The sequence below is a fragment of the Falco rusticolus genome, chromosome 4 (genome assembly GCF_015220075.1).
Source record: "Falco rusticolus isolate bFalRus1 chromosome 4, bFalRus1.pri, whole genome shotgun sequence".
Taxonomy (NCBI): domain Eukaryota; kingdom Metazoa; phylum Chordata; class Aves; order Falconiformes; family Falconidae; genus Falco; species Falco rusticolus.
Window position 1 is genome coordinate 70,244,919 of NC_051190.1, and position 144,179 is coordinate 70,389,097.

The window sequence follows — 144,179 nt, forward strand, 5'->3', positions numbered from 1 at the left end:
GTCTTCTGGACAGACCCTGTGCCTATGTTGTGCTTTCCTGGATGGACCTGGTTCATTGCCTCAGCTTCTTTGGGACTGCTGATGTGGGCTGTTGCCAACACCTGGCCCTGCTCACTGTGCATGGATGCTGTGGGACTGTGCCCCATTGCTGAGGGCACTGCTTGGACTGGGATGACCCTCAGCTGCTGGTTTGTCCACCCTCACGGAGCAGCCCTGCTCTTGCTTCTCCCCTAAAGATCTGGCCACCTTGCTGAACGATCGGCAAATGAACAAAGCAAGATCTACAGCAGGCAGGTCAGTTTGTATGATTCAGAAGTTGATGCATGATGTACTGTAAACACACAGAAGACTTATATGCTGCATTACCTGTGTGTATTGACCCTGAACAGTGATTGTAGTTATCATTAAAGTTGTTCCTTATACAGCGGAGGAAAGCGTGTGTTGTGGGCAATGCTTCTGAGTTGGGCAGATGGTGCCTTTGCAGGATATCGTCTGTCACTGACTGCGTCCTCTGTGGCAATACAAGCAGTTAAGAATTTTTTTTTTCTGTGGGTATGAATAAAAATAGTGCTGTTTACAGGGGTGCAGTACTTCTGCAGGAGGCAGTCTGCAGTGCTTGCTGCATGCCGGCTGAAACGAATCGCTCTGCTTGCAGACTGGAGCTAGATCAGGGGTGGCTGGCAAAGTCCCACCTCAAAGAGTCCCTCTTGCTCCTAGAGGCCTCTTTACAGGGAGGGGAACCGGAAACTTGAGTAAATATTACAAAAACTGCACAAAGTAACGACAGGTACGGTTAGTTGGATAAAGATTAGGACGATGGTAGCTCCAGTTTCCCAGAGGACCTGGAGATGAGTGTGGTGAGTGGGAGACAGCAGCCGCCGAGCTGGGCTTCGCCTCAGAATGCCCCGCTCCCCTCAGTGAGGGGAGCGACGGTCGCACCTCGCCCGCCCGCCCCCTCAGTCCCGCCGCCCCCTCAGTCCCGCCGCTCGGCCCCCTCGAGCGCCGCCGGGCGCCACCGCCTCCCCCCGCGCAGGCGCGCGCCCGCGGGGGGCATGCGCAGTGGGGCGGCAGGAACCGAAACTCCGCGGCGTTCCCGCGCCGGCTTGCGGGGGCGGGGCGCGGCGGCGCGGTGCGTGGCGGGCGGTGGCTCCCCCGCGGGGGGGGGGGGCGGGGGGGGCGGGGCCGTAGCTCGCGAGCGGGGCCATTTCGGCGCGCGGCACCGGCGGCCAGGCCGGGATGCGCGCAGCATCCCGCGGCCGCCTGCCCCCTCGCCTGCCCGCGGGGCCGGGGCGCTGACTCGCCCCTTCCCCTTCTCTCCCGCCGCTCGCCGCCTCCGCCGCCGGCAGCGCCATGGCGGCCCCCAGCAGCATCGTGCCCGTCATGGCGAGTAAAACCAAGACCAAGAAAAAGCACTTCGTGGCGCAAAAAGTGAAGTTGTTCCGGGCTAGCGACCCGCTTCTCAGCGTCCTCATGTGGGGGGTCAACCACTCGGTAAGCGCCGCGGCTCGGCCCGCCGACTGCCCCACCGGGGCATCGCCCCCCGGCAGCTGGCGGGCGGGGGGGGGCGGTGCGGGGCCGGCTGCACGGGGACGGGCGGGACCGGGGGAGGCACGTGCTGCCGGGAGCCGCCCGCCGGCTGTCGTCCTCCGCCCCGGCGGGGGGGGGGGCCGGAGCGCGTTACCGAGCGCGGTGGGTGCGGGCGGGGGGCGCCGGGGGAGGCTGCCCGGGAGGCGCGGGACTGGCCCCGGCCGCGGGGTGCCTGCGGTAGCCGGTGGCCTACCGGTCGGTTCCGCTCGTTAAGCAGCGTACGGGTGGCGCCCGTGAAAGGGCAGTGCTGCCGGCGGAGCCTGAGCCGCTCCGCTCCCGCCGCTGCGGGCGGGCGTTGCATAAATGTACTGCGGTTTAAAAAAAATAAAAATACCCGGTTATTAGCGCTTGACTGGGGAAGTTTTTACCGTCGTCCGCGCAGTTTGCTTAAGCAAGTGTCTCTTGACGGTTTTGTGCGCCTGGGGGAGGGGAAGAGGGCCGGTTTCTGATGTGGTAAAGCAGCAGAATTGCAACATTTGCGGAGTGCTATATCACCCTGCGGATGATGGGCTGCTGTGCCTTCGGCAGAGCCTCCGTGCCGGGTGCTGTAACGTTGAACTGCTGGGTAAAGATGTCACATGGTTTGAGCATTATAAGGCTCAAGTCGCAGCTTTACATCTTTAAATAGCTACCGTGGCGGGTTAAAAGTGTAGAGCCCAAAGATCACAAAAAAAAAAAAAAGCAGGTGTCAGGGCAGTTAAGCTAAAAACTTGCTCTCTTGGTGGTGCGAAGTCCATTTGTCCAAATGCTGGGTTGCTGTGGGCTACTTCTTGTTGCTGCATAAGAGCTTGTGAGAATAACTGTCAGTGTGCACTCCGAGATTCCAAATTTTGTAGCAGCTATGTGAAACAGGCAAAGCAGTCAGTGGTATTAACTCGGTATTAATTCTGTTGCCTACGCATCCAAGTCCTGTGAGGTTTTTCTCCTTTGTGTATGGTTTGGCAGCTTTTGCCCGAAGCCTGGAGGCCGAGCGCTGTTAGGTGTGTCAGACAGCACAGTGCCTGAAGCCGTGGTCTGGGGGACATGCTGGATGGACCAACACGGCATGGATGGTAGAGGAGAAGCTCCAGTGAGGTTGAATAGCCTGTTTCAGATAGCCCTGTGAGTCGGTAGGAAATGGTGACAAAGGATTTCAGGTTTTCTGTAGGTCAGCTGTAAGCATTGGCAAACTGATAAGAAGAAAGATACTTATCTACAAAGTGAAAAGATCTGTAAATGTGGAAGTGCACGACATGCTGTTTGCCAGAATTGGGCTTAAATACACGAGTTTCTTTTGCTCCTTTAGTGGCTAGTGTTGTTCATAGAAAAATTCCCAAACAGGCCTCTCTAATGAAAGAAAGCAAGCTGATAATTACAGGGTGAGACTTCTGCTATCGGTGGCCTCCCTGGGGAGAGAGAGATCATCTCTGACGAGAACAGAGGTCTTCCTGTTGCAGTAGCTTGTTGCTACATGTGTTCATACTGGAAATGCCGCTACTTTCAGAGGAAAGACCTTTCCAGTATAAAGAATAACAAATTAAATAGTGACAAACACAACACGGTGCATGATTCCTACGATCATGTACTGTGGCATACGTAGCTGTTCCCATTAGAAATAAAGAAGCATACTGGTTCATACACAGAAAATTAAAAACTGTAAACTAAAATCCTTTCGTTGGGGGGACTCAAAGGGCAAGCTCAGTAATACAGTAGGCTCGGAGATGGCGGCTTCATGTTAATATGAAGGTGATGGTTGTGGGCATGAAGTATCCACTGTGTGTTCTGCAGATACTATTCCATTTCTTTACTCTGCTGCAAGGTGTAATTATGAGTAATGCTTTGGGCCCCATGGAAGCAAAGTCCTTCTGAATGGGGGGGGGAGCTAATTTGAGGTGTCCAAGTCTAAAGCTGTTATCTTAGCCAAGAAGGCAGTGTTGGAGTGTTGCAGGCTCCTCTCTTATGTGCTTACCCTGTCAGTTTGTAATGCTTGATGTGGCACTGCCCAGCAAATGAAACTTAAGTATTTGGTGTGGTTGGACTCTGTTACCACAAATAAGAATTTCTCATGGGAGAAACACAAACTATGTGCATGGATTCATTAAAAACAGGAATTAAGGACCCTTAGGTTTCTTAGCAGAATAAACAGAAATCCATAAGCAAAGGTTAGCCTAGGAAATAAACACAGATCATAGTTTGTGATGATAGTAACTAAATAAACTTAGAACATAGTAGTCATGTGAAAAATCATATTTAAGGCCACTTCAAGTGTGGTGTATATCAATTACCGAGACAATAGCAGTCTGACTCTTACTGTCTTGGGGAATAAGTATTGGAATGGTGAAGCTGAGATGTAGTTCCCTCATTGCTGCATCCTGTCAGAATATACTGGATGGACAGACTTGGTGAAGGTAAAAGGGGAAAAGCAGATTTTGCTGCGGGCTTTTTAGCTTTCTGATCTCGGGGCCAAAATATTGCTATACTTGATAGTTGTGTTTTGGAGGATTTTGAGATTTTTAAATTGAATATGTGAAGAAGCTCCATCTAAGGGAACAGTACTTGTAACATTTTCCTTAACTCCTCTGTCTGAGGAGGAAACATGACTCTCTGAAGGGGAGATCTTGAGCATTGGTGTCACAAAGCAGAGGCCTTATGGCAAAGGTGTAAATTCTTAATGGGGGAAAAAGACCTGCAGGGAAGTGTCTGTAACCCAGGGTTCTTATAAATTACCTTTCCTGTCCAAGAAACTGTAAGCAAATTGCTTTGGTGGTTTCAGCTGTTGTTTAGGTAGAAGTAGAGATACCTAATGCGAAGTCCTGCTTGGTAGTGCAGTCAAATTCAGTAATAACTTAGAAGGGCATGTGAGGGGAAAACACGTAAACTTCACATGAAGTAATCCTAGTGCTATCCCCAGTGAAAGGGAAAGCAACCATGTCCCATCTTGTAGATGAGATTTTAATACTGATGACTTGCAGCAGCAAAGACTAATTGTCAGTGCACTTGGATCTTGCAGGCATATGCATCATTAGAAGTTGATCTTATCTCAGTATTTTGCCCTGTGTCAAAGATAATCTGGCTGTGCTACTGAAACAAATACATAAACTCAGTGGTTGGTGTGACTTAAAGCTATATTTTTAGCTAGTTAACATAACTGTAATAATATTTCATTTACAACTGATATGGTAAATAATATCCTTACTCTTGCCTCCATATTGTCACTGCTACTACACTTCCAATAACTGTGGGAAGGAGGAGAGGGAAGAAAGGTGGTGTGAAACTTTGCCTAATGCTTTTGGAAGTAATTCTTTCCTCCTTGTTCTCTGTGCCAAAAATGAAAATCAAAGGTTCTGTGTTTCCTGTAGCCTATGATGATAGTCCTAGGCACAATGAATGGTGAGTCTGCTCTTGATTGTGTTGGTTGCCTGCTTCTGATAAAAGCTTGTTAGGAAAGCTTGGGAATTTGTAGGGAGCTAGGCTTGGGTCCTTCAAAACATAGCACTCCCAAAGATGGAAGAAAATTAATAGAAGTGGGCTTTTTATAACTAATTTTGAGCTAAAGACTGCTGGGGATGTTGCCTACTCTGTCAACCATTAAGTTAAATATATTTAGCAGAAGAGAATGAATGCCTAATGAACTTATTGAGCATACTGTACAAGTTAAAAAAGAAAAAGCAACGAAAACCAAACACACACATATCCATTCCCCCCCCCCCCCCCCCCCCCCCCAGTCCCTGGAATCTGTAATCACCATCTGTTTCTTGGATGATTACAAGCTGATCTAAAAATTTAGTAGTGCCTGACTTGTCAGTGGCACTTGCTGCCTAATAAGCAAGTGGAACAATAAGAATATGTGGATTAAATAACTCCCCCCCCCAGCATATTGCAGAATATGTCAGAAACTGTGTACTTTGGGTGAAGAACTCAACAGATAATAAACTCAGTGACCTCCTTCAACTGCTCACATGAAGTACTGTGAACCTGGTGCTACTGTTGCACCCTCATCTTTAATCTGGTTTGATCTTTTTAACAAAAGTGGAACACCACCAGGACAGAATAATATAAGGAGCAAGAGCTGTGGTACTCTTCTATACACCAGTGTAACTCCTGGATTCATTTACCATTACAGTTAGAAGTGGGGAGGGAAAAAAAAGTGACAAGTAAATGAATCTTTCCTCCTCATAATGCTAGGATATATGTGGTCACATTAGGAAAGCTTCTGTATCTCTACAGAAAGCAAAATGTCAGTTTTCAGTTTGAGTTTTTTTCTTAGCTACCATACTTGTCTTTCCTGTTACAAACTTTTATCCAGGCAAATACACAAATATCTCACTTACTGGTGCTTGAACATGGCACTGGAGAGCTTGTTAGGTAAATGTGTACCCTCTCAGTTGGTGCTGTAAATAAAGTTTCTTAGTACTGAGTTACCTAGCAGCTCTCCTAAGAACTTCTAATCCTGAAACATTGTACATCTAGGAGAATGACACTGAAACAGCTTATTCAGTAGATCATTAGAAGGATGAAGCCTAAAATAATCAAAAGCTATGTTATGCCCTCTGGAATAAAATTACTGACTTGTGTTTATGGTCAGTTATCTTTTTTTTTTTTTTTTTGGGGGGGGGGTGGGTGGCTGGCAGGGAACCCATAACACTTACTACTAGCAACATATCTTCATAAATTATGGGAGTTGATAGTTTCTGGGTCCATATTTTTAATATACTCTTAAATGATGATGAGACTAGTGACACCTGAGGGTATGGAACTAAATGTTGACTCATGTCATTGGCTGTCAGCACAACAGGTTGGTTGGAAACTGTCTCAAGGTTGGGAGGGCTACTCATCACTTGTATTGTCAACTGTGTTGCTAGTATTTGTATTTAATGTGGTATATTGCTACTGCAGTTGTGCTCTTAAGTGGCTTTTCAAAATGACTGAGACAAAGTAGAACTGAAGTTAGTGATTTTAAAGTTAACCTGAGATTTGTAACAGTGAGCTTGGAAAAAACAAACTTACCGTTCAGTGGAGGTGGTGGTAGACTAGATGGGAGAAGGCTCTTTCTAAGAAGCAGGAAGAAACAACACATTAAAAAGCATTGATTACAGCAGAGCAGATAATAAAGCAATTAAAACTATTTTAAAATAGTCAGCTGGGCACTCAGCCCAGATGTTTGTATATAGAAGGAAGTAGAACAGGAAGAGCTATTTATTGATAACGTGGTTCTTTTTTGGGTGTCAAGCTCTGTGTACTGCAGAAATTAATTTGATACTGCTTTTGCAACTGAGTGGAAGGACTAGTAAAAATACAAATAGTAAATATTTATTATGGTTAGGTTAAAGGTAGTAAATATTCCTGCCCGAAGTACAAATGAGAGTGGTATTTCATGTCCTTGTCAGAACTATTGAAAAGGACGCATACAATAGCTTCTATTAGGGATGAGAAGGGAAGAAGAGTTAATCAAAAGAGCTCCGGCTGCAGTTTCAGAGCTACTGTCTCTAGTTTCTTGTCCTCTGCAAGGTAAGGTGCTGCACAGGCTAGGGTGTGCGGGGGTTTTGTGTTTTTGGCTTTTTTTTTGTTCGTAGGATTTTGAAACTGAATTTCATTAACCACAGTGGGGAGGGCTGGACAATGTTCAGTGAAGCAAACAGGCAGCACAAATTTGTTTTGCTGACTCAACTTAGTCATCTTTTTTGAGTATCCTGCACCAGATGTCTTAAGAAAGTCTGTGGGGGATTATTTTTGAATTCCTTGCTCATTAAAGCAGACACTTGCAGTATGCCCATTGGCCAGAGCCTGGTAGATGTTTATTTTCCTTCTGTAGTTTCAGGGTGACAAACTTTGTTTAATGTAACTGACTCACTCAGCCCATTATGCAGCTCCTGCTGTACAGTCCTGTTTTCTGCTCTTCCTTGAAAACACCTTGTGCTGTAGGGTTCCATAGGCTAGCTGTACCTTATACAAATTTAGATTAAGGTGAAACTACTTATTATTTACGGATCTTCAGTGTAATCTTGGCAGAGCTAAGCATCCAGAGCTGCAGTCATGTTGGCTTGCAGATATCTTGACTTGTTAAAAAGTTAGTAATATTTGTTGTTGAACTATGAGGTTTTAAAGGCTTGAAAGAAGTACACATTCATCTTCACTTTCTCCTGACTTAAGTGATTGACTGCTGCTGTGAGTAATGGACTCTAGTTTGAATTCATTATCTTATGTTTACCCCAAGACCTGTTCTATGTTTTTCCACTTCTTGGACTTGAGCTTACTATTTAGATGTCTAACAAAAGTCCTGATTTCTTTTCCTCATTTTCACTGTTGGTAAAGCACATGTTTGGACTTAGCAAAATAGCTGAAGCAATGAATTCAGCTGAGCAGAAATTTCTGCCTCGGCTATGGGATGGATGGTAGTGACAAACCTTGTTAGTTTTCACAGTCTGCATCCTGGTACACAGTGAAATGGGTTAGCTTTGAATTGTTGAGATGGTAACTTCTTGCATGTGATTTGCTATGTGAGCATCTGTCTTATGATCTTCCTATAGAGCCTGGGCTGTTCTGTAATAAGTTAATTAGTTTTGTGTTGAGAGATTGCTTAAGAAGTGTGTTGTGAAAATTGTTTGAAGTAGCTGAATGCTGTAGTGATGGATGTCACAAACTCAAAAGAAAACATTAGCTTTATCTTCAAAGAGCAGGGTTGAATAGTTAGCAGTAGAAACGCTTAATAGCCATATACCTTTTAGAGTACTAATTTTTCATCAGACTTGGTGAATGACTACCTTGTGTACTGATGCAAGGCAATTAGTCTAATCCAGCTCTTCTGTGTGCATTGTAAGTTCCCAAGGCAACCTAAATATTCTTAACACAGCTGTGAGCATATGCATGGTCCTTTTAGATTGTAAGACAAAACTGGGGGAAAAAAAAAAATCACATTCCCTTATGGGGTATTTTTAAGAAAGCCTGTAGCTCCTTGGTGAAGCTGAGATGTACAGAACCACCTTAGAGCTGCTTGAGCTAACTGGTTTAATCTTTCATTTTCTCCAGTCTCCCTCTTGATGTTTCAGTCACGTGCTGTCTCGCATCTCACAACTCTTCTATTCTTGTGTTTGCATCTTATCAATGAAGTCTCTGCCACTCCAGTCTTCCTGGCTAACAAGTTTAGCCCTATCTGTTTTCCTTATCAGACATTACCCAGCTCCAAAGTAATAATCCAGCAAAAATAATATGTTTTGAGGATAGACCATAATTCACTGAAGTTGATTGTCCATGCAAGCAGCTGTGCCAGCACAAAGAGCATGGAGTTGTTGCAAAAGTGGAAAAGATGGGGCAAAATAACTTGTTGTAAGGAAGTGACAGTTTAAGGTAGCATAATAGTCAAACCACAGCCTTTGTAATGTGGAAGCCAGCTAAAGCTCGGTCTGCTGGACTTGTTTCCGCTCTTTTTCTCTGGCACTGATCGAATCCTGTGGCAAGATCATTTGGGGGAGCTATGCTAGAGGAAAAACCAATGCAGAAGAGTGAAGAGGGTAAGGTTTTTTATATCGCAACAGTCCATATCTACAAGTGTCAGTCCCAACTTAAAAGAGAAGCTGCAAACACACTGCAGGGAGAATGGAGGGAAGAGACTGATGTATGTGTACTTATGGTGAGTTTTCATAATTGCTTAGGACAGTCGGAGGGACTCCGATAGCTCCAGTGTATAGTCTTTGACTGACCAGTGATCTCCTATCTACAGCTTAATTTCATATTTGGTAGCCTGAAGTAATATTGTTGCCCACAGTAAAAAAGAAAAAACCAAACAAAAACTAAAACTCCCAAAACACTGGAGTAGGGAACTCGTACTGTGGATTCTGCACTTTTAACATGGAGACCTTTCTCAACTATTTAAGTCATGTATTTTTTTATAGACAGTTCTCTTCTGTACACATTTATTTCAGGTTGTCTCTTCAGTCTTGGTCTTTAGAACATGCTGAACCATCTAACCTCATAATTTGCCTGTCCATGTAGAGTGTAAATGTCTTGAGAAAAGCTTTAATGTCCTCCTAGGGGCTGAAAGTTTTGAAGTTGCTTTTAGAGGTAAACGTCAACATTTGGAAGACCTTCTAAACAATAGCAGTTCTTGAAAATCCTACCTTAAATGTTCTCTTGTAGGCTGTCAAACATGTGGCTGTAGCAGTCACTGCCTTTTTGGGGATTTTTTTTTGGAGGGAGAGGGGAAAATACCCAACTTGGTTAGCCAAAAACCAGGCAAAAGAAAGTAGTTTAGTAACTATTTTATTATACTATACTGAACCGAACCTGAGCAATATCTGACTAGCTTATTGTGCAAAGCCTCAATAATCATGTTATTAAACTAATAGTTCTGCTATAATACCCTTCATCTCTAGCATGTCCTGTTGCAAAGTAGACTTAAAGCTGTTTTCCAGAGTTTAGTTCTGCTTTGATCGTGTTGCCCAGTGTTTTGTAGATGTTTTCTAGATCACTTTAAGTACCAAAACCATTTTTTAGTACATCAGGTTCTGACGTTGTGGTGTTGCTGGTTGTGTTTGTTTCTTCACTGTACTTGTTTTTTCTCTCAGCCATGCATGTTGTTTGTAGTTAGAAACTATTTATTGGTGGTGCGGTGTGTCCCTCATCATGGGTTGGGTTCTGGATGATTATGACAGAAAACTTTCTAGAGGAGCTCAGAGAGAAGTACTCTTTAAGTATGTAGTTGTCAGGGCCTTTACAGTGTGCAAATCTGGTGTATTATGGTTGCCTGGTGCTGGGCAAAAATCAGAAGACTGACATAACATAAGCAAGGTTGCTCATCTCTGTGAGCTTTCTGCTCCAGTATTTCTGACTTTTTGTGTTTTAATCTGAATCTAAAGCTAGTTTTGGGAGACCGAACTGCAAAATAACTGCTTTCTCAATTCTTGATAAGTGAGGAATGGGATATCTATTTTTAGTTTAGAATCATAACTTCAAAACCTAATGCTGCTTTTTTTAATAAAGACCTAATGGTAGATAAGGTTACTTTTGGCTTCTATGTAATTCTGAGAACAGTGCTGCAAACACTTGCATTAAGGGTAGCCATTCTAAAATGTGTGCCTCCGATATCCCTTTTTGGTGAAGTATTGCATGATTTTCTTTTGCAAATAATGTAAACAGTCACTAAAATGTTGTTTGGGTAGGTGTCTCTTCTCTGGAGTTTGTACTTACATGCTGTTCTGTTTCTAGGGGTTTTCTGTACCTTTTCCAGTCCTGAAAGAAAAGTCATGTGATCTCTTCCAGACTTTCTCAAACAGCCTATATAAAGATATACAACTCCAGTTTTAAGATGGTAGGCAAATCAACTCTCGATTCATAAAGTACGTATCTGAGACTGCTTGGTCCAAGTAGTGATAATATTTAGAGGCTTATACTTGAAATAATTTTATTTTTACAGGAAGTCCTTAAAGAGGAAGTACTTATCAACACATTCTCAGTTGGCTATTCAAAAGAGCTGGTTGTCTTTCTGGGAAAGATAGTCTCAAAACAAGCTGACTTCACTGGAAAAGCCCGTACCCGACCTCCTCCTCAGTCACTGCAAACTTGTGGTTGGAGGACTCGGAAATCACTTGCTAGAACTGAAATGTAGTGTCAGATGCTTGGTAAGGTGCTGCAGCTCAGCACCACCCTCTTGTGCAGCATCTTGGGGCTGATGCAAACTAGGATTTCCAGGTTGTTCCCCATCCCCTGCCCTGGTGATAGTAAGGTTAGCAGAGGAGGATCGAAGAGAAAATTTCTGGTATATTTATTCTTTTAGGTGTTGGGCAGAATTGTCAGATTAGTGAATTCAGTCTGACTCATGATTCGCTTGCAATCTGTGATGTGTAAACCAGCCTTCTCCTTTGCTTGCACAGTGGACAGGACCAAATAAACAAGAGGAGCTTTCTGGATATTCCCCAGGCCCACAGAAAAGCGGTAAAACTAATTTAAAAAAACAATCTTAGTGCTTGTTAACAAACACGTGTACCTGCCTGCAGGCAAGAAGTGCTACAGCCAGTTTTCAGAACCTCTTGCCCATTTCTGTGGATGCAGGGAGTTCCTGATATAGCAGTTTCTCCAGCTGTTATTTTGGGCTTCAGCTGATTGAACAATACTGCTTTCTCTTTCCTACCTACCGCTGCAGGCGGTTGTAGCTGGTTATTTCATTTGAGTGAGCAACATCCTTTGGGCTATGTTGGCTCAGGGATGTTAATAGGGTTCAGAAGTCCCTGGGCTCACAGAATCCTGCACTCCTTGTCCCTCCTGAGCTCATTGTGTTGCAGTACATCAAAGAAACAGCGTTGAAATCTTGAGCATCTTGAATCTTGCAGTGCTCTATGCCCCTTTATTGGTAGGAGCAGAGTGGATTTTTTTCCTTCTCCATCACATCTCCCAGTACCACTTCTAAAGTGGTGGGGTTTTTCCCCCACATAGAGCAATTACTGTCATTAGTAGTGGTGGTTTTAGTTCACTTTTCAAGCTAATTAGTCTTCAGTCATTATATTTATATTTGCTGAATCTTTCAGAGAAGGTATATTACAAGTTTCTTCCTGGAAGGTGTCATTTAGTAGATCTTTTTTTAATATTCCTATCTTGTTGAGGGAATCTCCCAGACTTTCATGTTTAAGTCATCGACTTTTTCATTTTTCCTTTGACTTCCTAAGGCTCGCTGATTGAACATGAGTTGCTTCACAGTTAAAGGCTGTGTGACTAAGACTTTACTAGAAGTGCCTGGAAGTCGTTGTTCCTCCTGCATGATGTGTAGATCACCTGAAAGATGAAGGTCCCTTGAGCTGTGAACAATGATGACTTTTACAGTGGGCTGGTTCTTGCTAACTAACCGGGAGTGCTGTGCCTCAGGTTGTCTTGGCACCATTATAAATGCCCTTCAAAATGCAGACTTTTCCTGAAAAGCCGTGTTTCTAACCATTTTACAGTAAAATGTATGTAATGATGAGTAGTTTGGAGGGTGTCTTTGTGTAGCTGAAGTGCCTAAGCCATCCTTATGTTACTTGGCCTGTAAAAATGCTTGCTTATCTTCGTGTCTTGAGAGTTATTAGGAGCAGGAAGACATTCCTCTTGTTTGGCTTTGTCACAGGATATTGTACTATTCTTGTGGCAGGGCAATGCTGAACAAAAGTTGGGAAACTAAGTTTAATTAAGAACAGAGGGTCTTGGGTATTGAAATATGGCTAGCTGGCAGACTGTAATTCAGTCATTTAAGCAGCTGTTGCTATGTGTGTGTTTACCTCAGTAGCAAGGCTAAAAGTAATTTTAAAGCTACTTTCATAGTTTAAGGGAGTTGTCTACAAAGTGGAATTAAAATGTGACAATTTAAATCAATGTGTTACTTTCTGTAGTTGAGTTGGTGGAGGGGCGTAGACATCCTTGTACTCAGCTGGTGGGAGGTAACACTTGATAAGCAAACCCAAAAGGAACCTAGATCATTGGTGTCTTGCTGATAGACTTTTGATATATATGTAGCCTGTTCCTTGGGGGGGTGTCTGTGTGTCTGTGTGTGTTCTGTGAACATTGGGCTTAGGGGTCAAAGGCTTTGAAAAGAGTTAACTAATTGGGGAGACTAGTGCATTTCTGACATGGCAGGCACTGCTTATGTTCAAAAAACAAAAAAACCCCTAGGCCCTTTGTTAAAGGAAAAACATAGATTTGGTTGTGTAGAGTTCTCAAGACAGGTATTTTTAGTGTAAAGGCTTCCCTGCTTTTCTTCACCCACTACTGAAAATGGACTCAAATGATGGTGCAAGCTGGCAGGGATCACTTGGATGGTGAAACTTACGTCTTTAAGTAGGTGGAAGAAACCAGAGGTTTGAGGTAGGTAGTGTAAGGCATGATTCTTGAGCTACATGTTCTCCACTACTTACCATTGCTTTCCTAAGCTAACAAGTTTGAGCTCAGAATTGATTTGTCAGGGTCCTGCTGGCTATGTTTTGTGCCATTTCCCCCTTGTTTGATAGACTAAGGAGTTGAACCCTATAAGTTTTTAACAGAAGTTACTGTTGTGTGTCATCTCCCCTGCCACGCAGTTCCACTGAGGGGTAAAAATACTCAGTTTTTTGGATAATACGGCATGTATCTGAAGCTTTGCTCCATGATTCTGGTGCACCCCATTTTTTCCATAACACACTGCAATATGGGTTAATAGTAGCTGTCTGGATTGTCATGGTTTTTTCCCCTCTCCTCATGCTTAATGTGCCAAACATTTAAAATATAATTCTGTGGGTTGTAACCATAAAGGTACTTAGTTTATGAAAATGATCTCTTGGTTGTTGAAATGTATTTAGCCCAGGAATGCTAAACTTTGTTATAGCATTGTTGTTGATGCAGTTGTGCCATATGTAATCTCTCTACAACTTGTGCCACACATCTTAACCACTCTTTGAAAAAGATGTGTGTGTGTGACAAAACTAACTTCCAGTTAATTCTAGACAAATTTTCAGATATATCCAATGGCTTGGAGCTTGAAGTAGGGTAGACAGAAGGGTCCAGTCCCATCTTCTGCATTTGTTGTTTGGGATTGTTTTGCTGTAATAGCTCTTCCAAACTGAGGTTTCAGAGACCATTTTTTAACAAGGCTGACAAACCAGGAATGAAAATGCTCAGACTCCTTAAACATAAACAGTGTGCGGTGAGTCACAGCACTATCGCAGCATAACTGAGGGGAGCTTGCAATTTTTTATATTTTAATTTTTTTAGAAATGACTAGTCCAAAGCTTGGTATTGTTGAATTTTACTGTATCTTTTGGGACAAAACAGCTGACTTCCTGCCTAAATAACCTATTGATTTGTGAAGTGTTTTCTAAAGCCCTGAGATCATGTGCATTTCCGTAAGTAATGCATGAAGGAAGGTGCTCTGGAGAATCTGAGGCTTCTGGTGGAGTTGGCAGGGTCTGCTGTTGACCTAGCTACCTGTTTCACAGCTCCCTCTGTGAGCAGACAGCTGTGCAGCTGCCTTGGAAAGGCACATTAAGTGGAACAGTAATATAAACACAGTCAAACAAATCCAGCCTAGAGCTGTGCTCCTAGGTTAGTCACACTGGCCCAGGTTATGGGCAGTGAAATCTGCTCTTAAAAGCACACAAGGTGACTGATCAGGTAGTTGCTTATCCTGTAGGTGTCTGAAGGTTTGGGAAGAAAACTGCCACCAAAACTTCTAATTAAACAAAAAATAGTGTAAGATTGCTTCAAAGTTGCGTTAGGCAAACATTGTTGATAATCTTTAATTATTCAGGCTGTGTCTGCAGAATAGTTTCATTGCTTTCTTGGAAATATTTTATATTTCCTGTGTGAATATAAACATCTCTTACACAAGTGACATTTTCCTTGTCACTTAATTCCAACACTATGAAACTGAAGGTGCTTAATCTTGTTAACTTTCCGTGGTGATTTACTAATGAACTATTTCAGTTATTTATTAGCTTTTTTTTTCCCCTTCCAAGGGGTACTTAAGGTCAGGAAGCATGAAATAACTAACCTGAAGCCAGTTATCCTGCCGTGTAATGGCTTTGCTCCTAAAGGTTTCCAGAGATCTAAAGCTGGTGTTGTACTTACTCTCTCTCTCTGAAAGAAGAACGTCTTCCAGGACAGAGGGGAATTTTATTTGGGGGTTTACATGGTTTTTTTGGATGGAGTTATGTTTCTCTGATTTCTGGCCCAGTTGTTAAATAAAGGCATCGCTTCATCATCAGAGTAGGCAAATGTGGTGGAACAGTAGCACAACGGGGTGTCATGCCTAAAATCTCACCTTCCCGCGGGCAGTGGGAGAGCCTCTCTGCCCACAGTGTGAGTGTGGCCATGTGGTTCGCCAGGTCAGCTGCATGTCCTGCCGAAAACTAACCCTGGCTGGAGGCAGGGAGGGGGGGGCAGAGAGGACAGAGATGGGGTGCGAGTTACTCTTGTTTAAAATAATGAGTGGAATGACTTCTTCATGTGGCCACCTTAAGCACTGATAGGAGCAGTCGGTGGGCAAGGCAGCACATTGAGTTGGGCTGTGTGGTTCCTCGCTGTGGAGGGAAGGGCTGAGTCTCAGTCTAAGCCAGCAGTGAACCAGATCCTTTTCTGGGCTCTATTGGTTTCTCGCCCTGCACAGAGGCCAGTGACTTTGAAATCTGGAAAGTGTTAATTCTGGTGATGATAAAGAGGAGGAGCAATAGAAGAAAAAGTGAGATAGTCAGCTGCTCCTTGAAGTTTCTGCTGGTATAGGCTTTACCAACAGACTTACCCTAATAAGCCAGTTTATTCTTGAGCTTGTCCTCTAGCAAGACACCAAATTCTGTGTGATCAGGTCTCCTCTAATTAGCATCACCCCTCTTAAAACTTTACCAATACTGCACTTTCTATGTCACGAAAAGAAGCAGTAAAATATGAAAACTCTGATGTTGCCAGTTTAAATGCTAGTCCTTTAGCAGAAATCGTTTTCAGATATATTTGCAGCAAGTCCTAGCCAGCTAAAATGTAAAGGAAATGAAGATGTAGTCTCTGCATGGACTTTCGTAAAAAAAACAAAACAAAACAACTTGTAATACGGGTAGTCCATATACATGGTAACTTCTGGGGATCTTGGATGCTTCTGTTTTCTCAATGGGAGACCTTTACACCAAGTCTAAGTGTGCTGAACCTAAAAATGAATGTATTGGACTTAAACCACTGTAGTTTTCTGTCTTTAATGCTGTGTTTTTTCAGTAAGTGATAAAGTGATGCAGTTCTGCATCTTCGTCAAGACATGGGAAAATTATTCTACTTTTTTCAGTTAGTCTTCTGAGACTCTTTCCTGGCATTGTGTGAGACTGGAAAATCTTTATGGAAGAGAAATTGTATCCTTTTTCCATGCTTAGTCTCTTCCCTTCTGTTTTTGAATGTGCATCACTTAATACCTCTGTGGCTGTGTCCCTTTCCAGTCTAAGGTCTGAATCTTTCCCCTGGGAGAATTTATGCTTACTCAGAATAAAATTTGCTGGATGGATAATGCTATATTAGCTTGTTTGCATCTACTGGTCTTCAGGGAATCTGACTATATGCTCCCAGTAGGAGTCTTGGAAGGGATAACTTTAACTTATTGTTCAGTTTTAGACGTTGCTTCACTTTTACCTCCTTTCAGCAGCAGGAGCTGTTGGTCTTGGTCCTGTTCTTTCCTTCCTTTTCTCACAATCCTCAGTATTGTACCCTTGGCCAAGCTGTTTAAGTTACCAATTCAGCAAGAAAAATACCTTTTTAGGGAGAAGGAGATATTTTTAGGAAATTATGTAATTGGTTTTGTGGTGGGATCTGACAAGTACAAGAGCCAGTGCAAAAGGAATAGGCCGACATGCCTGTGAGGTTGCAGGGAGCCCCTGGACAATGAGTCTGCCTCCCATGTATGTGATGGGAGCAAGCTGTTGGGTTTAGTGTCTTGCGTCCCTTCAGCCTCATTCTTTTCAGTTTTAACTTCACTTATGTTGGGTATACTTGCAAACTGTCACAGCAGCACTACGTCTGTCTTGAGTGTGCAGGTATGATATTTACATGGCCAAAAAATGTAAGAGGATTGTACTTGAAATGAGATGCTTCTTCCCCCCCCCCCGCCCCCCCCCCAGCCACAGTGCACTGCTGTGTGTTTTATCTGGTACATCTAGTAGTTAACTGGTTTACTAAAAAAAACCCTTTCTGCATCTGCTGCTATCCAGCACACAGTTTTAATTTGTCTTTGTTCAGTGACATGTCTCTTCCTTGCCATTCCAATAACAGGCATGCTGCAAATTCCAGTGGTTTCTCCCCTTATGACCTATTTGTCTTTTCTATGTGGTCTTTCTGCTAGACTATGTCCCATCAGTGCAGATTGCAGCAGATCAGCAGCACTACCTGTGGTACAAGGTGAAAGGATAAGTAACTCTGATCAAGCTCTTCTCAACCGTGTCTGTGGCTTTAATAAAAGGAGGCAGAGTTCCTACCGCTTAGTCTGTGCGGGCTCTAGTATTTGTCTGATCATCCAGTAAATCAATTCAGCTTGCTAAAAGACCAGAGGCTAATCTGGCAAAAAGTCGTTGTTTTGGGCTTTTGTTCCCACTTTTGCTGGGTTCACAGGCTGAATTGACTTGCTTTCTGATCGAAGGGGTTAGTTGAGAGAGGACGAAGGGGTGAAGCTGTTCCCACTTGCCAAGTGGCAAGCCATGTAATCCAGCTCAGCTGTGAGGCAAAAGGCTGGAGGCTGCAGCCTGAGCGGATCTAACCGCTGGCTAGTGCTTGGGTTGGTGTCCGTCCACCAGCTGAGCTCAACAAAAGGCCTGTCAAATGCCAGAGGGGTAGGAGACCGTCTGGCTGGCAAGCTGGCTTAGGTGGCCACAGAGCTACAGGCAAAGATGATGAGTGAAAATAACATTATTGCTGCATTGTGCTGTGCAGCAGTAGTCTTTTGAGTTGGAAGCAGTTTTCTGACAATGAGTACTTTCACTTTCTTATGCTGCTAGGCTTTGATACATCAAACCTGATACCTGGCAGTGCTCACACACTGACATGCTTTCAAGACCAGATTCTAGGCTATGCAGGAGTTATGATGCATCTACTTTGTGCAAATATTCTAGCTTTTTGTTTTCTTCAACAAACAATATTTGTGTGTGCTTGAGGAGTCTTCAGAGTTGAGTTGACTCCACATAGGACATACGCATCAAATATTTCCATAGTATTCTGGACCTGCTGTTGAACCACTGGTGTGGTTTTGGGTTTTTTTCTGGTTCCCTTTCTACCACTGTTTCTGCAAGAGTTGTTTCAGTCACTACTATCTACCTCTTTTTTTTTTTTCATAACCTGGTTGCTCTCTGATACCTTAAATCAATAAAACACTATCATATGAAGGTCTTCAGAGACAATTGTGACTGCATACATGTGCAGATGTTCTTGGGAGAGATGTTATGCTCCTTAGCTTTCTTGGTATGTGGCTGAACTAGCTTATCACATTTTGATGTTGTATCATAAGACCTTTAGCTATTGTGATTGGTTTTAACACTTCCTCCTCCTTTCAGCACTTTCTGCACAATGCTGTTGAGAGCTGTGTATTAGTGCATGTCATGACTGAGCAGTAGACTTGAATGAGGTTTTTGGACAAGAATTTTGGTGCTTGGCTCCAGCATACTTGTAGATAGCATTGGTAGATGCTTGAGAACTTTCATTTTATCTTCATAGATTAGATTTCATACTTGAGTTCAAATCTTGGATGCTAGTTACAGTTTGTTCTCGTTAGGTATCACTGGTGCCTTGCTTTCCTGTGGTTTATTGGCAAAAGGTACCAACATACTTGAAATTTAGGTGACATGATGTCTGACTGTGTACATCTGTAAAATGCAGATATACTGGTGGCATGGTAGGCAGCTAGTTTTTACATGTGCAACAAAACAAAATGGTAAATACTATACCAGAAGTGAAGAACAGCATATTCAAATATATCCTTGTAATTTCAGGGGACTTAAAACACAATCAGGGGATTGGCAGGTGGCCAGGGGCACAGATGGCTTCTGGAACTCTTCCAGCCACTAATGGAGTGTGGATTCTGATTAAATTTAACTGTGGCCACTCAGTCTTGGTCTGCCTATTTCTGTATATGTTAAAATGTATGTTTTTCTAACTATTAATATTTCATTTAAAAATCTATTTTAATTTTCAAAAGCAGCTGTACAGTATCCTCATACGTGGATCCTTCCTATATGCTAAGCACAGTAAAGACTGAAACAACAGAGTGTAAGAGGCTGCAGTCCACTACATCACATTTTCTAGGGTTATACTAGAAAAACATATTATTCTAAAAGCTTTAAAAATATTTCTGTGTTGGCAACCTCAGATCCTCCCAAGAAACATAGCAGCATTAGTTATATAAAGTCTGTTATATTGTTGATGTAATTAACTGCTTAAATAAAATCTAATGTAGCAGAATTGTGGTGTGGTAGATGGGGCTTTTGACAAGACTTCAGACTTGTAGTTTGGACACAAGCCTGCTGGCTCAGTTGTCTGCTCATCCATTTTACTACAGCTGAAATAGTTACAAAGAAGTGGAATGATAGGGCAGTCCCTCGTCCTTTGAGGTACGTCAGTGAAGGGAGGAACACGCTAAAGCAAGGTGGTAGGATGAGGTTATTTTAATTTAATTTGGAAGTGATGGGGAATTTCTCAAACTTCAGACCCCAGAGAATAAATACCTAAGAATTACTAGGCTAATGTCAAACACAGGTTTAGTTCTGCAAGTGCATTCCTGTTAAAATAGTTACAAATGCTTTTTACTTCGATACCACTAGCCTAGGAGAAGGGGAAAGATTACTGTGGCATTTGTATGAGTGCTGGTATGATCCTGCGGAGTAGGTGGCTATATATTGGATTAGTTCAGCTCTCTATGTAGCAGTACATTAGGATTTTTTTTTTTTTGCATTAAAGGTTTGTCAGGTCAAAGAGTCAATCTAATTGAATTCAGGAGTAATACTTTCTCTGGAAAATATCTTAAAACAATTGATGCAAAAACATAACTGCATAAGGGTCCATAAAAAAATAATGGCTATTCCTTGGTAAGTTTCTTGTAAAGAATTGTTGATGAGAAGCCTTCAAATAAGGCTATTATCTGTAAGAGAAATAGAAGTCACCCATCCAAATGATATGAGAAACTCTAGGTTCTTGCTTAGGTGGTTTTTGTTCCCAATTATTAATATATCATTTTACAATACAGTGACATAACTGCAGTGATGTTGTATAGGTAGGTTTTACTGTCTTTGAACTACCCTTGTCATTCCTTCAATATTGTTAAATTCTGTAATAAAATTTGCAGTGTCTTAGTGTGTTATTACATATGCTGTGTTATTATAGAGGTCTGTGAATTTTAAGTAATGACTTTTTATTTATGGAAAAAATGATGGATCTGATTCATTGTTGTATCTCCCTCTCCAGTCTTACTTTTGGTCCTTGCACTGGTTAGCTTGCAGATTGTTGGAAGTGAACAGGAAGAAGTCTATTTGTGTAGCAAGGCTTCTGAGTTCCTGCTAAACTTCATGGTGCTTCTGATGTGACTTACCCCGTTATATCTTTAAGCAAGACTCCTGTGTCTTTGCTACACTTTTTTATGCTGAAGAGGTGAACCAAGACTGTATATTGAAGGGAGGCTGTTGTGTGCAGAGTAAGACCTTGACTCTTTCAGAAATGGTAATGTGTATTATGCAGAGGAGCTAGAAAAATTATATGAGACTAAGGGAATTAAAACTAAGGCTAAAGCTAGGGGAGGTAAAACTAGGAAGCTATGTTCTGTCCCTCGCTGAAAAAATGTAAGGTTAAGGGACTTGTTAGTTATCATGATGTGGTGAGCATTAAATAAATTTATTTCAGTGTGTTTTAAAGTCAATGTTCTACTTCTAGTCTGAAGAAATATTGAATACTTGGAAGTCAAGTGTGAATGTCAGCTGGATGTTAAATATGCCAAGTACTAAAACCTTATTTTAAACACTGAAGTTTTTTTTTTTGGGGGTGGGGTGGGAGTAAAGAAATAAAAATTTTATTTTTAGTTAATTTATTAATAATTAATTCTGAACCTTTATTGTTTTGTGGGTAAAACAAAGTCCTGCCTTCGCATTCTAGAACTACAAGGTAACCTGTTTTGAAATGCATTAGCCTCATTCTAAGCACCATTATTCTAGAAGCTGATGAGAGAACAAATTCTAAAGCTAATGCAAATTTAATGTTGTGGTGTAAATTAGAGAGATTCATATGTCTCTTGTATAAGTAGTGACACAGTCTGCAGCCTTAGGTACATGTTAGTGGTGGACTTGGCAGTGTTAGGTTAACAGGTAGACTCCATGATTTTAAAGGTTTTTTCCAACCTGAATGCTTCTGTGATTCTAAATGGTTTAATGTCTGTAGCATGCTTGTGTGGATTGTGCTATTCCTACTCAAAATTCTATAAACTTCAACATAAATGCAACAAATAAGTGTCTGTATGTTTTCCTATACTTACAGAAGTAAGTTCTGTGTCTTCCTTCTGTTTGGGAAGATAGGAAGGGAGGGACCCTTTAAAAAGCAAACAAGTAAGAAAAAAACCCCCAACTTTAGCCACAACTTTTTTGGCTATTGCAGTTGGTTTCCTGATGCACTAAGTAATTCTTGGCCTTATGAGCATTCTGTGAGGGTTGGAGTTTCTCCTCTGTGCTGGGATCTGTAGACCTTTGACTTGTGAGAACATCAGTGTATATAGTAGTGTTGAAATAAACACTATTATGCATGTGAGTCTTCTGCTTGAGTTGAAATAGCTACTATGACCCCAGAAGAATTACTGGAAATACATTTCTCCTTGCTGTAACATGTGTGGAACATGCACTTAAAAGTAATATTTGCTTTATAAGGCATCTTAAATAAGACCTTTTATAAATAAAGAACTTTTTACAAGGACTACACTGGAAAATTAAATATTTACCTGTATTCTTCCCAGTATAGCTGTAAAGCTTTTTGCATTGTGTGAATTGTCCCATCTAGTATATAGCAGTACTCTGTATATACATGACATTTACTGCCTGTTGCTGACATTGAGTTACTCAGTGCATGTATCTGACCAAAACAAAACCATTAAGTAATTTGCATATCATAAACCAGCTTCATATTGCTTCCCTAAATTACTGATTTATGCAATATATCCACAGATAAATTTGAAGCAGAGTAATCAGTTTTAAGTGCTATTAGTAAAAATTCCTGAGGTGCATGGGGGCCTCAACTGCAAAGTTGTGTATACGGAACAATGTGTGAAAGGATCAGGTGAAAGATAAGCAGTTACTAATTCCTTTAGGAAACACTTTGGCTCACAATCTGCATCGATCTGATCTGCAAACTTAAATATGGCAAATGTCTGCTAAAAATGGTCTTAAGTCTGCTCCCTCCTGGACTTCTCATCGGTTTAAACCAAGACCTGCTTCTCTATTTTTTAGACCAGTTGTCTGCTGTTGTATGATGCTGAGACTGCAGCAGTCCCTGCTTGAGGCACGGCTAATGAGCGTGTGGCTGCACACTGAGGAGCAGTGCTGCCCTTCTGGGGTCTGCGGCACCCTGCTCAATAGTAGGAATGCCATTAGATTTATATTGGAAGGAAAATGAGATTATCATACTGGCAGGGAGGTGATCTGGGTCTCAGGAGCTGCACAGTGTTGGGCACAAGTGGTTTGACAGCAGTACTTGATTATCAGCCAGTAATTAATGTAAGCAGTTCACCTCAGCTTGAGTTGTTGTGCACTGACTGCTTCTAGTGCAAGCTGTCGGTTTAGCACTAGCTCTGGTATCTCCCTGCTGTGTTGCAGCCTCTGGCGCTCTTTTGGTTTGGTTTCTGTGATGCACGTTTTTTTGGTTTTAGGGGTTTTTTTACACTATTGATCAGACATACCAGGTTACCAAAAAGGATGATGCAGATATTTTTCATGCCTTTACTAAAGAATTTTGAAAAGAATGGTTGTGTTCATCTGCTTTTGTCAAGTATATTCAGAAATCTTTAACTCTGTATACTAAACCTTTTCTGATTATGAAGGAACTCCTCCAAAAGGAGGAAAGCAAGAGCTTGTCTACTCCCCCTGCCCCGACTCCCACACACTTTCCATACCTGAACCTTTGTACACAGGGATAGCTCCTTGATATATTTTGTCCCCCTCTAGGCTCTGCTTTTGCTGTGTTTCTGCTGGGGAGCCTGACTGGCATCCTCCAAAGCTGCATCTTTAACAGAGAGGAAAATAGGTAGCTTAATTACTTGCCTAGGGAGTAACCCATGGGATTAAAAGCGGAACAGGTTGTATTTTCAGTCTGTCTAGCACCACGTGTGTTTATGAACTGCTGATTTACCTGTATTCTTTTCCAGAGGAAACCTTTCCATTCCCCTACAAAGGGATTTCATTGCCCCCTCCTCCCTAAACTCCTGTATGCTCCAGATTTTGGAGTCGTCATATACTTGAAACAAAAATCCATGTTAGTGCTCGTGTATCTTATCCCACAACTGTAAATTCATCGGTATTTGAAAGCAGACATGTGTTTAGCTTATCTGCAAGAACTTTTTAAACTAAATGTGATAGCATTGAGATAATGCTGATGCTTGTAACTAATCATACCTTTGAGCACAAATGCACTGTTCTGTCCTGTCATCTCCTCTTTGAAAACATGTGCTTCCCAGATCAATAGCGTTTCTGTATAAGCGTTTTTGAAGCCTTTTAAACCTAACCTTGATTTAGCATGTGCACCATGTATGATCAATGTAAAGGCTCTGACTGTTCAAAGTGGTTCACAAGTAACTACTGCCATGCACTAGTTTCCTGTAATAGTGTTTGTAAACAAAACAAAGTGTTCTTGTTCATGAATGGTTTTGTGTAGTTTGTCAATAATTCACATGGACCCTGTCTACAAGGATATGTCAAATTGTTTGAATCTATTGGCATTCATTGAACTACTCCATAGTCTGGTTGATAACGTTGTGGGGTCTGGGTGGGGTGTAATGTTTTAAAAATCATTTTAAAACAATGATTTGGGAATTGTTTTAAATTCACATATAAATTACTTATGTGGAAACTAGATTTATTATAGTGCTGATATCTTGCAGTGAGGGAAGGAGTTGGTGAACAAATAAAGTTCAGCTACCGCTTCCTATATAAAAACAAACAAAAAAACCCAAATAAACCAATCTGGTAGGTATTTAGGAGAGCCAAAAATCTTAACTTTATCAAATCCATGCTTCTGTGTCTTTAGATTATTTTTTTTTTTGGTCCTCCCCTTCTTCTTGGCCTGGGGGTGGGGTGGGTGGGGAAGGGGGCAGGGATGAGATCTATTTTAAGAGTCAATGAAAGTGTCTGCTTGTGTAACACAAATACTGTGAATACAGTGGAGTGGACCAGCTGTGCTTATTACACACTTATCACACAGCATGACTCAAAAAAAAAAATAGACTAGTTCACATTCTTTAAAGGATGATTTAAGCCTTTCTAACCTTTTGTACATCACCGAAGTATCTGGATTCAAAGAGATGCTATTAAAAAAAGATGGGGAAAAAAAGTAACGAGGTGGCTCTTGAGACCTAAATCTCTCAAGGTGACAATGGAGTGTGGTGAAGGAGATGGAGATATAGGACATAGATATCATATCTAAAGCAGAGTGCCAGTGTGTGCCAGCTAGCAAGAAAGTTACAAAAGATCAGCAGAAAGATGGGTAGTATGAAGGAGGTGACTGGAAGCAAGACAGTTGCCTTCAAAACAAACAAATAAAAAAAATAGAAGGAATGTTCAAGTGAGTTAAATAAAAACCATGAGTTTAGTAGTCTAAATGTAGAAACACAATGAAAAGTTTGTGGCTAACAAAAGGCATCAAAAGCGATAATGTTTTCTTCCTGCAGATCATGAGGTTTCCAGACTGCCTGTAGGAATTGCTGATGGTCAGGATGTAAATGGAGCATATGTATTAGATACAGCATTTGCAGAAAAAATGTTTGTGTCCTTGTTCAGTGGGGAGGAAACTGGGGGTGTTCCCATTTCTGAACTGTTCTTTGTGAGGGACTCCTTGACTGGTAGGTCTAACCCAGTAAAGACAAGGAGAGGAGTTTGTGGAAGTAGCTAATAGTCTGTGGGAAAGTGTCAGGACAGGGTGGTATTCACTCTGGTTCTAAAAACTCAGATGAAGTAGCAGAATTGCTGATAGTGGTATGTAAATTCTTCTCTAAATCTACCATGCTACTAGGGATGTAGATAATAGCAGATGTGATGCTAAAACTTAGGTAAGGGAGACTGTGGTACTTGAAAAGGCTCTCTGAAACAGCCTTGTCTAATGTCCGAAACATTCAAATTAGTTGTATTATTTATGCAGATACCCACTGCTTCTGTTCTTTATTGTAGTCTCTGCCTGGGAAAAGTCAATGTGACTTTTGTAAGGAAACCTGCCTTGGAACCTTGTGGAGCTGTTGGAGGGCCAGTAATCATGTGGGTAAGAGTAATTCAGGTGTATCTAATTTCTGAGGAGATTTTTAGAGGGTCAGTCACTAGCTTTAAAGTGAGATAGACATAGCGTGGGAAGTGAAGGAAGGCCTTTGTGTGGATAAGCAATTCCCTAAAAGATGAAGAACACAGGGTAGAAGCAAATGCTTGGCTGTATCAGTAGAGAAAGTCTCTTCTAGGCAGGACAAAATCCCTCAGTAATCTCATATTTCCCTAAATTACCTGCAAGAGCCCTGGCGACCAGTAGGGAAGAAAGTTAACCGATTATATTGAATTATTTAGGGTAGTAAGGTACAACTGCAAATAGCACAGAAGAGCTTAGAAGACTGAATTTCCAATTCACTTGTCAGGGTAGCTACCTGAAAGTGATGCATTAAGGAGGACAGCTGCAGCTCTGCATATAAAGTGATGGATGCAAAACTAGCCATAACCGTTCAGGAGTGAGGTTTTATTAAATGCTGGTATAATATTAGGAGTCAAACAAGCAATTGTTATAACTAGAAGAGGAATAAAGAGTAAACCAGGAAAGGCTGTGGTGCTGCTGTGTAAATCCAGTTTGCATCCACATTTTGATTGCTATATGTAATCCCCTCCTGCTAAGAGGTATAGTAGAGCTTAAAGCTCAGTTGAGGGCAATGATGATCAAAGACATGGAACAGCTTTCATGTAAAGACTGAAAATCAAGATTTGTCATGCTGGAAAAAAGATAACTGAAGGAGATGTGAAGTTTCAAGTGTCATGAGCTAAACTGTGGACTGGGTAAGATGTGAAAGATGTAGAAACCAGGTTCAAAACAACCAAGCGGTTCTTCATGCAGCAAACTTGAATTTTTAGAGAATATAAGCTAACAATCTTTACATAATCGTCAATCACAAATTACTGTGACATACTATAGACTTGCTGTCTACATTGCAAGAAGAGCACTGAATCTTAAACTATCAAGATGTCTATCAAGGTAGACATGTGCTTTGTCAATGACAATTTATTGCTACTCCAGTTAAAAGTTAATGTATATTTTCTGTATTATTTCTTAAACATCTTACAGCACAGTAGAAACTTAATTGAATTCTTATGATCTTGCTGTAGTGAATTTGAAACAAACCAAATGTAGTGCTACCTTTAATGTTTCTTTTGCTTGCCTTAAAGGCTTTGCCAGCTGATTCTTTGCAGTTTGGTTATGTATTTCATATTTGTATTAAAGCAGTCTTAAAAATACTACTGGTTGAGAGACGTTGCAATATGTAGTTACTTGTATGAGTTCACACAGGGGGTGCTACTCTGATAAAGCTCTGTTCTCTTCATCAGTTTAGCCTGTGAGACATCAATCGATTTTAAGACATTGTACGAAAGGCTCATTACTGTGAGGGATGCAGGTGATAATAAAGACCTGTGTTTGGTCTTTACTTCACCCTCTAATCTTGGTGCTTTCAGTTGTCCACCTGGATAATTGGAATGATGAACCTTACTTTCCCTTGTAAAAAGACAGAGACAGAAAGCTCTGCTGAAGGCTTTATTGTTAAGAAGTAAATCTTGCCCTTGGCCTCAGCACACCACTCAGCTAAAATTAGAGATTGTTTCCTTGATTTGAGTAGTGTAATCAGTAGCTAGGGTAATAGCTTTTTTTCGAACACAGGATTTTTATAGTTGATGAGTTTCAAAACTTTACTGAAGTGTTGCATCATCTGGCAGTGGCGGTGCTTTCTTACATGGACCCCAGGCTTCCCTTTGGTATATTTCTGCTGCTGTTAGTTTCATTTCATTCTCCTTTTTCAAAATGTAACTAAAATCTGGTCTTGCATGGAGTGATATTGTCATTTACTTTGTGTTGAGATGGGTGAGAATGAGTTGCAGTTTCAGTTTTTTCCTGTAACTTTTAGCTGAGGAGATAAATAAAGTACTAATTATGAGAAGTGACCTTTTATCAACATCCAAAGCTGCCACTTGTTCTGTCTGAGTTTTAATGAAAAAATGTAAGGCCGAAGTGAAATAAAGGAATTGCCATGAATGGTCAGAGATGGACACTGTAATCTCTTTACAGTATCTAACAAAACCAGTAAAATGGCTTTGATGCTTTTATTTAGGCTTTAATAGGGCCTGAGTTGAGTTACTAACCTGACTTCTATGACATAAACCATCAAAATATTTAAGGAAAGTAATTAATGATTACTTGCCTCCTTGTGTGATATGTATTTAAAGGCTTTCTCTTCAGTGTAGTCTTGCTATTTATGTGAAAGGGTTTTTATTTATATGCATATTTCAATAAAAGAGGCTTCATGTGATAGCATGGAGTTTACATGCCTTGCATTTCTTATGTTTGTAGTAGGCTTGAGGTTTCTGGATAGTTTGTGATCAGATTCTGTTGCCTTCTTATCATAAAGCACATCTTACGTGCTCTGTAAGACTAGCATTAAAGTTGCTCAGTTAGATTGAGCTTATAGGAAAAAATTACTTAAACTAGAAATTGATATTGCTGGAAGTCAGACATACTTCTCAATACAAAATCTCTTAAACCTCACTGATATTACCATATACAGTCTCAGTTATAAATAAACCTCCATGTATTCTCTGCAGTCTGTCACTGTAGTTGCTGTGTCTGAGAGAAGATGAGAATGTACTTAATTTTCCCTTGTGTGATAACTTCTCCCTTTTTCTGTGTTTCTTAGTTACTTTTATTTGAAATTCAAACACGTTGCATACACACAGAGGCACTATAAATCCCATTGTATTTTGTCATCTTTGGTTTGCCCTGTAATTTTGCTTTTTAGGGCTGTTTCTGTGAGCAAGCATTCAGTGTCAAAAGTTGTACTGATGGGTCTACAAATTGAATTCAAGACAGTGCTCTTACTTTTTTTTAGTCAACTTGAATCATCTAGATGTACAAAAGGGAAAAATAACTTTGTATCTTCCTTGACTACCTGTAAGTGGAGTTGTTCCTGGCACATCAGGGTGATCAAAGGCATCAGTTGCTTCTGTGAGCTTCTCAGCATCAGGCTTCACCAACATGGACATTGTTCTGTTCCTTGACAAGATGGCAGCATAGTGTATTATTGAAATGTTAAAAGCTGTTCCATTTAGTGGTCCTGAAAAAAGTGCAGTCTGCATTGGCAGACTTTTAATCTGTAGTTTTATCTGAGGATATTTAAAGTGTGTGTTAGAATCCTAAGAGGCTCGTACCTTTCTCTTGCCCCTTAATTGCGTACTTCGTACCCTAAAGCAGTTAATTTGTGGTTGTACAACACCTTTGCCTCACAGAGGGCTGCTGTTGTGTTGTCAGTTGATCACGTTTCTGCTGTTTGTTGTAAATTGCTTTAAGGCTTCCAAGTGTATAAAAACCCGGGCTAGAGTTCTAACACCTGTAGCTTACTCACTCATATGCTGAAATACCTTATTAGGTTCAGTAGCATTAAGTGTTTATAATCATTTACATGTAGGTTTCCACACTACACTTAGAAAAGAATAAGTATGTTTTAGGGGGATGAATAAGAGCAATACTTCTTGGCCAGGGTTACTGGAAGAAGGTGAGATGACAGCTGTATTGACTTGCAATCAGGGAAATGAATACGAAGTGACCTTGTTCCATTTTAAGAGATTGTTAAAGATCAGTAACATTTCTGAAGAGACCCTTTGACAGCTTTTGTTGCACAAATTAATTCAGTTATTCCTGAATTAAGACTGTAACTGTCAGTTTCAAAAAAATTACTGGTGTCTGTATATCACTTAAGTCTATAGGAAGAAAACATTTCCCAGGAGATGGGATAGTTAATCTTTCAAGTATGCGCTGTGAAACAAATGGCTGTCTTGAGGTAGCTGTACAGTAGCAGCAGGAAAGGAAGCTGAATTTTCTTCACCCCCAAGTGCCAGCACATGTGGGAGGGGAGACTGAAACTGCTAAGCCCTAATACCTTGACCTTTCCTCCTACTTACATGTTTAAGTTTTTTAGCCTAGTGTGCTACCTCTTGCCCTTTGACTGCCTGTGTCTGTTCAGTCCTTGTCCATTCCTCTAGTGACCCCAATAAATGTGAATGCATAAGCTTTGTTTTTCTGTCCTGAATTTTGTACTCAAAATTATTTTGTAATACTTGTATTTTACAGTTTGTTAAAATTTCTCAGACATAAGAGGATGTTAGTAAGTTGCCTTAGGGTTTTTCTTAAGCTTCTAAAGACCCATCTTTCATGGAGCTGAGAGGAATCTGGCAGGACTTTCCAGACAGACATGTATACTTCTTATTTTTAATTTGATGTGTGAGTTATGGAAGTAATCTGAAAACTAGCTGGGCAGAATACATCTATACCACTTGCTACATGGGAGTGCATGAGTGATGTCAAGCTGCATTGCTAACCGACCTGATTGTGCTTAAAAAGAGAGATGCTCCCATAAGCTGTTTTAACTCCTTAGAATAGCAGGAAGGTATCCTGTTCCTCCTCCCCGTATGCATGTTTAAGCAGCTCATGAGGAGTGGGCAGAAGGCAGGGGTGTGGAGCTGGAAGCAGGTGGGAGGAGGCAGCAGGAACTTCCCTTTTTGGCACTGCTTGAGATGTTATATAGGCTCATAAAATGCAGTGAGGCATACTCTTAAAATCCTTACGGATTTTCAAGAATTTAGCACCTTCTGAAGTCTGAACTTAAACTGCTGCTAGAATTTGAAACAAGACGCCTGTCTCTAAAGAATTCTCTCCTTCTTTTCCCATGCATAAATGCAAGAGATTGGAGGAGACAAATGGAGAATAAAATAAAGCTTTGTTGTGATATGGTGCGGTAGAAGGAGTACCAGTTCTGTTTCTCTGGTTAGAGAATCCTATTTGGGTGAAGCTGATCTAGTAGTTCAGTAACAATCAGCCCTGAAAACTGTTGAACTCCTGTACTTAATTCTGATAATTCGAAGGGAAAACATTCTAGTGCAGATTTACTTATCATAATCAAAAAAAGGTGAAAGGAAATAACTTGTACATAGTCTTATCTGATGGCTTCTCTAGGGGGAACACAAGCTTAATTTCATTCCGCAGTACTGGATTGGATAGAATATAGTCACTGGGTGGTGGCTAAAGGGAAAGGGAGGAGATATTGCCAGTCTGATTCCCCAGCAGAACTGACCTCAGTAAGGGGCAAATATTTTTTGGACTTAAAAACATTTTGAGATGTTTAAAAGAAGTGTAAATGTGTTTGAGTCTAAGGAGACAGCTGTTCTTGCATTTTGCACAGGAAGTCTTGAAGAACTAATCAGAGTATGTCCTCACATTAGTTACTGATTGCTGTGTGCTGGGGTGGGAGGGGATGTGGAGAAATATGCTTCTGTTTCAAAATGTGTGTTGAAAACATCAGTTGAATTAAATGAGAAAGGTCAAGTTAGTCCTAAATTTAATGGTACCAACAAATCTTTTAGAAAAAACTCCAAAATTAATTTCTTGGTAATGAAGCAAATTGAGTTACTGTCTTCTGTCCCCCCTTGACACATGTACAAACACATGTGTAGTTTACAAGGTTTGTCTGATGTTATGCATACAACTGCTTTCACTTTGAGATTTTGCTGAGTTAGGAATTTTCACCTTGGTGTTATGTAGTCCAAACACAGCAGTAACAGCTCTAACTGCCCCTCAAAATGAAAACCACCTACGCCTTGTTTAGAGGGGAAACACAAACAACAAAACCTACAAAAATAAAAGAAACTGTAAGGGCTTTGTAGTACCTTGGAACTTTAGTTCTTTAAAGTGCTAGTTCTGTAGCCGAGAGGCAGATGTAAGAGCCAGGTGAGCACTCGTTCCCTGAGGAGCTGATGTGAAGGTGAGCCTCGCCTCTCAGGGCACGCTCTGCCCTCTGTGCCTCCGACCTCAGCAGCATGTGCCCATCTGGTTTTCCAGAGAGATGAAGCATTCAGATGGTTTCTTTCAGTTTTTGGAGGCTGTATGAAATAAATCTGCAAAACATCTCGGTAACATGCAATGAGATAACTCACCTGTTCCGCCCTACTTGTGGTGGCACCAGCAGCTGCCCAGCAGAACTGTTCAGCTGCTGATTTAAAAACAGACAAGCAACAAACCATCAAGTTAATTATTGAATACACGCAGCAAATGTGGCCAGAAGCTCAGGCCTTTTCCTAGTGGAGAGGCTGGGTGGCAAAAGATTAAAGACATTGTTTGAAAAATAAAACAGACTGGTTTTTAAGTAAGTGCTGCTTTAAAACCTGGAAGAAAATAATCATCCTGTTCAAATTCACTTTGGGTTCCTACTACCTACAAAGCAGCATCAACTGGCTAGTTCCATCTGGAAAATGTGAAGACTGAGCATCAATAAGAGCAACATTGTCAGTTCCCAGGTAGATGAAAATAAGATCTGGGGTAAAAAAACTCATTCAGAGATTGACTTTAGCTTCAGACCTCTGTGGGTTATATACTTGGGCTTCCTTCTGCAAACACGTGGGCTAGGTGTTTTAATTTTGCTCTTCTATAAAAACAGATGCCAACAGTGATCCTAGAAACTGGAACTTTCCTATATGATAAGACTTTTTATAAATTAGCAGGAGTTAGTAACTTCAAACCAATGTTGCTGCACTTCAGAATTCAATAGTAATGGATTTTTGTACATCATCGGAGCAAGTAAGGAGCTATTGTGGGTTCTTTCTTTAGATCTTTGTAATAGTGGAAACAATTCTGTTGTCTTGGAAAAAAAGACTTTTTGAAGATAGTACTTCTTAACCTCTTGCAACTATACCATTTTAGACACCTATCAAGAGACGATTGCACAAAACAGATGCTGAAGGTCAGTGCTTATGGTAAAACAACAGGGAAGTAAAATGCAGCAAGCAATGGTTGTCAGTTTATCATGGCTTTGCCTGGGATTTGTTTTGGCAGAAGGTATGTGTTTGCCTGATCGCTGGTGCTGCCTCTGTCATTCCAGCAACAGTTGCCATGAGCTTAGAAGTGTAGCAGTGGAGTCCAAGCTTTAATATTAAAGAAACATTCTTGAACGTGTAAATGGTCATGTAACTTCATTCTGGAGTAGGAGAATTAAGAGCGCAGTATGAGCATAAATACAACTTATTTTCGTTAATAAATTTGTACTCCTATTTGATAGGTGCTCGATTATTATTGGATATAAATACAGTGAGAACCGAAATGGCAGCAAAATAGTGATTCCTATGAGGTGTACCATGGCTTTCATGTAGAAAAAGCCATAGTTTGATTGAAGCGTGGTAGAAAGCATTGTTGTAGAATCGGCTACCTAAGACTTTATCTAGTTTCCAGTTAGATCAATAAGACTAACTGATCCTAATGGAGTTTTGATTCTCACTCTGCCCATTTGCTGATGGGTTTGGGAGCACAAGGGACCTGATTTTCCTCCTATCTCAATGTAAAAATGATTTCTGGCAACTTCTCATCCCAGATCTGATTCTGCTGCCAAACAAACAATTAGCAGCTTTGTCTGGACTGCAGAAGCAAAGAGCAGCTTGGATGTGTTTGCTTTCTTTGAAGCAGAGATGTGAAGGTGCATCCCTGCTGGTCATCCCCCTTGGCTGCCACCTGCCTTGGGAAGGTGGGCTCTCCACTTCAGCCTCTTTAGATCTGGTGCTCACCAGATCTCCCCACCTAGGCATGGGGATTTCTCCTGGTACTACAGGAGATGAAGCGTACTGTTGAAGAATTTAAAAAAAACAAACAAGGTATTTTGTGTAGAGTTTTAAAAATAATTTTTCGAAAACAGATGCCTCTCTAGAAGGAGATGCCAACAGAAGGTATCACCTAATGCCTTCATCCCAGTCAGTTACTCAAGCAAGCAGTCATCTCTTACACAATATGGTTAAAACCCTATTTTGAAATGTTATTTTTAGTGATTGTCTTAATAGGCGATGTGCGCATAGTCTTTCTAAAGTTGAAAGTGTTAGTGCCAGTAACTACAGTAATTGAAATTTGAAAGTAGTATATGCTTATTTCTTCAAATTTTAAAGATCAGAGTACTAAACTGGAATAAGAGCTCATTTACAGTAATTAGCTTGATCCAAACTTCAGACTGTTAAAATTAGCTTTGCCTGGCAGAGACCTATTTTGTAGGTGTTGAGGACTTTTTTTTTTTTAATTTAAGCTTATTTAGCGAAGTAATTTAAAGTTCTGAGAGTTCTTTTTCTTGCTCCACGTGTGGATAAAACTGAGGTATAAGAGTAAAATATGCTACTTCAAAAATCTTGAAAGATGGTGATTAGAGGTAATCAGATTGGATAGCAAAGCACAGATAACTTAAAAAAAGCAGCTTTGCTGAAGTCATTAAGGTATAGTTAAGACTGTTTAAGCAGTTATCTTTAGCTGGTATACATTTTTAAACTTTTCTTTTTCAGTATGTTATACACATTCTGAATTAAAAAGCTGCGTTCTTTATAAGTAATTGTTAACTGTCATTTTCTAATATTCTGAAAAGCCAAGGAAGTCTTAGTTTCTCTGTGCTCCACAGGTTTGTGTGCCTACATGCACTCTTATTATGCCATTAAAAAATAATTTAGCCACTGGTAAATGAAAATGCTTGAATTGTAACTATCATTAAGATCAATATGTATAGTATAAGTCAAGGGATTTTTGATGCAGGTGATGCATTCCTTCATGTTATACCTGTGGTCCTTGTTTTTTTCAATTTTATTTTACTCAATAGAGGTCTTCTGTTGTGAAACAGGTACTTCCTCTGACCTGTTACTGTTTTATTACCAAATAACAACTTCAAAACTTCAGATGGTTAGTTGTAACATCCCAAATACGGTTTTTCAGATGGAAATAGTGTATATGTACTATTGGGGATTTCTATGTAGAGGCAAAAGGAGGAAAACCAAAGTGTGTTGTGTTTTCTGTCTCCTTCCTGTAGCAAAACTAGACCACAGAAAAGTTTGAAGATCTCTTAGAGACCTAATCCTTTAAGCTCATCTAGGCATGAACTCTGTGGTCATTTGAAAAAGCTGTGGAATCATAGAGTTTTGTAACAGAAACATTAAGATTGATACAAATGCATATGAATAAGATACCTGTCTGGTAAGGATGGTGGAAAATTGCAGAACGAAGTGTTAAAAAAATGGCCTGTGGTGATAACAGAGGTCACCATTCCTAGCCATAAAATGTGAGGAATGTGGTATTTATGTCAAGACCAAAAGTCTGAAGGCCCTGATGATGATGCAGCCTAGCTCTTAGCCCTAGGAGAGCGGTAATGAAGCTGTAGGCACACCCTGTGTGCTCTCCCTGTTCCTCTTAGCTGGGGAGGAAAACCAAATAATGGGCATGCAGCCTGATTTAATTTATGTAAACTGAAGTTAAAGTGATGTTGAGGCAACAGACCACCCAGTATCAATTAGTGACTCCTAAAGGATGTAAAAAAAGTCAGCCTAAAATTAAGTTTTATCACCAGTTTGGGACCCCAAAAATGTTAGGAGGACAAGACTAGTCTGTTTCCCTCTGTGACAAAACTGTGTGGTGGACACAACGTCTTGGTACTTGGGATTATGTGGGAGTGAGCAAGTGAAATCTGAGTGTGTGAAGTTGTAAAATCAACTTGCTGGTGTGGTGATGTGTGGTTTTGGTTGTGGTGGTTTTTTTTTTCCTGTAAAATCTTGTACTGGGCTGTATGGTGCTAATTTCCTTACAGAAGTGTTCTGGAAGATGGTGAATGTATAACTTCTATTTTATTGTTGTTGTTCAGCTGAAGTTGTCAGGGAAATTTAAGACATCCCTACCCTTTTAAGTGTGAATAAAGTATCAAACATCTTTAGTTATGAAATCCAACTTTCTGCAAGCAGGGTGGTGGGTAGGAGGGTATCGAAGATCTCCATAGGCTTTATTAGACAAAAAGGAAAATTATCCTACATTTTGGGTTCTTTGTCATGCAGGTAGTACATGCAAGGAAGTATGTGTCCTGTGGGAGAAGCTAAGATTCTTCTCTGGGACTTGTTAAGATACTCCTACTAATAACTTGTAAGTATTCATGACCCTTGTCCATGCTGCATCTTCTCTGCCATCCTCATCTAGGGATGGGCTATGCTAATGTGCCTGGTGAATCTTCTTGAACCTTCAAAATTCGTCTTAGTAGCACTTACGATGATGAACTGAGGTTAAGAGCATCTTCTAAGTTGTTGCCAGAGTATGTTAGCTCTGAAAGGTCTCTGGGGAGCAATTTGCAATAAAGCGTTTGAGGGCTCTTGCGTCTTCTCTAAGTGGTATACTTTGGCCCTTGTGGTTGTAGCATTATATGAGCCTACTGAAAGCAATGGTGAGCACCAAGTGGCATAATAAAGATATGCCAGATATGTGCTGGCATATGAAGCTGCCACATTAAATTGTAAAATCATTAAAGCTTCAACCTCCAAAAAAAAAAAAGCTCTAATTTGTGGAGGGGAGGAGGAGGGGTGGTTCTTGATGGATCAGTGAGCAAACGCTAACTGTGGACCTGCATTTCCAAGACACTTATATGACCAAATATAAGAACAGGGAGGAAGGAGAGATGTACCTCTTCCAAGAAAATGCATGTTCTTTTTCTAGCTAAAAGCAAAGACTTAATAATATTTTTTAATACTTTTGTGTAACCAAAAAAGCTTTTTACTATAGCAGGTTTTAAGTATGTAAAGATGGTTTATGAACATAGCTAATTGTTCATGATTGATTGAACACAACTAATTCTTACTTGTTTGTCATCACTATGACTGAGAAAGGAAAAGAAAAAAAATCCAAAATTCTCTAACAAAACCATTGGACATTGTTCTGTACAACCCTCGGAAAGTTTTAAGTTCTGTTTCCTCATATTAATAAGGCATTTTTAATAAAAAAAATCTGAAAGACCATAGAGCTGGTTTATCAAACTACTTTTCTACCTGTGTTGACTCATGTGATCATTATTCAGTACAGATGTTTGGTCTGCAGGTGAAGCTGGACTTGTGCTAACCACTGCAGGTCAGGTCAGTGTGCTGCTGCACATGCCCAAGTTCAGCCACTGTATCCTAGGGGGAAGGAACTGGTGCAGACTGGTTAGTGGTGGTGGGGTTTAATATATTAAATTCCCATAAGATATACATTTTAATCCACATGCGTTAGAACGTAAAAAGTAGAAGGTTTAAGTCATGTTGGCAATGCCTATTGACCGGGTGTTTCTGAATGGAAATTTTACATTGTAACACCAGTGTCATATTCTATTCTATTTTCTCAGCTGAGTTTTACTGAAAAAATCTTGTTCATACAGGGTAGTTCTTATGACAGCATCTGACTCAAGGTTTGGATTGTGGTGGGTTTTTTTTTTTTCCTGTAACTAGGAAAGGGTCAGACTGTATGGTGGTGCTATTTAGGATTAGAATCACTTTACACTGGAATTTGCCATTTTGGACTGGAGGATTACAGTTCTGTATGGTTGCCCTTAAAGCATTTTAATCAGATTTTGTTATTGACTGTTCATAGTGCATGTTTTTGAGCCATTAAAAGGAAGTTGATTTTCATATTTTTCTTACAGTGGACAATTTAGATTAAAATAATGTTGCAGGAGTTTTAAATGGATCATAAATAATAGCTGTAAAAACTTTATTGTGCCTCCTTTTTGAAATGCTTTTTGCAAGTGATGAATGTTTAGAGAAACATCCTTCTGTGACAGGAGAATTGGAAGAAATCTAGCTTACAGAACAGGACTTAAATATTTTAACGCACAAATTAGTCTAGCTCCTACAGTTGCTTCTGTAGTGATGGAAAAAGAGCAGAAACTGGAAAAGCCTGACTGTGTTTATGCAGCCTCAGAGCGCTCTGTGTGACAGTTAATGACACCGTGTTCCTCCCGAGATGGGAATGGCTAGTACAGATAGACTATGATGGAAAAAACATCCTTGTGTAAGGAGGCAATTGAACATTTTGCGAAAGAATTCAAACTGACAATTTCTATTGAAATCTCATTTTAAACCCTAAATATTGCGGCCACAGAGGAAACAATGGTGAGCCAGTTGTAGCATAACCTCTACTCAATAAGTTAATTGTTTGTTAGAGCATAATGATTTGTTCACAGGTTTCTGTGGAAACTTAAAAACATAGGGAATATGAAATTCAGAGTTAAATAGTTTATAGAGACTTGAAGTGCAATGGAACATCAGTTACTGCTTACTCAGAGAATGGATGCTGTCCTTCAAGAGAATTTGTTTCCGCAGTAAATAGCATGGGTTCCTGCAACAAGAATTGATGCTGCTACGGTGGCACATGTGGGACAGCACGGGAATGGAGTGGAAGATATCAGATTTATGGGACAGGTGATCACATCACACACTCACTCTGCCCCTTCAAACACCTCCAGAAAGAAAAGAATGAGCTGTTGCTGGACGCAAAGCTTGCTGCCCAGCTGTCCTTAATGAAATGGTTCTTACTTATATGACATACCACAGTTAGTAGATCAGTTTGCAGTCCTGGTAGTGGGTTGAATTCATGCTCTCTATCCTAAATATCTACTATAATCAGAAAAGGATGTTAGTAATTGTTCTGTTACCTGGTTGTGGCTACTTCTGAATTATGTGTAGGATAAGGTTTTCTTACCCTTTCTTAAGCATCTCTAAGATAGAGATTGCTTAGCAACAAGCACCTGAGAAACTTACTGCAAAGCTCTGTGCTTGAAACAGCATGCCATTCCCAATTTCAGTTTCCTTAGGGGTCAAAAATGCCAGTTAACCAAATGGTAATCACAGTAATGATGTTATCTGTCCTGCTTTCTCCTTCCTCATGAAGCTTTATCAGTGAGGGGTTTAAAAGTTTTTCTATGTGAAGTCAGGAAAAAAAAAGTCTGTTAATCTGTTTACCTGAAGCTAGTTAATGTAATAGTTTCTATCAGAAAAAGTGTAATTGATGGGTCTTGTTCCTTCTGTAAATACTTCTCTGTTCTTCCTCCTTACCACGTGTCTCCTGCTAGATAATAAAATACGGGATACAACGAGGGAGAGAGAAGTTTGTTGACTGTGCTTCCCCTCCTTTTTTTCCTTCCTTGCATTTTTTATACACTTGCGTGGCCTTGGTCCCCCCTTTCATTTTCTTAACACAATGGGCTTTTTGGTTGTTTTTCTTCTGTGTGTATATAATAAATGTTTATTTTATATTGTCTTTAAATATTGAAAAGTTAAGTAACCTTAGAGTGCTGTGAGCCCAAATGAATTAAACTTTATTGGCAACACAGTTACTGTGTTGAAGGAGTAAAGGCAGTTCAGAGCTTCAGCATAAGAACTGCCACCTCCCAAAGATCCATGTAGGCCACATTCTGCAGAAAATTATGCATGTTGAGGAAGAGGATGTAAATGAAAAAGGATATTGTTCCCATTACTGGCAGTAGATGTTCTAGGAGTGAATTTGTTTTCCTGAGAAGGACCTGGCTCTGTAGCAGTAGCTTGCATTGTAGCAGGAGGTGTTCCATTGCAGCAGAGTTCAGTCTTTGCACCTTCACCTGAGTAATCCTTCATAAGATTTTTCCCTTCATATTCTAAGATACATTTGCGATAACATGGAGTTATAATTGATTGAGTGCAGGCAGACCTCAGGAGTTTCAAGCCTCTGGGTTTCTTGTCATGAATTGCTATTCTTCCATACGCTTGTATCACAGTCTGTAAGAATTGGTTTATTAACATGATACAAATAAATACATGTAAAGAAATTTCTTTAGTCATCTGGTTGCAGAGCATAAGTAGAGCCTCCAAAGACAAAAGGTGGAATGCTGAAGCATATGAGGGCTGCTAGTGAGCTGTAAAGTTGCACAGAAAAACAGGTAATGCTCCTTTAAAATGGTAATTTTCTGCGCTTTTTTTTCCATAGAATTGTTTGGAAAATGTGATGGCTTGATCAAGCACCAGAACACACAAAATACACCTCAGTTTTTATGGGTTGAATGGTGTAACAAAATAGCAAATTCAGTAGTGTCGATGAAAAAATCCTATGCAAGCTCAGTCATCTTCCTAAGAAATATTGAGTCATTCCTGTTGCAGTATCTTTCTCTTTTAAACTATGTGCATCTTTGTAAGAGAAGCATCTACAGCTGATATGACAACAAGTGGTTAGCAATTAAATGGATCCTTTGATTTCTACTGTGCTGTCAGCTGATGACAGGTGGTGTGAAACAGAACAGGGATTCTTGTGGTATTGTGTGATGTCTACAGCTCAGGATTGTGCAGAGGGGAAGAAAAATGCTCCTTGCCATTCTGGCACTGTGCAGCAGCTGATCAGAGCAGCATAGTCTGCTTCTGTTAGCCTACGCTCATCTCTGATGCTTTAAACAAAAGAAGTCATTGCATCTTTCTAAGGCAGTTTCTGAATATCATCATTGTACTTGTCGTGATTCACTTTTCTTGCTGTACCTAGACTAGTCTCAAGAGAATGGAAAGGCAAGTGGCAGTCATCCTGGCCGTTTCAAAAAAATTCCAGCAGCTTGCAGCGCTCAGTGGTGTGGGAGTTAATCTCCTGAAACTGCCCTCATCTAGCAGCCTCCTGTGAGCTGCACAAGCCACTGCATTCTCCTTGTCATCAGTACTGTAGGAGGAATAGCAGTCTCATCTGTAGTAATCTTAGAGGTTTGGAAAATCATTTTCTCCCCAGAAGAAAAGAAAAGAAAAAAAATTGATCAAATTCTAAATAGCCCATAGCTTTCTCTGAGCGGTGGCTAGCTGCTACCGTGTTGTATTGTGCTCACCAGTAATTCACCCAAAGGGTGGTGGGGCTGGGGTAAGCGCTGAAAAGCCTGGGATACCCAGCTACAGTGGTGATGGGGCTTCAGGAAGGAATAAAGAAATTTCCTCCATGTGGAAGGAATGATTCATGTAACGAACAGTCAGCCTCTTACATTTTATGTGCCTAGTTTTTCTTATAAAACAGAAATTGTGTGAAGAAGCTTCAGAAGCTATATTAATTTCACTTAACAGCTATTTGGTGAGACAGGACAAAAAACAGGTCTGCAGTATTTTGTTATATTGCCTGCTCCGAATTTCATAAACTGCGCTTCAATACGGATGTATTAAAAGCTGTAAAAGGCAGCATTTCTAGATCTTCTGCTTCCTGTTTATCAGGCACTGGTTTGAAAGGGTGTATTGAGTGAAATGTAGTCAGCCCCTACAGTCCTGTACTACATCTACTCTAGTCCCCATCTGCAGACAAAGGAAGAGTATTTTCTGGTGTGATTTTACTATTTATGTTTTTAGATAGATCTACATTACTTTGAAATTTGTGCGATTATTTGTGTAAAGCTTGGCATTTGTTCCTTTTTAAGAAAAAGTCTTCAAACCTTCAATTCAGTCATTGCAGCTGTTTTGCTGCAGCACCATATAGTTCCTGAAATCCACAGCAGGGATGTGTCAAAGTCAGGAGCTGGTGGAGTATGTGCCACTGTGCTCCAGAAGGCTTGCACAAATGAGCTTATCTTCTCTAGCAATTCTGAAGAAATTTGCCTTGAATTCATGCTAGTTTTCTCACTGATCTCCAAAAAATCTAATACCATTTGTATACAAGAGAAACTCCTATTGAAAAGACAAAACAAGAGGGAATTAACTGAGAATAAAATAACTTGTTAGGAAAGTCCACTGCAAGTTTCTTATATCTGTTTGCAGTGACAAGTATTTATTGTGAGAATAAAACTGTGGTTTCAAGGTCTTGAGTGGGGGGAGGGCAGGGGATTTGTTGTTTTTGTTGATGTGCTAAAATAATGAAATATCAATAGTTGAAGGCAGACTTTACTTTCTATTATTCTCCTAGTTCCTTTTGCTTTGAGATTACCGTAGCAGTGGAACATCACATCCAGCCCAAAGACTTCTCCTTGCTTGGTTAGGAATTCCTACTACAGTTACAGACAACTGCATCTGCGTTCTTATTGACAGTGGTGTTAGTAACTTGGACTGATCTGTTGCTACTGCTAGTAGTGTGACATCAGGAGCAAGGCATAGTTCTGTGCTTACTAGAAATACAGCTTTATAGCTCCTGGAGTGGGTTTTGTAGCCTGTGCAGGGCTCTTAAGTGGCAGAGTTTCACTGTTGTGCATGCGTGGACTCCTGTTGCATCTGTCTAGACCTAAGTAAAATTTCAGGTCTGATAAGGTCGAAATCACTTACATGTATGTTCTCAGCTTTGCAGCTTGCTTCCCTCAAGTGCTGCTGGAGTAAACGTGAAAAACTTGCCTTGTGTTTCCATATCATTTTGGAGACCTGCTTCAGATTGTTTTGTGGGATCTGAGCCACCTGGGACTGGGGGCTTTTAATGTGTTTTTATGTTTCATGTTGGGGCATACTTTTAAACACATTTTTAAACTTACAGGAAGATTAGTCTTGTAATTACATATAGGGTTTTTCAGTTTTCCAGAAATCAGACTCCCTGATTTCACTGTATTTTTCAGGAAAATAGGGGTAGCTTACTACTCAATAGTCTGCAGTTCCATACTGTTCAGTGTTACAGTGTCTTAAAACACTAAGCAGTGAGACATAACTGTGCAGCAAAACCTGCTTTTCCGAGTACTAATCATGCATTATGGTTATACTGTAGGTAGTATAATGGGAGTTGCTACATGAGTTAGTACCAACCAGTAGATGTGATGGTTCATAAAGATTTTTGGTTTACATTTTCTCAGATAAACATAGCTTATCTAAAGAAGTAAAGCAAAAAATAGAATGTACCCCACAGAGAGCACTAAATACCCCTGTTTAAGCAGGTTATAGAGTGATTTGATGGAAACATTTATTTTTCTTCAGGGTTTTTTTTTTTTAACATAGAGGAGAAGCATCCCTGTTTCCTCTTTAACCAGATACCTCAGAATGATCAGATACTAGAACCTATTGCTAGCATAGTGATACATGATGGTGTGAGAAGACTTAGTGTTATGAATTGAGTGTTTGAAAGCTCTAAGCAGATCTCAGCAAGCTTCTGGAGCTTCAGAAAATTGTGGCATGTGCTGTGTCATTTGCTTTTTTATAACTGTGGTTTGAAAAATTAGACTGTCACAGTCCTGTCCCATCTGTCTCTGGACAAAGTCCTCTTCAATTTGAGGCAAGACACTAGTTTTTGGATCCAGTTGATTACTTGACACCAGAAATAAATTAATGAAAAGTTTTGATATGGACAGAAGAATTACCACAGGGTTATGCTGTGGAGCGCTCAGGATAAAATACTGTACAGCAGTATAATACTCTGCTTAATTCACTGCTTGCTGTCGTGCTGTGTGTCATCCCATCCTCTCATGCTGGCTTCAGTGCTGATGTGGCACAGTGGTGAGCCATTTCAGCCTGTTAACTTACTGAAAGGAGAAGGGAAAACCACGGTAGTTCTTCCTGTGGCTCAGCAAGAGCAAAGTACCTGCTGGGGCTTGGCTGGGAGCGAGGAGGAGAAGGGGAGAAGCACAGAGCAGGGATGCACCAGTATCAGCTTGGGCTGTTTGTAGCTCCCCCTCCTTAGTCAGCACAGGCCCAAAAAAAATTCCTTGATGTTAGTTGCAACAAATAACTTGTATGGAAAGTGGTTTTCAGGAAAAAGTGAAAGGACATTTGGAGGCCCCTTTGCCATTTCTTCTTACTGAAGCTTTATAATTTTTGTTGTTCAGCTTATAGAAAAGCAGTTAAATTTAATTCAGAAAGAGCTGACTTAGCTCTTCCTTGCAATAAGATGATTTGGGTCAGAAAAGATTGGAACAAGAATAATACTTCTCTCTGTTGAATTTGCAGTTCTTTACTTACAATGCAGAATTGCCATTTTACCTGTATTATTGGTCAGTCCCCTTCTAGTTTCCTTTCCAAATCTCTTGCGTATGTAAGGCCAGGTAACCTTCTTCTGTTAGTTTTCGAAATGTGCAAACTACAAAGATACTTGGGCAGATGATGTGCCTGGAACAACTTCCAAAAATTCCAGTAATTCTGTAATTCCAAAATAAAGTCATTCCAAAAATAGATGTTTTGTGTTGAGCATCACACTGATACCTTGGGTTTTGCCTAGATTTTTTTTGTGTGCTTTCTTCCTTCTGCTTTCTCTTTCATTCAGTTTTTCTACAGTTTTTTGCTTTTCCTGTTAACCCGTTAATGTCAGTGGGAATATCTATTAAGTTGCTGTAATTCAAATACTGCAGCCTGAATGTTATTCTCTTGGATACAGGGAAGACAATCACCAGGTGAGTTTGAATCACCTTTTTATTTCAGTGGGTTTATGAGGGAACGCCATAGGGTCATTGCAGATAGTTTTGATCCATACCTTTGGGACAGAAGGACAGTCAAGCCTGTGAACCTCAGTGCAGGGGCTTCCAACATGATGACTGTATCCTGTCTGGTATTGGGAGACACCAGTGCCTGCTGCGTTTTGGTTGAGACACTCATGGATACAGTTGTGTTGAACTCAGAAACATAGTTACATCAAGCTCAGAAACACTCAGGGTGTCTTTAGCACTGTTTTGTGCCTGAGGACCTAACTTCAAGCTCCAGTCAAAGGCACCTTTACTTCAAATGCCTTGCCTTTAAAATATCTGTCCTACATTGTACCTTTCATACAGTATTAGTTTGTCTTGAAACTGACTGTCGACATCAGCGTTAATTCTACTGTGCAAAAAACTGTGACTTTTCCCCCCCTGCTAGAGAAAACCACTGTTTTGTTCTTTTCTTTCTGTTCTAAAGGCTCTGGCTTGTTTATCTTGAATCCAGTGTCTTGCTGTGGCAGAGGGAGGGGAAAGCTACACACAAAAAAAACCTGCTGTGACACTAGTTTAATCTGTTCCACTTTCCTTGGTTACTGGTGGTTCAGCAGAAAAGCAAGAGATTATTTTGAAAGAGACCCTGACAAGTATTTTAAAAAAAGACACCGTTGCGATGAGTCCCCATTCTTGAGTGCCAAAAAGCATTTGTGAGGAATCTTTCTTCTGACTGTAAACTCTTGCATGTTTTCCATAATAATTGCTCACTTATCTGGATTATGTCCGCACCAGGTATTTGTCGCACCCTGTCCAGAGCTTCCTACAGAGTACAGTTTGGGAGGGAGGAGGATGAGGAAGTCAAGGTGTTTGAACTTAAATCCTGCTTTGCTCGAAGGCAGATCTTTACTGGAGGTGTAACACTGGGAGGTGTGTGACCGTGCGTTGTGAACAACTTCCTCCTGGGATTGCTCTGGTCTTCTCAGAGCAGATCCAGCCTGTAATCAGTTAAATATTTACATTGCACATAGAAACTATCTTTAGGACTTTATCATTGTTACACACTTCCTTTTCTGTTAGATTTCTGTTCTGGAAGGTGAGTGTGTTTCGGTTTTTCCAGGAAAGAAAACTGGTTATTTTTAGCGCAAGCCTGCTTTCCAGGTTGCTGTTCATCACCATGTTGCTAAACAGCTCCTCACAAATACAGCAGCAGGTTTTTGCCTCTGTGCTCTTAGGATATACATGTGTTGCTTTTTGTGACAGTTGATCTAAGTCCTGTCAAATCCTTCCTAAAGGTATGGTTAAGCTCCTTCAATTTATTAACTGTTTCTCATGAGTAATGCTTCTGCTACAAATAAGTATTTTCATTTAGACAGTGGCAGATAAGAAAAGCATGACTTCTCTTTGTAGGGCAGCACTCTTCATTTTTCATAACTGATTTCCTAACTAGTGAACATAAAACCCTCACTAAATCAAAGTTGATGTGATTATAGGTTAAAGAGTGTAGTCAGGATTTCTTATTTAAAAAATTCGGGAGCCTTTCTAAAATTAGTGAAAGTAGGGGTGACTTAGTCCATGAAATACAGAAGACAACACAGAAATGATGTATGGTAGTAATTATATACTAATCAAAGAATTAGATTCATTTCACATGAGGTGGAAAGTCTTCTGGGGTGGCTAAGTCTTCAGAAATGAATAAATGCTTTTTAGTGGTATGAATGTGCTTGCTAGTTGCTCTTTCCAATCTAGGATTGTCTAATTACTTTTTTCCTTTTCCCTACCTGTCCTTTTATCAAAAAACAGATAACAATCTTCAGCTGGTTGTAAAATACAATTTTGAAACATCAGGAAAGTATTCAGGAGACATAATCCACTGATTTAAAAGGAGAACAAATCTCAAGCCAGTTACAGTGTAAATGACTGATAATTCAGATGTAGACTTAGGGTCAGGAAAATATCTTGTGTCGATAACACTGCATATTTCACGTTGAAGTGTGTTGACAAGATGTGTGCTTATGTATAGAAGTCACGCTGAATTAAATTTAAGGAATCAAAACTGATGCTTTGTATTTTTTCTCTTCTTCCTTCCTTCTCTTCCTCAGCCTGGCGAGCATTAATACTAGTTCAGGTGCTTGCACGGGTTTGGCTCATGCAAAAAGAGCAGCTGCTCATGGGCCACCTGCTTGTTGCAGGTCTTTCCAGCACTGATGGTTTGGGTTTTTTCTCCTACACCTTCGCATGTGCTTTTTTCTATTTGCTCATGCAACTATCTCTATTTATATTCTCTATGAGGTAGAATGTATTTTGCATGAGTCAACAATCTTTATCCTTGGTCTCCAAAAATTGTTCATACTACATAATAGTTCCCGGTAAGAAGGTGCTTTGCAAATACTTAATTAGCAGAGTAGCAAAGAAATAAGTGAAATCCACCCTGCCTCTATAGTAGCAGATGTTTAGAGCCAAACGAGTCACCCTCTGCTTCGCTTGGAATTAATACAGAGAAAGGGGTGCTTTAAGGGTATTACCTTGTGGCCTGTTTTAAACACTTGAACATGACAAGGTCAGTCTGGGCTCGGTTTGTGGTTGACTAGATCTCCATCATAAGTGCAGCTGAGCCTTGTGCCTCAGTTCACGGTGTTTCCCTAGTCAGTTGCATGCTGCTCTGATGCTTAGTTAATATTTGCAAAAACTACTTAAAATTTTAATGATTGCCTTGGCTGCCTTATTCTACAGTTAAATCCTTCAGTCGATGTAATTTCTGCCTGGGGAAGACCAAAGTTTGCTGAAGGAAGATGGAGGAAGGGAAGTGAAGCAAGTGAGAAATTGCTTGGGTATCTGCTTTATTTCCTGTAAATCAGGAGTTATTAAAGGCTGTTTTCTGTTGGGGTGGACTAAGAAGAAAGAAATTTAAGAGGTAGTGACAGCTCACTGTGAACACTTCAGGTGCTTGTTGGTCAAACTGAGCTGGTAACAGCCTCTAGCAGGTTGGATCTTGATTTTATTTATGCTTGTGAATGAGAACTCTTTGATAGCAACTGCAACAGCAGCCAGTCTGAAAGGTAAGCAGAAGTGTCTCCTGGTTGTTTTGGGGGTGTGGTGTTTCTTTTTTTAATAAAAACACATGAGTAAATGGCTTTGGAAGTGCCCCCACCTCGGCAAGTGAATGCCAGATTTGCTTTTTGGTTTTACTACATTAATGTAAGCAGGGACTTAAGCATACTGTTAAAAAGCACTCTGTTGCTAAATTCAGCCTGCTATTAAAATACGTTTGTAGTATAAGGAAAGAAGGCAATCTGTAACTGGTAGTAAGGTAAAAAGCAAGTTACATAAATTTCTTTGTAGAAACAATGTACTTAATATTTTGGATATTATTTTTCTCTTTATTGTGCCAAATGCTTTCAATACACTGTACAACAAGTGGATGTTTTAAGGATAAATTACATTTGTAATTTTCCCTAGGTTCTATAAAACAAATACAGTAATAATTTATGAACTCAGAAGGATTTTTCTTTTAAGCACTGTCCTTTCAAAGAATCTACCACAAAAAAAAAAGTTAAAGTGATCAATTGTATAAAGATGTGATGGATGCTGTTAAAGAGACACATAAGTATTTCAGTAATTTTACTGCAAATGCACTATTTCTCTGAGTGGAGCATTAAGTCCTTCTCATGGTCTTCACTTCCTCCAGAGTGTTCATTAAACCAGAGTTCAAATATCTTATATGCTGAGATGATCTCAGAAGCTGTAAGAGAGATCAGTTAGCTTGTAAGTGAGGTTAGTTTTAGTAAATTGTTTCTTTTTTTGAAAACAAAAAAACCCCATACAGCTGCTGGCAGTTTGTGGGTTAGAGGTTCTGAAAGGGAAATTGGACAACAGTTGTTTTAATAAAATTATAATATTCCTTCTAACATTTGCTTTATCAAGAGTATTTTTAAGTATCAGAATTAATACTTCCTGAAGTTGAAGTTTTTCCTGGTTTATGACACTGACTTTTTCATACTTCCCTTACGCTGTAAGACCTGTATATTTTGTAGGAAAACCGCAGCTTGCACAGTACCACTAGTCAACAGTAAATTCATCATTTAAAGTTAACTTATTTACACAAGTGTTTGCTTAGTATCTATTGCAGATTTTTATTTTGACTAACTTAGAGTTTTCAGAGGAAAGAGATCTCAACAGCAATTAATGGTACTTCAGTTTGAAAACTTTGACCTAAACAAATCGCCACTAGTAAGGTTTGTCCTCATATTCAAACCTCGATCAGAAACATCATCTAGCTAGTTCTTGGGAGTATAGGCTTCCCCAGATGGAACAAGTCAGTGGGAACTGTTTGTTGGGCATCCCTGTAAACCAGATCAGAAGTATTATAAAGTGGGTGCCCAAAAGTCTGTGGAAGGCTGGGTGCTGAAGACACAGGTGTACCAACCATGTGTCTAATGGGAACTAGTTTCTGACAAGATAGCTGTTAGAAAGGAGCTGCTGTGTGTTTTCATTTTGCTTGTGAAACCATACTCCTTCCAAAACAGCTTGTACCAACATCTCCAGCTCATGTGAGATGAAGTACGCTACAATGGCAAAAGTGCAATTTTTCTGCTGGTATAAATTAGACCTATATTGTAGTTTACTGGTGACACTTTTCAAGTGGAGAGCTAGCTCTAACTTCATTATGACCTGGATAAAACTAATAATTTCCAGATGGTAAACCAGAGTGAAATAATATGAGAAGATAGCATTCTGTATGTATAACTTCCATGTGTACTAAAACCTCAAAAGAAGTAACTCAAATGTCTTTCTGGGCGGTACTAGTCCTTTAATTCCACCTTACTATTGAGGAAACCTGGCCGCTTTCCTTGTGGGATTCATCTGAGCTACTCATATTCAATTCTCCTTGACATGTTTTATTTCATTAATGAGTCACTGAGAAACAAAACCTCTACTTCTACAAAGAGGGATAAGTTATCTCAAATCTTTGTAAATACCTAAGCATTGGTCCCTCTAGAGCTTATGCCATGATGGTCTGTTTGCACTGCAGATGATGCTCAGGGCCCCCTGTGTTGCTGGAAATGGAGGACCTTTCCTCTTAGATGGTATTCAAACATGGAACAAAATGCTAGCTCTTGCTTCCAGGTCTTTCAGTCCTGGGTCTGGCAAGCATGTTCACAGCTACAGTTAGTGATCACAGTACAACAGCATCTGTTCATCCATCATTCGCTATTTTAACAGATTAATACTAGGCTATTTTTATCACTGACAGATAGATGGTATGTTACTTTAGAATGCGTATTTAGTGTTTTCTTTAGTGGTATCTGTGTTAGTATTTGATGTCACTTGAACCAGCTAGGGCTGTGTGAGTCATCTTCATCCCATTGAGTTTACACATTGTGGTCTAAAACATTTCTTTCTACCTCTTTTTTTCTTTTTCTTTTTTTTTTCTTTTCTTTTTTTTTTTTTCCCTGGACTGTGACCCTAGAAAAACAACATATTTCTCATGTTCTGCCAAGTGCAGCTCTCCTGAAAATTGGCTTCAGTTGATCTGTCTTGCCTTCTGGGCTTATCTACTACTAGACAGTAGAAGTGGGAGACAATACAGAACGTCTGAAGACAAGAAGACATCATTACACTGCTGGCAGCCTTCCTGTGTTTGAAGCCTGCAAAGAAGTCTTCAGTCTAAGGAAATAAAACAGAGATGAGTATTGGAAAGATATTCTTCATAACTAAAAGTTCAGCAGAGCTTTTAGTTTCACTGCTGTTTGAATTCAAATTTCAGAGTCTGTGATACAAAGTTTGGCTGATAAGGAGCTTATTGATGATCTGAAGTCTGTACATAAATGCAGCTGTAAGCCTAGGCAGAGATAGGGTGCACTTCAGAATTTATTAATCGCTTCAAACTTTGAAGTTCTGCAAGCCTACTCCAGTGTCACTGGAGTAAATGTTCTGGTTGGATTTTTTTTTTTTAATCTGGGTATCTGAGATGGGATACGTCTGTTTTGTGTTTGATGAATAATGCAAAACTTGGTATGAGCTTTCCTTTATATTGAGACACTAAATTTACCTGGGGAAAACATGTAAATACTGAAAACTTGTCTCATAGACTTGAATTGAAGAATGACAATATTTTAAGACTTGAAAAGAAATGTAATTTCTTTTCAAGGATGTATACTTTTTCAGTCTTGTTGAGGCTTAGGCATGGCAGTTCTTAGCCAAGTGTTCCAGATTATTTAGTTTTCTTCACTATTTAGCAGTTGTACATATTCTGGCTGTGAATAGATAAAATTCTGTTTACTTGGAAATTGAGAGAAATCTCATCCACTGAGATTTCAACAGGTAGCATGAGACAAAAACATGTCAGACAAGGCTCTCCTTAAGTGAACCTGTTAAGCTGAGGTGGAAGACTACAGTGAATTTTAAAGCAGAAGTTTCAATTTAAATGAAGCTTAAATTGATAGGTAACTGATTTTTGTTACTATGTAACTAATTTTAATTCTGTTTGGCACTTGTATTTAATGAAATGAGTATCCTCTTTCTAAGTAGGAAGGTCTACTGTGTGTCCATCTCCTGAAGATTCTTGACAGTGGGCTGGCAGGCAAGAGTTGTTTTTTAACAGAGAAATCCTTTCTTCAATCCTCTTTGTCAAGCTCCATTTGATAAATTGCAAAGCAGTGCACTAAACCAGCATTCTTTTTCCTAAGTTAAATAAAACAAGCTTAAATATCCTGGATACACAAAGTGGAAAGTAAGTTAATCAAACCAAGTTTTATACTTGACATCATAATTCTGTTTTGTTTTTTTAAAACAAAGGAAGTATTATCTGAAGACCATAACCAGTTCAACTCACAAACATGCCTTAAGATTTCAAAACTAGATCTCATCTTCCATAACATTTTTTTTGAGGGGACCAGAAAAGGAAAACAAGTCTTTTTGCGTTTTTGACTCCCAGTTGGTTTTTCAACTCTGAATGACCTATCTCTTCAACCCTTTTAGCAGAAATGAAGAAAATACTCTGCCTACACCTGAAAAACAAGTTACTTACCCAAAGCTGGTTTTGCAGTTCAGCAGACTTGGGGTTTGTTTTTTTATTTTAAGTATTTAAAATGTTGGCAGCAAAAACAAATGTCGAAAATGTTTTGTGTGTATGAAGTTCAGTCATTAGTGCAGGTTACTGTTATTTCTCATTTGTTGATACCCTTTACAAAGTATTGAAGTTAAAATTTCATTTAAATTTTAAAACCACATTTTTGGATGAATCTTTATTCACCTTGTAATAATCACATCTAGGACTTCATGCAGCACTCTGCCTTGAGGGGTTTTAGCTCATAGTCCAAACCTTTTAAGCTAAGGAACCGCAGAAGGAAGCATTTCTCTGCTGCCTCCGTTCTCCTGCAGTCTCACAGTGAGCAGGATTGGCAAATGATCTAAATGAGCAAAAAGCCTTTTTGGCAGGCTTGATTTGGGTTTTAGCTTTGGTTCATCACACAATCAACCACGCACCCATGTAGGTCAGAAGAGGGGAAGAAAGGTGGTGCAAAAGAAAGGATGGGGAAGGTCAGAAGTGCTGCTTCTGGGGGTGATGTTAGCAGTGCTGACTTGTTTGAAGCATGTGCCTTTATATATTTTTCTGAAAACACCTGTTTTCAGGCTGACTGAACCTGTTTTCCTCTTGAGTCCTTTCTTGTAAGTAGGTAGAGGTGTCTCTTCTAGATTTACTGAAAAATATCCCAGTGTTAACTGTGCATTTTCAGTCAGAAGTTGTATAAAACCATAAATGCTTCCATAAATAATGGGAGAGTCAAGTGCAAGAAAAAAAGCCTGAGCTTACAAACTTGCAGTGGGTCAACAAGCTAGGATGGATTAAAAGTATCTTTCCTGATGGTGGAAAAACAGCAAGCATGTTCCTTAACTTGCTGTGCAGGTGCTTCCCTCTGACTCCTTGTGGCTTGGGGGCCACCACCTTAACCTTCATCCACTCCACTTTTCTGCCATTGTAGAAATTAATTAACACTAGAAATTAATGGCTGTCTTGTGTGCAGGAGGTCTGCAGGTTACTGTTACTTCTCATATTACAATGCATTTTAGAAGGTATGGCAGCTTTTGGTCTCGGTCTCCTTGAGAAAAGTGGCAATAGCTTTTAGTGTGAGTTTCTCTTTGGAAAGAAACAAAACAAACCTGGTTTTTTTCAGTTCTTTTGGTTTATAGTCAAATTAAAACTAAGGGCAGTGTTTCCTTTTTAACACTGGTTTTCAGAAGATACTTCTTAGACTGAAAATGGAAAAATGAGTTTGCTCAGAGGAATGCAGAGGGGGTAAGGGTGCACATTCCAGATCGCCTGTGCTGGTGCAGTGATGCAAAGCAGCTGTGAGTCGTCAACTGGCCCTTGTGCTGGGCGGGCTGGCTGCTTATGCCTCTGGTCCCAAAAATACTGCTCTGTTTGATACTATGTGGCTGCAGCTCTCCAAAAATGCAAAGTTGCGCTCGCTGTCAGTATGTTATTCAGAACTGTTAATGTTGGTTTTTTTTTTTTAATTTGCATTGGAAAATTTCCTATATTAAGATCAGCGTTAATGGCTGAAAATGCTTTTAGGTAGCTCAGGGCTTTTTTTTCTTTTTTTTTTTTTTAATTTAAATGTGTATGTGTGTGTAAAGTAGTATGTATATGAAATTCTTGCCTAAGGGATAAATTAAATCTGTTACTTTTTTAATTTGAATTTTCAAGTATGGAAATAATCAAAACCCTAGATTTTCTTTCCTATGCTTTTCTTTTCATCAGCAGTACATAATCTGAGTCAAACATCAGTGATGAGAGAGAATTTCTGTGGGCTAGTTCTGCTCTCTGACTCTTGGAAATGTGATTCTGGAGTCCAGGAGAGGAAATGAGTGGCAGCTGATCAAATACTGGCATCCACCACCCAACCATGGAGAACGCTTTTTGACTGGATTCTGAACAATGGTTACCATGGATAGTATAGTAGAAACTACTACAGGAAAATTCTTATCTTTACAGTTCGTTTTTTGTCTTTACCCTTACAGTAAAAGTGTTTTGTTGTCATCATACTGACTGAATGACAAAGTTTGGTAATTTCTGTTTGATCTCCCTTCAGAGGCACCGTGATGCTGGTGCATGTTGAGATTAATGGCAATAAAACCACTGGAGTTGCTTTTTATTTGTGGGCTATGACAAATATAAATAGAAAGCGGATTTATGTCCTCTTGCCTATTGAAAATGTTCTGTTGTCCCCCTAAGCTCATGAAATCCTCCGGTAACAAAAGTCTGACCTGTAAACTGAGGAAAAAGGTCATGCAATTATATTATGTTGCTTTTAACAAATTATATTTTGTTTTGCATCAGGGGATAAAAAAGTTGTTTACCTTCAGTTCTATAATCATTTCAACTCCCAGTTTAATTGGACTAGGAGGGTGATGGAACCTGAGAGTCTATGAGGCTCCATCAGCTCCGCTGCACCCTCCCCTCACACCCCTCTTCTCCCGCAACGCCAGGAAGGCTTTCAGGGGTTATGAAATACCAGGCAGTAATTTAAATACTCTGCCTACAGCAAAATGAACTTTGCAGTTGTTATAGCTGAGTAGTTAATATCTGATAAGTAATGAAAATAAATTCATGAAATTTTGTATATAGCATTACTGCCAAAATAAATGGGGATTTTGTGTGGAAAAAGGATATCCAGAGCAGAACCAAAACCTGGCTTACTGTAAACACACCGGGATATTGTTCTTTTCCAAACATCAAACTGGCACATAAACTCATTGCTTCAGTAGCCAGAAGCTGCAGAGTATATATATGAATGGACATGTATTTTAATGTCTGTGAGAAAGGGAGAGTAATGCATGTTTAGAAACTAAATATGGGAGAACAACTAAGGATTCCTGCCACAATAACCACAGAAGAGGTGGACAGGAAGGTGTTTCAGCACTTAATCCCAAATGTCTGTTCTGAGGTTGCTACCCAGCTCAGGCTTTTCTTGGTTTCCTTGGGACTTCGGGCCTCTTGTATCTCCTCCCAGCAGCTGTCGCACAGTCCTGGCTAGCAGCAACTTCTGCCTTTGCTCTGACAGCATTTTCATAAACAGATCCCATACAGTGGCTTCGTGCAGCAAAAAATGTCTGCATGGCATCCGGATAAAGACTGGTAAACCTCCCAGGTGACTACAGACCTGTTAGCCAGACCTCAGGCATTACACTACTTCGAAGTAAAAAATTACATGATAAATGCAAAAGGAGTACAGTGCAACCAAGATGCATCAGGGAGATAAATGAAGGGATTTCTTGGAACCGAGGTAATGCAATACTTACCCGTTTGTACTTCTAGTACAATATTTTGCATGATGCTGCACAGAAAATTACTACTTCTCCTGGAGAATATAGGTTGAGAGCTAAAAAAAAGATGATGTTTAGCTGAAGGCTAATGTGTGCTGGCAGAGCAAGTTCTGTACCTTGTACTCTCAGATTACTCTGTAAGGTCCATGTTACCAAGAACTGCCGTGCCACTTTACAGAACAGTTAAATATTTGTAGTATGACCTTCATGTCTTGCTTCTGGTGCCACTCATGTTCAGGTAATTAACTTCATAAATTAGATTTATATAATGCAAATGGTACTGCTTCTGTTTTCAGAAAATTGCTTCATGGCTTCAGCCTTCAACTAATCCGTAGTCAGAAATGGCCGGAAGGAATCATGTTTTAATGTCATCTTTTCACACATCAACCATTTCTGAAGTAGAAACATTTGTGAGGTTGGGAAATATATGACAGCACATTAAAGCGTGTTACCAAAAAGCCTAGTCACAAGTTGGTCTTCCTTCTCCTTAAACAATAATAATTGGAAATACATTACCTTTGTTATGCCAATGTAAAATAACCAAAACATTGGCTTTGCTACATTTGTTACTGCTTCTGAGCAATAATGAAGCCCATCTGATGCCTTTAAATTGTTGCTTTATGACATTTATTCTGTGGCCATCCCAATCTGTCATTCTTAGGCAGGATGCTTAATAAAGCCTTCCTCTTCATTAAGCAGCTGAGTTGCATGTGTTGTATGTGAAATGGTTCCTTAGGTTTGTTTTTCCATTATTCTTTGCCTTTTTTTGTTGAAGAGTTTTTTTTTTTCTATTTAATTCAATTTTGCAGTTATAGCTTTCAGGTAAGGCTACAGCATCTCCGTATTTGTTCAACTGCTTACTGGAATTTTATATTTAACTGCATGGACTCAATTTTCCTGTTCGGAGAAGTTATATCTGAAAAATGATATTAAAAGCTGTTATAAAAAATAAGCATTAATAGACTACTTTAAGTCTGTTAAACCTTTCCCTATGTTGTAAATAAATACTTGGTGTCTCCTAGCATCCTCCTTTTTTTGGGTATTCTCTTGAGAAGATTTTTGGGCAAAGAGAAGTGAATTTGAAGTTTATGTGTTGCCAGATAGCCATTCTGTTCCTTAATTAGAAAAATATAGACCTTGCTACCAGACCTTGTGACATATATTTTAAATCAGTATTTCAAACAATAACTGAAGATAGCTATTGCTATGAAACATTGTATTAAAGTGCATCAACTTCCCAGAACACAAACTGAAGTTTAAAAAAGATTGAGATACTTCTGCTCAAAAAATAAATTTTTATCAGTTTTGTGGTAAGTCCACTAGCTAGTAGCTTGCAAATTGTTGTCTGAGCTGTATGCCTTGTCTTGTTTTCTTCTTAACCATTATATCAGCAAACAGTGATGAGCTCATCTGTATGTTTGCATCACAACGTATCCAAATCTGAAGGACTTGTATTGCTTTACAATTTCCTTTTGGACTGAGACTGCACTTGATTTTTGTATACCATTTGTTACTCAAACTGTTTTTGCATGTCAAAAATCTCCACTACAAAGTCAGTCACATTTCTATTACTCTATTTTCCATTTCATTAATGTGCATTAGTATCTTTCTATATACTATTGCATTTGTCCTAACTTTTTAGGAGAGTGGGGGGGTGTGTGTGTGTATCATGACAGGCATTATATCTGAGCTGCTTAATTTATATTTGGTCTTTGATTATTTGGCACATTATGTAGTGTTAATTTTTGCACTTGCTGAAAGGTGTAAGCAGATTCACAGGAAGTTTAACCAAATCTGTAGAAATGTGGCTTTACACTTGTCTGACATTATGCAGCAGATGTTCTGGATTTTCTAGACTGTGCAAATGTCCAAGAGACTTGAAAGACTTAAAAACTTATATTGAAACATTTGTAAAAGGAATATGATTTTGGTGCTTTTGTTGTAGGTTCTTTAAACACTGTTACTCCAAACTCTCAACAGGAGTAATAACCAAGCTACAAAATCCTTCCATTTGTGCTTTGAGCCATGATACTTCAAATTTAAAAACAAACACCAAGAAATTAATGCTCTTAAAAATCATTTTTCTTCCTCTGTTTTGGGACTGTATCTGATATGTCACAATATCCTGTTTGGGGCTTTATCGGGTATGTCACAATATCCTGTTTTCCACGTGGATGCATGTACTACAGACGTTCCCTCCGCAAAGATATCATTGTACTGTTGAAAACGGCAACTAAAAAGTCTCATGAAAACATCTGGGGTTTCCTATGAATTTTTGGTTTGGTTTTTTTTAATTCAAAGGCAGACCATAAGACTTCAGAAAAGTCTTGTACTTTTTTGATAAAAAGTAATTAGGCTGTAATTGATGTGTTCATTTCTCAGAATTTCTAAATCCATTAAGTATATTTCGTATTTTTGCAAAGTATTTCAGGTATTCTGTGGTTATTACTTTGGGAAAAGTATGTCTTTCTGCATTAAGGCAATTTGAAAAACATTTGGTTCAATTGGGCCTACTTTTCTCACATTAGATTATTGAACTTCGTTGAAAGCCAGCAATCTAATGACAGGTATCACCTGAACTGTAAAAACATGAAGCTGCTGTAGTAATTACTGGTAGATATTTTGAGACATGTAAAACTTCAACACCTATTACCCTAGTAGCTAGGTGGGCTTTTATGTTGGGGGGGGGGGGGGGCGGGGTGTTCTCCATATATCTTAAATTAAAATGATCCTAAAGACTCAGAGAAAATTAAATACTTTATCCTGTGTTTTTCTTAGTCATGTAATTGCTTTAATTTCAGGACTTTTTTCTGAATACGTAACCAGAAGTTACTTATATGGGAGAAGTCTCTTATGCTGTTTAAACTCCTATGACACTGTAGTTTAAAAAAAAAAAAAAAGGCTGGGTAGGTATTTTTTACCTTGTGCTTTTAGGGGAGTGGGGGGAAGAGATGAATTTTTGTGTGATTGAAACAATGAAAACCTCATTTAAAACAAATTAAGGAGTATCTTGCTGAACTGATTTATTTCTCTACAGCAGAACTTAGCTTAACCTTTTATTTCTCTTGCAAGAATGGCTTTGAGTGTAATTTAAACTGTCAAATGACATTTATCAAATGATGGTTTTGCCCTGTAACAGGCAAATGTCTTCCACAAAATTGATTAGTTGCTGACCTCATCCACCCTTTTCAGACCCTTCAAGGTAGATTTCAAAGAGCTGTAAAATAATCACTTCACTTTAAGTTTATACTTCAGCACAAGGCATTTACTGTCCTGGTAGCGATACTGTGGCGTGTTCCACATCTGGGAAGGAGAGGATGTAAATGCCTGCCTATAGCTCTGCCTGTCACCACCTGGGCCGTTGTGCTTTAACCTAAAACCCTACTCCTTGCAAAATAGGAAGAGCTTTGGAAATGGCTTTTTTTGGGGGGGTGGGGGTGGGGTGGGGAAATTTTATGGAATAGCATGAATAAGATCAAGAAACTTTATCTTCTAGATGATTGTGCTCTGTTAAGACCTGTAGAGTGTTCAGTTATCAAGAAGGTGTTGGAAGAATGAAGGGGAATAACCTCCTAAATGTGAGATTTTTATACTGCAAACAGTTTTACTCCTTTGCATTCTTGTTCTGAGCCTTGCTTTGTTAAGAGTAGTCCATTAGAAGCCAATAGGCTTGCTTTTGTAAGCATTATCCTACCAGTAAATGATTTAACTGTGTCTTTGAAGAAGTCTGTGGCCCTGTCAAAATGGTGACTCCATATCTGAATGAAGAGTACTGTGATATTTTTTCCTTTTCGGAGTTCTGTGCAAGTTTCCTTGCCAAAGAAGAAACTGAGATGCAGAAAGTAAACCATGAACATAAAAATCTCAGAATTGCTGGTGGTGTTAAAAGTTCAATTCTATTTTTAGACCTCAACAATTTCTTTCTTCCAAAGTCTCTTCCACTCCCACTTCCAAAAATCTGTTTAAAAATGCCCAAATTTGTGAAAAACGCACTCAAAGTTCTCTGAGTAACAAACCAGTTGTAGCTTGTTTGTCTCTGCAGATCAGACTGCTGTGAATTGGCTTTCAGTTCAGAAAGAGTTAGGAGATAAACAGCTGAAAAGAAAGCAGCACTTCCGCAACCCCAGCCACATCCAGCATCCAGAGGAGCACGGATTGTCCTGTGTGTGAAACCGCCAAGAGCTGTAACTGCAATTGAGATGTTTTATCAAGCTGTTCGGTGTGAAAATACCCTATGCTGCCATAGGTTCCACCAATGAGTCTGGCTGGCTGATACGTTAAATTTAAAGGAAACTATCTATGCTGTATATTACAGCTAAGATATTAAATAACAAGAAACTACGTACGGAATGAAGGCTTTAAGTAGGAAGAGAGTTTCAAAAGGAACCACTAGGCATTGCTAAGTAGTGTGCATGTGATTTGTGATGTGTTATGTGCTTGGGGTGAAATTTTGGACATTGATGTACGTGGCTGCTTTGATTTTGTACCCTTTTTTTGTTGTTTTGGTTGGGGTTTTTAATGAGTAATACCAGCTGTGATGTGTTACATGGGGTTCTTGCTGCAGCATTGTAGTGATAGGCATCAGCTTGTATCTGTTGGAGAAACAGGATCATTGTTCCAGCTTCTCTAGTTAAACATGCAATATATGCTGTAAATTGCCTTTATTATATGCTGCTTAAATATCTCATTGTCTACTTTGCATACAAGCAATTTATTGCTGCTTATGTTCTGACAGGATGAAAACTAATGTTTAATTATGCATTGCCCTAGTAATGTGGTGTTTAGGGTGAATGTATCTGAATTAAATAAGGACCATTAATAATGCCTAACAATTTATGATATATTCATTGCTTGATTTCAAATCATATAAATTAGAGCAGCTTATTTGAAATGTCACCAGTGTAAGATGGCTTTGTGGGAACACCTCTCTGTGTGCTAATTTCAGAATCATTACCAGCTGAGTCTTACTATTTATTCAATGTCCAGTAGGCTTTTATTATTCCCTTATTTGCAGTTTAATTACAACCTCTGTTTTCCTGACAGTGTGAATTCAATCCTAAACCTGCAGGAGCAAAATGAGTTACAATCAGTTCGTTTTTGCCTGAAAGCCTTCTTTTGCTTTGGCCTGCTCCCACCTGCCATGACTGAGCCACAGCTCTGAGCAGACCCCTACAGCCAGTTTTTTGTACCATGTGTTTAAAGGGGCAACACCTGTGTTTAAAATTGTTCTTCCTTAAAGCTTGTCAGTTGTGGGGGATGCCTCCATCTCGCATAACCACCTGGTTTTATATCAATATAGCAGAAGGTATTTGAATAAATTACTTAAAAGGGAGATTTCTGGGTCACTAATATCTTGTGTGCATGAGTTTATGAATGTTATTAATAGACATGAGGTTTTTATACATAATATGCGTGGTTACTGAGCAACTAAAATCTTAGCCATTCATATTTAAAATAATCCATTCTCTAAGGCTATTACATGGGATTTAAATTCCTCAAAGATACAGTAAGCATTGCTGTAGTCTGTCTTATTTGAAACAGACAAAGTTTTGCATTGGCAACAACGAATCAGGGCAGTTAAAGGATGTAAGTTGCAGGACAGGACTGAAAGAACTTTTGTGGTACGATGCACATGCATTTGTTGTAGAGATCTATAAATGTGGGTTGTCTTAGAACTCCAATTAAATGAATGTTTGATCCCGAGTCCTCAGCAACAAGTCAGTCTTCGGTCCACTGAGCTCCTTCTGCTTTGTTTATGCATCGTGATTATCTCTTGTGGGAAACTATTTCTTGCTTATGATTTTGTTATGTTCAGAAGCACTCCTTAGAAAGAAAATGGGTATTTCTTATGTTATCACTACAGCTACTGTAATATAGTTTCTGTTGTAATTGGGAATATGGACCTTTCATCCTAAAAGTCACATTTGATTTGCTATTGCTAAGGGAGCTAGCTGTATTTAAAAGGTAACATGAAGAGATGCACATAATACTTGGTAAAGGCCCAAATCTTAAAATTTTCTGTCATGCTTGACTTTCAAACACAGAAAAAGCAAAATTTCATCTGAGATTAGTTGGAAGGCTCAAAATGTCTTGTTTATGTTTCATATTTAGTGTCTTTCAGATGTGACTGTTTCTTTACATGGTGATGGCAAAGTAGAGAATTGATCCCTCTGACCTTTCCCTTTTCTTTTAGCTTTTCGAGAGCTGTTTGTGGGGGAGTTACGGATATTGTTTCTTCTCCCTCCCTCCTCCCACAACATGGTTCCAGTTTCCACTAAGATCTAATGACATGGGTATTCCTTTCAGTCTTATGTGCACTTTGCTATCTGGCCTCATCACATCTATCTGAAAAATGTACTATTGCACAAAGAACCAGACCTTATACTTGAAAGGTTTAAATTAATTAATGGTGTGTGCTGCTGGGACATGCCATTACTCAGCTGGTGTGCCATACTAAAGGTCATTTCTATTGTGTGTTCATCACCTGCATTTTTTTATTTTCCTCTTCTGCTGGAGAGGAATTCCCTAAATATTAGAGAAATTACTTGTACAGACCTCAGAGTTGGATGAATCTAAAAAAAAAAACCAAACAAACCAAAACCAAAAAAAAACCACCAATCCACAAAGACTCCCACAATCCAGAAACCAGTGCCCCTAAAAAAACTACCACCCCCAACAAAAACCCACAAAACCAAAGAAAACCCAAACCTTCTGTTAGTCTGCTTGCTCTTTTTTTTTTTTTTTTTTTTTTTTTTTTTCCCTGATTAAGGGGATTGGGGGAGTGTTGTAAGGAACTTCCTAGGGGAAGTATTTTGGAATTCTTGCTTAGAAAATTTTTGCTTAGAATAAAAGAATCTCTATAGTATGCAAATACAAGCACGTTTGGCTGTGTTATTCTGCTATGTAGATCACATCTGTAAAGCTTACAGGTACAATTAGAACTGTGCCATTGTAGCACAAATTTAATATTCGCAGCATGAAAGAAACTTTACATCAGCAAATTAAGAAAGCAAGTGCATGTGAAAATTTGATCAATGCAATTTTGATAATCTAAAATGGAAATTTGCAAGCAAACTTGCTGTTATTGTAGGTAATTGAAGATGTGTGAATTCAACATTATTGACAGTATTCAACAGAATATGTTCTTGGGATCATTTTTTGCTAGAATGTACGTGCATATGGGTCTTTGTTATCCCTCTGTCAAGCGCAGAATTTGTTGTATGATCTGGCACTCTAGAAGTGTAGGTAATTCTGTATAAGCAAATACAAAGTTTCATATCTCTGCATAATACACCTACTTGTCCTTAGTTTGATTTGTACAACAACTAGGCTAGTTCTGCAGACTTGTGAACCTGCCCTGTGGTTTCAGGGTGAGATTGATGTACAGCAATACCAACTGTAGTAAAGAGCATGTATGTTAATGTAGTGATTTTCAATCAATGTTTTGTTACTTTGTCATATTTAATGAGGTGTCAGCATGATTTATTAGGTTTATACAGCTGCTTTTTAAAAAAATTCACTGGAGTTTCTTCTTTCTCTCACTTTGGAAGGAGGAAAGGGCATTCTCCCTACAACTCCAAGGAGCAGAGCACATTCAGCCCATCCCAGACATCTTTCTACTTCCTTCCTGTGCTCTGCTGTATAACTGCCATGCCTCTATCTAGAGATTTTCAAGGCTTTCTGAAGAAGCATTCTGTAAAGTAAATTCAACAGATTTTATCTATTTTCATGTCGGCGCAGGATGTGAATAATGAAAATGAGGCATGGCAGGGAACATTACTGGGACTTGAAAGTACTGGAAAGTGATGAGGCCACCTGACCTGCCTGCTTACATTGGTTTCTTTTCTCTGTTCAAGAGCTAAAAGGCTTCTTACTATTTTCTTGTTTTGTTTAACTTCAGTTCTGCAAAAGGTCATCCTTGCAGTGAGGACCTTCCCCCACCCCCCCCCACCCCCCCCCCCGCAATACTTATAACCTATAGCTGCTTCAGTGAAGGTTTCTCCAAAAGCCCCTCTTAAGCAGGATAGCATTTACAGGCAACTAACAGCTTCCTAGTTGGAAAACAATATTGGATAAGCAGTGCTAAGAGCAGAGGAGCACCCCTGTGTTGCTATATCCACCCCTAGTGTGCATTTGTATTCACATAGAGTGGGTTTTCCCTCTAAACCCTGTAGAAAACTGCTGAAGCAAAGTGTGCTCTGCATGAGCAAAAAGATTTGACCGGGTGAATTGAGATGCATGACCAGGGTGTAGAGCACTGTAAGAACATAGGTAAAACATATGTCATAGGTATTTAGTGACTGTTGTTTAAAGCTGAAAATCTCATTTGTGATTTGGAAGCACCAGTGTAAGATAACAATTCTTTGTCTTATGCTTTTCATGTTTTAGTTAAAACTTAACAAAGTAAGGGTAGACCAATACATGCAATAATAAAAATATGCCTACAAACTAGGTAACAGTAAAGTTGTCTACATTTTATCATAAAGGTGTGGTCAGAAGTGAATTTCAAATATGTGAAAAATCCTAATCTTGAGAAGACTGACATTTATTTCAAAGCTAGAAAGAGTAATGGTCCCAATAAATATAACAAAATAAGGAAGACCTTAGAACTTGTCCATCTGTTTCTAAGCGAAAATGTAGCTATTTAAACAGTTTGTCTGACTTGAACAATCAAAGAAATGCTGTGACTTGCAAAAACTGAGTTTTCTGCACTAGTATAAGAAACAAACCTGCTTATCAAGCTCAAAGTGTATGCATTCACATGTAAGCAAAACTTTGCTATATTTTCTAAAAGTAGTTCAAGACAGACATGTAAGACTGCTTCATAAGCTGCAAAGTTGAATAGTTACTTGAAATACAGAATCTGAATTAACTTTGGAAAGCATAGATCAGTTGATTGAACTGAGTTGGGATGAACAACGGGTTGGGATTAAAGACCATTTTGCTGGCATCTTCATTGACCTTCGATTAAAAAGTACACCCAGGTGTGCCTTGAAGCACTTTTTTTTTCCCCCTGAAACGTGTATGTGTATGTATATGTATATATGGAATGCTGTTTCTTCTTTTCCAAAGTGTCAATCTTGTGATTGCATTTCATCTGGAAAGAATAAACCTTCTTTTGCATTCTTTTTACTCTATGTTTACTCACAGGACGTACACAGAAGCAATAGTAGACCAAATAACACTTCTGTAATTAAGACACACGCAGTGCCTTTACAAAGACGCCATCAGCTAAATATGTTCTCTTTTCTCTAGATCAATGAACTGAGCCATGTTCAAATCCCTGTTATGTTGATGCCAGACGATTTCAAAGCATACTCAAAGATAAAGGTGGACAATCACCTTTTCAACAAGTAAGTACAAGTAATAACTCTTTGTAGAAGTGGGTAGTGGCAGTGGTATTTTTATGAAGTATTGTGAATTCTGTTATTTTTCAGTTCATGAGACTGAAGTTTTGATGATTAAGTTAATCCTGTGATAAACGTAACCATCTGTGCTGTTCTGAAAAGCAACAGCAAGGGCTGCCGGGTAGTGGTTTTCCTCCATATGGTTTATTATTGCTTTACAAGTATCTTGCATATTGAAGGAGATCCTTTCTTGTGTGATTATTTATGGCTGATACAAGATTTTATTTGGGTATTTTTAAAAACACAAATTCATGTGCATGGACTCCTTAATAAATGAAATGTTTGAACAAGTATGAGAATTTAATGTGTGTATCAAAGCTGAATAATGTTCAGCTTTTTATAATCTATAATACAAACACATACCAATCATATAAAAGCTCCAAGTAATATCTCCATTTCTTAAAAATAAAATGTTCCATGAATAGTATGGACAGATATACAAAACCATTAATGCAGTCTTGTGTATAACCTGAATTTCATTCAAGAATATATTTGGAAAAAGGAAGAATTCTGTTACTTTGGTCTTTTGATCTGTGGCAAAGGTCAAAATAACTTTTCTATGTGTAAGTCTGAAATCAACATTAGAATAAGTAAAATTAGTCCTGTAATGAATGAGTCAAATTTTCTTGAAGCTTTGGCACTGTTAGTACTTTCTGATGTCACAGATGGTGTAGTAATTCTTGTATAATCAAAGATTTCACTCTTGAAGTGATTTTAGGACAAGGAGAAAGCATTCTTTTCTGCTTTTGAGTCCAGGTTCCAAAGCTGTCAAAATATAGTTTGTGTTTATTTCATCCAGTTATGTTGTAGCTTGTTAGAGACAAATATGTATAAATTTATTAAGCTTTGTACAGAATAAGAACAGAACATTGTGAGACCAAATCTCATTTAAAAAAAGCAAGCATTAGAAGAGAGACTGTAAATCTCCTTATCCTCTGCTTTGTATGAACAGAATTGAGACAGAATACTTTAGAGTTACTTATTACATATGCAGGTGAATGAAGTTGATTTGGTTTTATATTCTTTCAGAGAAAACATGCCAAGTCATTTCAAATTTAAGGAATATTGTCCAATGGTATTCCGTAATCTAAGAGAGAGGTTTGGAATTGATGATCAAGACTTTCAGGTAAGTTTGCCTTCAGAATGCCTGAACCGGTGATATATACAGATTGTAAAGGTTCGTAATGCTGGAGTTGTGAACACGTGAGCCAATATGCAAAAATAAAGTTCTTTTGTATAAGTTGGAGGAAAACTGAGAGAAAAAGAAGGCATTTTTTCTACTCCTTCCCTCACCTGCAAGCAGAACATTTGTTTCATCTCTTTGCCTGCCCTGGTTGTCTTCTGGTTCCTACCCTTCTGCTGTCGGTAGTCCTGCATACTTCCTGTTAGAGTACCTCCCAGTCATAAGCCATGTTATTAAAACTGTAGGGTGGTACCTCTTACAATAGGAAGAAAAAATAATATTTGGATACTACTGACAAGAGATGCTATATTCAACTGGGTCACTTAAATAACAGTTGCTTCAGTGGTATGTCTGTGCAAGATATGGTTTCTGAAATGACCAGAGCCTGTTGTTTTGTTGGGTTTTTTTTCCTTTTTCTGCCTTCATGCTCTTTTTGTTTAGAGAAGCAACCTGTTGCCTGCCAACTTCATACTGCTTCATCACGTCTCCTTTTCCTGTTGTTAAGAGGATCTGGAAACAAATTGCTTGTGTAGAGCAGATACAGCAAAAGAAGAAATTGCTCTAGATTTGGCAGGGTTGTTTCTTGCAGCCACAGCTTCTTTCTGTCTTTGCAAAAGAACATTGTTGAACTCTGCTTTAGTCTGATTTGCCAACACTCACTGACAATTACCTTTTCCATTAATTGTTCCTAATGCACACTGTAAGTCACAGGAATGATTCCTTCTGCAGTCACACTGCAAGATATCCTATCCAAAAAAGCACTTGCTGTGTCACCCAGCGCTGCCTCCTGTCATGCTCTTTTGCTTTTATAAACTATTTTGTTGGGGGCTGCAACTGTATTTGTAACCTATCACTAGGATATATTAAGAAAAGACGTTTAATGAATGGTTCCAAGTAGCTAAACAAATAGTATGAAATGCATTTTTACAAGAACAGTCCCATTCTTGCTACATAGAGCAGACTGAAGACTGCAGCTGAAATCTAATCTTTTAACTATCCTTTTTACCAATTTTCCCTTTTTCAATATCAAGCAATGTATTAGACGTGCATAGATGGGTTAAAATGTGCTTGCAGGAATGTAGATGAAGATTAGGTTCTGGATCTCTGTATGCGGCCACTGTAAATTAGGTAAGACATGTTGCCAGCAGGTGAAGAGGAGGGTTGGGTTGGTTTCTTTTGGTACAGCTGTCATGATCCTGTCACATGATTTTTCATTATCCTGTTTACCGAAGAGCTTTTTAAGAGGAAATACCCCAAGACTCAGGCTAACAGTTAAAACAGTTAAATAAAATTGCATTCCTTGGCTCAATTTTCCTGATGGACCAAAGAGTATACTATTGTTTGGGAAGCTACTTGATCCCTTTATATGAATATTTCCTTTTTCTTGTCAAAGAGGAAAGACATTGTGATTGCTCCTAAACTTAAAATTATGGTGTCAGCTCGTGCTTTCTATCTTTTAGAAGATGGGGTGATGATATTACTAGGCAATCAAAACTATATTTCAGTAAATATCTATTAGAAGACTTAAGAGGCTGTCATTAGTTAAAAGTGGCAGACTTGGCGTAATAAAAAATTATTCATTTGACAGCACTGTGAGATGTTTCCATCTGCACTGCTCTTCTACAACAGAAATTCCATGGTTGTAACTGTTACACGGCTGCTTGGATTTATTGATGATAACAACGATAAAATTATGTTAAAGGACTGTCACTAAATAAAATGTCTGTATTTCCAGGTTAAAAACAAATTTTCTTGTTCGTAGCTATATGTTTGGGTTTTTTGACAATGTAACCAAACAACAATCCAAAAGAAGAAAACACAACCACATCCTTTGTTTCAACAAAATTATGTTGTAGTTAGGGAAAAAAAAATCTTCACTGCTATTTAGTATTTCAAGTATATTTAGTGAAGACCAGAAGATAGTTAATATTGATTTTGACCTAAGGGAAGGCAATGTCTGTATTCACTATTATTCTTTTCCTCAACCCAAGCAGTTTATCCCTCTGAATTCTTATTCTGCTGGACTGTTCTGATAATTTTTTTTTTTAATGCTCAAAGTAGTAATGTATTTTAAATGCACTTTCAAAAGTAAATTATTTTTACAGAAATACACAAAGCAAAAATTTAAGTCACCCTATGTGTAAGATAGGGATTATGCCTATTAAAAGTAGAAGTTGCTTCCATTTTAATGCTACATTCCCTGTGATTTAAAAAGGGAATCTATTTTGACAAAGGGAGACTCACTGTATGTACTTTTTTGGATAATCTTTGTCTTCAAGGAAATTATTCCAATGGATGTTGGATAAAATGATTGTCTTATACTCAGAGCCAAGCATGAATTGGAAAAAGCTTGTGCAGTATGGAACTGATGGAAAGCTTACAGAAGAGATAGCAAATAACTTTCTCTGGATAGTTTTTCTTGTATAATGATTTTCAGGAAGGGAGTCTAATCAATTGTGGACAATGTTATTCCCATTATTGAGCAAGATAGGATTGGTTTAGATAGATAAACCAAATTACTTTGTTCATTAGTCAGATACATCAGCTTAAATCAGGAAGAACATAATTTTTAAATGTTTTTGTTTTCAGAATGTTCTGCAGATATCCTTGATGAGTTGTTCCAGAGGGCAGGTAGTGCTTACTCATGAGGAAAGAATAAAAAAACCTTACCTCATGAAAAGAATTTGGTAGTGCAGGCTCCTAATTGCCGGGCTATCTCATTTTAATTCTTGACATTGTGTTACTCACTTTGTACAGTAATTATGTGGACTGCTTAACACATAGGCTTAGTTCAGAGGTGGAATGATTTATATAGGGATCTTCTCTTACAGAGATCTCTTACCCATGAAGACAGATTTAAATCTCGAAGTACAGGGTTTTTTTCTACAAGTAGTCTGACTTCAGAATCAGCGGAATTCCTTAAACTGTATATGGTTCATGCCTTATAGGAAGCCACTTTTAGGAATGGCAATTACAATTCTTATATGGACTCTCTCCCTTCACATGATGAAAACCAACGTCTTTTTCAGAAGCATCTTTGGTAATCTGTCCTACATATCTGTCTTTTATAGCTAGCAGGGCATCTCCAAGAGACGTTTTGATTAGTGTTGAACCTAAGTTTAAAGTTCCGTGGAGATACATGTGTGGTTGCTAATACTGAGTGGAGTTTTTTAGTGATTCGTTCTTTATTATGGACAGCAACGTGGAAAATATACTATAAAATTAGTTAAACCTTGAGTTTTATTCAAAGGTTGCCTATAGGAATTTGTTATGATAAATTAAGTCTTCGGTCTAGGTTAAGAAAATTTGTTCTTATGTCAAAAAATTTTCTATTAGACCCTGATCTTCCTTGTTGGTGATCACATATTACTAGGATATTTATTGTATCGAATTAAAAAATGGTCTGTTTTTTCTTAAAGGAAAACACAACTGATGATTAGTCAGTATGAATCAAAATTGCATTTGAGTAATGGAAAAACTTCAAAACCATTTTAACCATTTACATAGACTACAGATTATCAAAGGGAAGGAGATTATTCTTTTGCTTTGTGCTGTTGGAAGTTATAAGTACATATGGATCTCAGATTGAAGGTAATTCTTAGAAGTGTCAAACTAATTCTACAAGCCAGAGCATTAAATAAAGACAGATTTTGCCTTGATAGGGTAAATTATCTTGATCTTGTATTTTTGTTAGTGTCATCTTCTTTCACTGAAAAGGAACCCTTAACTCTTAAGATCTTTTTAATATTAACAGGAAGATACTTGAGAGCATTAGCTATTCCTAGCAGAAAAATAAAAAAATGGATTAGAAAACAGATGTTGTAAAGTAAATCCCTCACTACAGTGCTAAATTAATTTTCATTTCTGCGTTCCCCCTCAGCTGCAGACATAGGTTTTGCAAAGGTTGTTCTGCAGAAAAGCCTCTTTTTTCCAGAATACATGGGGTAGCCGTTGTAACTTTGGAGTTTCTTTTCAGTCAGTTGACATAATTTCTTATCTGAAAAAAAAATAAGAGGACAATTCTGTCAGAAGAATTACAGGACTAGCTTCTGCAAACTGCAAAATTATGAGATTGACAAGCAGCTAGCTTAACACCCCCCAACAAACTCTAGAAAAATAGCATCTACTACTGTTAAAAATGCTTTTGCTGCTGTTACTCTGGAAAGGGAAACTTTACTATGCTCCAACACATCTGTTCTTGCTTAAAATTATTGCTGAATCCTATGTCTGGATTCTGCTAGGCAAAAGAGGGAGTCTGGGTTCTTGCCCAATAAAATACAATTGCTCATACCGGAGGGCACAGTGTCCCAGTGTACCTAATGAACCTTCTACTGGGGACGGGGGAGAGCACAACTGATTTCCCTTTAAGTTTTAATACTTGGTGTAATAGGAGACATGCTCAGATCTGATTTTGCCTGTCTGCAGGAGCAGTTTGTAGAGATTTCTGTACAGGATAAGGTATTCATAAAGAACTTTTAGCAGATGATCTATAAGCGCTTTTTAATTTAGAGATGCTTATTATTTCTCTATGTGCATTTTTCCATAGAAAAGATTGAAATCTAAAGTGGAAGTTGAAAATTTCTGCTTGTAAGCAATTTCCCTGGTAACAAATCATATGAACTCAGTATCTTTTACTTCTCCTCATATGGGTGTCTCCTTATGTTTCTATATCTCTCACAACTTTCTAGACAGAAGGATTTGTAGTCCAGACTGTAATATGGCATCAATTCTAGGTTCATTTTTAGAAGTCAGCCTTTAATGTCATTTTCAAGTATCTAACAGATCACCAGCATTCTTGTCAACCTATGAATAATTTTTTCTCATTTTATGTGACTTAGTCCTAAGACATCATATGAAGAGCTTAAAAATTATTTTACAGTCCGAATTACAGGTTTCTAAAGACAACCAAATTTGAATCAAAGCTCTCTGCTGGTGCTTCTGCTCTGAAATTCATGCCTCCATTTATTGGCCCTTGGTTTGGGAACGAATGAGCCATTTCTAGCATCAGACTACAGACAACAAGGTCAACAGTAAATATGTCAGCAACAACTATATTAGGAGCTCAATCTTCTTCCTAAGACATGATCTTTTCATTGAACATTTAATAAAATGTGTAAAAACAAAAAAAAAATCATGGAAGCAAGAACTATCTTAAAAAGAAAATTCTTGTGCTGGTAATTTTAGCATGGTAAGTCTGTCAGCACATGAGAAATTCTTGAGCTAGTCTGTCAGGTTCCTGTAGCAGAGTATGCAGTTTGTAGATCTCAAATAGATGTTGGCACCAAGAGGTTCAGAACTGCTTACATATTGTAGTCAGCAGTTACCTGGTAGTAAGGTGTTAAGCCAGCTGTACTAAAAACACCACAGTTTTTGTTAGTCTTTCCAGCCTATAAAAAATGAAGTTTGCAAGCTGAATATTATGTTCTAGCATTTGGTGCCTAAGTGTGAGGCCAAATAAGAATTTGGTGGCTGTCGGACTTAACCTTAGTATGTAGAGCAACAGAAATTTTAACCTCTGGTTTCTCTTAGTTTTCCCTAGAGAAAACATTTATTTTGCCTTGCTTTGGGCAGTTTCTTGCCTAAGCTGAGTATCATTCACAATTGGGTTATTCAAACTAGAAAAAAGTAATTTGGCATGTGCTTGTAACATCAAAACAATGAGCTGTTAGGTGCTCCCTGAGTGCTTACAGAGATAGCTGTTGAAAGTGAGGCATTAAGCCAAGCTTTGCAGAGCTGAAGGGGAGAGGGTCCCAGAAAAAGAGCGCTAACTCTTTCCAAAGTAAGTGCGTGCCCTAAGCTGACAGCTTCAAATCCCCACTTACAATCTCAATAGGATAACTTGATTTAGGAAAGAGTCAAGTGTTTTATTCATTAAACTCTCATTCAACCAAGTCAAGGAACTCATAACCTTTCTCCTGGAAGGATAGCTCAGTACAAAAAAAAAAGAAAAAGTTGATGTTTCACCTTTCTCTGTCAATGTTTTTCATGTCTTTAATCACAGTAATCACTCCTTGAATACAATTTGCTTATAAATGTTCATAGGTGTTCAGAGTGTGTACATCCACATCTTAACAAGATCATAGAAAGGACAATATTTCTGACAGGTATACCACAGGAGCAGTGGCATCCCATTTTTGTCTTTTGGAGGTCCCATGACACTCACTATAGGTCTCTTGAGAGCCCTGCTTTTGCGCTGACAAGAAATCATCATGCAGTATTGTCCATACAGCTGCCAAAGACGAGGGGAGGTCATACCCATGAATGTGCCTGTAGCATATGTTACTAGTCAGGTATGCTTTGCTACGCGCCGGACTCCTTAAACATACGTCAGTGTCGGAGGTCTGTGTTTTGTGATCATGTTTGCTCATCAGTGTTTCTAGACATGAAGCTTCTCAATGGCAGTGGTAGAATGCATGGTGCCGTCATAAAAAGTAAACCCAAAAGTCGTCCCTACCTATCCCTGTACAGCAAAAACAGACATCTCTGGGTTTGGTGCTTCTGTTGTTAGGCAAAACTCTAGTGTTTTAGTGTTTCTTGCATCTAGAAATCATTAGCAAAACACTATCCTGAACACCATCCCAGAAGTGAGCTGCTCATTTCAAATCATAGCAAAAAAATATTTGGAACATCTATGTCCAGTTGTATGACACTGTCTTTGTAATACTTCTTAATCAGTAATCCAGGTCTAATTCATCCATGTCCATGATTCCTGAGGTTTTGAAAAAAAAAAAACATTGTGAGGAGCTGCAAGCTTGTCTTCATGAGAAGCCATGCACAGGCCAGGCAGCGCTGCTTTGACTACTGTCACAGAAGAACAGCCAGACCATGTGTATGTAATTCTCTAACAGTGACAAACTGCTGCCAGGCTTTTCCACTGACCTATGATTTCAGTCATCACAGAGCATCATCTGTGCACTTGGTTTTGCCTATTCGTTCATGCAAAGCTTGCCCAGAGGCACTCTTAAATAGCCTGGGATGTGATGTGATTTGTCTTTAGGGTACACAGGGCTTGTAAAAAGCTCATTTTAGCATTCCACGACTTTCAGATGAGATCACAGTACCAGAAACCATTGTTTGCCTCTGTCCAGACATCGAGAAATGGGGAAGATTTAAATCAATGAGACGCTGTTAAGCCAGTCAGTTTGAAATATTGCTGTTCCTTTAAAGCTCTCCATGCTTTATCACTAGGATTCTTCTATTGCCCTTTTTCTCCTTCTTTTAGGAAAAGTTCTGACTCAATGACAATTTTTATTAGGCTCCCTTTTTAGGTTAGTTACTTTAAGTATTTGTATTACATCCAACACACAGTTCACGTCCTCAAAGTTTCTAAAATATAATCTTGTCTGCTAAGGTAGCAGTTTTCTAACTATGACATTTACATTAGATGTGTAAGATACTAGAATGAGCTAATTAAATTGACCTTTAAATCTCTCCACCCTCTTGGAGGCTGTGGCTAATCCTTGGCCTCCCACTGTGGAGATAAATATCTGTGCTGTGAACATCTTAAGCAAAGTGGGCAGAGGAGGAAGAGCTTCGCCAACAGCTCATCTTTGAAGAGGAGGGCAATACTTTGCCAGTTACAAATATAGCTTGCCGTTACAGAGGGAGTGGGCAGGGGGACACGCTTTTCCTGTACTTTAGTGGCTCTGCTCCATGTGTGTTCCTCAGAAAAATGGTTTCAGTTGGAAAAAAGCTCCAAACAGCTTAACTTGTTGCTCTTAGAAGCAACCAAAATCTCTCTGGAAATCAGTTTACTTTTTTTGAGATCTAGTGTTGGTATAACTAGCACTATCAATAATATCATTACTGTTACTTAATTACAGTAGGCTGCTATTTATATTGACCAACATGCAAAGTAAAAATAGACTTCCAGAGGCTATAAAGCATTAGGGGGTATTTTAGCTGCCTTCTAAGGATTCTTGAGGATGCCTCTTACAAAATATTTGGCTTGATATTTTGTGACTTTGATTTTTAAAATGCCAATTAACGTGGGGCTTTGCAATAAAAAATATATTTTTTGTAAATAATAGATGATTAAATGACAAAAATCAAAAATTTAGTTGTCAATGAGCAGTTGACATTTCACATAATGAAACCTTAGAGAAGATGCAAAATCTGTCCAAATGGCAAAGTGGGATAAAGATAAGGATTTTGTACAAAACCCACTTTGATCACCTGGTATTCTGAGCCTGTCCAAATAAGATGTCTTTTAATACAGTCAGATGAATAATTATATGGATAAAAAGGAGTGCAGAATTACAGAGAGTGAAGGCTGCATTCAGGGAGGCAGTAGCTCTGGGAAGGAACAAGAAGTGAAAGAGGACAAGAATTTAGCGCTGCTGTTAGCTCCTGTCTAAGAGTAACTGCATCCTTGGGTGGATAAACTGGAAGGTATAAAATAAGACCAGAAAGAGCTCTAACTTTTTTTAACATCTGTTTATTTTATACCTGAAGCTAATACTATATATAGTTTTGGTGCTAGTCATCTTAAAGGATGTTGAAAATTTGGATATAGAAAAAGATACAGAAAAACAGTGTCAAAGGTATGTAAGGACATAGAGAATGCCTTGTGGTGGGAGTGACAGAGTTTGACCTGCTGCACTTGAAAAAATTAGAATTGAGAAGTAGTATGTGAGTATCCTTGCAGGAAAACAACACTAGGTACTTTAGGAAAGAATAACTAGAAATGACTGGAAAAGGAAATAATTAAAATTCAAAATACAGTGGTGAATCTTGGTCTTTTGAAGTTTTAAAAAACAAGAATGCCTTTTTGGAAGTTGTACCTTGACCAAAAGCAGAGATTGCAGTTCATTTGGTGAATGGCTGGGTGAAATGAAGTGGTTTCTGATGGGTAGCAGTTTTGTTGGATTCTAGTTTATGAAATTCTGTTGAAGGCTGCAGAAAAGCTCCTGTGAACTTCAAAGAATTGTGGATTCCAAAAAGCACTTGTGGAAAAAAAAATTCTTACCTAATATAGATTTACTGTAGGAAATAAAAGTCTGCACAGATTGTTAAGTTTGGGAAGGAGTTACTGAAGGAAGAGTGGGTCTATAGTAAAACCGAATAACCTTTCAGTTAATTTGCTAAAGAATATGCTGTTCCTGTGTGAAATGATGATACGTAATTTGGGTGTGCTGATTAACTTTTGTATCAAGAACTCTTTGGGAAAGGAAGTACTAGTAAGTGGTGTAGCTTACTTACCCATTTATATTTAAAGCTGTATTTTTGTTATTTTATCAGAAATTAATTCTGTGGTATGGGACAAATTCTTTGTGATCTGTAGCCCTTCAGCACTGAAGACCAGATGAGTATTTCTGGTTGCCTGCTATTCAGTACCATATAGGTGATGTTTTTAATATTGATTCATGTCAGGGCAGTGAGACTTCTAGCCAGTGATTTCTCAGAGGGAAACTGTTTGGGAGAGAGGGGGAGGTATGTGAAAAAGAAATTTATCTAGTAGAGGTGTCTCTGAGCTTGGCATGTTAAATGTGTCTTCAGTTGTATAAGTAATTACACAAGTAATTTAGCATAGTCTTTAAATGACCTCATAAAAGTATTCACACTTCAAAAGTACAAAACCTTTTCTTTCTCTTGAGACCAAAAAACCAGCAGGCACAAGATTAAAACTTCACAAATGAGAAGTGAATGGGGAATTGGCAGAACACACACACTTGGAGCAGGAGACTTGAAGTGAGTTGCTAAGTGAAGCTGTTAAGTGGAACAGGGTATGTGTGGCTGACATGTTTTAATTGTGCCAGAGGACCGAGGCACACCGTGGCAGAGTGGAGAAGGCTGGGAAAATCTGAAGGGGACAGGGCAGTGTGACCCTCTTTTCTTTGAGTTTTGTGCTCCCTAATGCTATAATACAAGCAGGTGATTTTTATTAACCTATTATGACTAATGCTTCAAAGTTGTACAGCTAGATACACGCTCCACTGGTTCCTGACACACTATGGTAGTGCTTTGTAGTAGCAGTAAGTGATGGTAAAAGGGCTGTTAGATCATCAAATCTGTATCTTTTGGAGGGTTAAGTTATGCATTTTTTGTCTATATCTGAAGGACATCCTCCCTGTTTTGGCTTTGTGACTCATAGATCTGTGCTAAGTGAGTAGTGGCTCATTTCCCATCTGTTCATGTTCCATTTAGTCTTCCCCTAATTAAGAAGCAGAGGCAGAGGGAATTCAATCTGGTATTTGCCATGATCTGTCTCTCCGTTCCCCTTTCCTCAACACAGCTTTTGGGAAAGGGAGGTGCTTGATTTTCACTCTTTAATTCCTTTCCAGTCCACTATGGACGCCCTACCGAAGAAGATCTTGTTGCTCTGGTCAGCAATGGGTCTCCCGTAGCTGAGTTTAGTGCTGAACAAGGAAGCAGAGGAAAAAGCCCCACACTGCTCTCTTTAGGCAGGTTCAATCAGCTTTTCTTCCAAGGCATTTGTGCACAGATGTCTATCATAAAATTCCTTTTACTCGCTTTTTGTGGAAATCATCACTGAAATTTATCTGTGTTGTGCCAAAAGTCAGCTGGATCACAGGAGTATTTAACCATGTACTGTCTCACAAAACTACATTTGACAGTAAGACAAGTCTATACAGTGTACCTGATAGCAGCCTGAACTACAGAGCCATACAATTCAAGTAAGTGTGTGTTTTCAGTCGGTCTGAGGAGTACTATGTAACTTTCTTATTATTGTCTGCATTAAGATGATTGACTTAAACTTGGTTTGGATAACCCCAGAATAAGGTAAACTCTTACTTATCTAGATATGTGTAAAGTCTAATTTTAAGAGAAAACCCCATGAACTTTCCACAGTCTCTGTGGTATAAAGTGCATATTGGACATCACATGGATGTTACCGATATTTTTGGCTGAGATTTCTTACCAATTATAGGTTTACTAGTGGCTGTGCTTCAAGTGACTAAGTGCAGGTCCTTCACGGCCATTTCTTAACTTACAAGAAAGGCATTTTCCAACAAGGAATTGCTTCACTTCTAATATATGTACTATTAATTTGTTAGCATTTGACACTGAATGGGGCACAAAACGCTTTGAGTTTTATTTGGCAGCCTGGGTCAAACAGGTAAGTTAACTTTACCTGCATCAAAAGGGAAGGATCTTAGTTGGCTTTAAATAGCCATATTGTTTTCTCTTTGAAGCCCCTAAATTCTTCTAGTTTGATCCTTTCAGTGAGGCTGTGCCTTGAACTTACTTGCTAATGATGACTTAGCAGTGCAGGCCAATTCTTGTCATCTCTTTACTTAACTGTTCATTATCATCATGGTCAGGCAACAGTGTATGTATTTTATGGAGGACTGATTTCTAGCTATAAACAAATATAACTAGTATAGTTGAGAGGTAAGGTATTTTGCATGGTACCTGGAAGCTTTACTTTGGAAGAAATTTGACCTTTTCTCTGTTCACAGAAGTGGGAGTTAACCGTGACAAATAAAACTGTCCACAGGCAAAACGCAGCCATGCATTTATCAGCACAAGAAAGTGGTAATGCAGTTGCTAGTAATCAGCACAATATTTTTCAGCTTTTTAAACTGCACTTATTTAATAAACTTTTGCAAGTATCAAAAGAAAACACAGTAAATGGTAATATTAACAATGTTCTCAGTCTTCCACCTTCTTTCAAAGTTCAAAAGAAACTACATTCTGTATCTGAAGAGAACATTACATTGACAGAGTAAAAAAAAAAGTGTGTTAAAGAGGTGGTATAATTAGAGGTTGTTTTTATCTTAAACATGTTTAATGTTTAAACATCTGATCCAAAGTATTAATTTATTACTAGTCAGGGTATTGTAGAGAGGGCATTTGGGTTACCTGTGCATGTATGGAAAGGTGCTGCTTAGGATAAAATGGGTTGGTTGGTTCTACCAAATTAATGTGCATGTGGTAAAATGATAGCTGTATGCATTCTTAATTAAGGCTGATATAGCTAACTAATAATAAAATAGCTGTCTACTAAAAAATAGATGCATCAGCATTTTTAACCCAGTAAAACATTAGGAAACAGTAAAGTGTGTGCTAAATTATCTACAGATACTCTGTATTCTCTTGTTAGCAACATTTTCAGTACAGTAGTTGTATTTGCAAATTGTCATTGTAGTTAGCAATCAGGCAGAATTCATTTCCATTAGAAAAAAGCTATTGCTGGAAAAAACAAGAATCAGTAAAAAAATCCATGACTTCACAAGGTTTCCTCCAGTTGATTTAAAATATGACTGAATTTATTCATTTGTATTTGAATCTGACTAGTTCCCACTTTTTATTTAGCCTGAATTGTAATGAAAGAAGCATGATAAAGAGTACTAGTTGTTTCATTCTCTTAGTCTAACACCCATTAATTCTTTTTAAGTCAGAATTTATTACTGCTTATGCTGTCTGTATTTTTGCATGTATCAAGTATCATAGAATCGTTTAGGTTGGAAAGGACCTTCAAGATCATTAATGATTAACCTAGCACTGCCACGTTCACCACTAAAATGTCCCTAAGCACCACATCTACATGTCTTTTAAGTACCTCCAGGGGGGGTGACACCACCACTTCCCTGGGCAGCCTGTTAAACACTTGGCAACCCTTTTGGTGAAGAAATGTTTCCTAATATCCAATCTAAACCTCACCTGGCGCAACTTGAGGCAGTTTCCTCTTGTCCTGTCACTTGTTACTTGGGAGAAGAGACCTACAGCCTCCTGTCAGGCAGTTGTAGAGAGCGATCAAGGTCTCCCCTGAGCCTCCTTTTCTCAAGGCTAAACAACCCCCATTCCCTCAGCCGCTCCTCATAGGACCTGTGCAAAAGACTCTTCACCAGCTCTGTTCCCCTTCTCTGGACACACTTCAGCACCTCAATGTCTGCCTTGTAGTGAGGGGCCCAAAACTGAACACGGTATTTGAGGTGCGATCTCACCAGTGCAGAGCACAGGGGGACAATCACTTCCCTGGCCCTGCTGGCCACACTGCTTTGGATACAAGCCAGGCTGCTGTTGGCCTTCTTGGCCACCTGGGCACACTGCTGGCTCATGTTCAGCCGGCTGTTGACCAACACCACCGGGTCCTCCACTGCCCAGCAGCTTCCCAGCCACCCTTTCCCAGCCCGTAGCGCTGCGTGGGGCTGTTGTGCCCCCAGTGCAGGACCCGGCACTTCTCCCTGTTGAACCTCCTACAACCGGCCTCGGCCATGGGCCCGGCCTGCCCAGACCCCCCTGCAGAGCCTCCTGCCCCCCAGCAGATCAGCGCTCCCCCCGCTTGGTGCCCTCTGCACACTGGCTGAGGGGGCACTCGATCCCCCCAGATCATGGATGAAGAGATTAAACAGGACTGGCCCCAGGACTGAGCCCTGGGGGACACCACTTGTGACCGGCCACCAACGGCGTTTGACTCCGTTCACCACCGCTCCTTGGGCCCGGCCAGCCAGCCAGGTTTCACCCAGCGCAGAGCTCGCGTATCCAAGCCCTGAGCAGCCGCAGCCAGCGTCTCCAGGAGAACGCTGTGGGAAACAGTGTCAAAGGCTTTACTAAGGTCCAAGCAGACAACAAACATCCACAGCCTTTTCTTCACCCACTGAGCGGGTCACCTTGTCACAGAAGGAGACCATGTTAGTCGGGCAGGACCTGCCTGTCGTAACCCCGCGCTGGCTGGGCCTGATCCCCTGGTTGTCCTGCCCGTGCCGTGTGACGGAGCTCAGGATGACCTGCTCCACAGCCTTCCCTGGTACCAAGATCAGGCTGCCAGGCCTGTAGCTCCCCAGATCCTCCTTCCTGCCCTTTTGCAGCTGGGTGTCCCTGGCTGAGCTCCGGTCAGCAGGACCTGCCTGGTCAGTCAGGGCTGCTCCTACGTGCTGGGAAGCGGCCGGGTGAGCCCTTCTGTCGGCGCCCTCGGGGGGATCCCGTCCGGCCCCACGGACCGGGGGTGTCTGGTTGGTGCAGCAGGTCACTGGCCCTTTCCCCTTGGATGACGGGGGCTTCATTCTGCTCCCCGTCCCTGTCTTCCAGCCCAGGGGGCTGGGTGCCCGGAGAGCAACTTGTTCTTACTATTAAAGACTGAGGCAAAGAAGGCACTAATGATCTCAGCCTTTTCCTCATCCTTTGTCACCGTTTCCCCCCACATAAAAGAAAATCTGAATAAATTTGTTTTGATGGGTTCCTACATAAATATAGCTATATACTAGACATTCCTGCTTAATAGTGGGATGACAGGAGGAAGGTAGGAAGAACTTTAAGGCCTCACACTCAGAAGAGCTCTCCTGTGCAAATAGTGCTTATGAAGGCAAAAGAAGACAGATTTAATTTAAAAGATCAAATGGTTATAGGAATAGCATTTGAAAGGTTTGAGGTCAGAAGTGGTTGGTTTCGTCCTTTTCTGACCACAGAATTAGTAACTGAGCTTCAGCAACTGAAAAGTCCAGAGAAGAAGTATCTCCCTTGTGTTGTATCTCAGTTGAGGCATTGTGCTAGCAAGGTTTTTCATTCATACTGACTACTCCCAGGTCTGAATTTCACTCAGATCTGACAAATCTTTAGTGAAGAATGTTAAAATACACCTTAAGAGTATTTGAAATTTTGGAGAATAGTACTAGTTGAGGTCCTTCTTCCCACTTTCCTTCCTTCAGAAGTTCAGTGGCAAAATAGCAAGTACACTTTTTTGTAGCCTTTTATAGCAAAGCGACTTAAGCCTTCCCCCCCAGGTTAATGGTTTTCAATGTTTATACCACAGGGTTTATGGTCTGAAGACTAGTGTTCTCAGAGAAAATTATATTCACAAAACTGTGGTTACTGCTTTATTGCAATAGTTAACCTCAGAATAATGCATCTTTTTTTGCTGGGAACAATAACCAATAATTACCCAGTAGCCTTTATTATTGCTGAATTACAGCCTAATACCTTAGCAGTAGCTTAATTCACTACATACATGGAAGATTACCCGTGCTTCAGCTTTTTTCAAAATTAAAAATAATTATGTTACATCATATTTTCTAGTTTGTGATAAAGGTAACTGAATCTGCACAATGTTTTAAAACTTCTGTTTTCAGCTGCTCATCAAACTATTAAATACATGCCCTGGAAACAAAGCCAAACCCTGACTTTTAAACAGTGAGGGTTTCTACAGAGGATGATTTCTGTGACTAACTCTATGATTCAGTTTGAGAATTAATGGAGTACTGATGTCAGGTGTAGCATTAAGAAAATTTGATCTGTTAATGATACCTGTTCTCTTGAATAGACTTCATTAGTACATTAAAATATTTCAGTGGTGGAGTGGTGGGAAATGAATTTGAACAGGAAACACCTGAAAACAGGTGAAGAAAACTGCAGGAGTACTTAAATTCCCTTCTCTAGTATCTTCAATACCATGTGAGGTGACGGTGTATCAGGACTCACATCTGTTAAGATTGCCTGTCTAAAAGCTAGTGCAGAGAAGGTCTGCAGTGGCTGTCACTAAAGCTCTTTTATGATCAGTCTAGAAAAATTGTTTATTTATAAACATCAGGGAAACACCTATATTCATCCTTTCTTTAGTGAATAGAGAGGATAATGGAGAAAGACACTGCTTTTTATCCTAGTAATTTGTAATGATTCAAGTTCAGTGCACAAGCCTAGAAATATACAGGGAGAAGTGTGCAAATGTTTATTTCTCCTATATGTCATTCTAATAAAACTTCATAGAGCCTGTGTGCTTTTAGGTGATTTACTGTTATTCCTACTACTCCTGAGTATTTCAGTTGAACAAAGTAACCTTGGGGGAAAACATTCTTATTTCATATTAAACTGATTTCAGAAAGCATCCTGCATTTGGGATAAATACAGCTATGCTGAAGGTCTGTTGAAGTCAGTGGGTCTCCAAAATACAGAGACATAATTATATGTGTTCATGTGCCGCCTTAAATTGGGGGGTATAGTTGCCCTTATCTCTTTGTTGAGGTTATTACTTTATAATAATTATTGACCTTCTGTCACTGGGGTTGAATTGGCATGTCCAGCTCCTGCTGAAGTCCATAAAGCTTGTGAATGGATTTATCAATGGTAAAAACTTCCAAATAAAATATAACTCTTAAAAAATAAAATTTTGTGGGTTTAGTACCTGGTGATGGTGGACTGAGCCTATTTCTAATTACTTTCTGAAAGCATCATTGTTCTTCTAGTGTAAATCTGTTTTGTGACTTAGTTCACTGTGCCTTATCAAACTGCACAAATGTGTCATGTTCTGTAGCTGCTGGAGATGGACTTTTGCCATTTAGGAATCTGAAATATCTACATACAAAACTTTATTAAAACTTTTGTGAAAATGGCTTTTCTTCTAGCAGGGAGAATGTTATGCTATGTGAGTGTGGAGGGGGGGGGAGTATATTTCAATTTAGCAACAGCTGTTTGTGCAGTATGGTACAATGAGGAACGATAGTAGGAGCTGGGGTTTTCTGCTACCAGTAGAGATATACCAAATGGGTACTGCAAGTTTATTTCATAAACATAGAAGGGTTCCAGCAGTCTGTAATTAACTTGTTTAATCTTTTCAGAGTATGGTCTGGTTTTATGAAAGTACACATGGGGTGTAAGAACATTATTGTTTTCTCATGGTTGTGCTGCTGCTGTTACTAGTTATTATTTAAAAAAAAAAAATGTCATTCACGTATGTAACAATTGGCATAAACTTTTACTGGTAAAGATAGATGTTTCCAGGCACAACCAAGTTGTTATACTTTGTCCAATTTATTTTTACTGGTTTTAAATATAAAAGAATATAATCTGAATACTTCTTTTCCGAAAAAAGCAGAACGCTTCTCTTGCTACTGTTGAAGTGCAGGTAGTCTCAAGTATTGCTCTAAAAATGGTCACTAATCTCTAGAAGTTTTTCTTCTAACTACTATACAGTTATTAACTCATCTTCCTCTCTTGAGTCTGTAGTAGGGTAAGCCTATTTTACAAAAGGAGGTACTGTACAATAATATTACTTGCTTAACACTAGATATGAAACCATTGGAATAGCTCTGGTATTAGAAATTGGAAATCTGGCTGTGATCTTGTTTACATACCAGATCACACGGGCTCAAGAGCAAATCCCGCTCAGTTTCAAAGTGATACTGTTACTACAGGTGAATCCTCTATTTATAGTTATTGTGGTGTAATACAGTGTTCCTTTTGGATTTTTCATTCATGTGTTTTCTTCCCAAAAGCTGATAATGTTTACATAATAAAGTGTGATACATTCTCATTCAGCATTGAGAGTGACTTTTGAACCACTGATGGGCAAATACCATCCCCCAAACATTCTTTTGTTCTCATTTTTGAAGTGATTTATCAAGATAATGCAGTTTGTGATTACATGCTTTGCAGAATTCAGCTTGGTGCAGGTGTATTGAAAGAGATTAAAAAATACATTTAAATTGCTTATACTTGTTCTAATTAAAAGTTGCATATTTTTGTCTGACTTGGTGCTTTTTTATGTTTTCAATCAATTGACAGAATTCATTGACAAGAAGTGCGCCCCTTGCCAATGATTCCCAAGCACGGAGTGGTGCCCGCTTTCATACATCTTATGACAAAAGATATATCATCAAAACTATAACAAGTGAAGATGTAGCAGAAATGCACAACATACTGAAGAAATACCATCAGGTAATGTACTATTTATTATCAGAGTGTGGGATCTCTCCTTAAATATTATAATGCAAATATTTTTTAGGGTGCTAAAAGTTTTAAATTAATAATTCTGGGAAAAGAGCCACTTCAGACATTTTCCCTTTTGCATGAGCAGTGTATTGAGGTCTGCAATTCACAAGGCTGCACTTCTCTACATATCTAAGCTAGCTTTAAGTAAAATTATATGTCTGTGGTACAGAGATACTAACTTGGAGGCCATAAGCTCCTTCGCCATGCTAGGAAGATGGTCTTTCTTTCAGCTAGTGGACTCCCAGCTTGAAGCTACTTATTGTGCGCTAGCTTGGAGAGATGTCTGTGTATGTGAATGGTGCAGGTGACCTCTTTCTTCCTGGTCTGATGACTGAATGTTCTGTCTTTCACTAACAGCAGATTTCAAAAAATTAAAGTTGTGTTGTATGAGAAATGAAAAATTGGATATAATTAATGTAAAATTCCTGCTAATAAAAACCCCAGGTTTTCCTAATGTGCATTTCCATAAACAACAGTAAAGTCAAAAGTGAACAGTGGAGATTTCTTAAATCAGCCTTGATAGCTTTCATACAGTGCCAGTGTATAATTTGTGTGGATGGCATGGGGAGGAGCACAACCTGGGGAACACAAGAAGCCTTAATAAGATCAGTGCTAATTTTCTTAGCCCTAGATCGGTTTGAATAAACTCTAAAGCTGCAGAAATCAGAAAAACCTCTAAAAATAATCTATGATACGATACCAAATAGGAGGGATTTTTATCCTTTCCGTCTTCCTGCTCACTTCCATGGGTTGGGATTTCAGGTAAAGACTTCAGGACATTTGGCATTGGGGCGTTGTTGTCACTGGTTTAGGTGGTTTCTTTTTTGTCTCGCAGTGGTTTTGTTTGGTGCTTTTTTAATACTGTTACGTTTGTAAAACCAGTTTTAAAGCAATCTTTTGAGGTGGAAGGGAGGGAAAAGCATACTTTAGAGGCACTTGGGATTGAAGGTGCCAGCTATCTTTGTGGTGCTATTTGGCTGTCTCCCTGTCTGCTCTTCTTGTGTTGAAGGGAGATTGCTGAATGCCCTCCAAGTCCAGAGCAGCTTGGGAAGCCTTCAATGAGTTAGATCTGAACTCTTTTCTCTCCCTGTATGTTGTTCTTATGTTTAAATAACATGCAGGACCACCATGGGTTTGTTTTAATGTAGATAAATATCATCACTACAGAAATGTTCATAAGACCATCTCTTAATTACAGTTTTACTGAAGAGAATTTTTAAAACATCTAATTGTAATTTGGGGTCTATTTTTTATTAGAGTTCTCAAACTTAGAATATTGGATTTGAGCTATGAAGCAGTGGAGCAAAATCAAAGTTTTAGTCTGTTTTGTATTCGGTATTAGAAGCTAGTATTAATGATTAGATTTTGAGGCTTAATCCGTCTGAAAATCATACTGCTTTTCAAACAGTCATCTCCTTTCAAGGGTGTCAATGAAGACAGCACTGACGTGAATGAACTTAAAAATTTGGAATCTTTCCATTAATGCTTTCAAACATCAGAGTTCATAATAGGCTAGGTTACAAGGAATAATGATCTGAAAGTTATCTGTACCAGGCATCTAATTTCACTTTATACTGGGAAAACATTCATATGAGAAAGCTCTCATTGGTGCCTCCAAAAGGTTCATAAAGATAAGATATCTATTTCTTTTTGTCTCAGAACTTGAGAGCACTTTACAAAGTGCTGTAAATGCAGAGGAACTCAAGCACAGAGACAGTTTAATAATTGACCTTTTAAATGAAATTAATTTTCGTATCTTCAGCAATACTGAATGAAATCGTTTGAATTAATTAAAGAAAATCTCAATTAAATCCCATTAACTCTGGTGACAGCTGATACAGTGTCCTGTGTGTTGCTGCTGGAAATTGAATGCTTGGAATCTAGGTACAGCAGCTTGTCCTCCCATTTCTCTAGATGTTTTTCACAAGTGGAACTTACTTAGCCTGCTTGACAGTGCAGAGAACCCATTGTCCTGGTGGAAAGGTTTTAATAATTCCCTTGACCAATTCATCCTACAAAGACTGGCCTTAGACCGCCTTTCTACTAATGAGCAATGCAATGCCAGGTAACATCCACTGGCACTTGAGCTCATTAGTGGTCCCTGCTGTGGTTTTGCTTTGGGCCAGCTAGCTGTCTCCCAGATAATTCTGGGCAAGGCTCAAGGTATTAACTGAGGCCAGTTACTGTTCTTACTTAAGAGTCTGAATATGATCATCCTGTTTTAGAGGAGACCTTAATTTGCATGTGAGTTACTCCATTCCAGATGCCAGATTCCAGAACTAATGCCGGAGGACAGTCCAAGACTGGTCTAATTCGCTGGTATTGTTCTTTATGGTTCTGTCGCATGGCATAGTTGCAGTAGTGCAAGATTTTTCAGAGACTGCACTGGTACTCCTGTGGAAATCTTTGTCTATAAAGCAAGTTCTCTTAAGTTCAATTTTATTTTGTCATAGTCTTTCCTGCCAATAGAGGAAATGTCAAGTTCCCTGTACTGATCTACATACTTACCTTATTGCCCAGTGTCTTCCTTAATTGTAATCATTGCCACAGTTAACAAAGCTAACTGTAATTGCACGCAGAAGTACCAAATATGGGATTTTTAGGGGAAAGTCTGCTTGTTAGCTTTTCTCCAATTTCAGTTCAGTGACCACCAGCAGCATGTAGCACATATATGAAAATTTCTGGCCCTGTTAAGTGTGCTTCACAGCCTGAGTGTGATCATGTTTGGGACTAGTTTGGGACTTCCAGTGGCATGTGCTTACATCATACCCTGTGCCAGGCTGCTCTTAGAGCAGAGCTGTATTTGAAAGGCTCAACCTTCTAAAGCAGGGAACATGCAGGCATGTTCAGACCCAGTTATGTAATGCAGTGATCATCCTGGGAGGAATAAACCTTTCTTAGGTGCATGAAGGCTAGGGAGGTGATTCATGTGAGTTTTAGAAGGCTGTTTCTCCCCTGTTAGAGATCAAGTACCCCCAGAGGACCTAAAGTGAGATCATTTATCCATTATGAACCTAACTTGAAAACCCTCTGCATCTTGCACCCTCTTTCACCTGCCCAGGAAGGCAGTAATTATCTTCCAGTTACTTCTGAAATGATTGTGAGCAAAATAAATGCCTTTTATGACAGATCATCTTTCCTCTTTCTCAGGCTTTTCCCCCCACCTATCCCCACTACAAATTCATTCCAAGTTTCTTCCCCAGGTTGAAACTCTTGAGTTTCATTTAAACCGTATTTACTCACCTGTTTCCTTATTAAGGCTAACAGCTCTAAGCTGATAGAATCATTCTAGACCTTGGAAGTACCTCTGCCCTTGCTTAGGGACCAAACAAGCCTTATCAAACGTTTCTCCAAGACAGCTTGAACTGCTTAATAATAAACACAAGAGGAGAGCTATCTTTAAACAAAGAATACTGGGGAGGGGACCATGACAAGTCAGAAGTGTGAGAGACTGGATATGTTCTTCATTCACCAAATTAGTCTTTGTCTCTGGCACTTGCAAAATAACTGTCAGTCTCCTTACACCATTTTGAACTACAAAGCTACTGCTGAGGCATCTGGGAGTTAGTTGGTCAGCAGCAAAATGTAGCAGGGCAGTTTTTCCATTAACAGCTCCAAAGCCCAACTCCAAGTACCAATGATTTTTTTGAGTAGTCACCAAAAGGTTAGAAAGAGGCATGTAGACTGCCACTGAAAAGTAAAAATAAAGGTAATTTTATTGGTAACTTGAAATTGTGGAGATGTTTAGTCCACAAACCCATCCAATTCTTTCCATCCTTCTTCCCTCCCATCTGTCTGAAGGTGCAATAGCCTGTCTGTTCTTTGGAGCTGTGGGGAACTGAGGTTATAGTTACACAGTCTGTATATTTTGATATTTACAAATAGAGCAGGAATTGTGCATAGTCTGTAAACACTTCTAAGTCTAAAAATACGAAGTCTAGATTGCCTGGTTTTCAATTAACCAGAGTTATAATGGACATGACTGTACACCTTGGAGAAATCAGGTTATTTTCAGGAAACAAAATGGTTAGTAACTTGTTAGGAATGAAAATAAAATAACTTAGTTTTGCTGAGTTATTAGCTTTCTTCTTTCTGGGTAGAGTTCCATTGTAATATCGCATGGCATTTTGCAAAGGTAACAAAGTTAGGTGCATCACAATTTACAGTATTATTATTACTATTTAAAATTTAAAAAGCTATCAAAAGTAAAACCAAAAAGAACGAATTCCAAGCCTAAGGCTGTCGACTAGAAATGTGTAAATAACTAAAAGCGAACCAGGTTTGAGGCAGTGTCAGAAGTTACTATAGTAACAGTATATAAGTATATATAGGAATTCCAAATTAAAATTTTTGAATTGGAAATAATAGTCCTGACAATTGTAAATTATAGTTGCTATCCAAAACGGAGTTGCGTTCGTTCATTTACTGTGTCTGATGTGATGCCCTTTTTTTTTTTTTTTTTTTTTAGTGGCAGTCAGGCCCATAACCTCAGACAGATGGTAAACACTTCAGTCTAAACACTGACACTTTCTGTCAACTCATCAGATGAGTCTGACGCTTTTAGTACCGAGTAGAAACACTAGAGATCATTATTTTCTCTTTCAAAGTTTAAAAAAAAAAAACAAAAAACAAAAACACACCACTAAAAAAGCCCACTAAGTCCACCACTTCTAAGAAAACAGGAGGAATAATGTCTTTCTCCATGCTTGAAGTTGCAAAGCATCATGTTATTTATGACTAGACTGTAGAGTCCATTGTGCATGGACCAGCCTTCTTTCTACACTGAAAGAAAAAATGGCCTGGAGCATGAACCAGCTAGGTTTCTAAGTGTTACGCTTAACCCAAATATATATGATGTGTTAGGTTCTTATGCTCTGAATTTCTATGCTAGCCAGTTTCTAACTACTGTATTATTTTCTGATACATAGTGTGAAATACTGCTTTCAGTTACATTTTAATGGTAATTGGCAATTGTTTTGGGCTGCTTATATTATTGGTATACTACCAGTTATCAGTGGAAGGCTCCTTGCTACTCCTCAGGTGTTACTTCAGCTGAACATCATTTACTTATTCAAATGCACTACAACCACTGTTAGGCTTAAAATGGGTCAGACTTTCATGTATTAGAAAAGCTGTTGCTGTATGGGCTTGTAGATGTAGTTTGACCATGTAAAATTGTGTAAGTTAAGCATGTTCACGTTAAGTACTCAAATAGTATTTGAGAGCAAAATCAAACATTTATTTGAAATACCTCCAAATCTGGTGTGATTTTAAACCTATGCTCCTGACCCCAAGAGCATGGACCAGAAAAAAGGAGTTAAACCTACTGCTCCCTTTGACATTGTTAAAGGAGAGCTCAGCAGTGCCATCTGTGTGTTGCCAGGATTTCACCCTATGTTCAAGGAACAGGTAATACCCTCCTTCCTCCTAAAGGAAAAGTTTCATTTCAGCATATATTTAAGGTATGTTTATATATTTCTTTTAGATGTATTGTCCTGTGCAAAAAGCTTATCAGTTTACCTAAATTGCAAAGTATACTATTCAGCAGATATCAATATATATGTAGATATTTTCTAAACTACAAATATGATTTTCAGGGGCAGAAATCAGTGACAGTTGAGTAAAATTATGTAGGTGGATGTTCTAGTTTCTGAAATGTCTGAATCAAGATAACCTGCCCCTCCCAGTGAGATAAACTTGCTTTAAATCTTAAATTGGTATAAAAGCAGAGTCCTGTGCTCTTTGAGAATAGATGGCAGGCAGGATAGAAATTTTTAGAAATAAATTAAAGCAAACTTGAGTGTCTGAGAAAAAGGAAAACCTTTGGAAACCTTTTTTTTTTTTCTTCTTTTTCATTAAAATGGACTTCAAAAGGGATTTATTATTTCTCAGTGCTGACACCCAGGTGACTTCAGTAAAGAAAAGAAACTGAGAAGCCATATCGAAGCAGGTGAACAAGAGGGAATTTCTAGCACACAAGCCTTCCAGTATAGAACTACTCATGAGTGCAGATACCCTTTAGGTTTTCTATAGGTGGCTGTCCCTGTTGACAGCACTTCTTTTCCTTACACAGGTAATTGTATGCAGAACTGACAACTATTGCACTGCCTGTTTGTTTCCCTGGCAACCAGCAGAAATAGTGAATAGTGGTAAAGGAGAGGGACTGCCCATTTACCAGAGGCAGCAAACAGCAGAACCATGGGGAGGTGAATGGGAAGAAAGGAAAGAATAGAATGAGCTAAAAAGGGGAAATGAAAGCATAAAAGAGAAGACAAAAGCAGGAAAAAAAATCTTACCTTAGCTTCTGGAGAGGAAAAAAATATGAAAGAAACAGGAAGGGAAATGAAAGGGAGGGGGGAAAATGCAGGCAGTAAGGTGAAAAAGGGGGAAATTACAACAAGATCAGGGTTCAGGGCTGCGCAGGAATCAAGGAATATTGAGTGGAAGATAGGAGGAAACATTAAAATCATAAATAGGTAGAAAAACATTACCATAGGCTAAAAGCAATTTTGTCATAAATCTGTTACAACATAGGCTGGAGAATACCCCAGAAAAGAAAGTGGGGACTAGGTGTTCTAGGAGTTTGCACTGAGATGGGCTGACATCAAGCCGGTAGGTTGCTAAGGCAGAGCTACGTCTAAGTTTGTGTCATCCTCCCTCCGTGTCATTACTTGCACAGGTTGTCAGTGGCTTGCTTCCTCCCAGCTCCTCCCTTTTTCTTCATGAGTTGCATCTGTATGTATCTCAAAAAGAAGGAAAAGGGTAGGTAAAAAGGCAAAGCAAGGCAATATAATGTACTATTATTTAAGTACAAATGTGCATGAAGGACACATACCATGTAATGGTGACCCTGACTCTCTGTATGACCTAATGTAGTAAGAGGTAAAGATTTATGGGAGGTTTCCAAAGAAACGCAGTTAAGAAAAGCCCTTCAGCCAGTCCCTTGTATGAATCAAGAAGCTGCACAGAACATGTCCTCAGCCCTGTGCTAAGATAACAGATATATAGCACCTTTGATATGAAAAACCAGAAGCAGAAAAAGTAGACATGAGAATATATGTGCTCTCATTCGAGTCTACATTTCACTTGCATCCGTGGGCCCACTGTTTCCTATAGGATAGGTGACCCTGAAAGTGGGAAACTCACTAGCATGAGCATCAGATGGAATTGTAAAAGGGCAATATGCAAAAGGGCCATACAATCACAGACTGGAACTGCTACCAAAAATCTTCACTAAAAGATGTGAAATTTTATAGGTAAATACCTTAACTACACAAAATATCAGAATGGACTTGGCTGAACGTGGCTCTTTTGAGGCCTAGGTTTCACCAGTAGGTGTTTCTTATGTATTTATTGTATTTTATGTCTGTAAACTCCTGATGCTGTGCACAGCACTTTCAGAAGAAACTGCATGCCCAGTGACTCATTTGATTGTAGCAGTACCAAGTATAATGTTTCTGATCGGCAACTTAGATAATCACACGTGGTGGTAACATTTAGATTACATTGCACTTTGAAGTAAAATTAACACCGGGGGAAGTCTGAAACAACGTAAAATGTAAGGCTTCGAGTCATAGGGCTTGTATCTGAAAACCTGTGTATTTATTGAACACTTCTTTAAATGAAATTATTTTCTTACATTACTTACTAGAAGAAAACAGCTTTATATGCCTTGAAAATCTATAACTTTCTATCGTGTTGCTCTAGTTTGATTAGTTAATCCTTTCAATGTGTCACGTAAGTAGCCAGTGGATAATTTCCTGTGAAATTATTAGGGTTCAAGAAAATGGCAATAAGCAGAATAATATTCTGAAACATGATATAATGCTGGACAAGGTTCTCAACCTCCTTTTTGGGGAGTGATTGTACATGTCAATGCACGTGCACACAACACATTGTTGGAGGCTATTTCTGACTTGCAGGCAAGAGGATTTGAAAGAGAAAATTGAGGCCACAAAAGGAGTGTCAACATCTTGTCATTCACAAAGCCTAAAATGTTTTTAAATAATTATATCACTTGCCATTCAGTTTCTTTAATGAAAGTATCCTAATGAATGTATAGACTTGTCACATAAGCATTTGATAATTCAGGTATGATTGCCTTAATCATGATGTAGAAAATCATTAAAATAATATACAAAGGGGTAACAGAATGAGCATGTTGTGTATGTCTGAATTAATGTCTGCAAAAACAGGCCTATCAGTGAGAAATAGGAATATTAAGTTTTCACATAGAACCAAGATAGACATAATTCAGGATTTAGTCTTCACCAATGTCAAGTCATTCCAAGGGGAGGAGAAGAAAGAGTAGAAATGGGAATTTTACCCTGTGTTTTTCTAAAAAGAGCTAAAACTGGCATAACTTCTTTGCCAATAATTTGTATACATTTTATAATCTTTCAGTCATCATGGTATCTTACTAGTGTAACTGTGGGGAAGCAAGAACCTAAGAATCCTAATTTTCATGTAAAATGAGATAGAAGTTCTGTTCTTATTAAGGAATCTTGAAGCTGTATTTATACAAAAGTTAACAAGAATATAGGGTCATAAAGAATTTCTTACTAGTTTTGAGCTTTAAGCATGAGGTTCAAGGGAGTTCAGAAAATTATGTATTTGAAACCTATGCTGCACAGCTGATAAAATGTGTCAACATGCTGATGATACTTTATTTTGTTAATGGTAATATTGTCCTTATGCTGTGCAGAAAAATGAAATTTGTCTGAATTAACAAAAAAATGATGAGGTGTTTATTACAACACTCTTTTTAAAAAAGATGGATTTTGTTACTGGATATAAGGACTTATAAATGTATTAGCTAAGTGTTACAGTTTTATTTAGCAAGGCTGCTTGGTAGAATTGTTTTAATGTTCATTTTAGAAAGAATTAACATAAAGGAGTGAAGGTCTTTTCTTCCACTGAAATTTAGCAGTCCTGTTAAGCATGTACCGGCTTATTTTCTAGGCTCACTTTTATTCCAGCTGTGAGTGGGAAACTTCAGGAAATCATTCCTAAAAAGCACCTTGAGGTGACTAAATTGCTACTTCATTTATATCAAGATGGACAAATTGAAAATCTGCCAACCACAGTCACCAGTGCAAGTCCTGCTGGACTCCCACCCAAACAGATGACACGTTTTGCCTCCTCTGTGATGCAGATATGGGGGATTGATAGTTTCAAAGGTAGGAAGTTCTAGACCAACCTTGTAGATGCTGAAAGCAAGTGGCATTCCTCCCTCTTTCCTTTGTCTCCCCATCAGGATAAGAAATGTCATGGGAAACACTGAAATCATTTTAGGGGCTTTTCTTTAAATTGCAATGGCAGGACTGTCTACAGTCGGCAGTGAATAGGAAACAACTGTTGTGGTACATAGTCTGCTTTGAGAAGGTCCCTTGGAAGTTGGCAAGAACATGGCCAAGTCCCTTTTTATTAAGTGAAGAGCACTACCAGCATACCATTTCATGTCCTGTGTTGCATGCTAGTAACACTGCCCTTTCAGAAGGCTTGTTTGTAAGACATTAAAGTGAAACAACGGTGTCAGCAAATGGCTAATCCTAATGTACAAATAGGACTTAAGCGACTCATTAATTGCCTTTTTTCTCCCTGTTACATGATGCAGAACAGTTTGGGAGGAGGTTGTGTGCTGCTGACCAAAGGATTTATTTCATGTTATTGCAGTGGGTATGTTGCACGTGTTCTGTATTAATGACATTGCTATTTTACAGATGGGGTACCCTTAGGACCAGAAAGTTTAAAATCTGAGAGCTAGCACTAGCTAGGGTTGAAGAGATAGTTTAAGCGTCAAGACTGTGACCCTAGAAGCAGAGAGGAAGGGCAGGGAGTTACTAGTCTGGTACTTAGGCCTAGCTGCTGTTCCTTCACATGGCACAAACTCTCTTATGTGATTTCATATAGTTTCCATGTCTTGGATTCCTGTATGGAAAAGGGAAATAATGGCATTTATTATAATTCAAGTTCTGTACTTAAGAGCCATAAGATGAGGAATGGCTGGATCCATTAAAGAGTTGAGTGGCCTGAAGTTCTGTGACACTAAACTCTCCTTGACCATCCTTGAAGAACCTAATCATTTTGGAGAAGGAATCACTCAGGAAATGTTTTTATAAGAATCCTTCCCACCTTCTATAAAGCATTAGAAAAGTATTTACCTTTAGGATATATGCCAAGTACTTGATGTTTATTAAAAAAAAAAAAAAATCAATGTCGTTTGACTAATAGGGATTAGTATTTTAAACAAGTTTTCTGTAACCTCATAATTGATAGTTCTCATTTCACTTGATGATTGGACCTCCAAGACAAACTTCTGATGGTCGAAACGAGCTGTGTATCCTGTAACACATTGAAACTGGTTTGTGAGGTTGTTAACAGCCCTATGATTGAGAATCCTCCGGTTGAAGAACTCTAAACTTCTGCCTCTGTTAAATGCAGGAGTCTTCTCAGGTGCAAACCAATCAATCTTTGTGCACTGCTCAGGACCGACATTGTTCTTGTGGCCTTTTACTGTCAAACGTCTTTGTATTTTGGGGCACACAATTCTATTTCCTTCTGAAGATTCTGATTTGTATTTACTGAGCCTCTGCAGTGGCTTATGTTTTGCCCATTCTTAGGCAGTTTGAGCTTAAAAATGCTTTGCTGTGAAGTGGCACAACTGCAACTTGACCATGTTCTCTGCTTCAGGGCTTGTAACCTCCAGGACAGCTAGAGGGCAAACAGAAAGATGTGTTACAGCCCCAAACTGTGCCAGCACAATTCAACAGAGCTCACGTGTCAGACTTGTTCGTCAAAATTATGTTCAATTCACAGTCAACAATTTCCGTTATTGTTGTTCGTTCCTTTTGTTTCTTGCTGGACAGGATTGTTTTCAGGACTTTCAAATCTTTCTAATTTTATTTTGCCATTTAAAAGGTTCCAGTATAAAGTTAGTGAGAGAAATTCCTTAAAATTAACAGAGGAGCCCCAAACTGCAATATCTCCAGGGTTCCAAGAGCTTTGTTATATTACTTGTTACCAAATACTAACTACCTTTGTTAAGCAATTCAAATGGCTTATTCAGTTGACTTGTTCTAAAGTCTCCCGTATTTTAGAATAATGTGTTTCCAATAACTGGGTCACTCTGGCACAAAAGAAACAGAAACTTCAGTATTCATGGAAAGTTTGAAAGCTGACTGTTGGTTAGTTTCTGCGTTTCTGATTTGGGGCTTGAATTTTTAAATTTTCTTCAAGTTCCTCTGTTTGAGACTTGGTAATAACAGAAAGAGATAAGTTGGTGAGTCCTTTTCTGGTTTACATAATTTTCCTTGGTTCCACAAAATATGAGTGATGTGTTTGAGTTGGTTTTAGGATTAATATAGTATGGGTATTTTTATTCTGGGAATAAATATTAATTTGTTAATAGTTCTCATCATCAATGTAGTCTGTACTTTTTCTGCTTCCTCCAGTAGTCTTTCCAATAGAAGTTCAAACTATTAGTTGTAAGGCAAGTGATTTTAAAAAAAAAAGACAGGTTTCAGGTGCAGGTGGCAAATCTTTTCAAGGTTAATAGCCCATTTGTAATGGAATATGGTGACCTTAAGGAAATACAGTCATTCATAAATAAAAAATACAGGGATCTTGCACTTGACTACTCAACTCTATTGACCCTGAAATGCAACTGTCACATAGGAACTAGCAGGAAGTTGGTGATTATAAATAATACCCCTTGCTGGTGACAGCACCATAAACGTTCATCATAGTAAACAAATACTGAGAACAGACAAACATACCAATTACATATAATCTGGTACAAAATGCAGCAGTATGATGTTCGAAAATACATTTCTGGGTTTTGACACTGGGTCCAAATATGTTACTTGCATTAAGTGTGCTTTTTGGACCATAAAAGTGGAAAGGTCTGTCAAATGGAGCCTGCTCTTTCTATGAGGTTTTCTGTAGAAGTGAGGAGTTATAAATTAAGCAGTTCAAGATTTTAATTTTCACACACTGGCCTAAAAAGCAGGGTAACCTCCCAATGAGGGGGATTGTTTTGGCCTGACTCTTTTCAAGGTTTGTCTCCACACAAATATATATTCAGCAAATACATGTGTTGTTTCTGGCTGTTTTGTCTTTAAAAAGGTATAAATATATATTTATATAATATATATCCACCCTCACTTCTGTTCTTTTCTTTTGCTCCTGCAGTTTATTGTGGAGTGTCATGGGAATACACTTCTTCCCCAGTTTTTGGGCATGTACCGGCTTACTGTTGATGGAGTTGAAGTATATATGATTGTTACGAGAAATGTGTTCAGCCATCGCTTATCTGTTTATAGAAAATACGATTTAAAGGTGAGAAATAACTGCTGATGAAATAACTGACAAAGTAGCTGAAAAAATCTTTACTATAAATGTTAGCTTATGTTGGTGCTTGAATATTGCTCAGAATTTTAATTAATTTTAAGTTGTGTTATGTAAGAGCCAGCATTAACTGGTTTATTTCTGCATCTGGGTTTAGCAAAACTGAAGGATGGTTTTATCAAAATTGTGCAAATTTGCATTGTGCATTTTCAAAGAGAGCCATTTAAGTGGGTGTGTTTGTTAAATGTAAGTAATGGTTAAAGGTAGACCTCTTCACACATATCCAATAGTAATTCTGCTTCCTGTAGGTCTTTATCAACATAATGGAAAGCCACAGCTGATTCTGCAGAGGGCTTTTATAAAATAACTAAATATCATAAGTTAAACCAATAAATTGCTACTAACAAAGTACATCGCTACTCCAAAAGCTCCATATTTTATTCCATATTTTTAAAATAATCCAATTTAAAAAGAGAAGGTTCTTAAAAACACAAATTTCTGTTGCTTTTATCATAAGGTGTATTTTAGGGTTTTTTCAGAAGGTTTATCTGCTCGTTATTTTGCAAATAGTTAATACACAGTGCCTACAACTAATGTCCGAAGTGTAGTCTTAGTCTTTTTACTGACCTAAGGGATTGTATTTTAATTTCCTCCATGAAGTCATCCCTTAGAAACTTACTTCTTTCTAGCATGTTTTTGTGTTGAACAACTAAGTGCATCTGCAAACTTGTTTTAAGGTGTTTATTTAGCATTCTGTATTAAGGCATTTGTAATGCTGTGCACACCATCCTTTCCTCCTGTCAAGTACCTACCTAGCAGCTGGTTAGATAGTTGACTGAACGTGATTTGTAAGAACTGATTTCCAGATTGTCAGCAACTGACTTTTTGGTATTTAGTACCATTGACAGCAGAGTTTCCTCAAGAAAGACATTTTTTTGAGAACTGTATGTGTTTTAGAGCATTGTAATGTCCAGATGCGTTAAAAAAGGGGGGAAAGCACAACAGAAAGAAACAAATGATATAAAGCATGTTCTTAGCGTTGGTATCATAAATTTACCTCTGTGAATGCTTCTATACTCTATTCAGTTTGTCCAGCTGGACTGAATGGCTTTAAAGGTAAACTTCTCTTGCAATTTAAATTTAACATCAATATCACATTATTCTTCAAAACTAACTCCTTCACTGAGTATTAGTAGTGTTGTAGTGACACTGCACGTATTATAAATTACGTTTTCTTTACTTTCATTGCTACAGCATCTACGGTTGTAGGTTGAGTCCTTTTTTGTACATGAGTATTTTTGACACTAGCTTAGAGCTCACTTGTAGCGCAAGTCTTTACCTGTGCAGATACTAAGAGACCACAGATCGGCCTAGGATTTCAGAGGTATTTTCTTGGCCACTGAGGTATTTTATTAAAATTTATTAAAATAACTTCAATGTCAAATTTGGCAATCTCCCTAATTTTTATTATTGTAAATCCACTTTTTTCCCTCCAGTTTGGTTTTCAGCTGACCTTTTTTTAGGCCAAATAGTCTGTTGGAGCACGGAATACAACATAAAAAGTGTATTTTTATGTAACATAAAAAGTAAACATAAAAAGTTTAGTAAACGAAAATGTCAGACTTTCACTAGGCTTTATTAGCAGTTAACGATACAATGCAATGAAATCCCTGCTTGCTGTGCCATACATAATAACTAAGATGTACAGCCCCATTTATATTTTATCTCCATCTTTTCTAAGTTTCTCTCTGCAAACAGCATAAAACGTGATATAAAAACATGTGGTTGGGAATCCTTATGTTCTTTAAACTAGCATGACTGAACTTCAGCACTTCTTTACACAATGCATACTTTCCAACAAATTATAGAGCTGATTTTACCCATCTTTCAGTGTCCAATTATCACGTTTGTAGTTATAATTTCTTGCAGTGCTATTATGTGATAAACAAACTCTGGGTACTTAAAGGTGTGGTCCTGCTCCAAGAAATTTGCAAGGAGGTATACACAGCCATTTTTTGGTCACCTCCAGTTTATTCAGAACGCACCATATTGCATACTAGTTCTAAGCTTAAAAAAAAAAAAAAAATTTAAAAAATTTAAATAGCCAGAATATCTTTGGCAAGCACTGTAGATCTTGTGAATCCACAGTTGGTCTCATCTCTTCTTTTGACTTCATGTTGCTGTGAGGTGCTTTGTTCTTGTTTGTACTTTGTGATCTTTTAAATATTTCTATGTGTTTATATTGTGTGACATCTTTTTCAAATGTGTATTACATATGTCCAAATAATTACCTAGAATAGGCTATTCCATAACCACACAGCTAAATTGGTACAAAAAGATGAGAAGTCTGCCAAGCAAGGCAGCAACTTCTAGGATGATAGTCTCAAAATGAGGATGAGACATGAAGAAGCTCCAGCAGTCAGGAGGAGAGCATATGTAGAGCATTTGAGGATTTAATCCATCTTTCTTCTCTCATGATACATCTTCTTCAAGTGATTGCAGCAGTTCAGCGGCCCTGGGCATTCTACTTACTGTATCACCTTTCTTTAAAACAGCTCTCAAGTTCAGAAGAAAACATCCACTTTTGACCTGTTATCGTAACATTTTCAAATCAGTTTCTGACATATGCACATTTTTAGATCCATTTTTTCTGTTTCAGGGCTCTACTGTGGCTCGAGAAGCCAGTGACAAAGAAAAGGTATGGTGCATTTCTGTTTCTTTTTCAATTATCTAAGCTGCTAGCTGGCCTCAGGACAACCATAACCAGTGCTGTTCTGCCCCTTTTCTTTGTTTTCTGTCATATTCTCCCCCTTGAGTTCTACCTTATTCCCCCCTTTATCTTTCCTCTATTTTCTGCAGACCTTTGAATATTGGTTTGCAATGGTGTTGAGATTTCAGAGGTAAGTGAGCCAGTCCTCTAGCTCCTTCTTTTCCTTTTTTTCTCTTCTCTTCTTAGTTTCTTCAGGGCCTGCCCTGTGGTAGGAAAACATCAGGACTTTCTTCTCTTCCCTCCTGCTTCTTCATCTTCTTTCTCTTGCTCTTTAATATTGAGATTTATGGATGCTCCATGTCAGTTAATAGAATGATGTGACGTGGCACCACTTCTAAAGTGAATGCAAAGATGAACCAAACCTTGAATTGTGAGAACCTCTGGGTATGTAAAGCTCATGCAAATGAGTGAACAACTGACACACTTAGATGTACATGTAACTATAATGAGAGACAGGCTGCCTCAAATTCTGGGCCGAAACCTTGCTCTAAAAGGAAATTGATCACTTTGTTTTTCTCCATCTCCAACTTCAGTTCATTTGGAAAATTTCGTGTTCTCAAAATCAGTGTTTCTCTCAGGTTTCAGTGACACAGCCTGATAGCACTTTAGGAAAGGTTTGTCTAGAGATTCTACAGATAATTGGAGGTGGGACATAGTCTTCATCATCTAAGACTTCTTAAATTTCCAAATTTGGGTGAAGTCCAAGAGCCCATGAGCCTTGTTTTCTTAATTTTTCCAAGCACATTCCTTCTGAATTAGCATAAGATCATTTAGCAATTCACTTAAAAGACTTCATTTTATGTTGTCCCCAAATTCCATTCAAATCATTTGGTTTTTCTCCTGAGCATTAGTTGTATCATACCTGCCTCTCTGAGTCTTCTACAGATCACACAACTGCACTAAGGAGTAAGGGACATGCAGTAGCTGTTCGGTTCTCACAGAATGAAAAACTCTGAAGTTTTTCCACTTTGTCCTAAGGTATGACTGAAGACTTAAAGTTCTCCTTCCAGCATTAGGCAACTAATGTCTGCCATGTCCCAAATGCCAAATGCAGTTACAATAGTCAGCATTAGCTCCCTTTTGCTGTACCGGGCCCTCAAAGTCATGTCTTGAATGGTCTGCATTCTTTTCTTGTGGTCTATTTTTGTCCTTGTTCAGTAGCACAACTCTAGTGTTTTTAAAGCAGAGGGATTAACCCTTCAGTGTCTTGCAAATGATACCTAGTGTCATTAAAAACCTCTGCTGGTAGTAAAATAATCTGATAGTAATGAGGAGGGCAGATTATTTGGATGGGACTACTTCAGGTTGCAACATTAATGCTTGGAATAGTAATGTAAAATGTAACGATATTACATGTATTCAGCTATACAGGAGCTGATACTATACAGATATTTAGTGCACTGGTTTTGAGCAGTTTTAAGAATTTGTCTCATAATAAATAGAAAAATAGTAGTACACATGTACTGTAGTTAATATGTTGAGTGAGAACCTCAAAGAAACAGTGCCTTAATTTTGTTCCTATGTAATTTCATGGCAAAATTACTATTGAATTTGATTATAGCGAAGTTGAAACAAAGTTGTGTAGTTTTGTATAACTGTATACAACAATTATTCTTTAAATGTAATGTGAAATCATAACTTCAGTAAGGCCAATAACAAAAATTCCTATCAATTTCAACGCATCTAGAACCTCCTGTTTTGAGTATTTCTGTGAAAGAAATGTAAAAAAAAACCCTGGTCATCCAAATTCTTCAGTTATTTTAAATATTACGCATTATTTTCTTTTCAAAGGAATTTGATTTCTTGGAGACAGAACTACACTAAGCTTACTGATGTTGCAAGCAGACGGTCTGAGGCTGTTGGAACAGCCTTCTGTTACTCATCAGTCCCCTCAAACTCCAGTGCAGTGCGGCAGGGAAGCCATAAGCTAGCACTTGGAACAAACACCTCCAAGAAAGGGAACTAACTGGGTAGACATCTAAGTTCATAGAGGGAGCAACATTTTACAAACACTTTAAGAAAGACTGTTAGGGATTCAAGCAAGGGGAAAATAATATTTTGCTTATTACATGGCTTTTGTCTGAAGTTTTGAGTCTGCTGATTGATTTGAAAGGGTCAAAAACACACTAATGCATGTCTGTACTGTAGATGTTCAGAACATTCGTCACTGCGATTTGAATCTCCTGCCATAGGAAATGGATCTCCTGCCACAGGAGTGGATTACTCATCTAAATTACTCAAGTGTTTCTAATGCAGCTTTTAAGCTTAAATAAGAAGGGGGTTGTGTATTTATATGAATAGACAAGGAAAGTTTATTTTTGAAACTGAGCAGTGCTGAAGACCTGCTGTCATGAGGTGTATCACTGCACGTGTGGCACTGATTTCAGGACCTTGAGGACTGTGTTGACATAAGATGTTGATGGTCCATTATTCTAACTACCAAGTGAGAGCCCCACAGCATGTTTTTTCACTCTCATTTTCTCTCAAGTAGATGTCACAGTTTCAAACTTTTTGTTGTCTTCTGTGGGAATCTCAATCCATTCTGAAAGATACTAAAACGCCTGGAAAATTCTACCCTGAAAAGCAAAAGAAAAAAAAATGATGGGTGGGTGGGTGTGTGGGCGGGCGGGTGGACAGGCACATTTTAGTAAATGCTCTGAAGAGATTTTGGTGTCTCCTATGTTAAATGAAATTGCTATGAATGATTAAACAAAACCACACAATCTCAAATACTAAGCTGATGTAGTAATTTATTAGCTAATTTTTAGCCATAGGCAAGTTAAATCATCAATTTATTAATACCATCCTGAAATGGCATTAAAAATAATAGAATTTCAAGTAATGGCAGCATTATTTAATTACTTATTATAAGGGTGTCCACTGCTATACACATCTGAAAAACAGAAAAGTAATAAAAGACAGGAAGCTTTTGGCTCTAAAGTGTACAGCTAAATTGTCTGGTAATGCTGTAGTTTTTAAATGGGCTTTTAAGTAATTCATATTTAATTTCAAATGCCAATATTCAAGTAATCAAATGGCTTTCAAAATATCGAGCATATGTTAGCTTTTTTTAAAGCGGCATAAGCCAGAAAACAGAAGAGCAAGTCTTTCTGTGACATCCTAATGCAGACTGAAAATTTTAGATTAATTACCTTGCAATTGCAAACTTGGCTAAAATTATGTTCTTGAATCTTTTTCCTATCAAACTACTCTTTCATTATTTTCTCAGTTAACAAAGAAGGGGCAATTATGCAGAAAGATGTAATGGATTAAAAAAATAAGAAATCAGGAAAAGATGTATTTTTCTACTTCAGGTTTGTAGTGTAAAATAGGTATTAGTATTCAAATATTTTACATCAGTTTTTAGGAAGAAAAACTGGATGGAGTGACTTCATTACTTTTCTGTCCTTTTTTCAGTTTGTCTCCTGTTTGACTATCTTCAGCTGTTTGATATCCTAACATATTGATAGAAGCTCTGAAACTGTCATTTCAATATTTTGTAATAACCAGTGCGGAGACAAGCTCCATCCCTTAGATTTCACCTTAACACACAATTCCTCTCATTTGCATTAAAGTGATACTTTTAATAACAAAGGCATCATTTTCTTGGCAACAAGTATCTAACATGCACTTACAGATTTTTCTTGAATTTTACAAGAGTATGTTTCAGCAGTTGTAAATTCTGACAGCTGCTCCTGTTTTGGTGTTTTTTAGGCTTTAGTTGTTTGGGGTTTTTTTAATTTATTTTTATTTTAATAGTGGGCATTTTCTATTCATTCCTTGGACAATTTTGCCCTCTTAAGTGAAACCAGGATAATGCAGAACTCCCCTGGTGGTCTGCCTGCTTGCAATTATGCTGTACTTGCGGTACAACATCAAATTAGCAGTTACAGCTGAGTCTACTTGTACTTATAAAGAACTTAAACATATTACTTGTGAGTGAGCAACTCAGAAGGAAATCTGAGGAAGAAAAATGAAAGCAAACTGAACTGAAGCCCACTATATTTCATCTTTACTAAGCAATTTCAGAGATTATTGCATGTTTTTTAATTAGTTTAAACCTGGTTACTTTGCCACCTCTGTATGTGTTGTTTCATAAATAAGCATAAATGAAGAAAAATTACAGTAAACACATTTGAACAAAGGATTTTTTTTTCAAGTTCTTATTTGGAAAATAATTGCTGTAGTTGACAGCTACGTAACATCTTAGTTAAATTGTACGCAAAATACATAGCTCTGATAATTAGATTGAAAGATGCTGCTAGATGTAACAAATCACTTCTTCACTTTACTTCTTACCTTATGATTACAACATATAGTAATTAACTGGTTTCTGAGAGGGCAGGTATAACTAAAGGAAGAAGTATTTTAGTATAGAAGCATAGCAACAAGATTACTCAGTCTTAATTAGTTTTTTTTTCTTTTGATGTCAATAGGTAAAACTTCAAGGTAGATCATCCCAAAATCTTAGCTATTTTTCCTGCTATTTTAAAATTACTGATTTTTTTTTTTTTTACTTATGTCTTCTAGTGATTTCAGTCTGCTTCATATGCCTATCTCACACAACAGACATCTGAGGCATGTCTTCGATTTCTCTGTGAAATGAATCTCAAGGTTGCATATACAGAGATAACTTTCAAAGCATGATACTGCAATTCATTGCAAGGAATGGACATTCACAGTTCAGATTCCTCTTTTCAGTGTTTAGCCTTCACACAACACCAACCCCGTTATTGTTTTTTAAAACAAATCACTAGTTTGCCTTTGTTTGGGTTCTTTTCATTTAAAAATCTGTCTTCCATATGTTAAAAGAATTTAAAAAAAATTAAAGGGGAACAGTCTCTTGCATTTTATATGTTGCATGTTCATTTTGCAGCAGGAAGACATTAACCCTAGGGATAATTCTGGATGCATTTCCCCGAGCATTGAAAAGACGTATAGTTACTGGTTTGGTACATGCTCAAATTCCTAATCCATCTACAACATCCTGCACAATTTTTTTTTCCTACAAAAATATCCATTACACTGGTGAAAACCATTTCAGTGTTCCCTCTCAAACCCCCTTTTGGGGTTACACATCTGTTTCCATTGCCATTTACAGTCCTGTGATGCCAAGTGGAGCTGCAGATCCTTGTTTGGTTAGAAACCTGGTCTTACGACAAGGCAAATTGTACAACAGAAGTTTGGAGGTCCCATAACTACTGGAGGGAAGAAGCTGCAGTCTTCAGCTTTCTTTGGAAAGCTCTAGTTTCTCTTCCATTCCTTTGATGGAAGACTTTTGATTTGGTTCAAAACCACCTGTGCCAGCTTGCTGAAAACTGTATTTAGCACTATGTCCTTTTTTTAAAATACTGCCTTCAATATATGCTTGTCAGCCCAGTCAGTCTAAAGTTAGCTTATTTCTCTTTTAAAAAAAAAACATGTATATGGGCCATTTGCTGTGAAAAGAAGCCCAGGATATGGAACTTCACTCCTGGCAGATGTTTTATACCAGTTTCAAAAGTTTTGAACTGTAAGCCCAATTCTGCTCTGATAAGTTGTGTGAATAACATGACTCATGGCTCGTTCCAAATAAACAGTAAGACTGCTATGCAACATTTCTCCTACAACCTAATCTTTGCCTGTGTTAGGTGAGAAAATGCTGCCAGGTTGTCAAGACAATTAAGTCGTCTTCCTTTTTCAGTCCAAGGCTTATTCTGACACTTGATTGCCCTACAGCTGTTTTAGCAAGCTTCTTCCAAAATGTTGGCATTGGTGTTAGCCATGATCATTATTTTCGGTCTTGATGCACAAAAATCCCTTTGGGAAGAAACAAAATTGCATTAGGATAGGATGCTGAATTGAGATGTGTTAAGAAATCTTTAAAAACTACTTCCATGCTCATCTAGAAATAACACTTCACCTGGTTCTTACCTTTCAAGACCTTTTTTTTTTTTTTCCTCAAAACAACATCAGTGGGCTGTTTCACCTTAATTTTAGTTTTTTAATCTGTCATCTTAGTCAAAGAAATCTTTTTAGCCTTTTCAACGGCAGTGAAACCTTCCTGCCATTAAAATTCTCTATGACCGTGGCAAACTTTGGAATGCAAACCTGAACTGTGCAAATAACATGCTTTTTAATAAATAAATACTTCATATTTGTAAAATCTGTTGTGCCTTTCTTGCATTTTTAAGTCGGGGATTAAAAACAATGGAGATGGTTCAGAAAGAAAATCTATTATTAATTTAGTGGAAGTAGTCAGATGTTCATCTCCTGTGCAGCTCTTAAAATATTTAGTTCTTTAATGATAGTAATATATTCATTACAATGAATTACATTCTAGGAGAATCTTTTTCCAACAAGGATTTTGCTTCATTGGAAATATTTGAGAGTTCATTAAAAATTAACTGTATCAATTATTTCATTAAAGCAAAGTCTCAGTTTCTTCACTCAGTATTTTAAACTGCCACAATGTGGTTTTCTTTGTATTTACTTATTTCAGTGCATAAGAAGAAAAGGTACATATTAGGACTTCTCAACATGAACACATAAATTATTAATTTAAAATAACTGGGAGAGCCCCTCCTAGCCACATATTTCATAGGTTTTAATTCCTAAATTCACAAATCAATTTTAAGACTTAAATTGCAGTTGAAGTACTACCACAGTCACTACTAGCTGGCTGTCATTAGTGATGTTTGGGACTGCAGCGGTATCCTAGGGCTATTCAGCTTTAAATAAACAAGGAGAATGATACTGCCTAGCACACACACACGAAAAAGGTTTGTCTAATAACACCTAGAATGAGGAAGGATAACGGGCTGGGAGGAATCATGCAAATAATGTGGTGAGGGAACCACTGGCACTTAGCTTTTTAGCTTTGGTTTCTTGTATGGGACCCACTGCTTTTAGTGCTTGCTTTTTCTTCGCACGCCTCGGTACTGGCTTTTAATTTACACAGTTATGCACTTGCCAAGTCTTCACAGTTGCAGGCACTTGGGTGAAGGTAAATGACCTCAGATAAAAATCTGCAGAGGGATTATCGAGGACTGGGGGGAGCCTGCACACAAGGCAGTGAAGTCTGTTTTTTGAGAGCTGATTCGCTGCCCTGAACGTCCTTGGGAGTACCCTTGGGGTCTTGTGATGGTGGGGAAGAAATGACAGGCTGTGTCAGCTTTGCTAGCTCACTTTTATTAAAAAAAGATTAAAGACAAAGTTAAAGCGGAGTATGGCACCTGCACGACTGGCTTATCAGCTCTAGCATCTTCCAAAAAAGATATTTCTTGTAATTTAAGTTTCTTTTTATTAAAGACAGAACTGTTTTCAGTGGAGAAGCACGCTTTCTCCTTCCAGCCACCCACTGGGTCTGACTGGCTGGTGCTGTGCTGTGCTGTGCAGTGCAGGAAGTCTGTGGCAGAGCTTAGAGATGAACCTGCCATCTCAGCATCTTAACCACAAGCACATCCTTCCTCTCTGCTCACCCCCCACCTTTAGGGGATTTTTTTCAGTGTTAATGGGTTTGTTTCACTTTAACCTCTGTCTAGTTTAATAAATAACTTGGGTATACTAGGTGGAAAGACAATCTGAGGATTTTTTTCTTTTTTCTTTTTCTTTTTCTTTTCTTTTTTTTTTTTTTTTTAGGGGCTTTGGGCTAGAAATGAAGGGAGCTTAACTTTCTGCATTCTTGTAATTGTTGCTTCATCATAAATTAATTCATCCAAATCTCCTCTCCATTCTTAAGCATCCTACACGCTGGATTCCATCCTCCGGTGTTGGCAACATCCCTGGATCCACAGTCCTGCCTCTGCAGAACTAGCCCTTGTCCATGGGGCAGTTTGCTTGATTGTGTATGATAATCTCTACAGCTGTTAGTCTGGCATGCTTATCTGATGTTTCCCCTACTCATTTTCATCCTAAACCACTTACTGAGTAGGCCAGAAAGAAAATCAATGCACGCTGCACTGTTGTATTGTAGTAAACAATTCATTGTGAGCTTCAAGGAGTGTCTAACATCATCTTTAAGTAAAGCAGCGGAGCACTGCAGGGTGACTCCTCCATGGAAGGAGTCTGGGATGGATGAATGGTTATAGCTCCATCTCGGCTGCCTGGGAATTTTTCCTTTTATTTTAAATTAAAATTGAAGATCTTTATATTAGAGGGTATTTTAATATACTGGAATGTTCTAGATGCAACACAGTAATAATACAGAGCAGCCAGACTGGGACCTCATTTTTTTCCAGAGTCCACAGGCGTCAGGTTGCAATGGATTTAACATGGATTTGTAACTATAAAAATGTTACTAATTGCTTAAGTGGTTTTGAGCAATTATTGGAAGAGAAGGGTCATGTTTCTAAACAAAAGCAGTATTGTGGGATCTTAAGCAATTCATAAATCGCAGGTGCAAAAAATAAATCTGGACAGTTGGGGAACTGAGTATTTCAGCCACTTAGGTGTACAGCCCAACAGCAAAAAGAATTTCTGGCCATTGTGAAGATCTATTAAGGGTGTTTCAGGGTCTGCTATGATGCTCACATTTTTTAATGCTGTGTTTTCCAATATGTACGTTTTGGAGCAGAGAAAATAACCTCTGAGATTCTTTTCCTTACTGTGTCGTAGGAAGATAATAAGCTTTTTGAAAAATACTGTCTCCAGTAAGGTTATAAGCAATATTGGACCAGTTAAACTTATGGAGGGTATTCCAGTGGACTGATGGTGGCTGCCTTATATTTCTAGCAGAAGGACTTTTAGATTAAGGGGAAATTATTTTACTTGAAGTACCCATTATTTCATGATCATTGAGGGTTGCAGCATCAGTTGCTCTGCAACTTTTTCTCTGTAAAGAAAACCTGTTCTTAGTGATTAAAGGTGGGGGACAGGGAGCAAGGCTGTTGATTACTTTTAATGGGCCAATTTTTTAAAGGTTCTGATTGCAGAAGCTACTGTTATTTTGAGTTTGGTTGACCAAATACCCTGAAGGAACTGCTCTTTTGTTTGTTGGCTTGCTGGGTTTTATTAAGTGAACTTCCATTCACTGCCCTTCAAAAACACACCGTTTGAGGGGTCTTAGTACTGAATCCAGTGGTTCCTCCATCTGGCTATCCTAAATGCTGCTGCAAATGACTTCATGGGAGAGTTGAAGATGATCAACTAATGTTTCAACATTTAATTACATATTTAAAAGGCAGTGGTCTTCTCTGGCATTTGTCACTTCTAAGCAGCATTTCATAATTCATGTTCACTTGATGCTTTCAAATAATTATTTGATATTAGACACTTATGAACGTGCACAGTAGCTATGTAAAATGCAGTCCAGTCTGACCATCTATAAGATATGATGCAAGCACTTTGTTAGGAGGTATAGATTGTGGTTTAACTTCGCTTATTGCCAGTTACCTTGACAAACGACATCTTGGAAGAAGCTTGATGCAAATCAAGTATTGAGTCGGAGATTTGTCATTTGCTGCACACCCATTAAACTTATACCTTCTAGGCCATCTACAGGAGGAATAAACTAAGGAAAGGGCTCCGTGGGTGCAGTTACGGAATGCTGCGTGCCGTGGAGGTGCCTCTGCTTCCCCTGGAGAGGCGGCTCAGCAGTGCCCTCCTGAGTGCAGGGGAGCTCCAGAGGTGCCACTGCCAGCAGGGGGGCCGCGCTGGGCCAGCATCTTCACTGCACTCCTCTTTGCGATCCCACCCTTACAGGAGTTTTGGTTTATTTTAGGCCAAAGAGCTGCCGACGTTCAAAGACAATGATTTTATTAATGATGGCCAAAAGATTCATATTGATGAGAATAACAAAAAGATGTTCCTTGAGAAACTCAAAAAGGATGTTGAGGTAAGAATGTGCCTGTTCAGTTATATGCGATTAAAATGTGTGGCTAATTACAGATATCCCAGGAAATTGTACCTGTAATTCATTAATGAAAACTTGTTTATAAGGCTGTAAGCACTATTTTAAATGAAACACAATTTAAACTTTCAGGAATTGATCACTGCTTTTGCTGATGTGGTAAATGGCTTGCCTGCCATAGCTGGTTGCCATACATTGTCCCTGCCTTGATTATGTGACGTTAAAATGATGGTACTACTTAGATGCTTTACAAGCCTAGTACTTCCAAATGCCCCCAAGAGAGAGGTGAGTATTGTTAGTTGTATTTTACAGGTGGAGGTACACCAGAGCTGAGGCCGTACATGGGATGTAGTCCATAACAGAGGATGTAGCATCCCCACTCACAGCCATGCGTGTTCTAGTTGTTTCATATTAGTAACCCAGTTTGAAATTACCTCAGAATTGCAACAGTAGAGTACTTCAGTAATTTGTGTACAGCAGTCAGACTCATTATCTTAATGTAGTCTTCCGTGTAGATTTGTAATTGGCTGAATATAGCCAATACCTAGTAGAAAAGTGGTGTGTTGTGGTTTAACCCCAGCCAGTAACTTAAATACCATGCAGCCGTTCGCTCGCTCTCCCTAACCCCCAAGGGATGGGGAGGAGAATCAGGAAGGAATGCAAAACTCAAGGGTTGAGATAAAAACAAATATAATCAAAATAAAATGGAGGAAAAGAATAAACAATAATAATAATAATTGTAATGAAAAGGAGGGAGGAGAGGAATAAAATCCAACAGGAAGGGAGAAAAAGAACAAGTGATGCACAATACAGTTGCTCACCACCCACTGACTGATGCCCAGCCAGTACCTGAGCAGTGATTACCAGGCCCTGGCCAACTGTCCCCATTTTATACACTCAGCATGATGTTCTATGGTATGGAACATCCCTTTGGCCAGTTCAGGTCAGCTGCCCTGGCTGTGTCCCCTCCCAGTTTCCCGTGCCCCTCCAGCCCTCTCGCTGGCAGGGCCTGAGAAACTGAAAATTCCCTGACTTGGTATAAACATCACCCAGTAACAACTAAAAACACCAGTGTGCTATCAGGGTTGTTCTCACACCAAATCCCCAAAACACAGCACTGCACCTACTAAGAAGAAAATTAACTACCCCAGCTGAAACCAGGACATGTTAATATGTGAATTTAATATTGTATTCTAACTGATTTAGTACAGCAAATAGGAGAAAATAAATATTGGGCTAATTAGTTCACAGTTTGACTTCAGCTTCCATAATTGAAAATATTGTCACTAAAATATCATCACTAAAACATTTTGCAGCCCTTATACTCAAAGCTGTTTTCCCTGTTGAAAGAGACCCGGTAGCAAAACGTATCTGTGACTTAGACTTTCAGCTATTTATATCAAAATGGCTCTGTGAATTGATTTGTCTGGTTCTTCAGATCTATATCTCAGTAGTTGCACAAAACAAAATACTGTAACTTTAGAATTTACCCAGTAATTTGCTTTTGAGGAAATCTAATTTCCCATCTCAGTAATTATGAGAAATGTATGGTGATGATGATGAAAACAAGTATTTTGTGAAATATCAGTATGTGATTATTTTATATTTTAAATACTGTGCTGGAAAAGTGCTCTACTGATGTCAAAGCTCTAGAGATAAGTTTATTTGGGTTTAAGTTTTGTGCTCTTTTAATATGTACTGTTGTTGCTGACCAATGCTTTTACAGTAAGTAGGTTGCAAACGATATCTTAAATATGTGCAAGACGTGTGGAAGACACTTCATTATCCCAGAAAGTGGATTGTCTGCCATCTTGTACATAATTTACTGGATTGCAAACATAATGGCAGATTCCGTATCATGTCTTGAGAAGCTAATTTTATTGTTTAGAAATTTATACAGAGCATTATTAAATACTCATGTAAACCACTAATGACCTGGCACCTGATTTTAGTAATGACAAGCTGTTCTTTAACCTTGTTTTTCTTTTATTGGTTCTTTTGCCCTCATTAGATAACTGGTAGTATATACTTTCTAGCCAATGTGTGAATGCTAACATTTCACTACAATGAAAAGCAATGTGCAACACAGCATATGATTACCTTATCACACAGGATTTATAGTTAAAACATATTATGGAGTAGTATTCTAAACTATATGGCTTTATAACCAATCTTGTTTGTCATTATGTAAATTGTGTTTCTGTATTTCTCTCATAATCAAGTCTTACGTCCCCTTCCTATGTTCAGACAAGTGTCTATGACTGCTGTTTTGATGTCCTCTTGTCTGTTTTCCTGTCTCCTCATTCCACTGAAAATGTCCTGAGAAAAAGCACATAAGGATATTTTTTCCATTGTAAATCACATGGTGTTTTCCTTGTGTTGATCTCCCAAAGCCTTTTTGCTGTCAGCAGCAGCACACTTTTTTCCCCCCCGAGCCGTTCTCTTCTAATTCGCAGTTCACTTTCTTTCCCAAGAGCCTGTTCTCTTTTGTGCTTTATTGTATGATTATTGGTAGATTTTTCTCCTGTCTGTCAGTATTTATCAAGTATCTGATGACATGGCTGGAGTCCTTCCACTTCATCGCCTTTAGCCAGTCTCATCTGCTTTTCTCATATGTCAGTGTATATCATCTCTTCAAACTTAGATCTCTTCTAGTCTTGTGAAGAGTCTTGCTTTACTGTATTATTAGAAACTAGTTTCTTCTTTCTTAAAACCTCTTCTCAATCTCACAATATTTCTTCTAGCAGTTGAGTTTACAATCATCTTATTATCTCTGATTCCTGTCGTCTTAGAATCAGGATTTTGACAAATGATTTCTCATTTCTTAGTATTTTATACTCATCTCTTTCATCGCTATCACCATTCCAAAGTCTGGCCTAAACCCCTTCTTCTCTGGTCTGCTCTAACTTCCTTTTTATAACCATTTAGAATTTCTAAAAAATGAAACAATACCTATTTTCAGCCTCTTTCTCTGCATACCATAAACAAGGGCTCCACAAGTTCAAAATCACAGTATTGCTTTTAGGCTGCAGCACAGCTCTGCCCTGCCTACCCCTCACCCCCCTGAACTGTTTATCCCCGTTCCCACTTTTGTACTTTCCTTCACCCTCCTGTTAGCTTTCTGCCTTACCCTGTTCCTCTCAACTAAATTAACTTTATCTATACGTAAAGTGTATTCATCTTTCAGTTTTCTAAAAACTGACATCCTCAGTCTTTATCCAAAACTACCCTTTCATTCACATTCACGTTTTACTTGTGTGATTTAAGTTGTGAGCCTGTCACTGTGAAGAGAATATAGCATCATTTCGTGTTGTCATGGTGTAAAACTTCACTACTTTCCGCTGCAATAATATGTTAATACTTTTTCACGATTCTTTATTAAGGTTTAAAAGGGAGTGAGGGGGCAGGTTTAGCACCAGATTATAGCACACCATACGCCTGACAGCACAGAGGCTGGTCTGGACGCTGAGCAGTGACAGGATAGCCATAATTGAAACACAAGATGGTAGTGACAGTCATCGTTTTGCCTAGGCACTGGTCTTTACTACAGGAAAAATTAGTTTTCCTGGAGGAAATTTTTCCCTGAGGATTTTGGGAGAGTGGGCTACAGCTTTTTTATAATACAAGTTGCAAGGGACCTGTGTGCTGTTACTACATCTGAATAAATTCAAGTGTATCTCTGCTAGCTTTATCACTTAATCTTCCCTGTTGCTCTCTCTTCGAAGCGCCTGTTTTTCTCAACTGATGACACCTTTGTGGAACTTCTCTTGTTTCTAAGTGGAGCTTACATTTTTCAGTCACATTGATAAATTGCTTATTATCACTTTCTAGTTCCTTGCTCAGTTAAAACTCATGGACTACAGCTTGCTGGTTGGAATTCATGATGTTGAAAGAGCTGAACAGGAAGAAGTAGAGTGTGAAGAGAATGATGGAGAAGAGGAAGGTGAAAGTGACGGGACCCACCCCATTGGAACCCCTCCAGACAGTCCAGGAAACACGCTGAACAGCTCACTGCCTTTGGCTCCAGGGGAATTTGATCCAGCTATTGATGTTTATGGAATAAAATCCCATGAAAGTAAGTGGTAATAAATATATCTATGTTAAGATGTTTTGATTATTACACAAGATTCCTAAAGTCTTTGCATCCACGTAAAGGCAAAGGTAAACAGCAAAATATAAATTCAGTCTGCAGAAGAGGAAATTAGTTGCTCTTTGGTGCAGCAGAAAGCAGAAGATACTTATAATGCTCAGCACCGTTATGAATATATTTCTTAAATATTGTGACGTGTGGGGATGCAGTCAAATAATTCACCTACTACACAATCAAATCATATCCTGGCTTAGCTATTCAGATACAACAGTTCTCAGTTAATTCATGGATTTTTTTCATCCCTTTCAGGAAATACTGTATCTGTAATTGCTCTTTTCCTGGCAGATAAGATAACACTGTTAAGAAGAGTCTAGAAAGAATGAGGAAAGCAGCATTCCAAGTTATATTTCATGGTTCGGGTTTCTTTTTGAAAATTTGTGCACACATACCCGATTTCTGTGTTCCATCTAAGAAAGTCAACATAAGAAATGTGTAAGAAACCTGAAACTGGGTTTGAAGTCAGTGTATAAAACTAAGTATAACTTGTTACCTGTAGCTGTTGAAGACAGGAAGGTTGTTTTTTTATTTAATAAGAGTTTACATGAATAAATGCATGTTTTTATTCATAAAGAAAAACTGATCTTGTTTGTTGACACAGAAGCATTACCTTTCATATAAAACTTCATAATTTTTCCGCAAAGGAAGATGAAATCCACATTCCTTTCAGTGAGCAATTATTTCTATTTCTGCCTGCTGGTGTTTTGTTTTATGTTCATTTAGGGGGGTTTGCATTATATATGAGCACAGTTAAACTCTCAGTTAAGGACAGCTTGACCCTGTGGTCTTTACAGATCTGTGATTCTGACTGACATTAACGTGTCTTAGCTGCTGACTGAGCCTTATAGAGTGTCCTTTGTTAGAAGGAAGACTCATGATTAAAATGTCTCAAAAGGCTTCCTTACTGCCATGTGTTTGCCACTTGCAGATGCACCTAGGAAGGAAGTATACTTTATGGCCATTATTGACATTCTTACTCATTATGACGCAAAAAAGAAAGCTGCCCATGCTGCAAAAACGGTAAAGCATGGGGTAAGTATCTGGGTTGGGTTTTTTTCCTCTGATTCCATTTATACTTCTGCATTTTTTGTTGTTTAGTGCACTGATACAGCAATGTTCAGGAAATCTAGGGAAAGGGGAAATAGATCAGAATTTTTTCAGTTTTTTTCTAGTTTAATATGTAATACAAAAGTACAGAGCAACTGCTACACATTACGTACTGAGAGCAGAACTCCCTTTTCAGCCGTACGCATAGCTTTCTTAGCCATAAAGAACTCTAGTGAGATGCCTTTTTTAGGACTTTGTCCTAAATTTGTGAGACGCGCCTTATTCTTGCAAACAAAGCTGTTCAACAGCACTGTGAAAGCTGTTGTGAATCTGATTTCAGATGCAGGGCCCTAGTGATGGTTTCATTATTCAGTACAGCCTATTGAAAGTTTGTTCTTCACCGTATAATGTGTCTCACTTTACAAAACTTCTTAAAAAAAAGTACAATTTGCAAAATTAAGCATAAAATGTACATATTAAATATCAGAGACCATTCAGTGAAGGCTTCTGTTTGACTGCCATGAATTTCTTTATTTCAACTGAAATTGCTGCTTAGCAGCAAACACCAAAGAACCATGGTGAAGCAGCCCAGTCTTCCAGAATTATGATTTCTATCTACCATTATCACTCCTATGGTGATTTAAGAATCAAACTTCATAAACTTTTTAAAAGGAGCATAATCATTCATGAGACTAAAATCCCTTCTCTAAAGGCTCAGGGAATTGTGGGGTGGTTTAAGCAAAGGCTCAGGGCTTTTTAGTTTACAGTAGGGTGATGCGGAATGCTCAACAATAAACCCTGCACAGGCCTGTAGAAGGTATTTTTTTGTCTCTGAAACAACGCTCTCATCACTCTCTGCTCCCAGAGCAGCTGAAAGTAGATGCAGGCCAAATGCAGCCATTACCTGGCAACTGTTAATGAACTTCGAATGTAGCAGGCTTTAAAAACTCACACTTCTGACTTAAATAAAGGATAGAAATATGTTGAGGATAACAACTATGATTATTAAAGCTGACTGTGATTAGAACTTACTACAGAACATTATTCGCTGTCTCTGTTCTTAGCCACCTGACACTGAAGTTTGTTCATTAATTACACGTATGCAATTTTCCCCTTTTGTAAACAGGAAAAATATAAATAAAAATGTGTGTGGCTAAGGCTCTGAAAACCTCGAGTAAAAATATGAATGCAATTGTGGGTTCATTGAAATAGCTATTGTACAGCTGTATTCAGTGAGTCCAGATTTAAATGCATATATGTTGAAAAAATGTTACTAATTGTTACCATATATTTCAAACAAGGTTATCTAGCATTCAGATAGCAATGTAAATTAAACAAGCGTTGACGTGCCAGATATGATACTTCGGTCTTCTCTGTTTGAAAGTACTGCTGCTCAACAGACGAGAATCTGTTGAATCAGTGAGTAGCATGGTTAAGTATGCAGTAGAAATAATATAGGAGACTGAAGTACAATGGAAGTAAAAAGTAGTGTGGAAAATAAGAGAGAATACATTTCAGGAATGGAAGATGTGTGTCCCTGCAGTTACGGTGGCGAGTACTGAGTATCACTGTACTGGTGTGAAGCCTAAAAAGCCATGAGTAGGATTCTGTTTGAGGGTCATTACAATTTGCGTTCTAGTGTCTGGTTCTGACACTGCACCATGAAACTCATTGAGTAAGTAACACGCTCAGTGCCAAAGCATCAAATAAAATACTGCTTCTTCCTTCTTTCCTCTCCCCTCTCAATTCTCTGTATAGGCTGGTGCAGAAATTTCAACTGTTAATCCTGAACAGTATTCAAAGCGCTTCTTGGACTTTATTACCAACATCTTGACGTAACCTATCATGTTACATAGGACAGACATGAGACCTGGGGACAGCAGCAGTGGCTACAAGTGTAGGGAAAAAAAGGAACTCAGAGAAGCACTCATCTTGCGGAAAGCAACCCCTTTGTTTACATCTGCTGGCAAAGATGACTGAAGTGGGGCGGAGTACTCGCTTTAACAGCTGCCTGATATTCCCAGCGTAGTTCTAGCTATTTCTGACTCTTTTGTGTGTGCAAAAAAAAATAAAATTAAATAAATAGAACAGCTTACTCAGAGTGCACTGTGACAGTAATACTCTGATGCTACCAGCTGAAATGGAATAAGTGAGCAAAGAGATGTGGGCTGGGGGTGGGGAAGAGTAAATGCATGTTAAATCTACAATATTGATATCAAATTGTAAACTGTGGATCAGTTTATTTTTTGAACTAAAAAGATACATGACAGTATTCTTCATGATGATGATGATAATGAAAACCTTACTGCGAATGTTACACTTAAACCCTGCACACTGGCACTCCTTAAAAAAGCAGCTGCAACAGCCCTTGGTGCCGGAAGCTTTTCCTGTTTGGTTCCTAACAGTTCGGTTTTTTCCTTTTTTTCCTCCCTCTCCTGTTTTTGTCTTCTTTTCAGCACATTGCATCAGGAAGTTCAGCCTCTCAGACATCTGAGAGCTGGCATCTCTTATCTCGCAAAGAGCTATAATTCACGCTATCTGTACATTTTTTGCTACAGGAAACTTATGTTAAGGGAAGGCTTTGCTTATTTCACTTTGTTACCTGAGTTTTCCTTTGTTTTATATTCTTGCAATATAGGAACTAATAATGTTACAAGTGGAAAAAAAGCTTACCTGAAGAAGGTGCATAGTTTTGGGCAATAGTAGCTCCATCTTTCACCCATCCTGAAAGATGTGCACACTGATAGAAATTCCATTCCCTTGTAATTTACTGGGAATTTGAAGTTTAAATGCTTATGTCGTACTGTTGAAACAGCAGTATTTTATTATAGATTATCCCTCAAAAAATGAACCCTGAATTTTACTGTTTACATTATTAGGAAAACAGGGATATTTCTGAATTTCAGAGCCGTGTACAATATATGACTTTTGAGTTTACATGTAAAGTTATTTTGCAGTACAAATGAAGTAATGTTTGTCATCTTCCAAGGTGTAATGTGCAGTAGTGTACTAAAGTGAATGTCTCACTCACCTCCGTGATAGACACTTTTACAATAAAATGAGAAAGGGTATTTCAGAGGGGTTTTTCCCAAGGTCGTCTTTTAGCATCAAAATGACCTGTCCTACCATTTACTCAAGTTTGATTGTATAGTACATTGCCTAAAACTGTGCTGATCATGTTTAACTTGTTTAAAATTTTTAAACAACATTGTATTTCTTCTCTTCTTGTATTTTTCCCTGAAAGACTCCATGCTTGAAAGAGACAAATTAACATACGCTTAAAAGTTTATCTACTTATACACTGTGCTAAAGCTGTGCCTTTAAAATTTCTTTATTGAAATTGTTAGATTTTGTAGGCAACGTGAGAGAAGTCAAACCCTCCCCATCATCATTTATCACTCGAATCGGGAGTGCCAGCATGCCTTCTCCATAACTAATGTCAGTGCTGTTAAGCCTGCAACTGTGCATAATGGATGTAGTGGTTTACTTCAGAGGAGCCTATACAATAGCAACCCGTTACACTCTCTTCAGCGGCCAAAGGCAATACTATCCCTGTTGCTGTGTACTAATTTTTTTCTCCTTTCCCCAGCCTTTCCTACAGGTTTTTTTGTTACATTTGACTTAGTGATGTCCGCAGCACTGTAATGTATGTGTATACTTTTGTATTGTATGTATTTAAATAAGTTGGTACTGTGGCTTGGTTTGTTTGGGGTTTTTTTGTCCTCTCCCTATATACCCCAGTTGCCTACATTCTCACCCAAGTTTAATTTTCTGAAGTATGCTGTGGCTTCTTGAACTATAAAGCCATGGGGAGGCCCTGAAGTAAAAACAAGGTACACACACTTGGAGTACATATTTAATTGCAGCCAATGAGTGTACATTTTTAGACAATTTTAGACATTTACAGCAAAGAATTCTTTTTGTCTGTGTAGCAGTTTTGTCACTCATTCTTGTTGATAAACTGTTTATTTGGACAGGGCAAGGAAGACTCATTAATGTCTATGTTAGTGCTTAGATTACACTCCAAACATGAGCAAGGCTTTATAAAATAAAGCACTTTGATGACTCACTAGGTAAATCCTTTGTTCTTGTGTTTCCACTGTGGTTTTGATCGCTTACAGATGAATTTTGGATGTTAAAATGAATGTAATGTGTAGCCTGTGTCGCAAAGGAAAAACTAAGAAGCTTAAAACTTCTGATTAGATTTTACTCTGCTTCTACCATGCTTACTTTATGTGGCTTGAAACATTTAGCCTTTGGGGGTTTGGGCTTAGGCTGTGCTCTGAGAGCAAATACTGAGGTTTGTAATTGATGATTCTATGGACTAAATCCTAATGTTACTACAAAAACAGAAGGATCATCCACAGTAGTTAACTGATAGAATGACTGGCAGAACCTTGCTAACGTGTGTAAAATCTTACGCTAAACCAGTTATTTTAAAAGTACTTGGGAATAAGCCCAAATAATTCATGGGGAGGAGGGAGGGCTTTCTGTTCTAGAATTTCAGGGCTTTGAGTGCATAACACAGCCTGTGCCACACATCATGGGCAAATGGCAGAGAAGTGTCTTTTTGTCTTTATTCAGATTAACTTTTAATTCTCTTAATACATTTGTCACTTTTCAGTTCTTTTCAGTTTATTGCACAGATATAGCAAGACAATATTTTCAGCAACATTTTTACCTGTAAAATACATGTGACAGAATTAATGACAGCATAGACATCTGCAACAGGGAAGATGGTTGAGGAGCTATTCTGTTAAAAGTAAGTGAAGTGATAGGGAGGGGAGAGATATTCAGCCTCTTAATTCGTTACCTAATGATGTCTCCAGTGTTAATCTAGGCCTGCACTTCACACAGCTGCTCCAGCTGCTTAAGGCCTAGTATGAACATGGTGCTCAATGAATGCTGCTCAAGTTACATGGATCCTAGCTACAGTGGACAGCAAGCTCCCTGGCTGGTTCTCTGTGCATGCCACTCAAACCATCTACCACGCCTTCTGAACAGGCTGCCAAATTCGTGCACTGCTTTTATACTACAGATGTGCATGGGCGGTTGTTAGGTCATTTCTCAGTGCCACCTCCCTCACAACAGAAAATGAGAGCTTCTATTCTAGAAAAACAGCACAATGCGCCAGATCTAAAAACATACTCCAGTTCTTCTGCTCCAACAAACTATTCAACAGCTGATGTGTTAGTTAAGCTTTCCTCTCTTTTTTGCTAAGACTCCTTTCTGGACATGCTCAGATGTAACTTCTCGGTAGGTACACAACATTTAAGTTTTAAGCCACCCCCGTCCTCTGAAGCGGTGGTTTAGTGGGATTACTCCTGCAGCCCCCCCTACAGCACTGTTCTCTAGCTGACACTGAGTCGTCTTCATACAGCTACGTAGTTAAGATGTGCAAAGCCCTGCTGCTACCTGTGGACATCCTGCTCATCCCAGTCTCAGCACGGGGCCATCCCCAAGCCATCTAGCTGGTGATGTTTCCCTCCTGCCTCTTCTGCATCGATAAGGGTGATTGCCATTTCCCTTTGTGGAGTTTGCTACAGGGCATGCTGTGTTTGATTTGCATTGCTGAGTTCAGCGAGCAGCTGAAGGACCTTGTCTTTAGTGAAAGTGCATATATGACTATGCATAGGAAAAGAGTATCTTTCCTGATACGTGTTCTCTCCCTCTCACCTGAAGAAAACCTAAAGGCAGTGATGATATTCAAGGTAGGATATCCAACCGGCTTATTAATGCAAAGACTGCAGCAAAATAAATGTTTAAATTAAAAATTCTTGGAAACGATGTTTTTCTATGTCAACTGCATAACCTAAATGTATAATCTGAATTTCCAGCTCCCTCCCTTGTGCTTGCTTCTTTTTTTCTGATGTAATACTGGTTAGTAAGTCCCTGCATTGAGTGCAATCACTGCATTCTGGTGGTCTCATACCCCACCTTTATCCAGTGTCTGTTCTATATGTGCTGTCCACTTGGATTCTTTCAAACTCTTACATGTTTAATGGGGAAAAAAATAAAAATAGAGAGCAGTTAACTTCCAGGAGAACTCTTGTTTCGTCTCTTCCTTTCTGTCCTGATTTCTCTATGGCAGGTATTGTTTCTGGAAATTGGTACGTCCTTTATAATGCAATGCAGTAGCAAAGAGCAGAGCCTGCATAGACAGAGCAGTGTGCTGTCTTTAATCTAATCTGGACAATGATGCTGGTTTACTCCTGCTTGAGGCTGACCAGAGATCTACTTTCATGCTACAACAAGGGAATGTGCATGAACAAGGAATTGAGGAAGTGCTTAAGAGCAGCATCTTCAAGTGGCAAAGGCAATTTGTGTGAGATTAAAATCACTAACAATAGCCCTATTAAAACTGTTAGAAAACCGGGCTGGAAAGGACTTGGAGATACAGTTACAGTCTGTTCCAGAGCAGTTCAACTGTAGATAAACACTGGCAAAAATTGGGTTTATCTTTTCCAGGAAGGGTAGTTCCATGACTTCCCTGTGCTATCCTGTCCCATGCCCCGCTAGCTGTATCATTAGATTTTTTCTAATGCTTTACCTGACTCTACATTACTACAATTTAAGCCTGTTAATATTTATTCTATCTACAGTGGACCTGAGAACAATTTATTCTCTTTCTTTTTCAGTTTCTCTTAATGTGATCCTGCCTCTGTGTACTGAACAATGTAAATATTAGCTTTTGCACGTACTAAATTGAATATTCCCTTTCCTTATTTAACAAAATAATCAAAATGGTTTCAGCCAGACAGAACGACCTTTTCCATTTTTTGTAATGCCTAATTTTTAAAAAAACAGCTGTTAAAAAGGTGTTTCTTGATTGTTAGTCATGTTTTATAAATGCACTTAGATTTCTATTCTGAGAACTTCCTAGCCATCCATTTACCATCTAATAAAAAAATTGTAATCATTGCTGTTTGAACAGAATGCAGTTTCAAAATGAGTATGTGGCTACTGTTTAGCTGTAGTTGTTGCTGTAACTGCAATAAAATAGTAAATGCTTTTCTCTTTTCCCAAAGTAAACAATATCATGATCTTAACTTTCCTAATTATGTTCCTTTTTACGGCCTCTAGTCTCCTCTCCATCAGCGATATGACAAAATAATGATTTGGTCGTAAGTATGAAGACACAAAAAACCACTTCTTTGCGAGCTGGCATAAATTCATTCTTGCCTAGTGTTCTGAATATTTGTAGGCATTTTAGTTATCGCCCAATATGCTTAGAGTGAGTTTATAAAGAGCTCCTACTTTGTTCCCACTCAATCTGATTCATATAGTGACTCATTTTTATTTACTGATGTGTATCTTATTGGAATAAATGGCATTTGTGAGAACCTTGTTTTGAAGAGGTTTGGCACTTGCATACAAGCCTGGAAGGTGATTTAACTCATTATGTTTCTCCATTTCTGCTATTTCACCTTGTCTCCACGTAGGAAGCCCAAGGCCAGAGCATTCCACTTTCTTTTCCATTTTATGTATTTTTAAATGGATGCATAAAAATATTTTGTTAGAAGAACCCCAGTCACTGTAATGCCTACAACGTATTTGGCATACCAAGGCAGATACAAGGGCTAGCTGCAGTTACTGGGCTGACAGCAATTGTAGTTTGCCTTCCACCACCCCAGGGTAACAGGGTCATTCCAGCATTGCCGAGATGCGCCTGCTTATTCCAGCAGCTTGGATTTAAGTGATGCACAAGAATCTTTTCTGCCCAGGTATTTTTGGCCTTGAAGGGCTTTACTCTTAAGTATTTCCACTTAGTTCAATAGCCAGTCTTAGATAGAAGTTTACGTGTACACCAGCTGTACCAAAGACTGTGTAGTTGGGGTGGGAGACTGTTAAAATATCAAATTGTACTGTGCAATTACGACTATCTATAGGGTGCAATGGAAAGAATCTGCTTTTAGTTAAGCATGATAATGAGCATGCTAGCAGTTAATACTGTTCTTCTGCTTCAGTCATAGCAAAGCTCTGTATGGAAGGAAAAATGATAGTGTTTGATCTGATTACATTGTAGAGCGTTCTAAAGCAGAAGTTTTCCAAGTTGCGTTTTGCATGCTGCAAGCTGCATCGTCTCTGCACTGGGCTGCTCTTTCACCCCAGGGTGCAGGAAAGTGGGATGGCAGTGGGTCTGTTGAGTATACATTTGTAACCTTGAAACTGGACCCAGCTGTACAGTGGTACTTTTGGAGGTTCCAGTCTGGAGGGAGAAAAACATGCTTTCTGTACAACCTAGCGTTACTTCAGGAATTGGGGAGTTTGAAATGGCATCTTGGATTTAAGTAATGTCCTTAAAGAATTCTGTATCGCTCCTTGTGGCGCTTCCCACATCAGCCACTAGCCTGACAAAGCTGAAATGCAGCTCCCTGCTTACCTTCTTACTGTTCTGCTCTGAGGCAACCAAAGTGTGTTACAGGGCTGAGAAGGCTTCAGGGGCTGCTGGCAAGCGCTGCTCCCAGAGCATTAGGAAGTGAAAGAAAATAGATGGTCTCCCCACACACCCGCTCCGTTATTTAAATGTTTTCTAAACATCGCCTCATCCATTATGTAGCCTCCTGATCTCTCACACCAGTCTCCTCATCAGACAGACCCCCAACAACCACACTTTAGGAAATGTGCACATGGCTTATTGTTGGCATTTGTACCCCACTGTTCCTGCCCCTTTCATTGACAGGTGGACATGTAACTGTCTTGTTTGCCACCAAATTGCAGGACAGAGTAGATAAACCCACCCAGATTAGTCCTCCAGGTACTTAATTTATAAAGACGGGGAAAAGAAAAGACACAAGGGAAGACTGAGTGGGGGTGGACACAGGCACTGCCTGCTTCACCTGAAACCTGGCAACTAGGGACAAATGTGGGGCAGGCAAGAAAACTGCTCCAATGCTGTTACACAGCTGCCTGCCTGCACAAGCCCTCCACAAACAATGGCATCTGAGACATATACACCGCTGAGCAGCATCCCACCACTGTGCTCCAAGTTCTTACCTTGCCAGGAGGACCAGCTGAACACTTGGTTTCCTTGGTAGGGGACTTCATCAAGCAGGACTAATCTGATAGGAGAAGTGATTCATTTACTTCTAGGGAGAAAAAGAAACTTCACACCACAGATTGCAGTAGCAAGGGTTTAGGGTAAGGGGAGGGCAGAAACCAAAACACTTTACCTTTTCTGAAGCAGCAAGGAGGAGACTACTGAGGCCAGCGGAGGAATAAAGCTGAGAATGAGAAACAAAATACAGGGAAGCTATTAAGAACATACTCTACAAAATCCCTGAGCAAGGTGTGTCTGCTGCATGTTCCTGGGTTTGGCATTAACTGCAGCTGCTCTAGGGTCAGGAAGGACAATCCCTTATGGATCTCTCTTAAGGAGCAGAGAAAAATCTCAGACCGTAAAGATTATGATGCAGAAGGAAAGGCATAAAATATAAGGTTGACAGCACCATAAAAGCGTTTTATAATAGTCCCCTTCTCACCTGAAATAATGTGCAAGGTGCTATGGTGTAAGATTAGAACTACACCAAAGCAGAGGATGAAGCATAGAGAGCAGAATAATAGCACCTCATTAAAAAAAAAAAAGTCTTTAAAAGCAATGCAATAAAAGCTTCAAGGAGATACCCATGCAAAACATAATTAAATTGCTAGGCTCACATCATATAGTAGTATGCTAATACAGAAAAGACTCTAAGATGGCCACACAGGATATTTTCATCATCAAAATAAGCCGTTTCTGTGACCCAAAGTTGTACTAAGTTGTCTGGCCTAAAACAGGTAATTGTTTGCACAGGTACATTTGGGCAAGGGGGAGGGAGGGTTAACCCATAAGGAAATAAGCTTTTCTGATAAGGCAGATGTGAAAAGACTCTCATTCTCTTAAGGTCCACTATGAAGTGGCCTCTTCCTTCTCAAGAACTCTGTGTTAGGTTGGGACCCCCAGTCCAGCCTTCAGGTTATTAAGCAGCTCTAAGTGACCTCAGAGAAGGTGCATCAGCTGTCTCACCAATCCATTAGATGCAACCACTGCTGCAGTGAAAAAGCAGAGCACAGCTGGTGTCCTAGAAGTCACCCAGTCTGATATGTATATATTGCAGTTACAGGCTCACGCTTTGAACATGTTGCCATTCTGGAAGATTAGAAAACAAATGTTTTAAACATGAAATGCTCTCACAAAATGTCTTTCTGTACTTATGAGCCTCCAGAGAAGAGCTGCTGTCCTGTACACTCCTGTGCTGGTGAGCAGGGCTCATTATCCAGACACCCTCCAAAAGCACAGTGCCCTGCATTACCACTGAGCAACTGTACGTTTATTAGCAGAATTACTAAAACAGCATTTGTTGAATTCCTGTCAAACATGATTTCAAAAAAAGAAGAAAAAAAAGAACTGTTGTTAATAATCAAATTGCATTACACACTAAAAATAAAAAGAAGCTTTTTCAAAAAGGTGAAAAACAAAGCAGGTTGCATGCTAGTAAAGATGAGTATACATCCCAATTTTGAGCAAAAGGGTGGCAAAGATTGTGCAGTGAACCGTAGCCAACCACAGATGCCCAGAAGGTGAAGGCTGAAGACGATCTTCAAACATAGCCAAGCCTTATGCTATTAAGCGCTTTAAAAATCAAAACTACCAGTTTAAATTAATCCATGCTTTATAGGCAGCCAATGTAAAGAATGCAGCTGGGACATAATAGGATCATGGTAACTCAAGTCAGGGAGCAAATGAGTTGTTGCACAGTGCACAAGCTGTGAGCGAAACAGAAACCCTGCTGAAACCCTGCTCAGAGAGAATTGCACTCCCGAGCCTTGTGGGCACCAGGGAAAGCAGCTATAACCCAAATAAAGACTGAGGCTGTGCTCTCAAACAAAACCCCACATGCAGCATCTGAGACCTCTGGGAGGAAGGAGTGGTGGGAAGGAAAGCCACTGTACTTAACCTGTTACGATGTTTCGAAACATGCATTCTCTCATTACCTGGGTCAACTACAGAAGAGTCTGCACAGTTACAGGACTTGCCAGCTCTTAGAAAAGGTAATTTCACAGCCAGGCATATCCAGAGGGCTACATTTCACAGCTGATCCTGAAAAGGGAAGTTGGGAAAGTTCAGATAGTTCAAAGAAACCAGCCAGGGATCACATACCAACATACTTCTGGCTATTTTCTAGATTTTTTGACCGATGTTTGGGTTTAGGTCTTTCATACGATACAGCTATTGCCATGAAGTCACAGCCAGGAAATTAGATGTTAACAGGCAAACTGTTTCTAACCCTAATCGTTGCTATTTTGCTAAGCAAAGTGATTTTAAACAGACCTCCCCTGTAGCTTGATGCGTTTAAGCAAGCAGCTCACAGTAAGTAAGTAAGCTTTAGCCCCTTCTTGCTTATTCCACAAGTTGAAATGTTACCTTTCCAAACTAACTCACAGCCCAGACTGCACTGCTCTGTTTTTTAATCACTGTAGTAGAAAAGGTCTTACCTACTTCCCTTGCATTCCCCATCCTTACAGTCACAATCAGGTTTGGCTTTAACTATGACTTTCCTATAGCAAAGATTTACAGTGGTAAAAAGTAAGTTGTCTTTCTAAAGTCCACTCTGTCAAGCACAAGCCGTTCCTTCAAACCATTATTCACTTTGGAACACATTCAACACATCAAAAGAAATCCAGAGGCATTTGAAATATCTTCTAACTTACAAATAACTAAGTTAGAAATGAAAACTTGATCCAAAGCTCAGGAAGGGCTCCATCTAAATACAATAGTTATTGAACCAGGTTCTTCAAGCATAACCTTTTCATCACCAGTGACTCACAGATTAGTCCCTGTGAAACTAAAAGGTGTTACTGTTTTAACAGTGCCAGCATAAACTCATATTTCCTGTCTTTCTTAGCATGGATCTGGCTATATCATGGTAAAAGTACTTACGTTGTTAGCCCATATTCCAATATTTATTTATGATGGTTACTGAAGTACATTCTGCTTTGTACCCGCATAAGAATTATGACTGTACCTGTGCTAAAAGCTCTACAGCATAACTGCGGCTCTAAAAGCAGTCAGGGCTGCTCACCAGAAGGTTTACCAAGTATAACTATATTAAGTATAATTAGTTAGCAAGACAGATGTTTGGACAGCCTTTCTCCTGAACAGTATCTTCAGTCCCATTTGTCTAATGCTCCCGCAGTACTTAACAGCCAGCTCAAGCATCTCTTCATCTGTCAAATTCCCACAGACCAGATGAGAGCAGAACAAATCAAGCTCCAGCACACACACACAGTATGTGCCAGCTTTCCTACAGCGTAATGAGTACCGTACAGCTTCTCTATGCAACAGGATCACTCTCTATCCTAACCAAGGGAAGAGAAAGCAAGCTCATACTGTCTGCATTAGACCTTCTCAGCTCCAGAAGAAAGAGGCTTAAATACGTAATTTAAAACACAAGCATGAACACTTCAACTTTGAATTGACTGAAGCAATGTAGTAAAATGATGCACCTCAGCTTGGATTGCTCCAAATCCTTCCATGAGGAGTAACAGACGCAGCAGAAGCTTGGTTTACAGCCAGACACAAAAGTTTTAATGACATGAAAACACAGGAATAATACTTCCTTCATGAATGTATAATATAAACCCCACTTTGCTCAAAGCTTTTCAATACTACTCATTTTTGATTGAGAAATACCACAAGATCAACTCAAAAGAATTTTATTGAGAAAAAAAAAATTGGAGAGCAGACCTCAGCTGTAACAATGTACGTAGCAGTTTGCACCGCTGAAGAACCTATTCCTTTGATAAGAATCTGTAGTGTAGACCTATGGTAGTGCGCTCCTCCTACATAGTCCAACACAGCAACACATGGAAGGATGTGCCCAGATGTTCTGCTGACTCTGTTCTTCTGTCTTGCTTTTGTAAAGATGAAAAGAGTATCAGCAGACTAATAATTACACTTGCATTTATGAAAATAAGTTGGAACAAGGGTTTCAACAATGCTAAGCGTCAAACTTTTTTAACTCAAGTTGCATCATGGAAATGAATGAAGTACGTGGGAGGTGAGCAGCAGAGAAATGAAGGGTGACAGCTGTTAATGTACTTGGACGACACACACCAATGGATGTTGTTAAAGAGCAGAATGGTGTCAATTCCCATTTTTGCAGCTATGGCACACCCCTTTATTCACAGAACACATGATACACAATTATTCTGCAGAGGTCACGGAAGTCAGCTACCCCTTTTCATCTCATTCAACATCAATTAGAAAAGCATGCTGAAGTTCACTGAGATTGATGTTTTTTACTTTTTATGGCAGTTAAGGGACTAATTCTTGACTCCAGAAGCTCACAGCCTGCTATCAAGTCCTCGGGGCCAGGGTGGGGGCTGCAAACAGAAAGGAATAGGCAGCTGTTCTGGAAATGAAGTGAAAAAATTAGAGATACCTTTGGCGCATGTGTCAAAGAAACATTAAAGCTGGCCCTGGAAGTCACCGTCGTTCTAGAGAGAAACAGCAAGGGAGAAAAAAAAGGTTTGTAGTGGCCTGACTTGATTTGAAGCAGCAATTTCACCACCCACAGCCAGCTGTTCGTAGGGCAGAAGCACCAATTGTGCTGGTCCTGGGACAGCTACCAACTATTGTGCCCAAAATGACCATCCACAGCAACAGTATTAGCTGTCAGTGCGTATTTCCTAACATGGTGACATTCCTTCTGCCTTCTTGCTTTTGTACGGGTTTTAATCTTGTAAGTAGTGCCAATCTTCAGTGCTTTGCTAAAAGTCCATCCTCAAATTCCCTCTTGTCCTCTGCTGGGTAGCTTTCCCTAGCTTGTCTGCTCTTTATGCAATATGTGTATTTCTACATATACAGTAAGATTTTGGAAATGTATAACCCATTGGAGGACTATGTTCAAAACCATAAATACACACGTGCAGAAAAGTTAACATCTTTAGATCTATAAAGTTAACCATTTCTTTTCAAGCTTCCTTTTTCTATCGCTAGGCTTGACTGTAAAACAGAGCCCCTCAATAAAAACACGCCGCATCAGATCCTCCTGTGCCATTTTAGGTTATCACCTCATCAAGAAAGAAATCCTCTTAAAATTAAAAATAGCCTCCAGGTTCAAGACTAGGCAGAAAAATTATTCCCGATGAGGTAAAAAGGAAAAAAATCCATTCTCCAGTTGATTTATTAAAACGGGCAAAGCCCATGTACAATGAGACAACAGCACACTTTGCTTTCATGAGGAAAACCAGTCTGGATTCATGCCCATCACTGCTCTGCCCAGACACTGCCTCTTCAGGAGCTCCATGTTCTCCATTCCATCACTGTCTCATACACAGCTTATGGGAAGATAATGCAAAGCCCCAGTGAAAAAAAAACCCTTTCCCCACCCCCCTGACCTTATACAGCCCTCTGATCTCTCTACAGGAGTTTAGTACCCAGTGATTTCCACTTTAAGGAACAGCAAACCTAAGGCAAGCCTGAAGTCTCCCCAGTTGGCACTGACCTGCTCTGCAACAATCCAGACTGAGCTGCCCTAGCCCAGGTCTCCCCAGACATGTCCCCTTTTCCAGCTACTGGGCATTTGGAAATGGAATGCATTTCTGAAGTTCTTGTCCAGGTCAACTGCAACAGGACAAAGGGCAACTGCTTTAAACTAAAAGGGTACTTCAGGTTAGACATAAGGAAGAAATTCATTGCTGTGAACATGGTGAGACACTGTAACAAGTTGCCCAGAGAAGCTGTGGATGCCCCACATGTGGATGGGGCTTTGAGCAACCGCGTCTAGTGCAAGGTGTCCCTGCCCATGGCAGGGTGGGGGTTGGACTAGATGGTCTTCAAAGGTCCCTTCCAACCCAAACCAACCTGTGATTCTAACCCTACATTCACACACTGTAAGTCAGACAATGCCTGGTAGCTTCAGATTTGCCATTAATAGACTGCATGGCTGATTCACACATTCACAGTAAGCCCAAAACACTCCCCGAGTGCCAAATTTATTGCACATTTACAGTAAATCAAACACTTCCCAGAAGCTTCAGGCTCGTTGCACATGCTATGCACAGTAAAAACACAGCAATTTCTGTCTGGGAAATCCCCTGCACACAACAAATGGCATGGTAGCCTTCACGCAGCGGCTAAAATGAAACACGTTATGAAAGCAGCGGTGCTGACGGTGTTGGGCCTGGGAGACACCAGGCGACTAACCTGTATTCTCAAATGTAATAAGAAGCAAACGCAGGAATAATACCTCCCTCCACTTCTCTAGATGGTGTGCAGGAAGATGCACTAAAAATGAAATCACTCTCACTGGCGGCTGCAGCTTGACTTCAAGCAGCAAGCCTTGAGTTAGAGCCCACCAACCTGAATCATGCTCCTGTTGGTATTTCTAGCTGCCTTCCTAGGGGAAAGGATTCTCACTGGCTAACGTAAAACTATTGACATTACATACAGTTGTTTAATTACAGCTGTTTCTTCCACTTGCTTATCAGGAATTATATTCTACCATTATAAATATTTATCTAAGGACATTCATATTAATATAATCGTTCATTCTGTTACCGTAATGTATTCCATTGTAACTAGTGGAAACGGCACATCAGGAGACAACTGAGGTTTTGATCAGATCTGTGATTATCCGCTGTGCTGGTTTGGGCTGGGATAGAGTTAATTTTCTTCATAGTAGCTGGTACGGGGCTGTGCTTTGGATCTGTGCTGAGAGCAGCGCTGATAACGCGGGGCTGTTCTCGTTCCTGCCGAGCAGGGCTTGCGCAGCCCCAAGGGCTTTTCTGCCTCTCACCCCCCACCAGCGAGCGGGCTGGGGGGGCACAGGGGGCTGGGAGGGGGCACAGCCGGGACAGCTGACCCCAGCTGACCGGAGGGACATTCCCTACCACATGGCATCATGCTCAGCACGTAAAGCTGGGGGAAGGAGAAGGAAGGTGGGACATGCGGCACTATGGCATTTGTTTGCCCAAGTAACTGTTACACATGATGGAGCCCGGCTTTTCTGGAGAAGGCTGAACCCCTGCCTGTCCATGGGAAATGGTGAACAAATTCCTTGTTTTGCTTTGCTTGCGCAGCTTTCACTTTACCTATTAAACTGTCTTTATCTCAACCTATGAGTTTTCTCATTTTTACTCTTCTGATGCTCTCCCCCGTCCCACCAGGGGGGAGTGAGCGAGCGGCTGCACGGGGCTTAGCTGCTGGCCAGGGTTGAACCACGACATCTGCACAAGTTCACCATACAAGATTAACTTTCTTCAATTAATAAAACTAACTCTCAGCTTTCTTTTCCACTTCTGCAGTTACACAAAATCTATTTCATGTATATATCTCCACTCTTAAGACTGTCGTGATAAATGAGGCATATTAGTGAAGCAGCTTATTATTTCAGTTTAAAATAAATATACATAATTAAAGCAAAGTTTCTTTGCACAACAGAGACTGAAATTCCTAACATCTGGAAAATGTAAAAACTCAACCATTAGGCTACGAAGTCTCAGCAATCTCTAAAAATTATATAGATATTCAATACTGTGCCACATTTCTAAAACTTCAGTGCAGTAATCTATGAAACATGCTTTTCCCCCACCTTCTATATAAAGCAGTTTATTTCAGGTTATATATGCACTGATCATATCTAAATTATTTTCAGAAGGGTATGTTTCAACATATCATGTACAACAGCAACTAGATTTTGAAGCCGTCTGGCAGTTACATTTCTTAAAGCCTTAGTTTTGTGAAAATGGATCAAAAGTGGTTTAAAAGCTGAACTATGATCTAGGATTATACTGCTTGTTCTGTAAGGAAATAATTTGCAATATACATCATCTAAAGAAATACCTTTTGGACTATCACGGTGTTTCATTTTTTTCTCAAAATTTCTGTTATTGGGGAAAAATAGAATACAGAGACAAAAATATTTTCATTGACTCCCACAAGTCTTTTATTAGACTCAAGAGGCAAAGAAAACACATAACACCTGGAAGTCTGATGGTAAGAGGAAACTGGAATTATTTTTATCTATTTCCCCTCTACACCTCCACTACATTTCTTCAGCCCCTCATTAAGTCATATGTCAACTTGGGAAGATATTCTTTTCCTCCAAACTCCCTCTGACAATGCATTAATTCTCCAGCTCATTTCTGCCACATAGCAGTTTTCTCTCACGTTTAACCTTCTTAGAGAAGGATTTCACCTTTTTGCCCAAAGTAATATGTTCACACACACACACCCCCTTTGTTTTTTAATTCATCATTAAAATGGTATTCTGTGCTTCAACCAGGTTAATCTCAAGTGTGCACCACAGACATTACCTCATCTGTGCAGCATATGCAGTTCAGAACTTGCAATCTCCTTTATGTGACAATCTCTTCAAGATTGCAAATTATCATTTCCCTATCAGAAACATGAAAGCATTTTTCACATTATGAAGAGAACGATGGCACATAAAGGAATCATCAGGACCTGCATTATCTTTAAAAGACAATGAATGTGGGGTAAAAAAAACCCACATGGTTCTTGTTCACATGGATTCAACAATGGTGTCATTTGGTTTTGTAAAGAAATCAAGATATTTTTTTTGTATGCTTGCAGTTTCTTTTTTCTTCTGTAAAAAGGCTGCAAACTTGTCTCTGTGCCCTAGCTAATAGATATTCCATTATACCTGAAGGGATAACAATTTTTAAAAATCATGCAACCTATGCACACAGCAGTTGTTCGAACTTAGCTGCTTGGTTCAATGCTAGAACAGTCAAGCCTGCATTGAAGAAATATTTTTAGTGCTTCATGTTTTGGCACAAATTATTTATGACCCAGGATAGCTGGAAAATTATTTCCATAAGCAGTTTGCTTTTCTTCTTTCTTTTCATCATTTTTCCTCTAAATGCTGAAGCTCTGCATAACGCATATGTACACTCCTTTATGTGTTCTGCTAGTGATACTTTGTTCGCTTTTGTTACTGTATGTAATTCCTGGCTACCTAAAGCACAAGTATTTAGCATTGCTAATTTTTAAGCATTTAATGCTCAATCCTGTCCATGTTGGTAAAACTACTGGATTTCCAAAAAGAACAGAACAAATCACTCAAAAATGAGCATTGCCTAGCTTGCCTAAGCCTGAAGCTATTATACCCTCCTATATATTATATTATATTATATTATTTAAAGCAAGCTTCATAAAGGGTACATTTTCTTTTCTATCTTTGAGAAATAAAAAACCCCGGTAAAATCGCAACACTCATGCATGTTTCTATTATCTAGAAAACAACCACATACTAAAAAACATCTCCAAACCCACATACATAATACTTCAAAGTCTCTTGATCTAACCAAGCAGTTTGCATTTAGAGTCCACATCTCCACTAACACCACGGTTGCATCTGGATCATTACATTTAACAGCCCTCAGTGGACCTACCCCTCCCTGAACCCTTTAATACCTTTGGCCTCCACAAGTGTTGCATGTATTCACATACTTTTCTCTCACTGCAGTCCTAGGAGCCTGAATTAGCTGTATTGGCAGAAACCTCCAGGAGGTTTGAATAGTGTGTTTGGAGGATTGAAACAGTCAATACCCCACAGCAGAATAAAATGCCCCTCTAACAGGAAAAAAAAAAATATGGAAGAAAGCACTACCCAAAAAAAAAATATCTGTCTTTACAATTTACATTAATAAGGCTTTTTGATCACTTTAAATATAAATTAGAAAAAAAGTCTGGGAAAAAAAATCCCTACACCTTCCCATCCAACTGACTTTACCTTTTCCTTCAAACTATTTGCGGCAAACTCCAAAGACAAGAAAGAACTGACCTTAAGGCTGATCTCCATCAAATGTCTTCTATGTTACTTTTAAGTTTGACTAGATCTAGACAGTGCATAATATACAGCACCAAAGCTCAAGGAAAGTAAGAGATTTCTACATTAAACAGAGATAATACCTAAATTACTTATTAGGAGACATAAACTACATCCCTGATAGTAGAAGATAACTCACTCAGTATTTCCAGGACTATGCACTGACAACGTCAACAGAAGGGTGCAAAATATAAAAATGTTTATTTAAATAATAAAACATAGCTCAGAAGAGAGACTGACTATGTATGTAAGCCTTAGCATTCATTAAATCTCACATTTCACTGAGGACAAAGAGAGGCTGAGGGAGAGCAAGTACAGGGCTGTGGGGATGTTAAGAAAACACCCCTCCCAACAAATACCAGGGAATTACAATAACGTTGCACTGCTTCATTTCCAACATAAAACTGCTCCTGAACTCTGTATTCCTCAGCCTGAGAGAAGCTGAATAACGCAAGAATTTGCTGTCAAGCCTGTTCAGATGTACAGATACAATCTGCGTGAACTCGGCAAACAGACTCCAGCACAACAGAAACATGTAGGTAACCGTAACCAAGAGTTTTGTTAAGACACAAATTCTGCAGAGTATAAAATATTTATCATTGCCACAGGTGGTGTAACAGTTTGTTGTGCAGATGCACAACCAGCCTGTCTTATTAAATCTATAAAAGGAGCAGGTTTACCAGCTTTACCTGAACTCGGAGCAGTGACTGAAACACCAAACCCTTACGCAGAGTCCCCAGACTCCCTTCTCTTTGGGTGATTGTCCTTTGCCAAACTTTTCTTAACACAGGCAACGCTTTCTGGACACCAACGTTACCAGAGGGCTGATAAGAACTGAAAAGAGATCTAACCACCAGCAGAGGTTTAGATTACATATTAGGAAACATTTCTTCACTGAATAGGGGTGGTCAAGCATTGGAACAGGCTGCGCAGGGAGGTGGTGGAATCACTATCCCTGGAAGCGTTTAAAAACGCATACGTGCAGTGCTTAGGGATATGGTTTAGTGGTGGACTTGGCAATCCTGGGTTAATGGTTGGACTTCATGATCTTACAGGTCCTTTCCAACCTAAATGGTTCTATGATTTGGCTGTGAATGTTGCAATTGGAGTTGGCATCAAAGCAATTCAGCTGCCTGTCCTTCCTCCAGAGCCTCATACTCGCACGGTGCATAATCCCATGCCCAAAGCAAAGTCAGTTATGCTGAGGAATACTTTGGGGCACCTACTCAAAAGCAGAAAGGCCAGATCCGATTGCAAAGACCCAGAAGTACTAAATCAACCAACAACCAGAGCTCCAGCCCAGGCTCAAGTCTCCAGATGCTCTTCCTCTTTTCATTTCCTCTCTGAATTGCTCTCTAACATCTGTGTTTCCTTTTAAATACCATGCTATGATCCTCAAGCATTTGTAAAATACATTAATTTATACCAGGGTAGAGGGCTAGCAGATAAACACAGGGGTTATGTGTATGTACAGAAAGTGTGGCAGAGCACAAACATCCAGAAGGCAACATCTCCTGTTCATGGTTCCTCCAAGCAGCATCCCCCAGCTCCTCCACATGCTCGCCTCTGGTGAAAGTCTTGCCTCGGTTGTGGCTGTTTCCTATTTTCCCACCTTCAGCTTTAAGGCAGCCTGGAGAGCAACACATCTGCTGAGGAAACGAGATTTCTAAAAGCTTGCTATTCAGTTACATAGTTTTTGTCAGATCTAGTCTCCTCACCTTTAAATTAATTTTCAGAGTCAATGAGTTTTCAGCTGTATGTTTACATAGTGCTGAGCCCTTGGAAGGCAGAATTAACCAGAAAGACAACAACCAGGGGCCGTCTCAGCTACGTAACAGTTTTAAAACCCAAACAGGGGACACAAAAAGTCATGGAGAAATGGCACAAAAGCCTGCTGTTCCTGCCTATAGCAATATCTGCTCTTACTCCCACCTCATTAATTGCTAGTTTTCCTGATTATAGAAACAGCTTTTTCTGCTGCTGAAATGTATGGTGTCGTGTCATTTGCATATGCAAACTGACATGCGAACAATGAACCAATTGCACAGTTCCTTAGAGAGCAACAATGTAGAGGATTTACGACATGTATATGGCAACAGGCAGGGAAGGGAGTATGGGGAGATGGACATACAAAACCGCTCATGATGTTCTTTATATTGTTTTTCTGACAAATAGTCTTTCAGGCTGTTTCTTGAAATAAAATATTTAACATATTAGTGGATTACTGACAGTAGATTTGGGAAAAGAATAGAACTAAATATCTGTGCAACTTTGATTTGCCTCCAGATGCATACCTGTTTATCAGATTTTAATATATAATCTCCGATTACATGATCACACATTGTTCTGCCACAGTATCTCTATGTTATTCAATGCAGAGAAGGCAGCATTAATTTAATGAACAGAAGCCTGGCATTTTATTTTCTTCCTGTTATTCCAGGTATAACCCAAGACTTTATTTTCACATGCCATTTAAACTCTACTATCCAAAAGGAATCACTCATTTCCTTATGGACATTCATCGCTGTATCAAAATGCTTCACTAACTTTTTATTATTTTCCTCCTAGATCAGATGGGAGACACCATTACTACTCCCATTTTACAGACCGTGAACTGAACTAGAGACAGATTAGGGGGAAAAATAAATAGTAATTTGAGATGCCAGGAGCCTGCTTTTTCAAAGCACTGGACATTATATAGGACTTCATAGATTCAAAGCACAGCTCTCATCACGTGAACTCCACCTCTGAGTGCCTAGCATTCCCACATCACAAACATAAAAACAGTAATTGCCTATAGAAGATTTCGCTTAAATAATCTGACCAGGAAAATGTACAGCCCTGTAGCAATAGCAAGGATAGGCTCCAGTTCTCCAGAACATCATTTGGCAGCCTTCATCATTGAACAGTGGTTATACCACATCCATGACAAATGAAGACATTTTACTGAAGGCAAACACACAAAAAAAAAACCCAGAAATTTTGTCACATGGACTGATTCTGAACCACAGGGCTCACCACTGGGGTTGACATCCTTAGATTCACCACAAACACATCTGCTACTTGAGGTAAGAAAGCAACTGGCAGCAGGAGTAGGTTGTTACATCTGCGTGGACCAGCACTGGAAAGGAACACAAGGCACAGCTCACCAGAAAACTTCTCAGCTATCTGGTGATTGCAAAAGATGGGTGGGATTTAGGAACCCTAGATACCATACCTGCTTTGAGCAGGAGCATGATTTAACAAACAGAGTCTTTCTCCTTGAGCTTGCTCCCTTTCTGCCCCATCCTCCACCACCTGTTTCAGGCCCACCCACAGCCCTTGGTTCCACTGCAAGCTTCTCACCCTAAACTCTGCCTGAACAGCCGCAGTTCCCTGGGCAGTACCAGAAAACGCCCAATTGTGCCTCCTTATTTTAAAACACAGAAAAATTACTCAGAAGGTATGGACCGTTTAGCCTGACATCAGTAGACAGCTGAGTAGAAAGCCAAAGACAGCCACACCGGTACAGTATGGTTGGATCTCTCCCACGCATCTGACTTGGAACCGCAGAAGTGAGACATCCTTTACATGTAGATAGTAAGAAACATGTAGATCAACAACCACCTTACTGAAGAATATCAAAATGTAAGATGTGGTTTAATGAGCAATTATCTGAAAGGGACTTTTTCCTGAGTAAACCTTCTGGGAGTAGTTCTTAGTCTTTTTATCTATTCACTGGTGGTCTACACAATGTCATAAGATCTTGATCACTCAGGCTTGCACATGGCACTAAAAGCAAGGCCTGCAGAAAGCAATGAAGGGATCACGTCATTCTTACAAGTTCTGCTAAATAGTCACAGCCCCGCAGGACGTTTCAGGAAAGTCAAATGGAAATCAGAAATGCAGGTCATGCTGGAAGGACGGAAGACTACTTTGAAAATCAGTTTCTCAGAGGGAAGCCAAAGAGTTCATTCAAATAAGCACCAGAACACAAGCTTGCGGCATAAGGTGCAAATGGAAATATTGAGTGAAAGGAATTGATTTTGCTATAGTACAATCCACTCACAAGACCACTACTACATGCAGTCCTGATGCCCACTTCTCCAAATCTCTCATCTTTCTTACAGACAGTTGTACAGAAGTGGTAAAAAAATGGAAAACAACTCCTATAAGTGTAAGCCAAGGAACAATTGCATAGCTACATTGGGCAGGATAGCTGTTGTCCTTTCTGACCCTGGAACTGGTTTTCAACCCAGCTCTTTCATGGACACTGACCAGGCCCATAAGTTTTGTAGCTTCCCATGAAGACAGCTATTATTTTTTTTTCATGTTTTGCATTTAAGCTTTCCGCACTAAGTCCAGGAGTTGTAAAGGAAAGATTTCCACATGCACACAGATGTAATAATTTGGCTTCTGATCTTAGGAAAATATATGGATGTCAATTTTAACTTTGTTTCCTAAGGAAACCGAGATGCACAGGCACCATGTGTCTCTGTATGTGTATGACCCAGGCATCATGCAAATCCTCTGGCCAGCTTTAACCAAATTTGACAGAGGAGTACAGATTGCTTTGAGCTATGAAGTTCCTACACATTTTCATAGGAACAGGAGTTCAGGTAGAAAAGGGGGACTTTATAAGCACCCTGCACAAGGGAAAGTGGTAGTATGATCCCTCAAGGTAACAGGCACTAAATGAGACTGCAAAAGAAGATCCTACTCACAGCAAAGCTTCACTCAAAGCTCAGAATCAATCACAAAACAAAATCTCTAGAAAGTGCTGGAAGGGGTGAAAGCAGATTAACAGAATTATTTGTTTTGATTGTCCTCAGAAATAGCAGAGCTTGGCCCCAGCTGCCGAAAGGTGCTGACAGGCCAGAACCGAAGGGAGGGGAAGAAAGCTGCCCCCCCGCCCCCACGGCTCTGCCTGGCGCGGCTGCTTGGGCTCTCACAGGGACAGAACTGGCCAGATCGGGGCAAGGTGTTGGTGCCAAGCCAGAGGGTAGAAACCATGGGAGGGTTCACCTTCCCCTCCATGCTGAGCTATGCTTCACCTGCAGGAATCACCAGCCCAGCCCACACCTTCTCTGATCAGTTCCCTGTTGTCACAGGAACCTGCCAAGCTGAAAAAGATTGTAAGTAACTCCGCTTATGAAAAGTACTTGGCAGATTCTTCTCCCTCATTTACTCATTTACTCATTTACTACCTAAAAATGCAGTCACCTAAACATAGGTGAAATCTCTACCAACTGAGATGTACCCTCTGTTGTAAAATACGTACAGAAGTGCTAGATACATGGAAGAATCCCTTTTTTTTTTCTAGGAGGCTATATGACCCCACTCGTACTGTTGCAAACCATTTTCATATAATATTTAATAAACTTCCTTGGTGAACTAGCTTTGTAGTAAAGCATCTGAATAAGTCATGACACTATTTGGCTGATAATCTGCAAACAACACTGGTACCAAATAAAAACAAAATTAAGAAGTGAACTGTGTCTTAATATTTGGTTGAAACTCTAACAAATACCATGATAAATTCTATTTCACTATTAACAGTGCTTCCTGGCAGCTCTCACACCATTTCCCCAGTCACTCTTTTCTTCTTTATTCCCAAAGTTAAACATAAAGTTTACACAGGAGTAAGCAAACCTTATATTACATTGTTATTCAAAATTGTTAGTGGTTTTCTCTTGTTGACTTTTGTTTTCACTGACATATTGGGAAAATACCCGTATTTTCTGTTCTGATTTCAGCCAAATATTAGCAGTGAAATGTTTTCAAAACCTAACACTACCACAAGTCTAGAGAAAAAGCAAGTGCTCAAGAGTATCAAACTCCTTATTGTCCTAGCTGTACTTCACAGAGATGACACACCTGAGAAACAAATGCTTCTAGAGTCAATTTATGAGTTCTAAGACCACAAAACAGTCTCTTCACACATATGTATTTACTATCAGAGAGTGATTTTCCATAAAAACAAATGGTTTTGCTTAGACAGTTATAACATTTTCAGCTGGTAAAGAGTTCTTTACCTACAGGCAAAACCTTTTGGGGTTTAATTGTGGGAAAGTCATTATTAAATCTATGAACTTTAGCATTAGTATAATGTGACAGTATTTCTAAAACAGACCTATGTCACAGCAAGTACATATTCCTTTAAATATTTTAAGTGGAAAAATCCTCCAGGGGAATAAGTAGGACAAACATGTTTACGATTATTCAGCACTGTGGATTGCTGAACTGGTGATGTCAGCTGTACAAGGCATTTCTGCAGGCAAAAAAAAAAAAAAAAACCAAGATACCATTCAAATGGCTGTATCTATGTCCCCACACTGAAAGCAAATGCTCCATCCCGCTGGCCCAGAACAGATGAGAGGGTGAGAGGGTCTGCTCCTCACAGCTGCATATAAGAAAAATACACCAAAACCGACATCGAATATATTCAGCTTCCAAACTAATGCATTTCAAAGTATTACGTACTAGCAGAAAGTATTCTACTAACAATAATTCTTTCACATTCAGTGCTTTTTAATGTTTGGAAAAGGTGAAGCGAACCTACTCCCTCAAATTCTCAGTGCTGGGTGTTTTGCCAGTCACCCTGCATCACGTCCCTTTTGATGAGGATGGGAGCAAATGCTGTGTCTCAGGATGACAGGGGCTGTGTCCCTGACGCGACATGGGGCTTCTTGACAGGCTTCACTGTCACTCTGCATCAGCGCCCTGGGAGCTGCCACTTGGTTCAGCACCGGCTTGGGCTGCTGACGGGAGGGCACTGTGCTGACCTGGCCCTGGCTGCCCCACGCACCACGGCCCCACGCGGCACCGCAGCTGCTCACGCACCTGCAGCTGCACCAGCTTCTTGACACCCTGCCAGGCCGCAGGGCCGCCTGGGCCAGCCAGCTCCTTCCCCTCAGCAACCAACACGCTGCCACCACAAGCAGAAAAGTGATTCCACCAGGTATCGCTTCTCGCTTGGCAATGAGCTAAAGCACCAACCCAGCATCACTCCACAGCACCTTTACACAGGCGAGTAACCAAAGCCAGGACCCGATTTTCTGCCACTAAACGTTCCATCTTGGATTTTCATCAGGGAAGGCAAGTTAACAGCATCCAATTATCCCGGCCCTCTAGTAATGACACTGTGCCCCCTGCAGTTTCCAGGGAATACGGGCTCTCTCCCGCCTGCCTCTTCTGAGCTGCGGGGCACGAGCTTTGCTTACCCAAACTGCTTGCTTTCAGCCCGAGGGAAGTCTGGCTTGAGACTGCGCTAGCACAGCTAGCAAGGGCTGGATCCTGGGAGGGAGCGCAACACGAGAGCTTGGGCAAAGAGGAGTTCTGCATCTCATTAACTGCTCTTCATTGCTGTGGAAGGTACTCAGGGGAAAGTCTTTATCAGTGCAAAAACAGATTTTCAGAGAAAGTACCCTCTTCCCTCTGGAAGCTCAGCCTTCCTCCTTCCTCCGCTGCCAAGCAGGACAGAGACACACTTATGTGCCACTTCCATGTTGTCAGACCAACTCCAGAGGCCACAGAACCAGCACCGCTCCTTGAGCATCCCTCCTGCTGCACCACCCGCCTGTCAGCGAGGGATGCTGTTGCCGGGGCAAAGCTCAAACTGAAGGCGAGGGCAGTTACATCTGCATGGCGGGGCCTTTCTAGCAAACTTTGTAATAAATATCTACAAACTCACAGATGGTATGTTACTGGCTGTATAATTACCATCACAAATCATTTTTCCACACAGAGTTAAGCATAAGTTCGCAGCAATCCTGTATTATTAATATTGCAAACAACGTTATTAACACTATTGCAAATAACATACAAAGCAAATAAAATACACAGCAGATGATACCTCTGCAGAATGATTGAGAACTAGCGAAAGCACAAGCTTCACTGACTATACCTATTCCTAAAGGACTAAGATTTAATCTAAAACTTCCCTTCTAAACAAATCATGATTTCTGTAACATAAATAAAACACTTCTCTGGCTCAAGCCCAGGCAGCATGTTGACCCATTTACACAACCTTGTTTCCTGCTCATAGGTGGTAATTACCACATCTGTGTTTGTTTCTGAAATTGGAAATTAAAACACAATTTGGTTTACCTAAAACAGGGTCATCATCTGCAGGCTCAAGAAGAAAACAGCTTTCTGTAACACTTAGGGATCACCAAATCTACACTGGCTGAATTTAAGGAGGCAAAGGAATGTAAATTTTTTTGCCCCATGTGAAACGTGGACTCTCACGGAGTCAGGGGAAAATCCTTTTCACTTCAATCAGGCCAGAATTGGGTCACCTCTGCCACCATATCCCCCTTCAGCAAGTGAAATTTTGAGAGAATGAGTAACAGACTATGCACTGAAAAACATTACAGAGTGTAATATTATTGTCAGTTTTACAGAACAGCTAACATGCCTGGTGACTTTCAAAGGACCTTCTAGTTTTTAAGCAACTTAGCTGCTCAAGACAACAGCAAAGATTAAAGCAAGAAGTATGCAGTTCTTCACTCCCATGTGGCTTCTTTAAGATGGGATCTGCTGTCGCTGTGTTCCAGTGGGGGCTCGCCAGCCTCGCAGTGTCAGTAATTTCTCCACAGGGTTTCTCTGGTCTTCCTACCTCACTAGCTCGTTTCGTTAGAAATACTGAATTATTTGCACTACATCACTGCAAGGCAAGGTGGCATTATTCTCTTAGTTGTATATGCAAGACCTTGAAAGACAAAATTTAAAGCTGAAATGTTTGATCTCTCAAACGGTTTTGATCAGGAAGCAACAAGGCCTGGCTGCTCCCCTGGCTGGCAGGGCAGAGGCTACAGCATCCTACAGCATCACTGGGACAGGGACTGATGGCAGCAGGCTGGGCTGATGTGGGGTCCTGGGCCATGGGCAGGGTGGGTGAGGCCCCAGGTGAGGTTGGGCAGGGACAGAAAGACCTATTAGTGCCCTCAGTTTTGGATGTCCCAGCTGGAAACAATGGGAGATGGGTGTTGTGATACCTTTGTGTGCTGTAGTACTTCACGGATTGACAGTGTAACTCTGAACAACTTTGAAGCGTTTCCGAAATCAGATCTCCTTTAGTTCAGGTCTCAGCTGCTCTTTAAGCACCAGAAATAAGAACAGCACAAAATGGCCATCCCAGAAAAGTTTGTTGCAGGAACCAGCCCAGGTAACAGATGAGCTCTGCAGCAGAGGCAAAGCTGTGTCCCCAGCAGCCCCGATCTGCTGCCTGCAGGATTCCCCCTCCCGCACTGCCTACTCCTGCTGCCCACACAAGACCACAGCCCACACAAAGGAGGAACAGTGACTGAAACACCGGAGTCACTTGCAGGGCATGAGGTATCTTCTGCATCAAATGAGGGAGTCTTGCAGCAAAGATGATGCAAAAATCTCAAAACCAAAACGGTCAAAAAGCCCATTACAGTAAGGCCATGTTAACTTGTAGGGAAAATTTTCATTCTGTTGTTTGCTAATTTTTGAGTGCTTGATTTTATGTACCTATTCTTTTAACAGTATTTTACTCTGTGAATTTCCTACTCAGAAAAACACAACCTCCCAAGCAGCATGAAAAAAAACCCTTCTCATTGATTATAATTCTATCAATCCTGCACTCCATCACCTCACTTGGGACATCAGAAGCTGCAGGTGAGTCCTGTGTGACTTGTGTTAATGAAGATACAGTGTAGGAGTGTGCCTAGGGAAGGAAGGAACGCAACTTCCCAGCAGAACTCGGTTACTAGACTTGGGAAAGAGGGGGGAAGAAAAAATAGCCATAACAATTCTTCAGTCTGAGTTACTCACGGCCCCACAGATAGCTCTGCGAGCACTGCACAGCAGGCAGCACAAGGGCAGGAATGAATAAACTGGAGATAAGAGAGGAAGAGCTCCTTACCACCAAACGTGAGAGCACCACCAGTGCCACTGGCACCTCCTCTCTGGCTAGCGATAAGGTATGCTCACATGGCTCCTGCACTTAGTGTTGTGGCAGATCGTCCTGAGCATTAATTTATAAACTTGTGTTTTTAAGTAGTTTTCTGAAAGCTTGATGCTACATTTCCGCACAAATAATTAGCTCTCACCCTTTCAGCCTGGAAGGCAGCACACTGGATTTAAGACTTCACAAACAGTAGCACTAGCAGTCTATACACAACCAGGCATGCCCTAGCATCTGAAATAAAGGCTGCTGATATGTTTTGTATGAGAATCACTGCACAAAGTGCATTAATTTCACAGGGCACAGAGTCCCCAGTCCCCTCCGTTCTGGCAGGAGGTCCACAGCACGGGCTTTGGGCTCCCTTCTCATTTGCTGTCTGGCTGGCCCAGCAAACCCGGCGGCCCCTTCCATGCAGCACCCCAGCTTCACCCAGAAGGCCGCATGTCCTTTGGCAGGAGCAGTGCCCTCAGCTACCCCCATCTCGGGAGAGAAAGACAAGGCTTACCTCATGAGCCAGAAGCACGCCCTGGAGGCCAGGTGTCGGTTCCCCGGCAAGGGCTTGCAGGTATGTCAAGGCCAGCGGCACCTTCCCCTGCACACCTCGGTGGCCTCACCTGTGCCTCAGCTGCGCGGCGCCCGCCCCGCCAAGGGGTTATGCTGGGGACCGGCTCGTTCCCTCTCCCCCGGAAGAAGCGGGCACAGGCCGAGCTCGGGCAGCACCTACACAAGTCGGCCCCAGCACCGGTGCTAGAACCCGGCCGCGGTTCCACACCCAGCCGAGGGGCTGGCGCTCCCCAGCTCCTCCGGCCTGGCTCGGAGACCCCAGCGCGGGGCCCGACGCCGGCGGGGGCGCCCCTCCGGCCCCCGGACAAAGGCCCTGGGCGGCCCCCGGCAAACCCTGCCCGGCGGCCGCCCCGTCCCTCCCGCCTCAGCGGGCGGCGCGGCGGGGCCGGGCGGCGCGGAACGGGCCCCGGGAGGACCCCGGCCCCTGCTGCCGCACCAGGGGCGGCCAGCGGGAGTGCGACCCCGCTCGGCCGGGGGCGGGGGGTGCCCGTTCTCCCGGAGAGCTTATCCAGCGGCTGCGGGGGCCAGTGGCCGAACGGGTCCGCGGCAGCAATGGACCGGAGAGCCGGGCCAGGCATCGCCTCCGCTCCCGGGCGCCGTTGTCCCACCGCGGGGCGGCGTGCCCGCCCGGCCGCCAGGCGCCCCCCGAAGCCCCGCCAGCTGCCCCCGCACCCCCCCGCAGCGCCTCCCGCCGCCAGCCCAGCCTGTCCCCGGGAGTCGGGACGGGGGGCGGGGGCGGGCTTTTCCCGGCGGTGGGGTTTCCCGGGTAGCACGGCACAGCATATGGTTTACATGTTGCACTACTGCATTCACGGGCTAAAATTCAGCCCAGGGATTGACTTGATGTAAAAAAAGCCCTAATTACAATAATTTAGAGGTGCCTGAATGACAGCAGGCTCAATTTTTGGTTGAATTTGCAATTAAGGGAAGATAATTATGCCTCGCACTAGCGCAGAGTATTAATATTTATGGTACGAGCCAGAGGCTCCTTTGGCCGGGAGGATGCGGCGGAGCAAAGGTTGAAGCCCCGCGGTATTGGGGAGGGGAAAGGTTGGAGCCCCATAAAGCAGGAAGACCGCGGCTGCCTCCGTAGCGCTGATGGAATCCAGACCCCGCCAGCGCAGGCAAAGATTTATACATATCCTTTTATATATATTTATATCGCCTGAGATACGGATACTTCCTCTATAAACCTTTTACCATTCAGCAGGCACCTCCTTCACCTACTTCGGTTTTACTCCCGACTATCGATCCCGGGGGCTTTCCATGCCTCATTAACAGATTGGTGACTAAATGAGTAGAATTAATTTTTAAAACCCTTTAATTTACTTTATTAATTACACACATGCGCCCTTGACTACCCTGCGCGTCCCGGCTCCCTCGGCACACGGTGCGGGAAGCGGCTGGAGCGGGGCGGGGAAGGGGTGAAGGGCTCCGAGCCGCCCCCCTCGCCACAGCCGGGGCATCACCTGCCGCCGCCTTTTAGCGACCATTTACGGTTCCTTCCGTGACGCCTTCGCCGGTGCCGGGCTGAGCACAACAAAGGCGAGAGACCCGGGGCGGGGGCGCTTCCCCGACAGCTTCGGCCACTCGGTTTCGGAGAGAGGCGAGAGAAGCGGCTTTAAAAACCAGCGCGCACCCCGAACGCCCCCGCAGGCCGGTGGCGCAGGCAAGCCGCGGGGAAAGCTGCCCCCCGGGCCGGCCGCCGGTGCCCGGGAGCCGCGGGCCGCCGCGGAGCGGTGCGGTGCGGTGGCACGGGTCCCATGGCAACCGTGAGGGAGGGCCGGGGCGGCGGGGCCGGCCAGGAGGGCTCCGCGCGGCGCCCGCGGCTGCCGGTGCCGGTGGGGCGGTTCTGGCAGCGGGGCGGCCCCGCTCCGAGCGCCGGCTGCGAGCTCCCGGACCGCGCGTCCCCTTCCGTGCTGACGCCGCTAAGGCGCCCGTGTGCACCTCTGCACCAGCGGCGGGGGCAGGTTTCAGCGCAAACGTGTGATGCGGAGACGTAAACGAGTCAATTCGTAAATGCTCCCCTGTATTTATATACGTCAAAACGATCTTGCCGCCGGGAAAGGCTTCTGTACCTTTCTCTAAGGCAGCCCCCGCCAATTAAAGCAGAATACTGGGAGGTAGCAGCCATAATTTGGTTTTCCCTCTCTGAGGACTTCCACTTACTCGCAGCGTTGCCTTCAAACAGTTAAACTCCCAACCCTCAGTCCACATGCCAGTAAATTAAAGAAAACCACCTTTATTTATTTATGCTTATCCTTGAAAAAATCCCTGTAAAACCCTGGCTGATTTTGTAGCCGTGTTGAAACACTATCTACGTTTTATTTTCATGAACTAGAGGTAAGTCTGACAGTGTAGAGAGACGTACACCTATGAATCGTTGCATCGTTTACAGTGCAAGTCAGAGGTATATTGTACCAGTCACCATTGGCTTCATACAGCTCGTATCCTTTTGTATGCCCTGTCATTTACTAAGCTGCTCTTTTTGACGAAGAGGGTAGGGAGGTGGAGA

At 39.8% G+C, this 144,179-nt stretch overlaps 1 protein-coding gene and 1 long non-coding RNA gene across 3 annotated transcripts; one reads left to right on the forward strand and one right to left on the reverse strand.

The window, feature by feature from the left end:
- Positions 1 to 1,173: 1,173 nt before the first annotated feature.
- PIP4K2A (phosphatidylinositol-5-phosphate 4-kinase type 2 alpha) lies at positions 1,174 to 118,385 on the forward strand. Of its 2 annotated transcripts, XM_037383208.1 has the most exons (10): positions 1,174 to 1,491; positions 63,206 to 63,303; positions 64,387 to 64,483; positions 82,001 to 82,153; positions 94,400 to 94,546; positions 97,215 to 97,253; positions 107,026 to 107,139; positions 110,986 to 111,229; positions 112,230 to 112,333; positions 114,107 to 118,385. In XM_037383208.1, exons 1-10 carry the CDS (start codon positions 1,351 to 1,353, stop codon positions 114,185 to 114,187), a joined length of 1,218 nt encoding a protein of 405 aa, XP_037239105.1. In that variant the 5' UTR covers positions 1,174 to 1,350; the 3' UTR covers positions 114,188 to 118,385. The 2 variants fall into 2 exon arrangements, with proteins under 2 accessions (XP_037239105.1, XP_037239106.1); XM_037383209.1 differs by lacking the exon at positions 107,026 to 107,139.
- A 2,407-nt stretch (positions 118,386 to 120,792) lies between these two features.
- On the reverse strand, positions 120,793 to 123,430 carry LOC119147403. Its single transcript, XR_005104017.1, has 3 exons — positions 123,323 to 123,430; positions 121,522 to 121,572; positions 120,793 to 121,410 (listed from the first exon to the last, which is right to left on the reverse strand). It is a non-coding gene; the product is annotated as an uncharacterized LOC119147403 (long non-coding RNA).
- Positions 123,431 to 144,179: the final 20,749 nt, after the last annotated feature.

Coding starts and splice junctions, on each gene's coding strand:
- PIP4K2A (XM_037383208.1), top strand. CDS start 1,351: ATGGCGGCCCCCAGCAGCATCGTGCCCGTCATGGCGAGTAAAACCAAG. Junction 63,304..64,386: donor GACAATCACCTTTTCAACAA/GTAAGTACAAGT, acceptor ATATTCTTTCAG/AGAAAACATGCCAAGTCATT. Junction 111,230..112,229: donor TGGAATAAAATCCCATGAAA/GTAAGTGGTAAT, acceptor TGCCACTTGCAG/ATGCACCTAGGAAGGAAGTA.